This window comes from Ochotona curzoniae, unplaced genomic scaffold, assembly GCF_017591425.1.
Source record: "Ochotona curzoniae isolate NIBS_2020 unplaced genomic scaffold, NIBS_Ocur_1.0 scaffold_4937, whole genome shotgun sequence".
NCBI lineage: Eukaryota > Metazoa > Chordata > Mammalia > Lagomorpha > Ochotonidae > Ochotona > Ochotona curzoniae.
The window spans coordinates 1,284,596-1,416,616 of record NW_024467126.1 but is presented as its reverse complement, the minus strand read 5'-3'; the positions used below and the strand labels follow the sequence as shown (position 1 = coordinate 1,416,616).

The following is a 132,021-nucleotide window of genomic DNA, read 5'->3' as shown; positions in this document are numbered from 1 at the left end:
ATCACCCAGCTCTGGCTGTTATAGCCACTTAAAGAGTGAACCAGTGGATGGAAGATCTTTGTTTTTCTCTGGAAATATGATCTTCCTTTCCAATAAAAATAAATCTTTAGGGCCCAGCGCGGTGGCACAGTGGTTAAGGTCCTCGCCTTGCATGCCCGGGATCCCATATGGGTGCCGGTTCTAATCCCGGCAGCCCCACTTCCCTTCCAGCTCCCTGCCTGTGGCCCGGGAAAGCAGTCGAGGACAGCCCAAAGCTTTGGGACCCTGCACCCGCGTGGGAGACCCAGAAGAGGCTCCTGGCTTCGGATCAGCATAGCATCGGCCATTGCGGCTCACTTGGGGGTGAGTCATTGGATGGAAGATCTTCCTCTCTGTCTCTCCTCTCTGTATATCCGCCTTTCCAATGAAAAAATAATAAAAATAAATCTTTAAAAAAATCTTTAAAAAAACAACACCAGACACACAGTCTGTCATGGGAGATTGTAGAGGTTCATGAGAAATGCAAGTGGACTAAGCTGGGGGGACAGAACAGGCCTGGGGGTGCTGCAGTTTGAATGTGTCCCCTAAATTTCTGGTGTTAGAAGCTTAGTCATGACATGCATAGAGATGCAGAGTAGGTGGGGGATTTGTGTCGGAGGATGTCATGGGAGTGGACACTCACGCAGGCATTGGTAGCTCTGTGAGGGTGGGGAGACCAAGCTAAGCCAGGGCTGTGTTGTCTGGCCGTGACCATGGGTCCCCCTCCCCGATGTCCATGCCATACCCTCTGCCTTCCCAGGTGCCAGCATGACAGTCTGCTCAAATCACACAGTTAATGGTATGCAATTAGAGCAACACACCGTGGGTCTAGACAGGGTGGGGAAGGGGCTTTGAGACTTTCTCCCAAGGGAAGATGTTGGGGTAGGGAATAGGCCAAGTGCTTGGAATAGATGCACAGAAGGCCATTGGCCATTGCTGCTGGCCTGCCCCAGACACCTTGCCTGGACCGAGAAACGTTTATACAGACGTCTTTCCTTCCTAAGATGACCTGCCAACTTGTTGCAAGAGGGACAGCATCTGGCACAGTGGCTAAGATGCCGCTTGGGATGTCCCCACTCCTACAGACAGTCCTGGGTTTGGGTCTGGGCTTCGCTTCCACGGCCAGCTTCCTGTGCATGCACACCCTGCGAGGCGGCAGCTTGGGCAGCTGGGGCTCTGCCACCCATGTGGGAGGCTCAGAGGGATGCCCTGGCTCCCAGCTTCAGCTTGGTACTCGCAAAGTGGTGAAATCCTTGCCTTGCACTAGAAACCCCTAGGAACGAAGGTTCATGTCCCAGGTGCTCCACTTCCCGTCCAGCTCCCTGCTTGTGCCCTGGGAAGGCAGTTGAGGACGGCCCAAAGCCTTGGGACCCTGCACCTGCGCAGGAGACCCAGAGGAAGCTCCTGGCCCCTGGCTTCAGATCAGCTCAGCTCCTGTCATTGTAGCCACTGGGGAGTGAATCACCAGATGGAAGATCTTTCTACTTCTCCTCTCTGTAAACATGTTTTTCCAATATAAATAACTGACACGTGGGAGTGAGTATTCCGCCCAATAGTTAAATGCCCACATCTTAAGTCAGTTTAATTCCTAACTCCAGCTTTCTTTCTTCAATTTTGCCCATCAAACTTTTGCTTTGTTGCAATTCAAGCAAAGTGACTTTCTGCCCAAATCATTATGTTCTAGAAAATATACCTGTTGGGGTGCACATCAGCTCTCGGTGCTGGGTTGAATCGCGCCGACTTTGTGTTTGAAACACGCAGGGATATTCAGAACCTTCTTCTCTGGATCCAGGCAGGGACCAAACGCACTACAGAGTCCTTATAAGCTGAGGATATTTGTACATGAACAGGCACTGCAGCCAGGCCAGTCCTTCTCCACTCAGATAACCATGTCCTTGGTGCTCTCCTCCTGTGGACCCTAGAAGGCCATCTTCACACCTCTGCTGGGCCACTGGTCCTGGGGGAAGCAATCTGGCTGTGGGGTTGGGAGTCAATCAACATCCCTGCCCCCTCGCCCATGGGTGTCCGGTGAGGCTCAGGGGCCGAGGCTGGGGGTTGCCTCTGTGTGAATCCATTGCAAACTCCTTACACCTCTTGGGTGAAGGATGACTGGTGTCTCTGGTGGGGGGTTTTCGGGTCATTTGGAGTGGACTGTCATTCCACTTGCTATATGTGCGGGCCGACTGTGCGGTGGGCAGGATTAGGCTGCCCCATCGCAACCACTGGTTTGCACAAGAGATGGAGCTGGAAGCAGAACTGACCCAAAACTACAACTACCACTCAGTGTATAGGTGGATGTGGGTGACAGACTGAGCTGGACCCCATCTGCCTGGCACACACGAGTCAGATCTGGGGTCACCTCATACGAGGTTTCTTTGGGGACCCTCCCCAACTGAACTGCTGGACTCAGAGCTTCAACTGTGGGGACAATCACATGACCTGTGGTCTGAGCGTGGAGCGCATGTGTCAGAGCTGGGACTTCTCAGTGCAGTGGACGGCATGCCCAGATGCACATGGGGGCCATGGCAGTCCACTGGGCCTGCAGGGGACATCTAGGAACATACAGGAAGGAGGACAGAACAAACTGGACAGCTCTCCCAGCCAAGCATTGACAGCCAATATCTGCGCACATGGAGACCCCAAGGTGGGCTGTCAGCCAATGGACCTTGGAAGGATTTCCTCATCCTTGGAGGAATGAAATCAATAGCATTTCAGAACTGTTGAAACCATGTGACAGAACCCTTGGAGCATGACTACATCGGGGACCCTGGGATGACATCAGATAGCTGTCCCCCAAAACCGTACTGAGGTGGTTGGGAAGGTGAATGCAGCTTCTCCCCTGCCTTCCCCTGGATACAGGAAGAAGAAAGAGAAAACTTGGCAAAGGGCACTCTCACACACCTTACCCTAATCCTTGACCCTTCCCACTCTAATCAACTACGTAAACATTGCCCCCCAAAAAAAACTTCAAAGAGAAAAGGGGTGAAGAGGGTCCTCCTCCCATCACCAGGCTAGGGGAGCAATACTCACCCCCCCACACTCACCTCAAGTTACCCCAGCCTCTATCACCTCCACCATGTTCCTTCATTTTGTCTGATATCCAGTAACCACGGTCTTGGGAAATGAATTCCAGGAAAAGTCTACTGCCTAGGGTGCAGAGAAAGGAGACAAACAGGACTCTGTTTTCACAGCCATCTGGGTCCATGGGTGGCACCCGATGCACCAAGCCAGGAGTTTCTTCCAGCTCTCCCACGCAGGTGCAGGGGCCCAGGCACTTGGGCCGTCCTCCAGTGCTTTCCCCAGATGCATTAGCAGGGAGCTGGATCAAAAGTGAAGCAGCCAGGACTGAACTGGTGCCCCAAGTAAGATGCTGGCATTGCAGATGGAGGCTTTACTCACTATGCCATAGCCCCAGACTGAACCCCACTGCCTCAGACCACTGCCTCCTTGTTTCCAAACCCAGGGGGTATCTGGGAGGGTGGGGGCAGCCCCAGTCCCTCCTGTGCTAGCCTCCCCTCTCCCAGAAATTCACTCAGAAGTTCATGAAAGGCCTGGAGCTCCTGATGCTGGGGGCGGAGAGGGTACAGGAGTTGATTCTCTTCACCTGGAAAGTTCCAGGCCCACAAACAGCAGCTTCAGGGATGACGACAGGCTTTCTCACCCTCCTGAGACCCGATAGGCTGACTTGTAGACAGTTGCCTCTGGACTTCAGCTCTCATCCCGCTCCCTGGCCCTCTCCCAAGTCCAACAGAGCCAGGACAGTGGGTCATGGGATCCCATCCTTGCAGGTGGGAGCCACAGTGAAGGTGGCATCCACCTGGCTCTCAAAGCCAGATCTTTATCTGTGCACCCTTGGGGCGTGCCCCACCCCTACCCTTCATTATCTACCCCCAGCCCCCAACTCTGCTCTGGAGCAGAGTTGAAGGTTCGACATGGAGGACCGGAGAGAGGAATGACATCACACAGGCACTTGGATGGGAGGTGGACAGAAACAGCTGCACCTGAGGGAAATGGGCATGGCCTGCTAAAACCTTTGCTACCTATGGGGAACGCTTCTTATAGCCCAAGGCCACTCCAGCCCGCGCTTCCACCAATCAGGCCTCTCACCCGGAGGAGCGAGACTTGGGTCCATCTATGGCAGGTTGCTTGTGGATCCAGTACCCACGCCCATCAGCTGACCCCCTACAAAGGCGGGGTGGGGGTGCCCAGCTCCACTCCGGACTCAGAAGAGGACAGCCCCCACCAACCCCTCTGGTTCTTCAGGTGGGGAGGCCGGGGACCTTGCTGGGGCAGGGCCCTTGTAGGCAACCAGCCGCTCAGGTGGCCGTGGGTCCTCCCGGCCACCGCCCAGGCCCTCCCAACCCGCTGTGCCTGCCTCCTCTCTCCTTCCTTCAGCAGACCACCAAGGAGTGCAGGGGCTAAATCGCTTGCTCCCCGGTAGGCTGCCTTCCCCAGTCCCTTTCAGAGCCAGCCACAGAGATGGGACATCCTCCACATAAGGGAGATTTCAATGTGCTCAATTTGTTTATTTTTTCCAAGATTTGAGAATCCTACAGGTATCACTTAAAAAAAAATGTGGGGAGGAGGGGATGGCAGGCAGGTGAGCAGGTGAGACTGCTTTTACTCCCCTTCTGTAAAGTGTGTGGGGTGGCTGGTGTTGTGGCATAGCTGGTTAAGCTGCTACGTGAGTGCCAGCGTCTTATACGGGTACCAGGGCTTGCCCTGACTATTTTACTTCTAATCCAGCTCACTGATAATGGCTTAGGAAAGGCAGCAAAGATGAATGGCCCTGCCCCCGTGAAGAGCCCAGGAAAAAGTCCCTGGCTCCTGACTTTGCCTTGACCCAGCCCTGTTGTAGCCACCTGGGAAGGGAACCGTTCTCTCTCTAACTCTTACATATAAATAAATCTTTTAAAAATAACACAGGTGGGGCCAATTTGTAATGCAGTTGTGCCGTGACAACTGAATCCTATACAGGATTACCCGTTCAAGTTGAGCTGGTTGGTTTCTGATCCACCTCCCTGCCCACACTTCTGGGAAAGCAGCGGAAGATGCTCGGTGCTCCGGCCCTCACCATTCATGTGGGAGACCTGGATGGAGCCCCTGTCCCCGCCTGGCCGGGTCCCCTCTGTTGCAACCATCAGGGAATGAGCCGTGACTGGGCCGTGACTGCCTCCCCAGGTGGAAGAGCTCTACTGTAATTCCACCACTCAAATAAACACAATTATTTTTTTTTAAAAGATAAACACCTGCGGCTGTCCACTTGTCCCCTGTCCACTGCAACATTATCAACCTGGCACAGTCACCGCACAGTTAAACTCTGAGTAGACTGTTACCTTATTTTGACTTTTCCAATTTTACGGGCACTTAACTGTTTCAAGTGGCTGCTGTAACTTTTACTACCACACATATTCCATAGCCACAACTTGCACCAGGACCCACAACAAAGACACACACACACACACACACACACACACACACACACACACACGCTCACGCGCTCCCTGTGTGGTCCACCCGCTCCCTGACCCCTCCCCGTGGCCACTGTGGATCTGGTTTCCACTACTGACACATTGTTGTTTCAAGAGCATTCCTCTGCAGGACCTGCGCAGCATGCTGGCGGCTAAAGTCCTCACCTTGCATGCGTCAGGATCCCATATGGGTGCCAGTTTCGGATTGGCTCAGCTCTGGCCGTTGTGCTCACTTGGGGAGTGAATCAGCAGACGGAAGATCTTCCTCTCTGTTCCTCCTCCTCTCTGTATATCTGACTTTGCAATAAAAATAAACAAAAATCTTAAAACAAAATGAAAAGAAAGAATAGAATATTACTCTTCAAATAATTTTATTGATTTTTTTTCTTGTCATAATTAAGACCTAGCAAAGCTGCCTGGGCCCGAGCCTTAGTTCTTCCCTTCGCTTAGGTTTTAGGTCTGCCTGTTTAACTTCTCATACGATCCTTTTGGGTGACTACATAACGGTGAAGAACCTAGGCATTTTCTGCCTTTTGTGATTCTGCCTTAATGGCTTGGCTGGGGGCTGTGTGAACTCCAGGCCTGATAGCCTACGTGACACCCAGCAGGACACCTGGCAGGTCACGTAGGCAGACCACTCCTCAGGAAGGAGGTACCTGGTGTTTGATAAGATTCACCGCCCTATAGCTTGTCAGTTTGTACTTTTTGAAAGTTGCTTGATTCAAATCCACCAATAGAAGCCTGCTAAATCATGACTGTATAATTAATAGCCTGAAATGTATAAGAACTGGGGGGCTCTGGCTCTCTCTCTCTCCCCTCCCCCCAGCCCTGCTGGAGGAGGTGGCTGGGAGACCTAGGTTAACCTGAATAAACCACCTTTACGCCTTAGCACTGACTTCGGACTTGATGATTATCTGGGGATTTCAAAATCCAGCACAACAACAGCTGTGATTCTAAGTGGTTTTTCATCAACCTAGAGTAAACTGACCACAGCTGGGAGCGTAATAACTTTTTTTAAATTGCTTTTATTGGAAAGTTAGATATACAGAGAGGAGGAGAGACAGAAAGATCTTCCATCTGCTGATTCACTCCCCAAGCGGCCACAACAGCTGGAGCTGAGCTGATCTGAAGCCAGGAGCCAGGAGCCTCTTCTGGGTCTCTGATGCAGGTGCAGGGTTCCAAGGCTTTGGGCCATCCTCAACTGCCTCCCCAGGCCACAAGCAGGGAGCTGGATGGGAAGTGGAGCAGCTGGGACATGAATTGGTGCCCACATGGGACCCCGGCAAGTGCAAGGTGAGGATTTAGTTGCTATGCCATCAAGCTAGGCTCTGTATGTGACTGGCTGTCCCACTCGGTGTGATACGGTTAAAATCCATCCATCATGTATGTGAGATCTTCAAAAAGCCCATTGTGATACCTGGGTACCAATTGTTCATTCCTTTCTGTTATCAAATAATAGTTCATGGTATGGAATGGGCTTATTTTTAATTCGCTGTGGAGCTTTCTTCATTTTAAAGGTTTATTCATCTATTTGTTGCTTATTGGGGAAGTCAGATTTACAGAGAGAAGGAGAGAAAGTTCTTCCATCCACTGGGTCACTCCCTAAGTGGCCACGACGCCGGAGCCGAGCGATCCAAAGCAGGTGTGTTAAAGTCCTTCCCTGGTTGCCCAGGAATGCGATATGCAATCAAAGGAGACAGGATCATGTTCCCTTTAATTAGCATGGGCAGTGATCCCATACGGCTGATGTCCTTGACAAGCAGAGATACAACAAAGGCAGGTATAGGGGCCAGCATGAGGGCTCAACAGGCTAATCCCCCACCTTCAAGTGCTGGCATTCTAGATGGGTGCCCATGTCCCCACTGCTCCACTTCCCTTCCACCTCCCTGCTTACATCCTAAGAAAACAACCAAAGATGGCCCAAGTCCTTGGGTCCCTGCACCCACATGGGAGACCCAGAGGGAGCTCCTGGCTCCTGACTTTGAATCTGCTCAGCTCCAGCCACTGTGGCCATTTGGGGAGTGAACCAGTGGATAGATCTTTCTCTCTGTAAATCTTAATCTCAATCAAAGCAAACCTTAAAAAAAAAAAAAAAAGAAAGAAAAAGGAGGGCAGCCACCAAGTCACACAGCTGTAGGCCAGGGTGCGTCCTTCCAGCGGGGCAAGGATGGGGGCTTGGGGAGGCAGTTGCTGAACCCCCACATCCCTCTGTGCCTCAGGTGCTGCTGGGCTGGGGAGGGGAGAAGGGCGAGGGCACCTTCCGGCTCTGGTGGAATAAGAGCCAAGGGCTTCTCCTCCAGGGAGCAGCAGGCTTCCTGGCCTAGAGCAAGAAGCTGCCCCCGCAAACCAGGACACCCAGTGCTGGGGCTGAGGTGGGAGCTGCCACCAGGAGCCCGGAGTGGGGTGCAGCCTTGGAGACCCCTGGAGTCAGACTTCCAGCTCCGGAACCTTCTCAGGTGGCACTTCCCTGAGCTGCGGCCACCATCTTTGTGGCACTTTGCCGGGAGACACAAGGGTTGCCCCTCCATGTGTCCTCTTCGATGAGACCTCCGCTCTAGTCTGTCGCTCATGTGTTAGCTGGACACTTCCTTGCTTTCCTGGGATTTAGATCGCTTTCTGAGGGTGGGGTTCTAGAGAGTTCTTCCTGTGTTCTGAATGCAAGTCCTTTGTAGGCTAGGCGGGTTTGTGCATCCTCTCTCCAGACTATAGCTCGTCTTTCAGCTTCTTTCACAAAGCAAGAGCTTTGCACGTGGCCCGGGGGCTTGGGCCAACAGTTACGATGCTGGCCTGGTCCCGGCTGCCTCAGACCTTTGGGGAGCCAGCCCGTCCTGCAGAGCGTTCCGCCTGCTAAGGGAGCGGGCTCCTCCTAGGATGAGCGAGAAGCAGCGAGGGTTTTGCCCTCTTTCATGCCCCAACATTCAGCTTAGCACTAAATGTTCTGGGGTCTAACCCACAAGCAGGCAAACAAACCAAAAGCAAAAACAAGCAAACAAAGAAACTTCCTTGTTTGTGTCCCTCTATTTCCCCCCATATCCTCCCTGGCCCCCGACCAACATCAGGCCCTTACAGACTCCTGACCAATCTCCATTCTTCATTGGTCTGGGGTGATCTTTGAAAAATCTTTGTTTATTCTTAAGATTTATTTATTTTACTTGAAAGAGTTACACAGAGAGAGAAACAGATCTTCTGTCCTCTAGTTCACTCCCTCAATGCTCCCAATGGCCACAGCTGAGCTGAGCTGAAGCCAGAAGCCAGGAACTTCTTCTGGTTCTCCCACACAGATTCAGGGGCCCAAGTACCTGGACGATCCTCTGCTGCTTTCCCAGGTCCTCTAGGCTGGGAAGTGGAGCAGCAGTGTTCCTGTGGGGTGCTGGGGTCGCAAGCAGAGGGTCAACGTGCTGTGCCACCACACTGACCCTGAAAAATCATGCAAACTGTGACTATAGTGTTTGTCGGTCTGGGGTCATCTTGCCGCCTGGCTGACCCACTTCTTGTGTGTTTCTCCACGAGACAGTGAAGTTTAACATTGCCCAACAACCGCTACAGAGAGAGTGGGGAAAAAACAGAGAGATGTGAGGAATTTTGAAGAAAGGTTTATTCACAAAGTATCTGAGTCAAGGGGAAACCTAATAGAAAGGAGCAAATAGAAATCATGAAGTGAGGCATTGTCTGCCGCGGCTGGGGGTCGTGGCTACCAAGACATGGAGAGGAATTTGTGGCCTCCAAGGCATGCATTAGAAATAAGAGGAGTCGGCTTTGCGACGCAACTGGGTGGCACGGCGTCCCATCGCAGTGCGCCACAGTCCCGGCTGCTCCACTCCCGATCCAGCCCCCTGCTTATGCTCCTGGGAAGGCGGCAGGAGCTGGCTGCAGGCTTTGGGTCTCTGCCACCCATGTGGGAGACCCATAGGGAGTTCCTTGGTCCAGCCGGGGCCACCCTGACCTGCAGTCACAGGAGAGAACCAGCAGGGGACAGATCTTGTTCTGGCTTCTCTCCCTGTCACTCTGTCTTTCAGATCAAAAACAACATTTGAAGAAAGGAAAGAGCTAGTGAGCCAAGCTCACAATTAGCAACTGGCAGCAGAGTGACACTAGGAGTCGCGGAGGACGGTGACCCTGCTTCCAGCGTGCCCCCCAAACAATTCAAATAACAAGGGGAGGGCAAAGCCACTGCGTGCCACCACTGTCCCACAGCGCATCCACGTGTCCAGGGTAAACAAAGGGAAAGTACCAGATCCTGTGCAGACAGCTCTGTTTGCAAATTTGTGTCAGCAAATGCTGGGCACAAGGATGGGGGAAAGGGGGTGGCCACAGGGCCTCACGCTTATCTAGAACTCCCCTTAGTCAAGGTGAAACCCCCTCAAAGCCTGGAAGAAGCACTAAGAAAATTACTTCAGTCGTGAGATGGCTCAACAGACTAATCCTTCACCTTCAAGCACCAGGATTCCATGTAGACACTGGTTTGTGTCCCAGCTGCTCTACTTCCCATCCAGCCCCCTGCTTACGGCCTGGGAAAGCAGTCAAGGACGGTGCAAAACCTTGGGACCCTGCACCTGTGTGGGAGACCAAGAGGAAGTTCCTGGCTCCTGGCTTCAGATTAGCTCAGCATCTGGCCAATGCAGCCATTTGGGGGAATAAACCAGTGGATGGAAGATCTTTCTCTCTGATTCCCCTCTGTAAATCTGACTTTCCAACAAAAACACATTTTTTAAAAATTATTAATACATTGTTTATATTTGGGACCTCCATTTTTTTTTCATTGTATTTTTGAGAAGGGTACATGACCATGTGGACCACTGATTAGGGTAGAAAGGGCTGAGGAATAAGGCAAGGTGGTTTCCAATCTTCTTCTTCTTGTGTGTAGGGGGAGGCAGGAGATAAGGGGAGAAGCTGCACTCACCTTCCCAACCACCTCAGGACGGTTTTGGGGGACAGCTATCTGATGTCATCCCAGGGTCCCCGATGTAGTCATGCTCCAAGGGTTCTGTCACATGGTTTCAACAGTTCTGAAATGCTATTGACTTCATTCCTCCAAGGATGAGGAAATCCTTCCAAGGTCCATTGGCTGACAGCCCACCTTGGGGTCTCCATGTGCGCAGATATTGGCTGTCAATGCTTGGCTGGGAGAGCTGTCCAGTTTGTTCTGTCCTCCTTCCTGTATGTTCCTAGATGTCCCCTGCAGGCCCAGTGGACTGCCATGGCCCCCATGTGCATCTGGGCATGCCGTCCACTGCACTGAGAAGTCCCAGCTCTGACACATGTGCTCCACGCTCAGACCGCAGATCATGTGATTGTCCCCACAGCTGAAGCTCTGAGTCCAGCAGTTCAGTTGGGGAGGGTCCCCAAAGAAACCTCGTACGAGGTGACCCCAGATCTGACTCGTGTGTGCCAGGCAGATGGGGTCCAGCTCAGTCTGTCACCCACATCCACCTACACACAGAGTGCATGTGACAGTGGTTGCTCTGACCCAGCCCGGAATAGCCCATTCCCTGTCTAGGCCTTTGCCTTTGGATGCTGCAGCCTGACGTGGTCCGGCCCACCTCCAGCCCCAACTCTCACTAGCAGGAGCTGCAGTCTAGCCCTGCCCAGTCTGCCCCCATCCCTGGTTCATGCAAACTGGTAGATATGAAAACCTCGCCTAGCACGGCCTACTCATGACTGGCACCCACACATGCCAGCGTGCTAAGCTCTGCACAGTTCACTCTGTTCCCCAAGAACCAACCCACATACTTGCTGCCAAGTGCAAATGGCTTGCCCGGCTTGACCAACACACAGGCCTGAGTCACATGAGCACCAGCAGTAGCTATGGCCCACCAGGGGAGTTCCCCACATTCTCCACCAGGCTCACTCCCAGACCCAAATCTCTCGGGAGTGAGTGGGTGCTAAGGCCTGGCCCGGCATAGTCTGCTCCCTCCGTCCCAGCCTCTGTGTGTGCTGGTGGATGTTGCGGTCAACATGCCCCACACCTTATTCTTGGGTGCGCCTATGGGTACTGCAGCCTAGACCAGCCCAGTCTGTTCTCAACTCTAGTACGCATGAGTGTCAGAGGGCTCCATGGTCATGCCTAGCTCAGCCTGTCATCACCCCCAGCTCTTGAGCAAGCCAGCACATATTCCAGTTCCACAAGGGTGAGCTCCCATATCCACTGCAGAATCTGCCGCCAGGCCTGGATCTCTCATGTGCTGGTTAGTGTCATGACCCAGCTTAACGTGGCCCATCCCCTGTTCTGACACTCACTGGTAAGGACTGATCTGTGCACAGGAGGGTGGTAGTCAGTGGTGCTTGAGCTAAGTAGCCCAGCTCAGGTCTGCCATGTGGGTGGGTGTATTGGTCTGACCCAGAAAGTTCCTTCAAGCCATTCAGTCTCATCCCCCTCATTAACCTGCAAGTACAGTGGCCTTGGGTCCAGCAAGGTAGCCTAGCAGCTAAATTCCTCACATTGCAAATGCCAGGATCTGACATGGGCACCAGTTCTAATCACAGCGGCCCCGCTTCCCATCCAACTCCCTGCTTGTGGCCTGGGAAAGCAGTCGAGGACAGCCCAAAGCCTTGGGAACCTGCACCCACATGGAGACCCAGAAAAAAGCTCTTGGCTCCTGGCTTCAGATCAGCTCAGCTCTAACTGTTTTGGCCATTTGGGGAGTGAATCAGTGGATGGAAGCTCTTCCTTTCTGTTTAGCTGACTTTCCAAGAGAAGTAAGTAAATAAATAAACAAGTGAAATTTAAAAAGCACAGTAGCCTTGTTGGTGGAAGTCTCCCACAGAAGTCACTGCTCACCTGAACACACTCCCTCCGCGGTCCTCCCTCCCTCCCATCCCCTTCCCCGACCAGTCCACATCCCTGTGCCCACGAGCACACAGGTTCCCCTGCCTGGTCTTCCAGGGGGGTGGCATTCTGTCCTGGAACTCTGCCTGTCCACCAGAGACCCAAGCTCCAGGCCTGGGATCCTACCTCTGCGCTCACCCAAGTGCCCCAAACCCAGCCACCAGCACACCGTGCCAGCATGCTAACCCAGGGCTCTCCGCTCCCCACCACGCCCAGGATCAAGCCATGCAGAAGTTCCCAGACTTGTTCCACCTGCCTGGACACAAGCCCCCAGGCCCCCCGCACAGCCCGTGCCGACGTCATCCCCAGCCCTCTGTAAGCCCACACCCCTGGGGCCCCCACGAGCCTGCCCATGCTGCCGGAAGCAAGGTGCTCATGCCAGCAGAAACCAGTGCTTACGCCGCCCAAATTTTTTTTTTAAATCTTAAAAGAAAATAAAGATATGAAAATGCAACAGTCACACTGCAGGGAAGTGACTTTGAAAAGGACAGACTTCGGGCCCGGCGCGGTGGCGCAAGTGGTTAAGGTCCTCGCCTTGCACCCCCGGGATCCCATATGGGCGCCGGTTCTAATCCCGGCAGCCCCGCTTCCCTTCCAGCTCCCTGCCTGTGGCCTGGGAAAGCAGCAGAGGACGGCTCAAAGCTTTGGGACCCTGCACCCATGTGGGAGACCTGAAAGAGGCTCCTGGCTTCAGATTGGCATAGCATCGACCGTTGCGCTCACTTGAGGAGTGAATCATCGGACGGAAGATCTTCCTCTCTGTCTCTCCTCTCTGTATATCCGCCTTTCCAATGAAAAAAAATAATAATAAAAATAAATCTTTAAAAAAAAAAAAAAAGAAAAGGACAGACTTCACAAGCAGATTAAAGATGAAAGTGAGTAGTAAAAAAAGAAAAGAAAACCTAGGGAAATTTTAAGAACTTGGCAAGACAAAAGTGCCCCCCCTTCTTCCCCCCCTCAAATGAACACTGTCCCCATGGCAACATAAATACAGACTGACTGATGAATTGGAAAGGCAGTTCCACACAGAGAGAGATCGGTCTTCATTCTCTGTGGATGGCTCCCCCAAGGCCTGCGAGCGCTGGCCGACGCCAGCAGCCTGGAACTCCAGCCAGCCTCCCCCATGGGACTCAAAGGCTCAACACCTCGGCCCCTCTTCTGTGGTCTCCCCAGCACGACAGCTGGGAGATGAAGGGGAAGTGGGAGAACTGGGCGTGAATCGAAGGCTGCCGTTCGGGATGCGGGCAGCCGGTGGTCCTCCCAACCAAGTGCTCCACGATGCTGGGGCCTGGAATCAGGAGTTGGAAAACCACCCAGTACCACAAAACAATCTGAAAAAAACAGACCAGTGGATCCACATAGTGCTACTGCTTAAAGAAAAACCCAACATGTATCAACAAAGAAAAATTTCCCTGCAGAAAAAGCAACTAGAAAACCAAAGTACTCTTTAAAAAAAGAATCAGGTCATGGGCCAGGCGGAGTGGCCTCTCGCCTTGAACGCACCAGGATCCCATATGAGCCGGTTCTAATCCCGACAGCTCCACTTCCCATCCAGCTCCCTGCTTGTGGCCTGGGAAAGCAGTCAAGAACTGGGCCTTGGGACCCTGCACCCACGTGGGAGACCTGGAAGAAGTTCCTGGCTCTTGGCTTTGTGTCAGCACAGCTCTGCCTGTTGCGCTCACTTGGGGAGTGAATCAGCAGACGGAAGATCTTCCTCTCTGTCTCTCCTCCTCTCTGTATATCTGACTTTACAATAAAAATAAACAAAAATCTTCTTAAAAAAATGTGGGGAAGTAAACCTCGGCCCCCCAGGTGGGGGCGCTGCAGACTGCCCTGGAAGGAGTCTGGGGTCCCAGTGGAGTGGGAGTGGCTGAGAGCATGTTTGATAGGGGAGGAGTGACTTCTGGGGTCTTCCATAGATCAGACCCCTACAGGTACCTGAGGGAGCTGAGACAGAGTGACCAAGAGAGGGAAACCGGCGGCATGTCTGGGTCAGGCCAAGGCACCTGCCACAGGGGACACGGGCAGCCTGCCACCCACACCACATGCGAAGGCTGGGGCTGGGAGACACGCCTGGCGGTGCTGGGCCACAGTACCCACCCGCAAGTGTCAGGGCAAGGGGTGGAGCCCGTCAGGCTGAACCAAAGTCCCCACTGGAACGTGAGAGAAGCGGATCTGGGGGCAGGTTCCAGAGGAGATTTCTGGGCTTGTCTCTATGGGACTGTCGTATCACCACTTGGTGCAGAGTGGCAGGTGGTGACAGGCCAAGCCAGGCTGGACCGTGGAACTCACCTGCCAGGAAGCCACCTGCCATTGCGGGAGATGGGGGATGAGGCTGTGACTAACCCGGCCGCTGTTTTCATTGGTATGTGTGTTGGCTAGTGCAGGACCCTACGCTGGCCAGCAGGGGAGATTACTTGGGGACCTCCCCAACTAGACTGCTGGACTCAAATCCCAGCCACAGGATAAGTGGTCCAATCTTGGAGTGCATGTGTCAGAACCGGCCTCCTCGCTTGCTGATGCCTGCGCAGTGGACAGCATGCCCAGTGCCGAGGAGGGACGTGACAGCCAGCTCATCTAGGTCAGCAGGGGAGGGAAAGCAGAACAGGACCACTCCCCTGGCCACGCTTTGCAGCACGTTCCTGGGCCTGAGGATGCACTAAGGCGGACTTGGTCAGAAAACAGACCTTGGAAAGATTTTCTCAACTCTGATGCAAGGAAGCCGACGACATGTCAGAGCTATCAAAGCCACTCAGGCAACACCCTTGGAACATTCTTCCGCACATCAGGGTCTCTAAGACGTCACCAGACGACCAGGTCCATCCCCAGGTGCCCATGTAGCTTGACAGCAGGGAGCAGTCCACGTCCCCACCCTCCTGCCCCAGAAAACCAGGAGAATAAAAAGGAACTGAAAATGAAAGAAAAAGGAAGAAAATTGAGAGAGACCTTCCATATCCCACCTGCTGAGTCACTCCCCAAATGGCCGCAACACCAGGGCTGGACCACGCAAAGCTAACCTCAAATAAATTTTAAAAAATCACAGAGTAGGGCCTGGCGCTGTGGCCCAGCAGCTAAATCCTCGCCTTGCTAGCACCGGGATGCCATGTGGATGCCAGTTCTAGTCCTGGCTGCTCCACTTCCCATCCGGCTCCCTGGGAAAGCGGCAGAGGACAGCCTGACTCCTTGGGAGCCCACATCTAACATGGGAGGCCCAGCAGAGGCTCCTGGCTCCTGGCTTGCAGTCAGTTCTGTGCTGGCCATTGTGGCCACTTAGGGAGTGAGCCAGCAGCTGGAAGATGTTTTTTCTGTCTCTCTCTGACTCCACTTTCAAGTAAAATAAATTGTAAAAAATAATTTAAAATGATAAGTTTATTTTGGTCTGAAAACAAGCAAAATCCTTATCTAAGCTTTTCATGACACACATTTGCTACATTTCAGAGTCTGTATTCAGCTTTCTGAAGATCTCGCATACATTAGGGGTTTCATCAGGATTTACTCCAAAACAAACTTCCCTTAAATTCCACCTTCCACAGACTCTCTGAAGTCCCTTCATATGTGTTTACTGGTTTGGTTCTAGTCTTTCACCAACTCCCAGCTCCTTGGGGGCCGGGGCCTTCTCCGTCACACACACCTGCACCTCCCCTACCTGTGGACCAGGCCTGGCTGTGACCCGCAGCAGCGATGCTCCACCTATTCTAGCACAAAGAAAGAATGAAGAGGCCGAGGCAAGGGGCGTGCTCAGGCAAGAAGGCTGCTGAGGACAAAGGGGTCTTTTTTGGTCAGCCCTGAGTCCCTGGCACCCCTGCCCCATGGCTGACACACAGCACACTCCATAAGGTGTGCCGACTGAGCAGGTGCCAGCGTCATGCCCACAGCTGTACCTTTGTGTCTCCAGGAGCGTTCTTTGTTCTGGCCGTGGGCTGGATGTGCTGCCCCCGTGTCTGTCCTCAGCCCGTCTGTCTCACAGGTGCCCAGACCTGGGGACCCGGCTCCACCACCCACCTCTGTCTGGCTCTGCTCTGCCCCTCTGAGGCCACCCCAGCCAGCCATTGTCCAGGGTGGCAGCCTGCCAGGGTGCCCAAGGTGGCTTTGCTCAGAGCTTGACGGGAATGATGTTGTCTGGGCTACAGGACACACTCCAGAGGGTGACCGCGGCCGAGTCCCTCAGCATCTTCTGGCTAATACTAAATCAGTGTGCTGTCGCTGGCATTTAGCAAGTGGACAGGCTGCAAAGCGCAGGGCTGGAGCCAAGGGCGGTGGGGCCTGTCCACTTGCCTGGATTCAATCCTGACTTTGCCCCTGTTGGCTGGGGACACCTTGGGGAAGTTGCTTTACCTTTCTGGGCCTCGGTTCCCTCAGCAGGAAGCAGGATGGTAACTTGGGTCCTGGGATGGTCGTGAGACTGAAAGGATGTCTGGTGGACGGTCAGAGCCCAACACGTGGTCCTGAGATTCCCTAAGCAGCCCTGAGAACAAGTGTGCTTCTCTTCAGTCCCATGGGGCGCCGCTGTCAGGCCCCGCGTGGGAAGCTAAGGGCGTGACGCATTCCTGAGTGAGGTCAAATGAGAGCAGGAGGTCAGGCATTCCCGAGGCTCCTCTCTCTTTTTCATGATCTTTACATAGTTGATTAGTGGGGTTCCCATCTTTGCGGAAAACAATCCGGATGTGAGCACAGCGGTTAACAAGGTAGCAACGTCCGAAGAAGTCCACCTACTGAGACAGGCATCTGGAAAGGACAGAGGACCCAGTCCGTGTAGGCAGCCAGGGGGGTCTACGGGAGGTATCCAGCTCCTCCTACGTCCTCCTGCCTCTTCTCCTGGACAAGCGTGTCTCCCCAGGCGTTTTTGGCTGAGCAGTCCACCTGGCGCCAGGAGAGGAGTGGGGTGGTGGCCCTGGGTGCAAGCTGGGAGGGTTGTGTTACCCAGTGTTATCTGATTAGCTGCTTGCTGGGCCCTGGAGCTACTTCAGCCTCTCTCTTTCTCTCTCTTTCTCTCTCTTTCTCTCTCTCTCTCTCTCACACACACACACACACACACAGGATCCATTCCCTATGAAAAGTCACGGAGTACCCCCACACCCAGCAAGGTGGCAATGCTACCTAGAGGTCTCTCTCAGAACTTACTTATTTACCTGAAAGGCGGTTGGGGGTCGGGGAAGAAAAAGATCTTCCATCTGCTGGTTCACTACCCAAATGGCTACAACAGTTGGGGCTGGAGCAGGCTGAAGCTAGGAGCCTGGAACTCCATCCGGGTCTCCTCTGGGGTGCGATGTTCAGCTGTGTTCCCAAGTGCATTTGCAGGAAGATGGATCAGAAGTGGTGGTGTGGGGAAGTGGGGAAAACCACTGCTCAACGGGCTAATCCTCCACTTGCAATGCAGTATCCCATATGGGCGCTGGTTCATGTCCCGACTGCTCCACTTCCCATCTAGCTTGTGGCCTGGGAAAGCAGTGGAGGATGGCCCAAGTGTTTGGAGCCTTGTACCCATATGGAAGATTCATAAGGGGCTCCTGACTCCTGGCTTTGGATCAGCTTATCTCTGGTCATTTTTGCGGCCATTTGGGGAGTGAACCAGTGGACAGAAGATCTTTCTATCTTTGCCTCTTTTTCCTTCTGTAAATTCTACCTTCCAAATAAAAGTAAATAAATTAAAAAAAAAAAGTAGAATAGCCTGGACTTGAACCAGCATCAACATCATGGCTCGACCCACCACACCACAACACTGGTTCCTAAGGGATTTCTTATGGGAGCACCAACGTGCACTGACCGGCCATTGACAAGAACATGGTCCTGGGGCACGCGACTGCATCTCAGAAGGTGGCAGGGAGCCCTGCGCTGTTAGCAGTCTCTGCAGCACAGGAGTGCCCACGATGCAGGCTCCTGTGGGGCTGCATCTGCCTGGGGCAAGTGCAGGGACAGCAACAGGAGGAAGGGGTTCTTCAAATTCCCAAGATTGGGAATCTTGGGCAGGCAGAAGCAGGGCAGGCTCGCTACGCTGTGTGGAGTGCAAGGAATCATCTTCACACTGCAGAGGTAGGCAGGGGAGACCCAGATGGCGGAATAGGGTAAGGACACATTTAAACAGATGGAGAAGCATTAGCCAGTGTGAAACAGAAAGGGCACATTCCAGGAAATAGGAGAGGACAGAACAGCAGAGGGGCACCTGGAGACTGACAGACACAGGAAAGCAGTGGAGACAACGGTGTGGTGTTGCAGTGACTGATACCCCAGTGGCATTCAGCTCACAGCGATCTGAACTCCACCAGCAGCAAGGTAGGAAGGGACATTCACTGAGAACTCAGAAGGTGAACCCAGACAAAGAACTGCCCATCCTGCTGGTCCGTTCGATTTGATCAGGAGCAGAGACAGAGCAGTAGGTCCCAGATGGGCGGTGTGGGAACAGGGTAGATTTCACAGCCCAGTCCACCTCCTAAAGCCGAATCAGGCGCCATTTTGTATAGGAATGCAAAAGCTATGGCGCAGGACTGCGCATGCTCTGAGCTGGGAGTGAACTCATTTCTAACTCAGTGAACTGCAACAAAGGGGCATCCTACAGGTTTCACCCAGCACAGGTCCGGGCAGCCCTCAGACCTGACCGCCAGCAGATCAAGAGCTCTAGTAGGGGCACGTCAGGCACCATTTCTTACAGTGTGGAAAAACTAAGACTGCAGGACAACAGTGAGCTGTGCATGAGCTGAGCTGGGAGCAGACTCACTGAGCTCAGTGCATTGCACTGGTCCCACGGGGAAAATAATACCAACTTTGGCATCGTACAGGTCAAAATAGGTCTGAGTGGTTCCAGATCTAACGTCCAACAGGTTCTGGCAAGATTAGGAACACCAACAACCTAGCTATATAGGACACCTGGTGTCTCCCTAATCCTGGGAACTGCTCTAACAGGAAGTGGGAGAGAGGTTGTACAGACAATGGTGCAGCCTCAGCACGGTATCACAGGAGGTGGAGACTGGTGAGCCAGGAGCTGGGGCTTCAGAGACCATGGTGGAAGTCTAACATAAGAACCCAGACATAGAACTCGCTGGAGGGAGTGACACAAGTGACTGCAAACAAAGAGCCATGTACCAACCACAATAAGTAAAATAGAACTGCAGACCTGTGGGTGACAAAGCTTAGACACCTGCCCCAAGGAGAAGAATCTGCGAACCACAAGTGCAATGACCAAGAGCAAAAGAGACAAAGGACAAAGAATATTACTGAAGACTCTCCTGCAAAGGAGCAAAACCCTTTGCCAACCTCAGAGTTCACTGAAGAAGGCATTGAGAAAATGAGGGACACGGAATTCACGACACTTAACTATAAAGCTTCTTGTCAACAAGAAGAAGCATGTAGTACAGAAGCTGAAGAAATTTAAGGAACATGTCACATAGGAAATGAATCAAATGAAAGCTGATACATCAGAAATGAAGAATACAGTGAAGCAAATTAAAAGTACAGTCGAGAGTCTCCAAAATAGGATGAATGAAGCAGAAGAAAAAAACCTCAGAATTGGAAGATATTTCCTGTCACCAGAAGGACACAAACAAAAAGCTGGAAGCAGAGCTGGATCAAGCTTTAAAAAAAAGGTACTTAAGAATTGGAAGACATTATTAAGAGGCCAAATATAAGAGTTATGGAGGTCCCAGAAGGTGCAGAAAGAGAAGCTGGGATTAAAGGTGTATTCAATGAAATAATAAGGAAGGGCCCAGTGTGATAGCATAGTGGTTAACGTTCTCATCTTGCACATCCAGGATACCATTTGGGTGCCAGTTCTAATCCCAGCAGCCCTGCTTCCCATTCAGCTCTCTGCTTGTGCCTGGGAAAGACCTGGCACCTGCTTGGAAGACCTGGAAGAAACTCCAGGCCCTGGCTTCGGATTGGCTCAGCTCTAGCCGTTGTGGCCACTTGGAGAGTGAACCATCAGACAGAAGATCTTCCTCTCTGTCTCTCCTCCTCTCTGTATATCTGACTTTCCAATAAAAAAATAAATAAATCTTTAAAAAAAGAAACAATAAGGAAAAATTTCCCTAATCTAGAGAAAGAATTGGGAAACAACATCCAGGAGGGCACAGAACTCCCGACAGGCTTGATCAAAAGCGATCTTCACCACGACACATGATAATCAAGCTCTTTTTGATTGAACATAAGAAAAAGATCCTTAAATGTGCATGTGAAAAAATCAACTGTCTGACATAAAAAAGAATGCCAATTAAATTTACAGGAAACCTCTCACAGGAAACTCTACGGGCCAGAAGAGAATGGAGTGACATATTCCAGAACTAAAAGCAAAAAAAAGTCGGCCCAGGATAACGTACCCAGAAAAGCTTTCCTTTGTCTTTGAAAATAAAATCAAATTCTTCCACAGTAAAGAAAAGTTAAAAGAATATGCCTCTTGGGTCCGGCAGCGTGGCCTAGCGGCTAAAGTCCTTGCCTTGAATGCTCCGCTGGGATCCAATATGGGCGCCGGTTCTAATCCCAGCAGCTCCACTTCCCATCCAGCTCCCTGCTGGTGGCCTGGGAAAGCAGTGGAGGACGGCCCAAAGCCTTGGGACCCTGCACCCGCGTGGGAGGCCTGGAGGAGGTTCCTGGCTCCTGGCTTCGGATCGGCACAGCACCAGACGTTGCTTTACTTGAGGAATGAGTCATCGGACAGAAGATCTTCCTCTGTCTCTCCTCTCTGTATATCTGACTTTGTAATCAAAATAAATAAATCTTAATAAAGAAGGTTCTTGATTTTCTTTTTCATTTCTTCAGCGACACATTAGTCATTCAGTAGCATGTTATTTAACTTCATGGAGTTGTAAATTTCTTATCTTTCTTCCTGTTGTTGCTTTTGTTTTGTGGCTTTTCATTTAAAGGAATGTAGAGTAACTGTGTAACAGAGACTCTCATATCCAGATGAGAGCATACAATGCGTCTCTACTTCCAGACAAAGATGGACTCCCAATGAAACTGTTCACTGTATCTTGACAATAGGATGCTGGACTCTGCCATTGTCCATGCCCGCAATGATGGACTTACGACTGTTTATGAACAACTATACTATAGTAGTAATACAGGGGAACTCGGTGGGTGGGGAGGGACTTAGGGAAGGGATAAGGGAAATCCCAGCGCCTATGGAACTGTATCATAAAATGATAATAATAATTTTTTAAAAAACACACAAAAAACCTATGAGATGCAGACCATGTGGGCATCACATGGCCAGCGAGGGAGTCTGGTGCCAGAGCTGCAGGCAGAAGCCGTTGCCTGTTGACAGCCCTAGCTCCTTCCAGCTGCTGACTACAAAAGGCAGAATATGGAACTGAACCGAATAGGGGAATGGGGTGCGGGCAACCTTCGGGCGCCCCCTGGCGGGATTCCTGCGGGTCTGCACGTGGATGTGGGCAGCACCCCGGGGACAGCTGTGATGGCCTGCTGCCCTAGAACAGCTGAGTGTGAACTGCCTGGGACCCGGCAACCCCAGGACACCTGGCAGAGCTACTGCCCTGAGCATCACAACCAGCGCAGCGGGAGCCACCGCTCCCAGACAATCCATTCACCCCAGTGCCACCCCTGCACCTGTGCATCCTTGCTCTGCCCCCCCACCCCCATTCCCTGAGCTCTCATGGATAGCAGGCCCCAGGGGCCAGGAACAGGCACAGATGACGCTCCTGCTGTTATGCAGCCTACCCTGAAAGCCAGGAGGCTTGCTCCGGGAGCCGTTGGTTGCTGAGCAGTTCGCCATCACTGACGGGCTTGGGCAGAGGGTGTCCTCTGTAGCAACTCGCTGGGTGGTGCACTCTGGCAGCTGGCCACGGACAGCAGCATGGCCTGGGAGCTTGGCTCCTCCTCCAGGTGGGCCTACCCTGCAGGGCTTGCCAGGGCTTCCGCACGGAGTGCCATAGCTGGATCCCAAGAGGAGGAGACAGAGGCTGCCAGTTCTCTTCAGGCGTACGCCTGCCTAGAATTGATGCGCCAGTATTTCCAGTACATTCTGTTACTTCGCAGCAAGTCATGGGCGAAGGCCAGAATCCAGGAGTTAGAGAGCCAAGCTCCACCCCTTTGTTGGGGAGCTGATAAAAGAATGTTTACGGCCATCTCTTGGACAGCCACAGGTACGTGGTCTAACGTGAATCGGGTGCTGGAATCAATCCTGTGGCCGGCTGGCTAAGTGTTCTGGCTTGAGCAACGGATGACACCGCCCCATGGGTGACCTTTACCAGAGCAGCTGATGCTTCTGGGCTTGTCCCACCTGCTCTTATCCATTCTCCCTTGTTAAGACTTTCCTTTTTATTAAGACCAGTTATTTATTAAAAAGACAAACTGACATAGAGAGATCTTCCACGTGCTGGTTCACTCCCACAAATACCTACAGCAGCCAAGCTGAAACGGAACCAGGAGCTCCATCCGGGTCTCTCGTCGGCTGCCAGAAGCCCAGGCACACGAGCCTCCGCCTACTGCCCCCCAGGCTCACGAGCAGGAAGCTGGATGGGACACACAGAAGGGCTGGACGCTGAGCCGGGCACTCAGACCATGGCCACAGCGTCCAGCCAGCCACCCTGGGGAGGACACTAGGCATGTCCAGGCCAGGACCCATGGGGAGAAGCCCGCTTCTGGGAGCAGAGGGGGCAGCCCGCACAGCTGGAGGGCAGTGGGACACCTCTTCTCAGGACACAACACCACCGCCTTAAAACAAAACAGACCAACAACAAGCTGGGTCTCGGGAGTTTTTCCTTCTAGCAGAACCGCTGGGGACAGTCTGATGGAGCATGTCCGTCTATTGTAAAGCAAGCACAACTTATATAGATTAGGAAAGGGGAAGGCAGAGGGAAGGCAGAAGGGTGGTCCCCAGTCGTCCTCCCACCCAACAATGACGCTCTAACTGGCTAGAAGGCAGGTCTATCTCTGGACCCTCCAACCGAGTCACTGGTCACGTTCTGCACGCACGGCTTGGAAGTTCTGCCTCAGGTCACAGTCACCTCGTGTGGCTGGCAGATAACGCTGTGGGTCACATTTGACGTCTTAGAGTCGTTTATCAAGGAAGTCCCAGCACAGCTTGTTCAAGGACAGAGAAGAGAGACTGGGGTGCAGTCCACCATTCTCACTGCACGTCCAGTGAACAGGCAAGGATGAAGTCTCAGTTTGCCGAAACCATTGTCAGGGGGCTCCCCAGGGACACGGTGTGCCTATGACCCCCCACACAGGCTAAGCAGGCAGAAACCCAGGGGCAATCTCCCACAGCTGGGGCGCAGCAAGGTAGCCTAGTGGCTAAAGTCCTCACCTTGCATACATCGGGATCCCATATGGGCACTGGTCCATGTCCCAGCTCCTCCACTTCCCTTCCAGCTCCCTGCTTGTAGCCTGGGAAAGCAGTGGGGGATGGCCCCAAGCCTTGGGACCCTGCACCCGCGTGGGAGTGCCATTCCAGTGCCACGTGCTCAGTCTCTAATCCAACTCTGTTGATTGCCCCTGGGAAAGCAACACAAGACAAACCAGAGGCTTGGGCCCTGGTCCCATGGGGGAGACCTGGATAGAACTCCTGGTTTCTTGCTTTTTGGCCTGTACCAGATCTAGCTGAGGGGGCCATTTGGGGAGCAAACCACAGATGGGGGAATCTCTCTCTGTCTCTTTTTTCTCTATTTCTCTGTAACTTTTCCTTTTAAATAAATAAATATTGGAAGAATATTTAAATAATACATGTATGTTTAATTTCATCTCCTTGCAAGGTAAAGGTCAAATCCATAAAGAGGACACTTCTTCACTTATTTCGGTTCTTAATTTCTTCCAATGGCATTTGTAATGCTAAGTCACAAGCCCTTTACTTTTTTGCAAATTTTTCCCTAAGTACTTGATTTCTTCATGGAGACGGGGTTGTGTTTGATTTCATTTTGGGGCCATTTTCTGCTGGTTTCTGGACAAACAGCAGCAGGCTGCGTACTGGTCGTGTAGCCCGAAGCTGTATTACAGACGATTCACTAGCTCCATTTGGTTTTAAATTTGATTGTATTTATCTGAGAGGCAGAGTTATAAAGAGAGAGAGATGTCTTCCATCCACCAGCTCGCTCCCCAAATAGCTGCCACACCCCTCGCTGGGCCCCGCTGAAACCAGGAGCAAGGAGCTTCATCCGGATCTCCCATCTGAGTACAGGGGCCCAAGCACTTGAACCATCACCTGCTGCTTTCCCAGGCAGTGAGCAGGATTGGAAGTGGAGCAGGCAGGATTCGAACTGGCATACTTATAAGGGCCCGGCATGATAGCCTAACAGTTAAAGTCCTCGCCTTGAACATGCTGGAATCCCATATAGGTGCCAGTTCTAATCCCGGCAGCTCTACTTCCCATCCAGCTCCCATCTGTGGCCTGGGAAAGAAGTCGAGGACGGCCCAAAGCCTTGGGACCCTGCACCTGCGTGGGAGACCTGGAAGAAGCTCCTGGCTCCTGGCTTTGGATCAGCACAGCACCAGCTGTTGCGGCCGCTTGGGGAGTGAACCATTCTCTCTCTCTGTCTCTCTGTATATCTGCCTTTCCAATAAAAATAAAATAAATTTTTTTTTAAGTCATGAATAAGATTTTCCATATGCAAGATTCTGTAATCCACAAAGGTACTTGTACTTCCTCCTTTACCCTTAGATGCCTTCTACCTCTTTCCTTCTCCTAACTGTCCTAAACTGTCTTACAACTTAAGCAAGCTCAAAGTTGCATGCAAGCGGCAAGAGTGGAGGTTCTGGGGTTGGCACTGCCACCGCCAGCTAACTGCTTCTGGGGTTAACTGCCACTTGCAGTGCTGGCATCCCAGATGCTCCACTTCCAGATCCAGCTCCCTGCTCGTGCACCTGGGAAGGCAGTGGTCCATGTGCTTGGGCCCCTGCCACCCACATGGGAGATCTAGACAGACTTCCAGGGTGCGGCAGGCGTCGACCCGGCCTAGTCCTGGCTGTGTGGCCATGGGGGGGCGTGACCCAGAGGGTGGACCAGCTCTTTCTCTCCGTCTCCCTCTCCATCGGTAGCCCCAGCTTTCACACACATAGGCGATCTTTGTTTTAGAGACTTCCTTTTCGTGACAGACCTTCACGGGGCACTCCGTCTCGCCATCCTCATGAAGGATGGTGTGAGCTGTGCACTGCCGGAGAGCCTGTTAACCAAGATGGCCAAGTTTCCGTGTGTCACTAGTTTGATTTTTCTAGTTTTAAATCATGAAAAAACCTGCAATTGTTTTTTCCAATCTGCCTTTTTGAAAAACTGAGTATTCTTGGGTAAGACAAAGCTAACCATCGTCTTCTGAGTGGCTGTGGAGTGACTGTTTAACCACATTGGAGGAAGCCTCCTCGGGCCTGTGGATGAGCTCTTACTTAACCAGCACAGACTCCTGGGAGGCGGGCTTAGGGGCCACGCACACGATCAACCCAGCACCCCACCTGCCGGTTCTCGGCACACAGCAGGGCACACGTGGAAGTCCTAGATCTACCACCAGCCATGGAGCGGGGCTCTGCCGCCGGGCAGCTGCGTCTGGCCACTGCTGCACATGCTCTCTCTCATGGGTAAAGTGCTCTAAAAGTGGCAGGCAGGGGGCTGCCGGTTCGAGTCCTGGCTGCTCCACTTCCCATCCAGCTCCCTGCCTGTGGCCTGGATAAGCAGCAGAGGACGGCCCAAAGCCTTGGGACCCTGCACCTGCATGGGAGACCCGGAAGAGCTCCTGGCTCCTGGCTTCAGATCAGCTCAGCTCTGGCCATTGCAGCTGCTTGGGGTAGTGAATCACCGAACGAATGATCTTCCTGTCTCTCCTCCTCTTGGTATATGCGCCTTTCCTATAAATTAATGAATAAATAAACAAATAAATCTTTTTAAAAAAACCAACCCTCAGAAGGGTGGCACTGGTTGGCTTCCTCCTCCCACTCTAACGACAAGCTGATCATCCCTCACAGTGACCAGAGATGAGATGAGGCAATCACCTCTCCTAGCTTTGTCAAATCTGCCCCTTTGTCCTCCTCAAGGGGAGAAGATCTTGAAAGAAATGTGCTCTTAGTAAAAACTGAGGCCCAGCACGGTAGCCTAGAGGTTAAAGTCCTCCCCTTGCAAGTGCAGGCATCCCATATGGGCGCCAGTTCTAATCCAGCTGCCTGCTTGTGGCCTGGGAAAGCAGTGACGGACAGCCCATAGCCTTGGACCCTGCCCCCACGTAGGCGACCCCAAAGGGGCTCCTGGCTATGGATTAGGTCAGCTCTGGTCATTGTGGCCATTTGGATAGTGAACCGGCAGATGGAAAAGCTCTGTTTCTCTTTCACTCAGTTAATCTGCCTTTCAAATAAAAATAAATCTTGATTAAAAACAAAACAAAACTGTGTTCTAGGAGGTGGGGTCAACAGGACTGCCTCTCCTGCCCCAGGTGCTGCTAGCGCCCCTAACCGGTTTTCCTGGTCCGAGGGGAACTCCCCTCCCCCACCCCATGCTCTGGCAGGGCCCCATGCACACGCACCAGTTGCACATTTCTCAGTGAAAGCCCAGGGCCGCAGCTGCAGAAGGCCAGGACCCCCGTCCAGTGGCTTTTCCAGCTGTGCCACTCCAGCCACGCCCACCTCTTTCCCTCCTGGCCCCTCAGCTGCCAGACTTCAGACATCCCCGGTTCCTACCTCCCCTCCCCGCCCCGCTTTGCTCAAATGTCACTTTCTCCATGATCGGGTCAACTGCCTCAGGCACCTCTTCCCGCCCGCCCTCCGCTGCCCACATGTCAGTGTAGCCAAGCACTCCCGCTGGAGCAAGCTCACACGTCTGCACACTAACAGGATAAACCACTCATTTCCCTCACGGGGTGTGCAGCCAGAGGGCAACAGGTGTGAGGCGTCTGAGGAGAGCAAACAGGGACCCCAGCTGAGGCCCAGGCATGGGAAGCATGGCATCTGGCTGAAGCGCTGAACTCAGCAGGGGCCAGCGTGGACACAAAGCCTTCCAGGAAAGGATGGAGTGGGCCACAGGTGCACAAGAATAGACGTGTATGTGTGTGTGTGTGGAGGGGAGGCGTGCATCACTTAAGCACCGGCGTTGAGGAGTGGGTCAGGCTAAGACTGAAGGTGGGCACCGGAATGTTGTAGATGGCTTTATTTCGGGGTGAGGGTGGGGGCCACCTAGTTTACCAGGGAAACCTGGCTGGGATGGCTGAGAGGAACAAAGAGGGGGTTTGGAGGCGGGCTGAACCGATGCCAACCCCAGAACAGATCTTGAGTCCCGGTTACAATGGGGAATTAGCACCACCTGGCCGATAACCCTTACCGATGGTTACACCACATGATGAAGGAAGACGCAAGCAGGGGTGGTTAGCTCCCGGGTCAGTGAGCGGACATCCACCCGGACACAGCGCGGTCCCAAAGCCGGGGCAGCGGCGGCTGCGGCCCAGGACTGCCCTAAGGAGGTGGGCGGGCACCCGCGATCAACAGGGATTAGCAGCCTGTCTTCCCGTCCGTCTCCGGCCCACCTGCCTGCTTCTGCCCTTCGTGGCGCGGCCAGGATTCCAGAGGACAGACCGCGACCACCCCGACCCTGCACGCACGTTCCCGCCCTCCGGAGGAGCACCCAGTCCCGGCAACGCTGCCTGCCGCCCCCTAGCAACCACTCACCTGCTTCTCCCTCCCTATAGGCCAGGTTATTTCCCTTCCTTTTCTGATTGGTCCGCGTACCTTTATTGCAACCAATCAGAGCCAGCCACGGGACGGAACTCACTCCCACAAAATTGGGGATGTGTGTGTCGGGGGCGGGGGGAGCTCGGAGGAACCAAATTTGTCATTTTCTGGATCTATTTCTTTCCGGAGAACTTTCTTCATCTGCATGGGGCGAATCCCCTGGAATGGGGCGAGAAAGCATTTTCTTCTCCTTAGGCTCACCGTGAAGGCTGTCCCTTGGCAAACACCCCTCCTCTCCGGGTGGCACGGTCTGGTCCTCCGAGTCCCCGCGGCGGCGGGACCGTACCATCTGCCACTCGCGGGGGAGACAGGCCTCCAAGTTCCCTGAGCGCACGAGGTCATCCTTCCCGTCATCTCGTCCCGCCTTTCCCCGTGGGCCCACAGCCCCGAGACCGGGCTAAGACCACCGCTCCCGACGCCACCGAGGTCGCGTGAGCCGAGCAACGCCAGGGCGCACTTGGTACGACCCACGCCGCGCCCCGAACGGCCGCCACCGGCGGAAGTGAGGTGTCTGACCCCCCGAAGTTCCGGTTCGCAGGGGGTGGGGAGTGTTGTTAACCGGAGCGGCTGCCGCAGTCGCGGGGACCGAGCGGGCTCGCGGGGCGCGGAGCTCCTGGTGAGTGAGGCCGAGTCGGGCCCGGCTGGGCCAGGGGGCGTGGGGTCGGGGCCGGGACCCCTCCTGGAGCTCTCCCCGTCAGCTCCCCGTCGCCTGCCCGGGGCCTGTCAGCTGCCCGAGGACCCCGGGGCGCCGGCTCAGCCGCTGCCCCCGAGCCTTGAGGGGCTCCCCGACGCACACACCCCGCGGCGACCCTCGCCTCTGCTTGGGTGCCGACAGGTGCGCGGCGGCCAGGGCGCCCCAGGTGTCTCCGGGTCCCGCCACTGCACCCTGCTGGCCGGCCGTTTCTCGGGCGCCCCTGGTTGACCTCCCGAGGGAAGGGTTGGGGGCCGCCCGGGTTCCAGGGTTCCAGCAGGGTCTCCCACCCGCTGGCGCGGGGGGCGCGTCCGAGCCGCCCACCCGGGCACAGCTGTCACCGGCGCCGTGGTCTACGCCCACCCTGCGCGCCCCGCTGAGCTGTGGCCTCTTCCCGCCTCTAGAGCCCTTTTGTGTGTGTGTATTTTTTCCTTGCCTTGGCCTGGGCTCCCCCCACCCCGTACTCCCCAGCACCTTGACCGGTCGGTCAGTGCGGCCAGCCCCTCCCCTGCAACATCGCCCTCGTGGCCTCCCCAGAGGAGGCGGCAGCTTGGCAGGCAGCGTGAGTCGAGCCCTAGACTTGAAATCGGGGTTCCACGCGTGACATGGTGGTGATCCCTGAGCGCCACAGAGGCCCGGGTCAAATGAGTAAGAGGCCTAGGCTGTTTCTCACCTGAGGATTGTTGGTAGTGATTGGTAGTGTGATTGGCCCGCCTCATGCCTCCCTCCCGTCTCCCGGCTCTGCCTGGTGCCCTGCAGGGGTGGCACCGCGCATAGGCACTCCACGAGGTGTATTCCCCTTTCTTTCCCCCAAGCAGGTCTCGGGGGCCGGGGCAATGTTCCGCACCGCAGTGATGATGGTGGCCAGCTTGGCGCTGACCGGGGCCGTGGTGGCCCACGCCTACTACCTCAAACACCAGTTCTACCCGACCGTGGTGTACCTGACCAAGTCCAGCCCCAGCATGGCCGTGAGTTCAGGGCTGGGGGGGCGGGGATGGAGGGAGGAGCTGGCAGGGCCAGGGGCGGAGCCGGAGGTCAGGTAAGTAGGGGCCAGCCCGGCACCAACCGTCCCGCCAGATGCTGGAGTCCCTGGCGGGCACGTGGCGAGGATCCTGAGGCGACCTGTGGGGGAGGGCGGGATGTGAACCCCACACAGCCTTGCCCTCTTCCAGGTCCTGTACATCCAGGCCTTCGTCCTCGTCTTCCTCTTGGGCAAGGTGATGGGCAAGGTCTTCTTCGGGCAGCTGAGGGCCGCAGAGATGGAGGTAAGACAGCGGGGTCCCTGAAGTGCAGGGAGCCGGGCCAACCAGCTGGCTGGGCTCTACATGCTGATCTGCCCGACCCCCCAGCACCTTCTGGAACGTTCCTGGTACGCTGTCACCGAGACGTGTCTGGCTTTCACCGTTTTTCGGGATGACTTCAGCCCCCGCTTTGTGGCACTCTTCACTCTCCTCCTCTTCCTCAAATGTTTCCACTGGCTGGCTGAGGACCGAGTGGACTTTGTGAGTTGGGAGTGGGATGGGGAGAAGCAGGCCGGCCGAGCTGCACTGGGCTTGGGGGAGGTGGGCTGAGCCCCTAGCTCCCTGACGGGCACCCCGTGTTTGCCCCCCTCAGATGGAGCGCAGCCCCAATATCTCCTGGTTATTTCACTGTCGCATCGTCTGTGAGTGAGACCCACGGGAAGCAGGGGCAGGGGAGGGAGCTGGAGAGAGGAGAGGTTCCGGGCAGGCTGGGCCGTGGAGTGGGTACCCCGGAGCATTGCAGCGCCCTGCTGCAGCTGCACAGGAAGGCTAATTTTGGAGTTTAATTTGCATCACCTCTGTCCTGTTCCACTCCAGGGCTTCTCAACTGCTTGGGCCCGCTTCCACTGTCCCCCATTGTCCCCTGTGCCCTCCCCTGCCCAAGGCAAAACTGGAGTCTCCAAATGGCAGCTTGCATAAGTGTGCCCGCTGTAACTGGATAGCAGGGCTGCAGTGGGCCTGTTAGAGCAAAGAGGGGCTCTCCAGTCCTGGGCTGACCCACCCCCTTCCCCTGTATGGGGGTCCCTACAGCCCTTATGTTCCTTCTGGCCATCCTGGACTTCCTCTTCGTCAGCCATGCCTATCACAGCATCCTAACCCGTGGGGCCTCCGTGCAGCTGGTGTTTGGCTTTGAGGTAAGACTGGCCTGGGAGGGGGAGGCGAGCATGGAGTGGTACTGTGGACCTTGAACAACCCAGCTACAACACGCAATGGGCCACCTGCCCCACAGTCCCTCTCCTCACAGGCCAGAGAGGCCAGGGAGCCCCCTGCCACAGCTGGCTCTTGATGGACAGCTGGGAGGCATGTCACAGGCAGGGGCAGTGCAGAAGCTCAGCCACAGCTGATGACTGCTAGAGTCTTTATTTTTTTTTTTTTTAAGATTTATTTATTTTTATTACAAAGTCAGATATACAGAGAGGAGGAGAGACAGGGAGGAAGTTCATCCGTCCGATGATTCACTCCCCAAGTGAGCGCAACAGCCAGTGCTACACTGATCCGGAGCCAGGAGCCTCCTCCCGGTCTCCCACGCGGGCACAGGATCCCAAAGCATTGGGCCGTACTCAAATGCTTTCCCAGGCCACAAGCAGGGAGCTGGATGGGAGGTGGAGCTGCCGGGATCAGAACCGGTGCCCACATGGGATCCCAACACGTTAAAGGCAAGGATTTAGCTGGTAGGCCACGCTGGCGGGCCCAGCTGCTGGAGTCTTGCTACATGCCATGTCCCAGGCTGAGCTCCTGGCCCTGTGTGTCTGTCAGCAGGACAGCGCTGGGGAATGAGTGGCTGATCCTGCTCCAGCCCGGGCTCAGCTCAGTGCCCAACGTCACAGGCAGCGAGCTGAGTGGCTGGCAGGACACAGGCTGTGTGCCGTGGCCACAGGGCAGCTGGCTATGTGTGTGTCTCCCACTGCAGTATGCCATCCTCATGACCATGGTGCTCACCATCTTCATCAAGTATGTGCTGCACTCAGTGGACCTGCAGAGCGAGAACCCCTGGGACAACAAGGCCGTGTACATGCTCTACACGGAGCTGTTCACTGGTGAGAGGCCCTGGGGTCACTGCAGGCTGGCCCCGAGCCCCCCTTCTCCGCCCCCAGACAGAGCCTGTGACCAGCTGCTGCCCTCCCCCAGGCTTCATCAAGGTCCTGCTGTACATGGCCTTCATGACCATCATGATCAAGGTGCACACCTTCCCGCTGTTTGCCATTCGGCCCATGTACTTGGCCATGAGGTAAGCCCAGCCCTGTGTCCACCCCAGTAGGGTCCCCTGCCCCTAGCCTGCTCCGCCTCCACCTGCTCTCACCGACTCTACTTTCAGGCAGTTCAAGAAAGCGGTAACAGACGCCATCATGTCACGCCGGGCCATCCGCAACATGAACACACTGTGAGTGGCCATTCCTGACTGGCCTCGCCCCGAGCCCTGCCCCCTCCGGGCCTGACCCGTGTCTTGCTCTCCGCTGTCCCCCTCTCCCAGGTACCCAGATGCCACCCCAGAGGAGCTGCAGGCGATGGACAACGTCTGTATCATCTGCCGAGAAGAGATGGTGACCGGAGCCAAGAGACTGCCCTGCAACCACATCTTCCACACCAGGTGGAGCAGACCCTGCAGCCTGGGGCGGGTGGTGATCTGGGCACTCACTGACCGTCCCCCTGCCTGGTCTCGCCCCTTCCCCCAGCTGCCTGCGCTCCTGGTTCCAGCGGCAGCAGACCTGTCCCACCTGCCGGATGGATGTCCTCCGGGCATCACTGCCAGCCCAGTCCCCAGCACCCCCCGAGCCTGCAGATCAGGGGCAGCCTCCTGCCCCCCATCCTGCGCCCCTCTTGCCCCAACCCCCTAACTGTGAGTGTTGTTCCCCCGTGAAGCCGGACTGTACACTGCCTGGTCATGGGCTGGGGCTGGGTCCCCCCTTCACTACAGAAGACACGCCCCCTGTCCAGGAGTGACTTCCTTCTGCCCTGTCCTCTCTCCACAGTCCCCCAGGGCCTGCTGCCCCCTTTTCCTCCAGGCATGTTCCCACTCTGGCCCCCCATGGGCCCCTTTCCACCAGTTCCACCACCCCCCAGCTCAGCAGAGGCCGCATCTGCTCCGTCAACTAGCGCAGGTGAGCCTTGTGGGCAGAGGGGCCGCAGGCTGCAGCCACAGGCCCTGGGACCCAAGATGCTCACAGCTGCCTGTCCTCACTCCACAGCAGCCCTACCTCGGCCCAATGGGGCAGCCTCCACCACCGCCAGCAGCCCTGGTGACACTCCAGCCACCTCCACCCCAGCCCCTGGTGCTGGCCCGGCCCCTGGCTTCCCCTTCCCACCTTGGATGGGCATGCCTCTTCTGCCCCCCTTCGGTAAGTGGGACTTTGGGTCTCCCCTCCCCGACTCCCGATGGTTCTGGAAGGTGAGGAAGTGTTGGGCCCAGACAGCCCTGACTGGATCTTCACTCCCTGCAGCCTTTCCCCCAATGCCTGTTCCCCCTGCGGGCTTTGCCGGGCTGACCCCCGAGGAGCTTCGGGCTCTGGAAGGCCATGAGCGGCAGCATCTGGAGGCCCGGCTGCAGAGCCTGCGCAACATCCACACGCTGCTGGACGCTGCCATGCTGCAGATCAACCAGTACCTCACTGTGCTGGCCTCCCTGGGGTACGTGCATCCAACGGGTGCAGGACAGGGCACCTGAGGCAGACTGTTCCTAGCGTACCCATCCCTCCTCGCTTTTCAGAAGTCAAATATCTGCTCCGTCAGCATGCATAACCCAGCATCCCTGGCATGCACCTGGAGAGGCACCTGCCCTGTCCCCTCCACATGCCTGTCTCTCCCTTGGTCTATGACCCACCTTACCTCAAGTGGCCATACAGAGTGCCCAGCTCTGGCGCTGAGAGCACCAGCCCAGGGAGCCGAGTGCTGTAGGGACTCGGTGGGAGCCCTGTCAGGCTGCACAGGGGGCAGGCCAGCACTGACCAGTCCATGTGACCCTGTGGCCACACTCCTCGGGAACCCACTTTTATGTGTTCCCCCTTGTCCACCTGGCCCTGGGCTGCAGGAGCACATGGCACCTCTGCTCTGTGCAGCTCCCCCAAAGTTGAGACTGGGTGCTCAACATGCTCCCCTCGCCCCTTCTCCTTCCAGGCCCCCCCGGCCGGCCCCAGCACCAGTGAGCCCCACTGAGGAACCGGCCCCTCCCACGGCTGCCTCCACCCCCTCCACCTCCGTCAGCTTCCCCAGCACCACCGAGGCCTCCATCCCATCCCCTGGAGTGTCTCCAGCAGCCCCTGAGACTGCAAAAGCTCCAGGTAGGAGGGCTGGCCACAAGGGGAGAAGACGGGACTCGGGGGTTCCCATGGGTCCCACAGGCAGCCCTGCTGTCCCCAGCTCCCGAGTCCCTGGGCACCGAGGAGCTCCCTGAGGACGGAGAGCCCGACGCGGCCGAGCTCCGCCGCCGCCGCCTGCAGAAGCTGGAGTCCCCCGCGGCCCACTGACACTGCCCGGCCACCCTCACTGGACATGTCCTGCCACCAAGTGCCAGCGTCCTCTCTGTGTGTGCCAGGGAGTAGCCACCCCCCAGGCCCCCCACTGTGGGGCCCAGCCAGGGCCGGCCTTCCTTGCCTGCTCCTGGCCATGTGGTCCATGGGGGGACCCCGGGAAACAGAGGTTTCCCCATACCCTTTGGGAAGAGGCAGCCCGCTGTGTCCTGCTTGTGCGAGGAGTCACGCTGCAGTGCCGAACAGTATTTGCGCCGGTCCTCAAGTGTGGCCTCAGAAGGGCTGGGGACCACCTGCTGAGACTGCCACCTCCCCCCCATGTGTCCTGTCCTTGCCCTGTGCTCCCAAAAGCCTCTTGTGGCTGTGCCCCTACACCCTGTGGCATTTCCACGTCTTACTGGCAACCACACAGCTCAGGGAAAGGGAGTGCCTGGGGGGTGGGGGGCAGCAGCACAGGAGGGACCCTGCCCCCACCCTCCCCCAGGCCCTTTTCCCCCCCACCCTTCCCCACCCCAGCAGCTTCTCAGGTGAGACCCAGTGGCCGGCTCACCCAGCAGCCACTGCCCAGCCGCGGGCCGGGCCAAGCGGGTCAGGTCACCTGCCCTCTGACCCCCAGCTTAGGAAGGCCGCCCCCAAACTTGTAGAGCTTTTTCCAAGTGTGGATGCCCCAGAATCGCCTCACTTGGCATCATCTGAGCCAGAAGTTTTGGCCCAGGGACTGGGGGGGTGGGGTGCAGGGTGGTGGCCAGGTTCCTGGCTTCTGGGTTTAGAATAAGTGGCTCCCGTCCGGGCAGGGACCAGTGGAGCCAAGGCCTGCCCGCCCCATCCCCTCCCTTCCCCCTCGGTTTTGTGTTACAGAGTTGCTGGAGACAGTTTCAATGATTATTTAATTTGTAAATATTGTACAAATTTTAATAGCTTAAATTGTATATACAGCCAATAAAAACATGCATTAACACTTGGTGGAGCTGTTTCTCCAGGAAGAGCAAGGTCTCTGTGAAGCCAGCAGCATCCTTGGGGACCACAGGGCAGTCCTGGGGCCCTACCCTAGAGGCAAGAGTGACTCTGGGCAGTCGGGGCCTCGGCACTGCCCACTGCCCAGGGGAAGGAAGGGTAGAGGGGTTTTGAAGGACCACTCCATGCTGGGCACCCGAGAGGTTCAAACAGGAGTGGCACACTTCCCTGGAAAGCTAGTCAGGCCCAGCATGAGCTCCTGCTCCCACTCCCCCTCCAGGGATGGCGAGCCCAGGGCCTGACATGGGTACCTGGTGCCCTCATGTCTGGCACTGTAATGTCTAGGACCCAGGCCACAGCCCAGGATGGGGATCAGGGGTGCTCGCAGTGCCCGGGGGGCTGAGGGAGCCTGCCCTCCACTGGCACAAAAACCACCGGAGAGCGCTGGCATCTCAGAACAGGTATCTACTTGAGCAGTCTCCCATCTGCCCCCCAGAGGCCTGCAAGTCAGGGCTGGGCTGGGTGAAGCCAGGAGTCTGACTCCACTTGGGTCTCCAGCATGGGGTGGGGGCCTCCCAGGGTGCACCTTAGCCCCTTCAACCACAGTGCCTGTCCCATGGGGTTTTTTAACAATTTATTTTCATCTATTCAAAGGCAGTGCAGAGCCCTTACAATTTCAGTAATTGAGCCCCACATGAAGAGAAACCCACAGTGAGAGGAGAACCAGCAGCTAACAGCAAGATGCCAGCCTGGGGGTGGCGGGGGACACTGGCATGTAGGCTGCCCAGCTGCCTCAGAAGCCCTTCTCCACAAGCCAGGCTTTAAGCTGCTCGTCAAAGTAGCCCTTGACCCGCAGGCTCCCTGTCACCTCGTTGACCTGAGTCACAGGTGTGTGCCCCAGCAGTGGGGTCAGGAACTCTTCCACGTCCTTCTGCAGCGCCTACAAGAACATGCGACCTCAGGCCAGGAGCCCCGGGCCCTGCCCAGCCTCCGGGCGCCATGGCCACTTACCCAGATGTCCCCCTCCACCTTGCGGATCACAGTCATCTGCCGGTTACCGTGCGTGATGTCCTTGTACACAGGGACGTTGTGCAGCCGAGAACGCCGCACGAAGTAGGGCAGGTCAGGGAGGGGGTCTGCGAGAGAGGGACCACCATGGGGTGACACTTCCAAGGCTTGAGCACCCCCACCACCACCGCAGGAGGCAGTCCAGCTCAGGGGCTGCAGCCTCTGCACCAGTCTACAGTCGGCGCCAAATTATTCCCTTTGGTTTCCCCCCCCACACACATTGCAGCCAGCCCTTCCCCGTCTCGGCTGGGTGGGGGAGACCCCACTGGATCTGGGGTCTCCAGCTGGAGCTGGAGCTGCCAGCCTGAGGGTTCTCAACAGCCAGTCCTGAACCTGCTGGGTGGAGGGTGTCCCCCCAGCTCACCTCTGGGAGGCTGCCAGCCGCTAGGGGTGGGGTACTGTTCATGCTTTGGGGGTTTGGGGATGCTGGTGGGAGGTAACAGGCGCTCCACAAACCGGTACTCTTCCTCTGATTCCACAAAGCCAGGCTGAGCCGGAGGCCCCAGGCTCTGAGAAGACAAAGTCACGTGTGGCTATCAGCCCGGGCAGCACCAACACGGGAGAGGCAGGAAGTTCATAGACAGGGACACCAGGCAGGCAGAGGGGTTAAAACAAAAGCTGGAGGCAGGAAGTCGGATTTCCAGCTCTAGGGGTGCAAGGCACAGGGGGAACCCCAAAAGCAGCCTAGGGGCTCTGCACGAGGCATTTTCAGCAACCCTGCTGTCCACCAGGCCCACCGGGATCTCGGGGCGGCATTCAGACCCTAACCGGCACTGCTGCAACGATCAACCGGGCGTGTTACTAACGCCCTTCTGAGCTAGGACACGGCGCCCAGCTTCTCGCACCGCCTGCCCGCTCCCCGTGCATCGGCTGCCGCGCAATCGGGCAGCGAGGGCCGCTAAGCAGCTTCAGGGCGAATCTAGAACCGACGCCCCCGACCGGTGCACGGAGAACACCCGCGAGCCCCACGCTCAGCCCGGCGCTCGCTCACCAGCGGCCGCAGCCCGCAGCCCGGCCACCCGCCGGGTCGCCAGCCCCGAACGGCCGCCCGCACTGCACCCGCCGCCGCCATCGCCCGACGGCAGGCACAGCCTGTCTGCGCACGCGCGGAGCTCGGCACGGAAGCAAGCACGCCTGCGCAGAGCGGAACGGGGCGGGGCTCCAGGTCGGGGCGAGGTGGACGCATCGCAGTGACGTGCACGGGCGGCGCTCCGCAGTGACGCGACACGTCGCAGGTCCAGAGTGCGTGCGCGCCCTCGCCTCTTCCTCTTTCTCGGCTCCATCTTGGTGGCGGCGGCGAGAGGTTCCGCGGCTCGGGTGAGCTGGGGGCTGCGGCGGCTGCAGAGGCCGCGAGGTCGGGGCGGACGGCGAGCGGGGCCGGCCGAGCAGCCGGGCCCGCCGTGTGTGTCGGGCTCCGGTTCCCAGGGCGTCCCTCGCTCGGGCCGGGCCCTCCCCACGTGCCCCTTCCTCCGGGGCGCCCCTGACTCTTCCCCTCTCCGGTTCCTAGGTCTCACACACGCGCCGCCTTGCTTCGCCAGTCGCCGACATGCAGCTGTTCGTCCGCGCGCAGGAGCTCCACACCCTCGAGGTGACCGGCCAGGAGACGGTCGCCCAGATCAAGGCTCATGTGGCTTCCCTGGAGGGCATCGCCCCGGAGGACCAGGTCGTGCTGCTCGCGGGCACCCCGTTGGAGGATGACGCCGTCCTGGCCCAATGCGGGGTGCAGGCCCTGAGCACGCTGGAGGTGGCCGGACGCATGCTGGGGGGTGAGTACGGCTGGGGGTGCACGGCCCCGGGAGAGAACGGGGTGCATGGCTCCGGAGGGCGTGGTAGGATTCAAGGCTAACCAGATGCCGAAGCGACATTGCTTTAAGGTTAAATCTTGGTTACCAGTTGGGGGACACCCCAGGTCTGACTTGGGGAGCGGCTTGTGACTGGTGGTCTCTTTAACCCTGCCGTCTTCTACCGACAGGTAAAGTCCACGGCTCCCTGGCCCGCGCGGGGAAAGTGCGAGGTCAGACTCCGAAGGTGAGTGGGGTCCCTAGTTGTGGGGAGCCCCAGGAGGGCCGGGCAGGGCCGGGAGGGGTTTGACCCGCCCCCTTCTCTGCCTAGGTGGCCAAGCAGGAGAAGAAGAAGAAGAAGACAGGCCGGGCCAAGCGGCGCATGCAGTACAACCGGCGCTTCGTCAACGTTGTTCCCACCTTCGGCAAGAAGAAGGGCCCTAATGCCAACTCCTAGGGTACCCCGGCAGCCCCGGCACTAATAAAACTGCTTCACCCACTCCCTTCATGCTTGCGTGCTCATTTGCTTGGGGTGGGGGGATGGTGTCGCTTGCGTTCCGGAGAAGTCTTGTGAGAAAGTGGGAGCCAGCGCTCGGTGTGTGGGAAAAGCATCACAGGCTGGTTGTCCCTGAAAGGGAGGCAGGCCGTTCTGGGTGGGACAGCCCTGTGCTCCAGCGGGGGACGGAACGGGCTGGGCAGGTGCTGGCTGCCCTTCCCTGCACTTGGAGCCAGCCCATGGCCTTGGTTTAGTCCAGAGACAGCCTGTCCGCTTCACCCTTGGACCTTTGTGCCTTGATTGGCTGATCATGTGTCTAATTGGCTAACTGAGTAATTGCTCCAGGGTCCGGACAAGAGGCCCTTGGGGGCAGGATCTAGAGGGTATGTGTGTTTTGTGGTGTACATTGAGGAAACGGGATACTCTACAGCCTTCAAGAAAGTGGGGCTCCCTGTGAGAAAGGGGCTGAGGAGTGCGTGGACAGTTCCCAAGGCCCTGGGGTGTCCTGTCACAGCGCAGCCACACTGCAAAGGCTGCACTCTGCTTGGTGGTCTGTTGCCATGACCAAGCACAGACCCTGTGAGTTCTCGGCTGTGGAGGCCAGGGTCAGCCAGCTGCTTCTGAGAGCTCATCAGTGCTTGAAAGGATCCATCCCGGCAGGGTGTTCCTGGGGCCAGGGAAAGGGTGTGTTTAAAAGGATCACAGAAAGGAAGAGAAAAAAATCCCATTTGCTGATTTTCTCCTCCAAAGAAGCCAGGAGCTTATCCCAGCTCAGTCGTGCAGGGACTTGGGCCATGCTTCCCGGCTTTCATAGGCCATGAGCAGGGAGCTGATTTGGGAAGTGGAGCAGCAGGGACACTAGTGGCTGAGACCCTCTTGTGCCATTGAGCAGGTGAGGTGCGGGTAGGCAGCTGACCTGGGGCCAAGATGCCCGCGTCCCTCTGCCTGTTGGGACCAGGGTTAACTTCCCATGCTGATCCCTGGGAGGTTCAAGTGTGAGTGTTTCAGGAGAGATTCGGACCCTGCCAGAAGTCCAAGTGCAGTGTGGTAAGGCTTGCGGCCTTATTGGCTGGGGTGGGGGGCTGGCAGGTGGCAGCAGGGGTTAAGCTGCTGGCAAGTCCATTCCTCCCGCAGCTGCCTGCTAAAGCCGCTGAAAAGGCAGCAGATGAGGCCTCCCTCTATATTTCTGCTTTTGAATAAATAAATACAGGAAAAAAACACCAAGATGTGAATCTGATGAGGTGGTGGCCATCTTGGTGGGGAAGTAGAGTTTCATGGTAGATGAGAATCTTGGCGGTCTTAATTTTATTTCAAGGCTAATCCCCATGCAAGGCTCACTCTAAACCCCCAGCGGCCTGGGCTGGGAAGGAAGCAAGGATGAGACATGGCCCACCCACAGGCCAGGAGCCCAGGCCATTATTCAGGTGGGGGACACTCAGTCACTCCTGCCTTCCACCCCCAGGGGTGCTGAGTCTCACTCTGGCCATCCCAGGGATGTTGGCCTTGAGCCCACACGTCTTCAAGGTGTTTTTATTTTTATTGGAAAGGAAGATTTTACAAGACAAGAGACATTATCTTCCATCTACTGGTTTACCCCCAAGTGGCTGCAACAACTGCTAGAGCTGAGCCTATCTGAAGCCAGGAGCTTCTTCTGGGTCTCCCACACACGGGTGCAGCGTCCCAAGGCTTTGGGCCGTCCTCTAGTCCTTTCCCAGGCCACAAGCAGGGAGCTGGAAGGGGAGTGGAGCAGCTGGAATAGGAACTGGCATCCATATGGGATCCTGGCGCTTGCAAGGGGAGGATTAGCTAGATGAACCATCGCGTGAGCCCCAATTTGTTCTTTAATTTGCCAGTGTCCCCTAGACAAGCTCAGGACACCAGGAACCCATCTAGTCTCCCAAAGGTTGGGCCTAGTCGGTGCTTACTAATGATTTCTGCCAGTGCGGTTGGCCGAGTTAATTTGTATTTTGTGGCAGTAGTGACATTTTGGTGTGACCACTAGGGAGCGAGCAGGAACCAACGAGATATTCGCCTCCTATTCTGTAACCGGCAACTGCGCTTGCGTCCCAGGGCTCCTCGGGGAAAGGGAGGCTGACTTGGCTTCCAAGTGAGGGCGGAAGTCGCCGCGAGTCCAGGCGGAAGTAACGGAAGCCGCGCCAGACGCTGACTCGCACGCGGCGCCCGTTGCCATGGAGCCGGCCGGGCCGTGCGGCTTCTGCCCGGTGGGCGAGACTCGGCCTGCCCGCTACACCTGCCCGCGCTGCAACGTGCCCTACTGCTCGCTGACCTGCTACCGGGCGCACGGCTCCTGCGCCGAGGACTTCTACCGCGACCAGGTGCTGGGCGAACTCCGCGGCCGCAGCGCCTCCCCCAGCCGCCTGGCCAGCGCCCTGCGTCGGCTGCGTCAACAACGCGAGGCCGAGGACGAGCCCGAGGAAGTCGGCCTCAGCCCGGGCTCGGCGCCCGGCGGCCTGACGGGACTCTGGGAGCGCCTGGCGCCCGCCGAGAAGGCCACCTTCGAGCGGCTGCTGAGCCGAGGCGAGGCCGGGCGCCTGCTGCCCCCGTGGCGGCCGTGGTGGTGGGGAGATGGCCGCGAGGACGGACGTCGGCTCCTGGAGGAGGTGGAGGAGGCGGCGGGGCCGGGGCCTGAGGACGGGCCGGGGCCTGGGGACGAGCCTGCGCCTGGGGACGAGCCTGGGGACCAGCCTGCGCCCTGCCCGGTGCCCCCCGTGCCCGCCCGCATCCCGGCGCTGGCCAGCCTGAGCCGCGGCCCGGCCTCGCCGCTCGTGCGCTTCCAGCTGCCCAACGTGCTGTTCGCCTACGCGCACGCCCTGGCCCTGTACCACGGGGGCGACGACGCCGCGCTGCTGCCCGACCTGGGCGCCACCCTGCTCGGTGTGTCGGGGGCCCTGGGCGCCCAGCAAGTCTTCTCCTCCTGCGAGGAAGCCCTGCAAGCCGCCGCCCACGTGCTGGAAGCCGGCGAGCACCCACCGGGGCCGCTGGGCACTCGGGGTGCCATGCAAGAGGCCGCCCGCATCCTGCTGGGCCGTGGCCAGGCTCAGCAAAAAAGCTACACGCTGGCAGCCCTGGGGCACCTGGCCCAGACCCTCGGCCGCGCCCGCACGCGGACCGCGGACCCCCAGGAGCGCGAGCGCCTCTACCGCGCCCGGAAGAAGTGCCAGTACCTGCTGGCCTGGACCAACGAGAACGAGGCGGCCCTCACGCCCCTGGCCCTGGACTGTGCCCGTGCCTACCGAGCCCACGCGGCGGCGGCCGAGGAAGTGGCCGCGCTCACCGGCGAGCTGGAGCGGCTCTGGGGCGGCCCTGTGCCACCTGCGCCCAGGACACTCATCCAAGAGCTCCCTGGCTGAAGGCGGGCGTGGGGATCGCCAGGCCGGGAATAAAGCTGTGCTAAGTCACCCTCCTGGCCTGGTCCTTTTGGAGTGACGGCTATTGTCCCGCCCATTGCCCCCAAGCCATCTCAGCTTGGCGCTGACGCACGTTGGCCCCCCCAATGAAACAAGCACAGAGAAAGTTCAGGGTGTTTATCCAAAGGAGACCCTGACTTCTCTGGTCTTCCCTGAGGCTGGCGGACGAGCTCCGGGCTCCTGGTCCTGCGGAGGAGGGTGGCAGGCGAGGCGGCCTCAATAGACATAGGGCAGGATGCGATGGGGCACGCGGCGGCAGTACTCCTGCCAGGCCCGGCCGTACTTCTGCCGGCACTGCCGCTCGTCCCGCGCCTCCCGGTGCACCAGCAGGGCCGTGAAGTAGAGGATATAGAAGTAAGGCAGCAGGTGGGACAGCCCTGGGGGAAGCGGGGCTCTCGTCACTGCCCGCCTCAGTGCTGACGGGCCCTACCCCCGCCCACCCCACCCCACTCAGCTGCTCACCGCAGGGCAGTGACCAGGCCAGCGCCATGATGAGATCCCCAAGGTAGTTGGGATGGCGGACCACCCCCCACCAGCCGGACACGAGCAGCCTCCGCCCCGTGGCTGTGGGGATGGTCTCCAGGCCTGTGGAAAGGCAGGTGATGGGGCTTGGGAACTCTGCAGGCGCCCCGCAGCCCACTCACCTGGGAGTGTCACCCAGCTCACCCGCCACGCTGGGGTCAGAGGGATTCTTCCGGAAAGTGTTCTTTTGAGAGTTAGCCCCCCGAAAGATGTAGTAGCCGATAGCTGGGGGGAGGGGACAAGATGAACAGGTGGTCAGGACCAAAGGCCACCCTGACCCTGCCTGCCCACCCCCTGGGGACCACCCCCACCTAGTGCACGCTGAGTGAACTGAATGTGAGACTGAGGAGGGGAAGTGACGGCTCATGGGGCCCCTTCCCCACTGACCATTGAGGAGGCAGATGGCTCCCGCCGCGGGTAACCCCAGGGGCTGCGGGTGGTACAGCAGGAACTGTGCCTGCAAGCTGTAGGTGAAGGGAACCCACGCCAGGTCCCCGAAAGCCAACATGAAGCCAAAGCCATCGTGCGTGATGTCCATGGTGGTGAGGACGGCCTCCTGCGGGCATGCAGTGGCTTAGTCCACACCATGTCCTGGGACGCCCCTGGCCACCCTGCCCACTGCAGCCTCACCTCGTACCACAGGGCGTCTGCCACGTAGAGCAGCTGGAAGCCATTGACCAGCCACATGGCCAGGGAGGGGCTGCCCCGCAGCTTCGCCTCCTGCAGCAGCAAGGCCAGGTTGAGCAGGACCTGGGGACACGGGGACAGGGCAGTCACTCTCAGCAGGGTCAAGCCACCCCCTCTTCTGCAGCGCTGTCCTCACGGTCCCTCCAGCCCCTCGGACACAGGGAGGGGCATGAGCCACTCTGGAGGTGGCCCTGCCTGTGGGATCCCGCCCCTCCTTGCATGGAGAACAGGGTGCCCAGGGGCCCTGTTTTGTGGAGCTGAGGACTCCCCAGTCATGTCATGTTGGGGGTACCTGGCTCACAGGAAATGCCAGTGGGGCTGCCCTGGGCATCTCATTGGTCTAGCCCTGAGCTCAGGGTCACCCTTGAGGTCAGCTCCAGCTGCTAAGCCTCACAATCTTAGGGCACAAACGAGGTGCCTGCAGGCAGCCCAAGACCCTGACCCAGGCTGGGCACTCGGCACCCCTGCCCATGGGCGAGGTGATTCACAGGAGTGTGGGTCCCTTCTGGTAACCTTGACTGTAGCCCAGCAGACATGATTGTTAACCAGATACAAGCAGAAGGGCCAGGGCTAACTTAGGTCCTGACCACCAAGCAGTATATGACCACCCAACCTGACCCCTGACCGCTACCTCGACACCTCGCATGCCCTCCTGACCCCCACCCACCTACTGCCCTCCCCTCGTGAATATGCAGTGGATTAAAAAAAAAAAAAACCTCAGCCCTCTATCTGGAAGGTAGGTTCTACGAGACATATATGCCATTATTTTCTTTCCCATTTGTCTGGTCCTCAGCACCCTTGCTGGGGGTGGGGGAGGGTACGTGGTGGGTGGACGAGTGTTAGTGGAAGCTGTGAGTGATTCATGACCTCTGTCCGTAAGTGACCCCTCCTGCCCATTTTGGAGGCTTCGCACACTGCCTCCCCCAGCCCGAGGCCAGCCCGGCTCAGCCCTGCCCAGCATACCCAGCCGATGAGGCCAGGCCGCAGCTCACAGAAATACTTGAAGTCAAAGGAACCGATGCGAGGGTTGAGTTCCCGTCCCAGGAAAAAGTCATAAATGGGATTGCCTGGAGTTGATAAGAGGAGGGTGAGGGGACAGGCAGGGCATCCCCTCTGCCAAGGTCAGGGGTCAGCCTTCATTTCCAGCCCCTGCTGGGGTCCTCGCTCACCTGAACTCCCCCCAGGGGCCAGGGCGGAAGCGGGGGCTAGCTGAGCCTTCAGATAGAGAAGCAGACTTAAGATGAAGGCGGTGAGGGTGGCCGCGAATGCCAGGGGCAGGAGCATTTCCGGGAGCGCCCCCAGCGGCAGGCCGGCTGCAGCCCCCAGCCCCACCAACAGGGCTGTCAGCACCAGCGCCTGGAAGCCTGTGCGGGGACACGCGGTGAGCCCGGGGCGCGCCCCCTCCCACAGTCCAGGGTTCAGGCTGTCCCAGACGTCACCTAGCCCTGGGCTGCCCTCCCTCCCCCGCGCCCTGCCCGAGCGCAGCCGCACACTTGGTGGGGTTGTGGGGATACCCCGCGCGTCTGCCCTGGACCCTCCCTGCTGCTCCACCCGACACGGCTGCCCCAGGCACCATTAATGGGGTAGCGCAGGCGACTCTTGTCCTTCAATTCCAGCCCCTCGGCCACCTGCAGGTTTAAAGAGGGGCCCTGGTGAGGCTGTGGGCGGCCACCCCCCACCCGCCCACCTCCCGCCAGCCGAGCCCCACACCTTGCGCGCGGGCAGCAGGTAGAACGCTGCCTGCAGACCGAGCCAGGCGAGCACCAGCAGCAGCGCCCGCGGGCTCCAGAGCGTCTCCAGCCCGGGCAGGTAGGGGGGTGGGCCCAGGAGGCGCGCCGGGCCGGAGCCGGCCACCAGCAGCAGGTGGAACATGGTGCCAGGCAGCAGCACCAGCAGCGCCGCGGCGCCTGGGGGAGGGAAGGGCTTTGCGTCGGGCGTCCCCAGCCTCCGCAGGGAAGCTTCCATTACTAGCGCTCGCTCCTGTCACCCTGCTCCGTAGCGCTCAACTGCTGCGCTGCTTCCTGAACCCATCGTGGTCCCCAAGTCCCCTCCAAGACCCTCAGGTCCCTGTACCTTACAGGCCTCCACCCCACGGCTGCCGGAGTGCTGCAGCCCCCCCCCAGCCACCCTCACCCTGCCGTCCTCCACACTCCCCCAGCCTCCGTGCTCAGACCCCGTCCCGCCCCCGCCGGTAGCTCTTAGCGTCTGTTCCCCTCTCCGCCCCGTTACCCAGGGGTCCCCCGAATTCCAGCGGGGCCTGGGAGCCCTGAGGTGGGGCCATGGTCTCGGCGTTGTCGGGGACCGGGGCTCACAAAGGCTGCCCGCCCATGGGGCCCGCTGAGCCTGCACCTGTCTTGCCACAGCTTGGCAACCGATAAGCCTTATAAAGCGACGCGCCCCCTGCCCATCGTGGGCCCAGCACACCAGCAAATCGGCTGCCGGGGGCGGCCGCAATGCAAGCCACTCAGTAGCCTCCGACTCTAAGCCCCACCCCCACCAAGTCCCGCCCCAGCCAGTGACATGGAGGAGGCCACACGGGTTTATTATGGGGATTCAGACACTCGCCCGCTGGAGAGGGCTGCGCCTAGGCAGGCCAGGCTGGGGCTGCGGGGCTGGCCAGTGCCTCAGCAGCGGCTGTGCCTAACCACGCTCGCAGATGACCTCGACGACACTGGGCTCCATGGGCACTGGGTCTGGGCAGCGCAGGGCGGCTGAGGCCACCACCTCATCCAGCAGCAGGTGCACGAGCTCCTCGTCGGCCACGAAGCGCCACAGGTAGAGCTGCAGGAAATGGCAGTCCACCTGCACCTGCTGCAGCCCATAGCGCCCAAAGGTGCGCAGCCGCACACACTCGAGCAGCGTCTTCAGGCTGATCTTGATGATGCCAGTCAGCACAGACACCTGCAGGCAGGGAGGGAGAGGGACACGCAGCTCAGAACCAGCAGCTGCGGAGGGAGTCCCAGGGCCCAGAGAGGAAGGAAGGGGGAGTGAACCGGAGGGCCCAGCAGCCGGAGGCAGAGAAGGAGGGGACCAGAATCAGTAAGGAGCAGGAAGGAGTCCCTGGGAGGAATCAGGGCATCTGTGTGGGGAGACCATGGCGGAGGCCAGACCCTGAACGGGGCCAGGGGGCGCTGGCGAGCGGCTCCAGCCACTAGAGACAGGTCGTGGTGGTGTGAGGCTGCTCCACCGCCCTCCCTGGCTGCACACCTTGTTGAATTCCACAGGGCTGAACACATCGATCCGCTCAGAGAACAGCTTCTGGATGTTGCTTAGCAGGTTGGTGTCCATGGGCGCACTGGATGTGTTGGGGGGAAGACGGGGGAGTCACGGGCCACCCTGCACCCCTGGCCTCCTGGCCGCTCGCCCTGTGCCTCGCCCGCCCCCGCAGACCTGGGCGTGTAGCTGGGTGCGTAGCGGCCCTGCTGCCGGGAGCTGCTGTACACCGAGAAGGTTCTCTTGCTCGAGTCGCTGCTCTGCGCCTTGCGGACGCCCTCCTCGTACAGGAGCCCCACCTGGTGGCCAGAGGAGGTACTGCAGCAGGCACCTGCAGCCCCCGCGGGGGCCTGGGGACCCTCACCCCTTCACCACTGCTGGGCCTGTGTCTACTGGGGCGGGTTCAGTATGTCTGGAACTGACCACGTGGAGTGGAGTGGGGCAAAGGCAGGCCCCAAGAGTGCTCTGGGCCCCCATCTTCAGCCCCAGCCCAAGCTCCCCACTTGGTAGATTGGGGTGATGGTGTCCCCAGTCAGGCACTGTGGGCACGGGCAGCTGGGCCCTTCCGTCCTGTCCATCAGAGGGCGGCTTGGGCCCACACCTGCACGTCGATGGCTGTCGTGTCCTCCACCACCCGCTTCATTACGGCGCGCACATTGCGTGGTTCCAGGGTGCTGAGCCAGTCCCGCGTCTCCACACTCTTGCGCAGCATTTGTGAGATGACCAGGCCCTGCACCTTCACGTAGTGGGTCAGCAGCCGCCGGGCTGTCTCCCGGGCCTCCGCACACAGGGTGCTCACAGGCGTCACTGGAAACTGGTCCTGGGTGGGGGCGGGGGTCAGTGGGTCCCAGGTGCAGCTCAGAGGATGCAGACAGCTGGGGGCCCAGCACAGGCGGAAGGCGGGGAAGACCCAGCCTCCTGCGCTGCCGGCACTGCCCTCCTCCCTGCCCACCTCAGCACCCCAGCTCACCTGCACCAGGAACTGCTCGTCGGTGAGGGTGAGGATGTAAGAGATGGTGGCGGTCTCGTAGTCCAGGCAGAGGCGGGAGAGCAGCAGGAGCAGGGCGGGCGGCGTGGCGCCCCCCTTCTCCCCAGGACTGTCACAGAAGCTCTGGGCCGTTTGGCACATGGAGCGGATGAAGCCCACTACGAGGCCCTCGCGGACGCCCTGGCTGCAGAACTCGCCCTGGGAGGAGGAGGAAGGCCGAGCTGAACAGGGGTGGTCTCCCGGCTGACGTCCCAGGAATTTAATCAGCAGAATGGGCCACCTGCTGGCGGGGAGCTGCCACAGGGGACCCTCAGAGCTCTCAGGAGACCCTGAGCCCACACCCAGCAAGTGCCGGACAATGGCCGTTATGTCCCCAGTTGCCAGGGTACCATGAAGGGGCCTGGGCAGCCAGCCAGCAAGAAGAGTGAAGGGGGCCTGAAGGCAGAGCATACCCGGAAGTAGGGCTTGTTGGAGAAGGACACCTCCTTGGCGGTGAAGAGGTGCACGGCAGCCAGAGAGGCCTTGATGTGGCTCAGGATGGAGCTGGCCACGGTGGCCAGCAACTCGGCCAGGCCTGGGCCTTCCTTCCCGGCCAGACGAGGTGCCGCCAGGGCCTGACGCACGTCAGTCAGGCAGCCCAGGAAGGCGGCCCGCAGGCCCTGCAGGTGGTGGCCCAGGCGCTCCCGGGCCACTCTCTCCACAATCTCTGTGGCAGCCTCGGCCAGCCCCGCAGCAGCCAGCAGTGCCCCAGGGGCCCGCAGGCGCCGGTGGAAGCGATCCAGCGCTCGCACCAGCAGCGAGTTGTCCCCGCCGCCCTGCTCCTGCGCCAGCCGCCGCTCCACAAGCGCAAAGTAGCGGCCGCCCAGCTCGCGGGCGAAGGCCGCCAGCTTCTCGGTGCCCGCGGGGCCCTGGGCTGCAAACAGCTCCTGGTAGGCCGCTGCCACCTGGCAGAGGCCGCCCACGAAGCCGCTGCCGCCGCGGTCGGTGAACTCCAGCACATCAGGGGCCGGCGGGGAGGGCCCCAGCTCCGCCTCCAGACCCTTGAGCTCCGCGTCCAGGCGCCCCCGGGCGTGCTCCAGGAATTCAGCGCACAGCTCCTCTGCAGGTTCGCCCAGGGCCAGCAGCAGCTCCACGCACTCGGCCTGCTCGGGTGCGCCTGAGCCGCCCTCCCTGTGGACAAGCAGAGGGCGGTGATGGGGGCGCCAGGGACCACGCGGGGAGCGGGGGGCTGGGATGAGGGGCTTCACCTGAAGCGCTGGCGCAGCTGCTGGGCTAGACGCGCCGTAATGACCTGACAGTCATCCTGGATGGCACGGAAGGAGGGCAGGTGCTGGTACTGGCGCAGCACAGCCCGCGCTCTGCCCTGGTAGCGCACCGCCTGCCCATAGGCGCCCAGCTCCACACACTTGGTGAGGCGTGACGGCAGCTCGAAGAGGAACTGCAGCTTCCGCAGGAGTGCGTGGACCCCTGGGAGACGGGGAGGAGGTGATGTAAGCCCCAAGCCGCAACCCCCAGGGGACCCGCTGTGGGCGCCTCAGGCCGGGCACACCTCCCAGCTTGGTGATGCGCTCGTGCCGGTCCTGCAGCGTGGCGCTGATGCGCGCGCTGAAGTCCGTGATGACGGCCATGTTGGTGGCCAGCCGGTCCATCTCGTCCTCCATCTTGCGGAAATCGCTCTTCATCTTGCGGATGGTGTCTGCCGAGCGGGGGCGGGGCAGGCGAAAGGGGCAGGGAGTCAGTGCGGCATGGACACTCACCTGCCCGTGACCCTCAGGACTGCTGCCCACATCTAAAGAGGCCGAGACGACTGGGGCATGGTCTCTCTCCTTGAAGGGTCCAAGGCAGGTCCAAGGCTTCCAGAACACTCTTGTGGGTTCCTGACAGCTGTCTCCTCTTGCCCCCCTCCTGTACTCTCAACATGCATGGGACCCAGCCTTCGAACGACTGCTGGCCGACCTCAAACCCATCCACGTGGTCCACCTGTCCTATCCCCTCCGCACATCTCAGCTCCGAGCCCTGCCTCCTTCTAGAACCCCGTCACCCAGCCTGGCTGCCCACTACAAGCCGTGGCCCTCTTCAGGAACTGTGGACACAGCGACCCTGGCACTCCATCTTGGTTCCCATGTGCCCCTCATTGTGGCCCACCTGGGCCTCCTTCCCTCTGCCTGCTGTGCAGCCTCAGCACAGCTTTGGCCCACACAGCCACTTCCTTCCCACCTCCAAACAGCTTACCAGGACACCAACTTGCCCCAAACGGTCTCTTTAATCTCGTGACCTCAGGGTCCCCAGGCCCCTCCCCCTGCCATTCTTGCAGCCCTCCCTGGGTCTGCCCAAGTACGTTTTCTGCTCAACACTCAGCACTCCATCCACAGTCCCCGACTCCCAACAGGGACGTGGGAGAAATGCAGCAGACATCGAGTCGGTACAAACGGGCAGAGCAGCCAGCCAGCCCTGTCTGCTTCCTGGTCCCTGCCCTTGCCGGAGCCCTGTCAGCGACGGACACCTTCAGCTTCCATCCTGTTCAGGCCCCATGCACAATGACCTACTTAGCATGTGGACACACAGCAACCTGCCTGTCTCATTTCCAGAACAAACCTGGGAGTTTCCCAGAACCTGTTCTTCCACTGGTCTTCCCTCCCGGGTGCTGGCTACTCCCATCCCGCCTTCGGGCTCTCTCCCATCCCATTCCCTCCACCCACAAGCCGGGTCTGCCTACAACAGTGTCTGGGGAGCCACCACCGTTCCCTGTACAATGATCTCCAACATTGACGGGGGATCCTGAACTCTCAGGAGCACCACTGAGATCAGAAAGGGAAGCCGAGTGGGGGCAGAGTCACCTCGGTTATAGGAGACTTTGGCAGTCCTCTGTTGATCCCAGAAACAGCAAGTGCACAGAGTGAAGGGACAGTGCAGTGGCACACCACACTAATCCCCCACCTGCAGCACCACGAGCCCAAATGGTCGCCAGTTCGTATTCCCGGCTGCTCACTTCCCTTCCAGCTCCCTGCCTGTGGCCTGGGAAAGCAGTACAGGACAGCTCACTACTTTGGGGCTATGTACCAGGATGGAAGACCCAGAAGAAGCTCCTGGCTCCTGGCTCAGGATCAGCTCAGCAACAGCCATTGCAGCCACTTGGGGAGTGAACCAGTGGACGGAAGATCTTTCTGTCTCTCCTTCTCTCTGTAAATCTGATTTGCCCTTCCAATAAAAATAAATAAATCTTTTTTAAAAAGATGACACTGAGATGGTCCAGACAGCACCCTTAGGTCATGACACTACAGAAGCAGAAAGTAGTGACACAGCAGGATGGGACAGACAGGGGGTGCAGTGGCTGGACCATCCTGGGAGGCCCACACCCCACACGGCAGGATGGGATGGACAGGGGGTGCAGTGGCTGGACCACCCTGGGGCTCCTCCCACATCTGAGTGCTGCGTTTAAGACCTGGCTCTGCTCTTTGTACTACCTCTTAGTAAGGTGCACTCTGGGGTCACAGCAGACGGCTGAAGCAGTCGAATCCCTGCCAGCAGATGGGAGACCAGATGGAGCGTGAGCTCCTGGTTGCAGCCTGGCCCAGCCCCGGCTGCTGCAGACTTCTGGGGAGTGACCCAGCAGATGGGAACACACACTCTCTCTCCCTTCTCTCTGCCTTCCAAATCAACACAAAAGCAATACAACTGAAACCAAGTGACCCCATCATTTGGAGGTAGATATTCTGTCATCAACTGTTTAGCCAAAACCAGAGAATTGGGCCCAGCGCGGTGATCTAGTGGCTAAAGTCCTCACCTTGAATGTGCCAAGATCCCATGTGGGCGCCGGTTCTAATCCCAGCAGCTCCACTTCCCATCCAGCTCCCTGCTTGTGGCCTGGGAAAGCAGTTGAGGATGGCTCAAAGCCTTGGGACCTTGCACCTGCGTGGGAGACCTGGAAGAAGCTCCTGGCTTTGGATTGGTTCAGCTCCAGCCGTTGTGGCCACTTGGGGAGTGAATCAGCAGATGGAAGATTTTCCTCTTTGTTTTTCCTTTTCTCTGACATTCCAATAAAAATAAGTATATCCTTTTTTTTTTTTTTTCAAAAAGAGTATATCTGATTTTCCCGTAAAAAAAAATAAGTCTTTAAAAACTGAGCCCTTTGGTTTTGTTTTGTTTTATGATGCTCTGGGTGATATGTTTCTGTTATACACTTCATTATTTTGTGTTGCTTTTTTTTGGTGCATGTTTAATTTTCACATGTTTGTGAATTTCTAAAATGACTTTTATTTGCTTGTTTTTAAAGAATTTATTTTTATTTGAAAGGAAGATTTACAAAGAAATGAGAGGAGAGAAAGATTTTCCATTCGCTGGTTCACTCCCCAAAGGCAGGAGCTACAAAGGCAGGAGCTAAGACAACCCAAACCCAGGAGCCAGGAGCTTCTTCTGGATCTCCTACTTGAGTACAGGGTCCCAAGGCTGTGGGCCGTCCTCTACTGCTTTCTCAGACCATAAGCATGGAGCTAGATGAGAAATGGAGCAACCAGGACACGAACCAGTTTCCATATAAGAGGCCAAGGCTTGCAGGTAGAGAGGATTAGCCAATGAGCCATTGCAGCGGCCCTAAAATCCCTTTCTGTTGATTTCTAATTTCATATCCCAGGGGAAAACAAAAAACCCACAAAAATCTGAAGGCCACGCCCACTTCTGGGGAGTCTGTAGAGCCATCCTGTGTTTGCACAGCAGGTGCACGGTGTTGAGGCAACCTGTTTCCAGGAGCAACTCTGTCTTAAGGTGTCTCTCCTCTGATCACACAGTCTCCCACCTTTCTGCTGGCTCCTTCTGCATAGACAACCTTTATCAGCTCTTGCTCTGCAGCTACGCACACCTTTGTATTTCTTGCAGAAAAATATATGGTGGAACCTTTTTAAATCCATTCCTCTCTCTGCCTTATTGAATCAGAGAGGCCCTGGGTGAAGCCAGCAGCCAGGAAATTGATCTGGGTTTCCCACGTGAGTGACGGGCCCAGGGATGTGTGTCATCACCCAACACCTTCACAGGGACAGGATGCCAGCTGCTGAACCCCACTGGCGACGCTGGCCCCACTTTGCTGGGCTTTCTCTCTATTTTCAGTCATAGCTTGGGGGTGTCCTGCGGAGTGCCAGTAGCAGCACCGTTTAGAACGACACCCCGTGTTGGAAATGTTAAGATGTCTGGCGCCCTGGCCTCACTCCTTCACACCATGAACCTCGCTCATGCCACGTGGCCTGTGAACACCCTCAGGATGGATGAGGCAGCTCCGGAAGCCCCAACCATGTTTTCCAGCCCTTGTCAGAGACCGCTGGGCAGCCCACAGCCTGCGGGCTGCTCCGTCCACCCGCCACAGCTCTGTTCCCCCACACTGGGGCCCCGTGCTGCAGCGTCTGTTTGTCAGTCTGTATCGTTCTGCTCCCAGATCTCCCGTGACTGACCCTGTGGCCTCCTCTGCCACCCCTTACATGTATTTGCTTTTATTGGAAAGGCAGATTTTAGAGAGAGACAACAGGGACAGAGAGACCTTCCAGCCACTGGTTCACTCCCCAGATGGCTGTATGGGCCAGGGCTGGGCTAGGCTGAAGCCAGGAGCTTCTTCCACATGGGTACAGCAAGCAGTTGGGCCATCCTCTGCTGCCTTCCCAGACCATCAGAAGGGAGCTGGAAGGGAAGTGGAGAAGCTGGGACACGAACTGGCACCCACACGGGATACCAGCGCTTCAGGGAGAGGGTTGGCCTGTTGAGCCACTGTGTTGGCTGTCTAGTTTTACTTTCTTCAGAGGTCTTTGCAAAAGAAAAATGAAAAATTTAAAACTTTTTTTTAAAGCAGCATGAGCTGGGCCCAGCATGGTAGCCTAATGGCTAAAGTCCTCTCCTTGAACACTCCAGGATCCCATATGGGCATCAGTTCTAATCCCATGCAGCTTGTGGCCTGCACCTGCATGGGAGACCAGGAAGAGCTCCTGGCTTCGGATCGGCTCAGCTCCCGCCATTATGGCCACTTGGGGAGTGAGTGAGTGATCAAAGATCTTCCTCTCTGTCTCTTGTCCTCTCTGTATATCTGACTTTCTAATAAAAAGTAAAAAAAAAAAAAAAAGCAGCATAGGCCTCCTCCTTATTGCGTCACTCCACCCTCCTTATTGCGTCACTCCACCAGCTCCCATTCCTGCTGCACGATCACAGTCCACCCTAAGCCCGGGGAGACCCGGAAGAAGCTCCTGGCTCCCGGCTTCGGATCGGCCCAGCTCTGGCTGCTGTGGGCACTTGGGGAGTGAACCAGTTGACAGGGAATCTCTCTGTCCTTCCTCTCTGTGACTCTGCCTTTCAAATAAACATAAAGACAAACCCATCACCCATCTGTCTGAACACAAACGCCTCAGTCCCTAAACTGTGTCTCCTTTACCTGGCACCTGGTCTTGCCCTCATTCTACTCCCTGCTCTGCCCCGACCAGGGTCAGCCCCTGCCCCTGCCCTCCCTGATGAGTCTCACCCCATTTCCCTCCTGAAGATTCTGCTCCTTTTCCACTCCACTCTCTCCTGCCCAGCATGGATGTACTGCACGCTAGTACCATCCTCGGCGTCTCGCTTACGCTTGTCAGTTCTTTTCATAAAGAGTCATACATGTGAAAGGCAGTGTGGCAGAGAAACACACACAAACACACACAGAAACACTCTTCCATCCACTCATTCACTCCTCCAACGGCTGTAGCAGCCAGGGTTGGGCCAGGCCAAAGGCAGGAGCCAGGAACTAGGAACCATCTCAGTCTCCCACAAGGGTAGCAGCAGCCCGATTGGGCCGGTCACCTTCCGCTGTCCTCCTGTGCTCATTAGCAGGGAGCTGGACTGCAAGCGGAGCAGTGCACTCCAGTGTGAGATGCAGGAAGCTTAACCCACGACACCACAACACTGACTTCCAAAAATTCCACAACTCTCTCTTTAAAAACAAAATTATTTCGAAGACAGAATTAGAGAGATCTTCCACCTCGTGGTTCACTTCTTGAATGGCTGCAAGGGCCAGCGCTGTGGCAGGCTGAAGCCAGGAGGCAGGCGCTCCCTGCAGTCTCTCGCTGGCCCCTGTGACATGGAAAGCAGCAGATACATGTGCCCTTCGGAGCGCCTGCCCCCCATGCTGGCTCCTCTCCTCCAGGTGCTGCTCAAATGCCACCACCACAGGTGGTCTTCTGTCACTCACCCCGGAAACGGGCACCAGTCCCTTCTCTGTCCCCTGCACCTGCTGCTGCCCCGGCTCAGGCCCTGACTGCAGTCCATCCTTAACCAGAATGCGGGCCCCAGCCAAGGAGGCGCTCTGCCCAGGCAGCTCACGGCCCGACGGGAAGAACTACTCTTGACCAAATGAAGGAAACACAGGGAAAGGGTGGGTGTGGGGGCGGAAAGGAGGCATTGGGTGTGTCTTTCTTGCATGAATGCAAGGTTGCGTACTTGGTTGACATTGAAAATCGCTGACTCCTAACACTCACTTTGTCATTTTTTTCCTTTAAAATAAATAAATAAATATGCTCATATGCTCCAGGGCCTAGCGTGGTGGCCTAGTGGATAAAGTCCTCGCCTTTAATGCGCCAGGGTCCCATATGGGTACCAGTTCTAATCCCAGCAGCCCTGCTTCCCATTCAGCTCCCTGCCTGTGGCCTGGGAAAGCAGCCGAGGACGGCCCAAAGCTTTGGGACCCCACACCCGTGTGGGAGACCCAGAAGAAGCTCCTGGCTTCAGATTGGCTCAGGTCTGGCCACTGCAGCCACTTGGGGAGTGAATCAGAGGACAGAAGATCTTCCTCTGTCTCCCCTTCTCTCTGTAAGTCTGATTTTCCAATAAAAATAGATTTTTTTCTCTTTCTCAGTGTCTGACCACAAAGCCTTTGAGGGAGGGAGGTGATGGGAGCGTGGGTCCAGCCTACACATCTCAGACTGTCCACCCGGGCCAGTGGGGCAAGTGTGTCCCCCACATTATGGAGCATGGGCCAGGGCTGTCACCTGTGGCGGAGATGAACTTGTTGTAGTTTTCGTAGACCAGGGTCTGCATGTCGCTGTCCAGAGCCCGGATCTGCCGCACCATGTCCTTCTCACTGTCCATCAGCTGGGTCAGGGGGCACTCTCTCCGCAGCTGCAGGAGTCGGGTGGTCAGCGTCTGGCCCTCACCCCGCCCACCCCATCTGGGAGTTTGTCCGCCTGGCCAAGCTCAGGCTCCGTCCATTCCCTGGACCACGCCCCCTCCCTCCATGTCAGCCCAGACCTAGGACCCCACAGCAGCACCTCCGGCTGGTCCTCCTCCCTTTGGGGGGGCTCTGCGCCCGTCCCCACCCGACCCCCCTGAGCAGAAGACATGCTGGGTGGGGCTGGGGTCCGTTCCCAGGACACCCCCTCCCCCCATAACACACACCTTGTCCAGATAGACTTCCGGATCGAAGTGCGCCCCGTTGAGGTCCGTGGGGTCCAGGGGGTCCGGTCCCGCGGGGCGCCCGGCGCCCTCGCCCTCCGACAGGCCGTAGTAAAGCTTCAGCATCCCGTGCGTCTTCCGCCGGCGCTCCGGCGCCTCGGCCTCGGACCCCTCGGGGGAGTCCCCCGGACCAGGCCCGGCGGCCGCCGCCGCCGCCATCGCCCCCACTGCAGTCCACGGATCGGAGGCCGGGAAGGAGTCCGGGAGAAGCAACCACTTCCGGCAGCCATAAAGTTCTGGCTGAATCGAGGCAGTGCTTCAACGGAAACCTTCCCCCTCGGCAACCCTGTGGGATTGGCGACTAGAGTTCCTCGCGGCACCTGTTGGGTTCCGCTCCCTCCCTTTGCAGACTGGTGCCCAGATGTGGAGGACAGCTGGGGTGTGCTGAGGGCGGAAAATGCAGGACTGCACTCCTGTGGGATGCTGGCCTGTGCCACGAGTGTCCGCTTAGAATTTGCTGCACCACAATCTCCAACCTGCTGTTTTTTTCCATTGGTATTTATTTATTTAAATATGTATTTGTTTGTTCATTTATTTATTTATTTGAAAGCGTTATATAGAGAAAGAGAAGGATTTTGCATCGCCTGGCTACTCTCCAGATAGATGGGTATCATGGCCAGGCCAAAGCCAGGAACATAATCCCAGTATCCCAACTGAGCCATTTTCCGCTGCTTTTCCCAGTCCATGAGCAGAGAATCTGAGCAGAGAATTCAACTGGACCGAGCTGAAGTCAGGAGGCAGGAACTCCAGCCAGGTCATCCATGCAAGTGGCAGAGGCTGCCATTTTATGCTGCCCGCCCAGATATGTGAGCAGGTAGTCAGAGCAGCCAGAACCCAAACCAGCTCTCCTATGGCATGCCAATGTGGCAAGCTGTTGGTGTAACCTGATGTTGCAATGCCAACCCAGTGATATATTCTAAGATTCCTCTGTAAGTGACTGTGAGGGTGAGCACTTAGCCTAGCCGTTAGGACACTGCTGAGCAGCCAAGGATGGCTCAAACAGCGGAGCCCTGACACCCACGTGGGCAGCCTAGACCAAGTTCCTGGCTCCCAACTTCTGCCTAGCTCAGTCCTGACTGCTGTGGGAAACTTGGGGAATGAGACAGCAGACAGAAGATCTCTGTTTTTCAAATAAACAAAAAATACAGAAATTGTTCTAAACTCACTTATTTCAAAAATCAGTAAATGGAGATGAGCACCATAGCACAGTAGGCTAATCTTACTGTGGCACCAGCATTCCATATGGGCAAAGATTTGTATCCTGGCTGCTCCACTTCCCATCCAGCTCCCTGCCTGTGGCCTGGGAAAGCAGTAGAGGACGGCCCAAAGCCTTGGGACCCTGCACCCACGTGGGAGACCCGGAAGAAGCTCCTGGCTCCCAGATTTGGACCAGCCCAACTCCGGCACTGCCATCTTGGAACTTCACAAGCAGATGGGATTTCCTTCTTTATCACTCTGCTTTTCCAACAGAAACAAATCTTACTGAGGGTCCTCCTGTTAGTGACCAGTTAATAAACCTTCATTTACCTTCAGCCTTCCTGACATGTCATGTTCCTAACATTTTGAAAATCAAGTGTATATGTTTTAAGTCTTACATTATGGGCTGAGGGCCTGGCACAGTAGCCCAGCAGCTGAAGTCCTCGTCTTGAATGTGCCAGGATCCCATATGGGCACCAGTTCTAATCCTGGTGGCCCTGCTTCCCATTCAGCTCCCGGCCTGTGCCTAGGAAAGCAGTAGAGGACGGCCCAAAGCCTTGGGACCCTGTACTGACGTGGGAGACTCAGAAGAAGCCCGTGGCTTTGGAGAAATTCAGCTCCGACCGTTGTGGACACTTGGGGAGTGACCCAGTAGATGCGAGATCTTTTCTTTCTCCCCTTCTCTCTGTAAATCTGACTTTCCAATAAAAATAAATCTTTTTTTTTTTAAGAGAGTGTTAAAATTATAGGTGCATCTGTACACTGAGCTGTATGAAGTTGCATAAGACTCAGAGATGCTGGCTCAGCAAACAGGTGAAGGGATTAGGTCTTTTAGAAGGGTGCTTTGCACTGGGCAAATTACCTCAGAGAACATATCCATGAATTCCTTAAGATTTTACTTGAACAACACGTCATTACCTTTTTCTTTTATTTGGACGTCAGAGACAGGGAGCAGTGATCTCCCTTCCACTGACTTTCTCTCCAAATGCAGCCAGGCTGGAGACAGGAGCTTGGAACCGAATCTGGGCTCACGCACAGGCGTGTCAGAGACCCCTGTGCTGCCCCCGTGGGCGCGCACCTGGAGTATTCTGGGAGCAGAACCCAGGTTGGAACTCAGGCCCCACACACAGGCTGTAGGCATGCAGAGGGCATTTCAATCACCATGGCGATTGCTCGCTCCAGGATTCCTTCTGAAATGGCATTCATCTAGGCACATTCATGTACAGTGCTTCCCCGGTAGCCACGTGACAGCTCGGGTGCCAATCATTGCTGGATCACACGTGGCCGGAGCTAGCCCTGGGACATCATTCCTTCCTTGTGGCTTGGCCAGGGATTTGAGGGATGTGTGTGTGACCACACTGGGCAGCAAGCAGAGTGAAGGGTGCTTCCTAATGCGCTGCCTGCCTGGTCTTAGCCAACGGTGTAGCTGAGTTTAACTTCACATTTTGCCTCTTTTCTCCTCTCCAATCTGAAGGCACCAGGGCCCTCCGTGTCACTCCTGGCTGTTTTTTCCTAGCTTTTTGCTGTCAAGTCCTGTGGTTCTCATCTTGCTCATGTGTGTAGTTAACATGTTTTTATGCTGGCACATCTCTGTCCCTGATGCTCCAACATAGCTTCCAGAGCTTCAGGAAGCTGACTCCCAACTCATGGCCTGGGAAGGCTCCAGCCACTCCTCTCCTCAGACTACAGAGCGGAGGTTACATCACCAGTCCGTGTTCTCATGGGACTCTTGGAAACACTGGAGGAGGGGAGGGGCATGGAAGCACTGTGTGCACTGGCAGGTGGAAGAGCTGTTGGGGAGGGGAGGCAGTCCTGGGGGGACATCCGAGACCTGGTGGATGGGGGACAGAGGGAAGACCAGCTGTTCTCGTGACCACAGCAAGGGTGAGCAGAGAGGGGACTAGGACAGCAAAGGAGGACATGCTGGCCCTTAGTCGTGCCTTCCCACTAGCCCCTGGGGGCCAACCTCACATCTGCCAAAGATGTGCCCTGGGCCTGGCGCCCAGCCCTCAGCTCTCTCCTAAGCCACTGTCACCCATGTGTCAAAGGAACCTGCCCTCTGCCTTTGCAGGGACTGTGGCATTATCAAGCATGAGGGCCGCGGGGGCATAATGGTGGCACTGTCCCCCCTCCCCACAGGCCAACCACCCATGGAAGTCTCGTGTTTCTTGGAATTGGCTGGGGTTCTATAATCTGGGCCTCACCAGTGTCCTCCTGGTTCTAGAATCCCAGTGCTGTTCCTGCACATCCAGAAGCAGACAGCTCTGCCGCTGTGGCCGCTGGCTTCCGTCCTCTGGGGGATCCGTGCATGTACAGGTGCAGGTGCAGCCAGGATGCGCTGGCGTGACCGCCTGGCTGTGCTTTTCTTTCCGCCAGGCATGACACTGACAGTGGCAGCGCTTCTGCTCTTCCTCATCCACCTCGCCGTCTTCATCAGTGACGTCCACAGCTTCTGTTTCACCCACCACTACGACCGCATGAGCTTCCACTACACGGTGGTCCTGATGGTGGGCCTGGGGCCAGGGGAGGGCAGGGGGCTGACGGCAACAACCTCGCTGTTGCGCCAGGGGGGCCACTCTCCCACTCGCTGGGCCTACAGTTCTCCCAGGTGATCAGCATCTGCTGGGCTGCCATCGGGTCACTCTACGCCGAGATGACACATGACAAGTTTCTGCGGTGTTTTGCACTGACCATCCTGAGTGAGTGGTGGGGACGGTGGGGGGTACGCCTAGAGGAGCGGGCAGGGCGGCAACAGAGCGTGGGGCTGCTGACCCGGTGCTCTCCTCTGCCCAGTGCTCAACGGCGGCATGTTCTTCAACCGCCTGTCCCTGGAGTTTCTGACCATTCAGTACCGGGAGGAGAGCCACTGAGGCCTGGGGAAGAGGATGCTGCTAGCAAGGGACAAGGAAAAGGCTGTTCTGGGTGTTTCCGTAATAAAGTCTGTGGTTTATTTCCACCTGTCAGCTCCTTTGCAGGGTGAGAGGTGGAGGGAGGTGAAACCCCATGGGGAAAGCAAAGCAGGTGAAGACAATGGCTTGACCTGCACGTAGGACCCCAGGCTCAGCTTCCAGCCACCATGATGCACGCGGTCCCAGGGCCTGGGGTCTTAGTGTCTCACACTGGAGGGAGAGGAGCAGGTAAAAGGCTCCAAGCCTCCTCCCCTCCCTTCTCCTCCTGGGAGGGGACCTAGGCTGGCCTGGCCGCAGGCTAGGGCTCAGGAGGGCCCCACGCGGATGTGGGGGTTCATGAGCGGGTCCAGGTTGGGATCACTGTCGGCCGCGGCCCGGCCCAGACGAGACATGAGGGCGAGCAGGGACAGAAAGCCCAACAGGCCCAGCAGCAGCAGCAGCCCCGCTCGCTGAAGCAGGCTCAGGGGTCGTTTGCGAGACCCAGCCCTACTCCTGCGGGGAGGGGAGAGGCAGATCAGGCCGCCAGCCCCAGTCACCCTGCCTGCACCCCTCCCCCCCCGACTCCCAGAGCAGCCCTGGCTGCCAGCCTTGAGCTGCAGTTGGCTGATGCATGTTGTCCATGCAGCTGCCCGCACCTGCACCTGCCACACCCAGGCTGAGGCCCCTTGACTGTTCAGCAGGAAAGTGTCAGGGGTGGCAGGGCAGGAAGTGGCTGCTCAGGTTCCCAGTGCAGGAGGCGGGGAGACAGCCCCATGGAGGTGTCTCTGCACAGCTCATGAGACCCTTCTGTTGGCAAGCAAGCAAACTGTCCTGCCCGGGGCCCTTGGCCTCCACCCCTCCTCCCTACTGCCCACCAAGGGTACCTGAGCAGCTGGGCCAGCCAGCCCAGGGCCGGTCGGCGACGGTACTTGTCATCATCACAGTCCCTATGGAGGCCTGGTGCCTGGTTATCATCCCGAGTGTCATATACCTTCCTGGGAGCTGCAGATTGGGGTGGCCAGCAGGAACAGCATCAGGGAGACAGGCCCGGAGAGGCTGGGGGAGTGGGGGGAACCCCTGACCCAGCACCTCGGTGAGATCTGTGCCTGAGGTGAGGAAGTGTCGCTCTGGGTCCCCAGGCTCCCTCCACGCAAACTGCCCACCACACTTGGCCTGCTGGTGGTGCTGCCCAGCTCACCATGAGCCGCAAGCTCGAGGCTGCCCACGTGGATGACAGTGTGAGGCTCGGGCCTGCTGGGGGAGGCGGGCGGCCGCGGTGGCGGCGGCTGGCTGTAGAAGGCCTGTGCGGCAGAAACGCTGTCTACCTCCTCCGTTCTGGGGGGATCGGTGGCTAGAGGGGCAGGGAGAGGGTGGTCAGCCAGCAGGACAGGCTGCCAGGCACCCCAGTGGCTGGTGCAGAGCCCACCACTCACCGCTGAAGCTGGACCAGTCTGAGGAGAAGTCTGAGGTGCCGAGAGGCCCCAACTCTGGGCTCGCCACTTGCTCAATCTGCAGTGAGGATCCCATGGGTCACCAGGCTGCCAGGGGATGGGCCCACTCACCCAGTGGGGCTCAGGCAGAAGGTGGGGGGAGCCCAAACTGAGTGCATTCTCACCAGAGGGAGGCCCAGGCCCGCCCGGGCCCAGTTGACCGTAGCCAGCTTCTCCCTGAGCGCAGAGGCCACGGGGCCGGCCAGGTTGGCTGGGGGAAAGATGGGGCCGCTGCAGCTCGGGCATTGGTAGCCTGCGGGTGCTGTGTTTGGGGGCAGCTGCTCAGCACGTTCATTGAGGCAGGCCCAATGGAAGAGATCTGAGGACACAGAAAACAGGGGTGAAGGGACCTGAGGAAGAGGCTTGGGGTTCCTTGCGCAGCGGGGCGACCAGCGGTGTGAGGATGAACAGACACCTCTCCGAGGTCATAGGAAGTGGGATTTGGGCACAGACACCGAGATGCTGCTTGGCGTGTCCAAATTCCATGGTGGGGTATCGGGGTTTGAGTCCTGACTCAGGTTACTGCTAGTGTGCACCCCAGAAAGCAGCAGGTGACGGCTCCTGCACATGGGTCCTCAGCACCCATGTGAGACACCTAGCTGGAGCTCCCAACTCCTGCCTTCAACCTGACCCAGATCTGCTGTTGGGAGTATTTGCGCAGTGAACCAGCTGCTGGAAGATTTTTTTCTTCTTTGTGTCTCAAATAAACATAAAATAAGATTTTAAAGGTAAACATTTTGGTACAAAGAAATTCTGAAAGCAATGCATAGTTTTTTCATAATATGCATATCATGATTTTTTTTTTAAAGATTTATTTATTTTGTGGGCCCACTGTACTGGCTTGATTGGCTAATCCTCCTCCTTTAGGAGCCAGGTTCCCATATGGGTGAAGTTTGTGTCCCAGCTGCTTTACTTCCCATCTAGCTCCCTGCTTGTGGCCTGGGAAAACAGTTGAGGATGGCTCAAAGCCTAGGGACCTTGCATCTGTGTGGGAATCCCTAAAGAAGCTCCTGGCTCCTGGCTACAGATCTGCTCAATCTGTCCGTTACAACCATCTGGGAAATGAACCAGCAGATAGATCTATCTGTCCCTCCTTCTCTGTAGATTTGCCTTCCCAATAAAAATAAATAAATCAGGGCCTGGCAGGACAGCCTAGTGGCTGTTCTCACCCTGAACGCGCTGAGAACCCATTATGGGCACTGGTTCTAATCTTGGCAGCTCCACTTCCCATCTAGCTCTCTGCTTTTGGCCTGGGAAGGCAGTTGAGAATAACCCAAAGCCTTGGGACCCTGCACCCACATGGGAGACCTGAAAGAGGTTCCTGGCTCCTGGTTTCAGACTGGCACAGCACCAGCTGTTACAGCCACTTGGGCAGTGAATCAACAAATGCAGGATCTTCCTCTCTGTCTTTCCTCCTCTGTATATCTGACTTTCCAATAAACATAAATAAATATTAAAAGTAAATAAATAAAGCAGAGAGAAAGATCCTCCATCCGCTGGTTTGCTCCCCAAATGAGGTGATCCAAAGTCTGGAGCCAGGAACTTCTTTGAGTTCTTCCATGTGGATTTAGGGACCAAGGACTTGGGCATCTTCCACTGCTTTCCTAGGCCATAAGCACGGAGCTGGATGGGAAGTGGAGCAGCTGGGACAGGAACTGGTGCCCTTTTGTTATGTCAGTGCTTGGAAGTAAAGGATTAGCGAGCTGAGCCACTGTGCCAACTCCACATCATGAACTTTTGAGACTCTTCACAGACATGGATTCTTATCATCTTTGATAAGGCTGACTTTCTGGCACAGTGCATTAAACTGCCACCTGCACACTAGCAGCTCATGAGCATGCCAGTGAAGAGTCGGTTGCTCTCCTTAAATCCTTAAATCATTAGCTCCCTGCTAATGTATCTGGACAGGTCCTCAACCCTCTGGAAACGCTCCTGACTCCTGGCTTCAGCCTGGCCCAGCCTGACACAGCACCCGCTCTTGTGGTCACCAGGGGAGTGACTGCGGATGAAGATCTATTCCTCTGTCTCTCCTCCTCGTTCTCTGTAACTCTGCTTCACAAATAAAATCCCTTTTAAAAGTCATTTTGGCATCAAATACTCATGTTTTCATTCCTTTTTTCCAGAAAAATGTTTGGTCTGTGTGGGTGCCGCCCCTCGTGCCCCTCGTTGCTGGTTCCTGTCTTCCCCCTGGAGGTCTCAGCTCTCATGGCATCCTCTGTCTAGGCCGAGCCCAGTGCTGCTCAGCTGCTCAGCCCACAGGAGTTGGGCATGACAGAGAAGAGATGTCCACCCTTTCAGGGAGCTCCCCTGTGCCCGTACTCATCACGCACCTAGGGCTAGTGGCTGTGAGAAAGTTGCCCACACACCCAGGCACCTGAATGCGTGTCTGTACCCATGGATACAAGTGTATCTGTGCATTTGATGACAAAATCAGGGGACCAGTGTCATGGCTGAGCAAGCTAACCCTTCACCCTGTGGCGGCAGCATCCCAGGTGGGCGCTGGTTTGTGTCCCAGCTACTCCACTTCCCTACTTATGGTCTGGGAAAGCAGCAGAAGATAGTCAAAGTCTTGGGCCCCTGCACCTGCATGGGACACCCAGAAGAGGCTCCTGGCTTCTGGCTTCAGACTTGCCCAGCTCCCAGCCATTTAGAGAATGAACCAGGAAGACCTTTTCTCTCTCCTCTATCTATAAAGCTTTCAAATAACATTCTTGAAAAAAAAAGATAAAATCGGGCCCGGTGCCGTGGCTTAGCAGCTAAAGTCCTCACCTTGAACGTGCCAGGATCCCATATGGGCACTGGTTCTAATCCCGGCAGCCCCGCTTCTCATCCAGCTCCCTGCTTGTGGCCTGGGAAAGCAGTCAAGGACAGCCCAAGGCCTTGGGACCCTGCACCTGCGTGGGAGACCAGGAAGAGCTCCTGGCACTTGGCGCAGCACCGGCCATTGTGGTCACGTGGGGAGGGAATCATCGGATGGAAGATATTTCTCTCTGTCTCTCCTCTCTCTGTATATCTGACTTTGCACTAAAAATAAATAAGTCTTTAAAAAAAACATAAAACACACGTGTTACTTCCTACAGATACCCCGAATCACACTTCTGTGTGCTCTCCTGCACGTAACACCCACGTCCATGTGAAATGCCTGCCTGCCTTTATTCCCACACCCTCAAGTGCTAACACACACACAGCCCACTGCTGCACAGGCACGATGCTGAGGCCCTACCAGCAGGCTGGGGTCCACATCCCCGCACAGGTGGTCTGCCCACTGCTGTCAGCCTCTCTACTTGGTTGCTCTCTTGGGACCTGTAATGGATCCTGCACCCACAGCCACAGCCCTCACCGGTTTAAGTTCAACCCTCCTGGGTCATTAGGGCAGGCACCAGGAGCTGTGACATTGGGAAGGACGCTGAAACCTCGAGGTTGGAAACAGCTTGCTGGTGAGGTTGCCTATCAGGTGAGTCCTCTAACAGACAAGAATCTGGCGCTGGCTTTCCCGGCCTGGGGGACTCACTGTCTTTTTGGTGTTTTGGGGCAGGGGCCTGGGAACCAGTCACCAAGGGCCCCTCACCCACCCCAACAAGGTGCCCCGGCTCACCATAGCACACCAGACGGGCGGTCTCCCGGCTGGCCAGGGGCGCGCCGCACAGCTGGCAGTTGGGGTTGTAGTCGCTATCCTGGAGCCACTGTAGGTAGGACTGGACGACGCACTGGAGCCAGAGGGAAAGGTGTCAGGGGCGTCCACAGCGAGCCTTGTCCCCGCCGACCCGGGACCCTGCCCAGGGGCGCTCCGCGCCTGAGCCCCCACCTTGGCGTGGTTGACCACCAGGCAGTGCTCGCAGACGTTGACTCGGTGTTCGAAGCAGAATAGGTTGGTGACCTTTCTCTTGGGGCACTTGCAAAGCCCCATGATAGACCCTGGGGTAGGGGCTGCAGTGGGTAAGCAGCCAGGCTCCCCTAGCCCGGCATTCAACCTCTTCCAGACAACAGCCGTGAGCCACCCACCCCGCCACCCGCAAACCCCAAATCCCGGACCACGCCCCCTGCCTCGATCCCTATCCAGCGCCCCCTACCCAGGATCCCGCCCCCAGCCAGGCCCCCTAAATCACAAGTTCCCAAATACCCCGGCCCCGCCCCCAGGTCCCCACCCCCTTACAAGCCCCGCCTCTCTCCCACAGACCCCGCTCTCCGTGTTCCTGATGGACGGACTGGTACCGGTCTCGGCGGGAAGCACGGAATACCAGAAATCGCGCTCACCGGGGTCCCGGTCAACAACCCTGTCGCCTGCCGCTCCGGGCCGCCCCGCTGATCCCTCTCGGTTGCCACGTCTCTTCCGGGTGCGGCGCGCGCTGATGACGCCCGGGTCACGCCCCTAGCGCGCGGGGTGCAGGAGCGGAGTCGGCCCTCCCGCCTTGCGTCACTTCCGCTTCCTCTCCGGCAGGGCGGGTAATTCGGAATTTTTCTGCGCGTCCCGGCAGTCTGCCTACCGGTAGGCTCGATCCCGGGAGCTGGCCGCGGTTGTGGAGCATCGTGAGCGAAACGAGTGATGTCTGAGAGGCGGACGCGGTTCGGAGGGGCCGCTCGGCGCTCCGGTGAGCGGAGGGCGCGCTGGACGCACCCCCGGAGGGCCTTGTTTTGGGGGTCGGGTGTTCATCTTTGAGCTGCCTGCAGATCCTGTTCGGGCCCAGAGTCCGTCTCCACCTCCTGACTTTTTTGTTGTTCTTTCTTCCCCAGGGGCCCAGGCCCCGTCTCTTCACAAAAGCCTGCAGAGGTCCCCGCGGAAATCGGATTCCGAGCCCGCGAGTTTCCTCCCCGAGATCTGGCGGAAGGTGGGCGAGCCCTCCTGTCCCCCTGTCCCGAGTCCTCGAGGTCCCCTGGAGCAGAAGCGGGTGCTCACGGTCAGCCCTGTTCCCCAGGCGCCTCATGGAGCTTCCACCCGAAAACCTATCGTGTTGAAGAAGATCGTGGCTCACGCGGTGGAGGTGAGGGGCGACGAGGGAGGAAGAGGAGCAGGTGGGGGGCCGCAGCCGGAGGTCGGCTGGTGACCGTGTGGTGTTGCCCCTACAGATGCCAGCTGTCCACTCGCCTCGCCGGAGCCCACGGGTGAGTGAGTGGGTCCCTGCCTAGCGAGTCGGGGTCCGGGTGGTCGTGTCGCCGGGGCAGGGTGCACCTGTTCCCTGAAGCTGGTCTTTGTTCACCGGGATGCGTGGTTCTGTGTGACTGCCCCCTGTATACCTCGCACCCCCAGGACCCCCCTCCCCACACACTGTGTGTTTCTGCCATTTTCTTTAGAGGGTCCTTGACGAAGCGGAGCCGTGTCCCAGCCATGCTTTTATCTCGGCCCTGTGAGCTGGGCATGCTCTCTGTTTTTTACAGTTGTAGGAGATACCATTGTTGAGGCTGTCCCGGGATAGAAAATAAGATGCAAGGGAGCGGGACTGGGCGGGGGAGCTAAGGAGAAGTGATTATGGCCTAATGTGCTTTTGTTTCTGTCTGTGTTTATCAGAAAGGCAGCCAGGGTTGGCGCAAGACTGACCTGGGTCCCCCACTTGGGTGGCAGGGGCACAAGTGCTTTGGCAGGAAGGTGGCGTTGGAAGTGGGGCCAGACTCAGTAGAAAACTTCTAGATGCTGTCATGGTACCTGAGCCCCACTGCGTGCCTCAGGGGGTGGCTCCCAATTGGAGCGGTTACACTGGGTGCTTAAAGACAAGAAGGGTGCTTTGGGGCAGGTGTCAGAGATCTAGGGAATAGAGAAAAATTGAAGGACTTGGGAAGGAGCATCCGTGCTCTGCTCAAGGTTGAAGCAAGGCCATGACGGGGAGAAGCCAGAGTGTGTAAGGGAGGTCCCTCTAAGGGGGACTGACGTGGTGGCAGAGTAGGTAAAGCCACTGGCTGTGAGCTTGGCGACCCCCGTGGGCTCAAGTTCTAGTCCGGGCTATTCACTTCCCATCCGGCCCTCTGAGATTTTTGTTGTTTCCATTTTATTTTTATTTATTGTTTGAGAGACAGAATTGTGCTCTCTGGTTCATTCCTCAGATGTGTACACCGGGCCTGAGCTGGACCGAAGTGGGGAGCCAGGTCTCCTGCATAGATGTCAGGGGCCTCGTTATCCATCACCCCACAGCCTCTCAGGGCCTGCACGGGCAGCAAGCTGGCATCCAGGTCCCAGCTGTCAGACCCAGGCCTCTGAGAAGGGACAGTCAGTTCCTGGCCACAGGCCTGCCCGCTCCTGTCCTGTTAGAACTCATTTGTCCCATGGCCCTCCCCGCTTCTCTGTCCTTCTGGAATGTTCTCCAGCCTTCCGGGAAGTAGCTGATTCAGGCAAGTAACAGGCAGGTGCTCTCTCTCCTGTCTGGGTGCAGATTGCTTTTCTCTTGGAGAAAGAAAACAACCCCCCACAGAGGGAGCCCGCCAGGGAGGACCTCTTCAAGTCGTGCAGCGTCCCCACCACGCCGACCACCACACCGGTGCTGGGCCCACTGAGTGCCAAGTCTACCTCCAGGGAAGGGGAGCTGGATGCCAGGGACTTGGAGATGTCTCAGAAGGTCCGGCGGTCCTACAGCCGCCTGGAGGGCCTGGGCGCTCTTACCACCTCCACCCCGGGCCACCGGGCCCCCTTAGGCTTCAGCGGGGCAGACGACTTGCCCAGAGTCTCACCTGTGGTTGCTGCAAAGTCAACCGAGGTCTCCGGGGAGCCCGCCAAGCCTTGGGCCCTGGATATGGCTCTGCCTGGCATCTCCCCTCTGGTCCCCAAGGAGAAGCGGAAGAAAAAGAAGGTGCCACAGATCCTGGTAAGTGAGAGGCTGGCCACGACAGCAGGGAGAAAGGCAGCACCCCTGGGGCAGGACGCATTCCCTCCCCGATCACATATCCCAATCTGCACCCCGTTTCTCTCCCAGAAATCGGAGCTGGATGAGTGGGCCGCGGTTATGAATGCCGAATTTGAGGCTGCTGAGCGGTTTGACCTCGTGGTTGAATGAGACAAAGTGGGCGTGCCTGCGGCTGGCCTCTCCACGCTCCTTGTACATAAGCCCCTCCTCGCTGTGTGGAAGACGCCGGGGCGCCTGGCCTAGCTACTCACTGGGGTGCTGTCCCATCATCCTCCTCTTCCTGCCTCCCCAGAGCGTTGGCGTGAGCAGGTGCTTCTGGCCGCCCTGACAGAAGCAGGGTACCCCTCCTTAGGGGTCTTGGGTAGATGGCAGCCACAGCCTTCCTGTGTCAAGGCTCTAGATTTGGGGCAGTTCCTTGAGACCCTGTAGATGGTCCCCAGAAAACTGATGGTCAAGGGCAGCTCTGCCCTTAAGAAGCTGGGTGTCCAGCCTGCAGTGGAACTGGAAGTTTGGAAGAGGACAGCTTCCATCAGCTGCCAAAAAATAAACTTCTGTGTCCTGCTGGTGAGATGTGTGATGATGCCATGTCGAAGGGAAGCTGGCTGCTTGGAAATGTCCCGCACCAGGACTGCTGGGGCCTGACATACTGCTAGAGAGATGGGATGCCTCTTGATTCACACCTGTTTGCTTACAAGAGCCACTGCGTAGTCTCCTCAGTCATTTGCCACAGGGGGTTCTGGGAAATAGTGGGGCTGGAGAGCGGGTGACAATGCCCGAGAGGCAGGGGCCTGGCAGAAACCTGGTAAGGGGTGTCTCCCTGTCCCCATCTTACTCAAAGCTACAAACAGGTGTGTCCTTGTACTTGCCCACCCACAGTGGCCCCTTGTGCCCCCCTGTGCCATAGACTGTGGTGCCTTCTGATGTTTACAGGTTTGTAGGAGCTATTCGCAGGGGGCAGGGAGCACTGTAGGCTGCAAAGGGTGGACACAGGGTTAGGTGCCCAGACGGAGTTGTGCAGGCCTGGGGTGAGAGGCACTAATTAGATACTTGGGCAAGCTGGGGGTCCTGGCCCTCTGCCCACCACACCACGCTCTGTCGTCCCTGAGCACCAACCCCTTGCCAGGGAAGTGCATGCGGCCATGAGCTGGGCCACCCCTGCCGAGCCCTCTGGCCAGCTGGCAGGACCCAACTCCTGGAGGAGTCCAGAGGCTGCTCGTTCCTCTCCCTGAGCTACTCTGTGTGGTGTGAGAGGAGGGACCAGGCTTGTGTTCTAGAATCTTCAACGGACTGACAATTTAATGATTGGGTCAAAGGTGGAACCAGAGCATGAGGGCTGTTGGCTGAACCACCCTCCAGAGTCCTGTGGGAAGCCCCTACCCTAGCTACTGTCCAGGGCTCCTGGCAGTGAAGGCCTCCAGGCAAGTCGTGTCTCCCTGCTGTCCCTGAAGGAGAGAAAATACCAGAATCTGCGGAGTCCCTAAAGATCTAAGGCGACTTTATGTCTCCCACCACAAAGACTCAACATCTGACTTGTGCCGCCTACGGGGTCAGGCTCCCTGGGGCTATTGGTCTCCACCAAGTGGCTGGTGGCTTGGCTGCAGGTCACAGCTCCCTGCCATGGGCCCAGGCACCCTGGGTCCAGCAGCAGTGGTGAGGCCTCCTTGTCCTGCATGGAGGCTGCTCATTCGTGCCTGAAAAGGGGCTTTGCCATGATTTCAGCCATATGGGTCTTACACTCCTGCCCTGCAGAATCTGTCCCGCAAATTGTGCAACTCCCTGAGTTCTAATAAAGTTTTCTATTCTAATAGCCATTGTCGTTTTCCATTGATTGCAGGCCAGACCCCTGAGTAGTACAAAGGGCCCAGACATCCTAGCAGGGCTCTGCAGGCCGTGGCAGGTGCCCAGTCCTCCAGGGTACCTGCTGCTGATTGGCTGCAGGTCCTGGGACGCCAAGCCTACCACTACAAGCCTTATACCTGACCAAAGTCTGCCTTCCTCCCTCCCCCAACACGCCCAATAAGTACAGGGAGAACCAGAGGGTCACAGGGCTTGATGTTGCCATTGCTGTGTGGCTCCTGACAAGTCTTTGCATCTCTGTGCTTCACTATCTATAAAGTGGGGACCCAGTGCCAGTGCTGTGGCATAGTAACTAACCCTCTGCCTGCAGTGATGACATCACGTCTAGGCATTGGTTCAAATCCTGGCTGTTCTGCTTCTGGTCCAGCTCCCTGCTTGTGGCCTGGGAAAGCAGTAGAGGATGGCCCAAGACCTTGGGACCTTGCACCCACATGGGAGACCCGGAATGCCAAAGTCCAGCTCCAGCTGAGATCGGAACTCGAGAAGGGTGAGTGGGTGAGGCGTAAAGAGGAAAGAAAAGGACCACTAGGATTTCATGATCATAATGGACAATGGGAAAGCTGTCCGCTTTATTTATACAGAAACAATCAAACTGGCTCAGGCTTATGGTGGAGTGGTAGTTTCTAAGGATAATTCTGCCATTTGTTTCACCTAAAAACAATAGAAGTTCCTACTACAATTCTTATTCTACAACTCAATTTTGTATCACAAAGAAAAGGAGAACCTAAAGATCAAGGAAAGAATGAAAGCCTAAACATAGATGCCTTGATTAGCATAAGGTCAGTGGGGACGGCCAAGGCAGTAGGAATAATAGAAGACCCTTTTGCAAGACGTTATTATTGACATTAACCTCCAAGCTCACATTGAGTAAAAAAGCCAACTCCACAGTAGCAAACAGTGGCTGAATGGATTAGAGTCCTTCTGCAGGTTGGTCCAGTGTCCATGCATTCAGGTGGTTGTAGAGACATCCGCCGGGCCCTGCCATACAGCAGGAAGTTCCTTGTGGCTCTGCCTGCAACGGAACAATACTCTTCACACCTTCCCGTTCCCCCATATTCACTGCACGGACCCCAACACCGGAAGAGGTTCCTGGCTCCAGGCTTCAGATCTGTTCAGCTGTGGCCGTTGGAGCCCCTGGGGAGTGAATCAGCAGGTGGAAGATCCGTCTTTCCTGTTTCCTCTCTCTCTATGGGATTTTGACTTTGAAGTAAAATTTTTAAATCTTAAACAAAATAAACAATAAATAAAACCTTGTTCTTTACATCCCTTCGTAGCATTGGGGAGCATCCTCCAGGGCCCCACTTGCAGCATTTCAGTCAGGGAAGGTGGCAGGTAGAGAAGAGGAGGGTGTGTGTGGGAATGTGGACAGTGGCAGACAGGGAACTTGAGAAGCCTTCTTAGAGGAACATCCAACAGCACCGCCTGCAGCCTGGAGCTGCTTCTGGCACAGCTCAGCTCTGGCTCCAGCCATGTGCCAGCTGCATGGTCCTGGGGTGGCAGACAAGAGTGGGGGAGCACAGATTAGGAGTAAACGTTGAGTTCTGGGAGGATTAGATGAGTTAGAAAACAGGGCATTGCTCTTGGAGCCTGGGAAGTGTCGGGCTGGGAATGCCCACATCTATCTGCTGCCTTGCCTTGTTTCTTTTTTAAACTATCACTTTTTTTTTGGAAGGGCAGATTTTTTTTTTTTAGATTTATTTTATTTTTATTACAAAGTCAGATATACAGAGAGGAGGAGATCTTCCGTCCAATGATTCATTCCCCAAGTGGCCGCAACGTCCAGTGCTGCGTCGATCTGAAGCCAGGAGCCAGGAACTCCCTCCAGGTCTCCCATGCAGGTGCAGGTCCCAAGGCTTTGGGGCATCCTCGATTCCTTTCCCAGGCCACCAGCAGGGAGCTGGATGGGAAGTGGAGCAGCCAGGATTAGAACCAGTGCTCATATGGAATCCTGGTGCATTCAAGGCGAGGACTTTAGGTGCTAGGCCACGCCGCCGGTCCCTGGAAGGGCAGATTTACAGAAAAAAAGATCTTCTGTCTGCTGATTCACTTCCCAAATAGCCACAATGGCCTGAGCTCAGCTGATCCAAAGCCAGGAGCCAGGAACTTCTTCTGGGTCTCTCTGTGAGTGCAGATTCCCAAGGCTTTGGGCCGTCCTTGACCGCTTTCCCAGGCCACAAGCAGGGAGCTAGATGGGAAGTACAGCAGCTGGGACATGAAACAGTGCCCATATGGGATGCCAGCAGATGCAAGGTGTGAATTTAGTCACTAGGCTACCGTGCTGGGCCCACACCTGCTGCTGTTAGAAAGCTTGTTAAGGGCCCTGTGCGGTAACCTAGTGATTAAAGTCCTCACCTTGAACATGCTGGGATCCCATATGGGTATAGGTTCTAATCCAGCACCCTGCTTGTGACCTGAGAAGGCAGTCGAGGATGGCCTAAAGCCTTGGGATCCTGCACATGTGTGGGAAACATGGAAGAAGTTCCGGGCTCCTGGCTTTGGATAGGCTTTTCTCTGGCTGTTGTGGTCACTTGGGGAATACTCAGCAGACAAAAGATCTTCTTCTCTGTCTCTCCTCTCTGTATAAACCAATAAAAATAAGTAAATCTTTTTTTAAAAAATGAAAAAAAAAAAAAAGCTTACTGATTTACTTGAACACAGAGTGACAGGGAAACTGGCACGTTGCCTCACGTCCTCAAACGGCCACAACAGGCTGGAACAGCTGCAGCCAGGAGCCAGGAAAGCCGTGAGTCTGCAGGGGTGATGGGGCCCAGGTAACCCGGGTCACCTTCTACCCTCGCAGGCATACTAGCAAGGAGCCAGATCGGAAGCAGAGCAGCCAGGACTTGAATTGGCACACTCATTTCCTCCTCAGTTGTCCACTGATGATGATTCCTATGCCAGAAATGGAAGGGCAGTTCGTGTAAACATGTGCCCCGCACTGTCCCTCCCCTCACATGCGTGTACACACACACACACACACACACCTTGCATTTGGAACCTGGTTTACGACATTGTGTTTGCATGTGGCTTTGGTTGGTTGAAGAAAAAATGCAAGCCAACTAGTTAAATCTGGATTTTGCATTAGAGACACTAAGCAGTTCAGTGTGGTTTTCATGTAAGTTTCAGATTTTCCTGAGCAGCCTGTGCTGGGGGATGTGGCTCTCTGGGCAGAGGGACCAGCAGAGGCTCCACAGCCTGGAGATCACCCCAGCTGGGCAGGCAAGGGCAGCAGGCAGGCAGGACAGGTCAGCAGAGCGAGGCTGCAGCCCTACCTATGTCTCCCACAGTCTCCTGGGAGCAGACGAAGAGCTCACTGCCAGTCAACTCCCAGGCCAGCTGAGAAGCCTATAGAAGCACAAGCTCTCACAAGACCAACTGCACAGGTGATGGGAGCACAGAACTGGAAGAGGGGTGGGAAACGGCGAGAACCCCCTCCCCAACACCGCATCCTGCCCTGGGACCCAGGGTCATCCCCCAGCTGGAGACTGCCTGAATGGTACTCCTTCACACCTGTGTCCCCTGCCTTCCTCCATGGGCTGAGGCAGAGATGGCAGGGACACAGGACACGGGAGGACCCAGGAGGACTGGGCCCCTGGGCGAGCAGCCGTGTGCCATGTCAGTCACAGTGGCGCCTTCTCTGCAGTCACTTTGCAAAGCCAAGCAGAGCCTGGACATGGAGGTGGAGCCCACTGTCACATTCCTGTTCACGCTTCTGAACACGCCTGAGCCCGAAGTGTAAGGCAGTGTGGGTGTGAATGGGTGTGTGATGGGCATGTGCGCTGTGTGCGAGCATGTATGTGTGGGTTGGGGTGTACTACGTGTATGTACATGGTCTGTGATGGGGGGCAGCGGGTACTGCTTCTCCCACCCCACTCCAGGCACGTTTCAACCTGGGCCAAGACTAAGCCCTGGGCTGTGTACAAGGGTGCCCACTTCTGCCCACACCTCCCCTTGCTGGGTCTTGAGACGCCCTGATCCAACCCTCCCTGCTCCTATCCCCCAGGGACTTGGAGATCCAAGAGAAGCGGCTCTTGGAGCCTGGAGACTTGGGCTGCCAGCAGGCCTCGCGGGAGAGCAGGTGTTTGCAGGAGGATTGTAGGAGGTGAGCCCAGGGCCAGGCAGGGGACTCCTCTTCTCGCTACCCTCCACCAGCCCCCCATGCCCCCTCCACCTTCCCTTTCCTCTCCCTACCTTCCCTCTCTGCCCTGCCCTGCACAACCTTACTGCCTCCCAGAACCAGCATTGCCATGGCTCTCTTGTCCTGCATGGCCATGTGCCTGACTGGCCCGCCAGTCCAGTAGCTGCCTATCAGGACCCTGCCAAGAACTGGCCGGCTGGTGCAGCCTGTGGGATAAGGGCCTGTTCTCTGCCTGTCAGAGCTGGGAGCTGTGCCGTCCTGGACGCACTGCCGTGCAATGCCAGGGAAGGCCTGCGATGGGGCAGGTCAGGCGTCTGCTGAGAAGCCACTCTCCACCAGGGCTACACGCACCTGCTAACTACACAGCTCAGTTGAGCTCTCAAGGAATTCTTGAGCCACAGCCCTGACTGTCACTATAGCCCCTAGGGGTGGCCCCACTCCCTGTCAGGGAGTCCTTGGAGAACCCCAGCCCAGCCTGTACAATGAAGCAGGCTGCCCCTTATCCTGCTAAAAGAAGGAAGGGAGGGTGAGAGGGCTGGAGGAAGGGAGGATGGACAGACTAGTGGAACCGGCCCGTGTCTGGGATCCTGCCGCAAGGGACACAGAGAGGATAGTTCCCAAGAGAGCTGTAGATTCACCAGGGTCAATGTCGCCAAGACCAGTGTGGACTCAGGGGGATCTCTCTCCAACTCCAGGCTTCGGGAAGCGCTCAAGACCACCCAAGTGGACAACCTGGCCCTAGGGGAGAAGCTGCGAGGCCTGGTAAGACCCTCACTGCAGGACCCCTGCCTTTCTGCTGACACGAGTTCATCTGAAAAGGACAAAGTGCCCAATCACTGGTCCAAACCCCCAACACCTGGCACAGCTGGGACTGGGCATGCTGGATTCAGGACTCCCCCATGGTGGGTGGGCACCCCCACATCCTGGAGCCTCACCTGCTGCTGCTGTGCAGGATGTATGTTAGCAAGGAGCTGCCACTGGGAGTGGAGCTTGGACTCAAACCCAGCACTCACTTGCAGAGGGGATAGGGATCCCAAGCAGCGGCCTAACCCCTGCACCAGATGTCCACCCCGGCTCCTTGCCCCTGCCCTGCCTCTTCCCTGCTTCCCAGCCCAGCTCCTCGGCTCCAAGGACCCACGGTAATACCTCTGGGCTCCACATCCCAGTCTCCGTCCTGCCACCCTCTGTTCTAGGCCGCCTCACTGTATAACAGCCTAAAGGTGGGAGCGGAGGCCATCCAGGCAGAAGTAAGCTCCATCAAGGCAGAAGTGATGGCGAGTCAGGAGGAAGGAATGGTGACTCCAGAGGCCATGCCTTCGGAAACGCCAGAACAGCCAGCTCCAGTGGCAGCCCAGGAGAGTCACCTGCTCCTCAGCCTGCAGCCTCCCAGCTCCCACAGGGCTGCACAGCTTGTCCTGCTGCCCGACACGCACCTGGACACCAGGCCAGGGCCAAGACACCAGCTGGGACCGTTCAACCCTCCCTAGCCCCAGCAATAAACTTTCCAGAAGCGCAGTCCCAATGAATGTCTGTTGGGTGGCTCTCTGTGGTGTTCCCTAAGCGCTGGGCGGGGGCACATCCAGTCCCCAAAATCAAGACACCTGCTCTGACCCCAAAGTACAGAAAGGTGCAGGGAAGAGCCATGGCCTTCCAGTGCCCTCACCCAAGCCAGTTCCCTTTACCCAACCCACTGGTGGTGAGTGTTAGGTTGGCTGACCGCCAGAGAAAGGAAAGCCTCAGTCCACTGTTGAAGAGACGCCTTTGCTGGGGGAAAGGGAAGTCCCTTCTTGGGCCTTTTCTCTGCAACAGAGAGGCAGAGAGAACGTGGGAGCCTTGGGGACAAAAAGGCTTGCAAACTATGCAGGAGGTTTTTATAACCCACCTGATGCAGAAGCAGGTGCAGCTCTGGCCCCTTATTAGGAAAAGATGTACCAGTGTGAGTCTGTCATTGGTCCACCAGGGCTCTGCTGTCCTGTGACATGCCGGATCTACACCGCCTCTTCAGCGTCCCACTGGAGGTCTAGTGACCTCCTCAACTGCTGAAACCCTGAATCTGTTGGTGAGGAGGGAGGCCGTGGGAAGCCCCGGGGTCCAGCCCCCAGCGTCGTGCTGGGAGATGCAGCACTGAGGCTGCTATAGGCAAGCTTCGGCCCGTGGAGGGGCATCTGTGAGCCCCTTCCATCCGCTGATTCACTCTCCAAATGGCAGCTCAGGAGTCAGGAGCTTCTGGGTTTCCCATGTGGGAGAGGTCCAAGGACTTGGACCATCCTCTGCTGCTTTCCCAGCACATTAGCAGAGGGCTGGATGGGAAGTGGAGCAGCCAGGAGTTAAAACAGCCCTTACTGGGGCCTAGCGGTGGCCTAGAGGCTAAAATCTTTTCCTTGCATGAGCCAGGATCCCACATGGTTGTCAGTTCTGATCCCCGTAGCCCCGCTTCCCATCCAGCTCCTTGCCTTAGGCCTGGGAAAGCAGTTGAGGACGGCCCAAGGCCTTGGGACCCTGCACCCGCATGGGAGACCTGAAAGAGGCTCAGGCTCCTGGTTTTAGACCAGTGCAACACCGGCCATTGTGGCTGCTTGGGGAGTGACTCATCAGACGGAAGATCTTTCTCTTTGTCTCTCCTCTCTGTATACCTGACTTTGCAAGAAAAATAAAAATTAAAAGAAATAGACCAGCGCTCATATGAGATGAGAGCGCCACAGGTTGAGACTTTTACCCACTATGCCACAGCCCCAACCTCTTTGCTGGTTGTTTGCCTATTCCAGTAATATGACAAAGCCAATCTAATGAGGAATATGGAAAACTGGACTATCTATAATCAAGCCCATTTGGGACCAAGGGCCATGAAAGGCCTGACATGTCATTGCTCAACTAGATCCTGGGTTCGTTAACATCACAAACTAGATCACCATCTTGGCAATTCCTGTCTTACGTCCCTACACTAAGGGCTGTGTCAGGTCCTGGGCAGAGATCTCTGATGCCGTGATTGGTTTTCTGTAGAGGGCTTTGACCCTGACAACCAGCTAGGCATGGTCAAATGCTTGATGGGGTTTGTGTGCCCCATGGCCCCCTACAGCAACTCAGAAAGTGCCCGGCAGAGAACTCGTGCTGTGTGCCCACTGGCCAGAGGACGGAAACCCAGGCTGGTGGCGGCTCCCCAGGCCCAGACAGAAGGCAGCAGGTTTCCAGCCGATAGCGTCTAGGCGTGTGAGCTGAAGATGCACTTGATTGGTGATGGTTTTGAAGAACCTAGGCGTTTTCTGCCTTTTGTGATTCTGCCTTAATGGCTTGGCTGAGGGCTGTGTGAACCTCAGGCCTGATAGTCTACGTGACAGCCGGCAGGACACCTGGCAGGTCACATAGGCAGACCACTCCTCAGGAAGGAGGTACCTGGTGTTTGATAAGATTCACAGCCCAATAGCTTATCAATTTGTACTTTTTGAAAGTTGCTTGTTTCAAACCCACCAATAGAAGCCTGCTAAGTCATGACTGTATAATTAATAGCCTGAAATGTATAAGAACTGGGGGGCTTGGGCTCCCTTGGCTCTTCTGGCTCGCGCGTCTTTTGTCCTCCTTGTGGATCCTTGCAGCCTTGGCTGCGGCTGCCCCTCCCCCGCCCAGCCATGCTGGGCTGGGGGAGGTCGCTGGGTTACCTAGGCTAACCTGAATAAACCACCTTTTTGCCTCAGCACCGACTTCAGACTTGATTATCTGGGGGTTTCAAAAAACCGGCACAACAGTTTATGGTGTCTGCCTTCAAGCTGAGCTGGCAGAGCTGTCCCCTCTGATGCGTCCGCCACCTCTTGCCAGAATCCTCTTGCAGGAAGAATCCTCTTGCAGAATCTTGTAGGAATGGGGCAGGCAGAGGGCGTCCCAGACCTTTGTACTGCCTGAGCTGCACCAGCAGCTCAGTAGCACAAACAGCCATTCATCCATTCATTTGCTCATTCATCCGACTCTGGAGTTGCTGGGTAACAGGTGGGGCAGCAGGAAAGTGGCTGAGTCAGTGTTAGCTATGTAGGGACCACTGCCCACCAGACAGACCCACCACGTGGGCCCTGGAGCCACCTCTTCCTAAAGCCCAACCTGGGGAGGCAAGCAGATGGGGGAGGGCATGTTTCCACTGGCTTCGCTGAGTCTGTGTACATCCCCCTCCCCAGGTGTCTCCAAACCACAGGTGTCCCCACTGTGTCCTAGCCAGGGGCCCAGCACCAAGCCCCACCCAATCTAGCAGTCCCCTAGAGGCATAAGTGCCACATGAGAATTGCCTAGGTCACGAGGCATGGTCAGCTCTTGTCGTTCACACACGTTCTTCTCAGAGGGACAGGTCTTCAAGGACATTGCCACGGAGCTCACAGCTATGTCCACACCTCAGCTGAGCCAGTATCGTGGACAGGGAGAGGGTCTAGGGATGAAACACCGACAGGAGATCAGCAATGGTGGAAGTCTCTGCAAAGTCTCGCTTTATTGCTCCTTCCCCTCTCCTTATATACTCTTCCCCCCACGTCCTCCAGCTAACGCGAGCAGCCCAGCCTCACTGTGCACTCCCAGGCTCCCGCCCCACAGCCAGGATCTGCTCTTCCTGCCCTCTGCCCCTTGGGAAAATCCCTCTCTGAGGAGATCACCTCAAGAGAACACGCGTGCCCCTGCCACGGTGTCACAACTGTGGCTCCCTCTGGGCGGGCTTTATGCCCCACAAACTCTTGTCCTGGGTGTCAGGCACACTACTCTAGGCTATGGGGCTTCAGCCCTACAAGGGTGTCGCTGTCCCGCAGGGATGGGTTTGCTGCACGGAGCCGACAATAACAACGCGTGGACCTTGACCGATGGTCAAAGCTGAAGTTTATTAGTGGCATCAGACTTTATACACTGAGGGTTACATTGGTTAAGAGAAGAGGTATTGAGCTTAGCAACAAAACCCATGAACTGTTTCTCTGCTTTTGTTTGGAACTCCTTTTGTCTTGTATATTCCACCAAGTGTTCTCACACACACACTGTCCACTCACCTGTTATACAAATGGTATCCAATCAGGTATACAAAAGGTGGCCATTTGGTTGTTCTCATGCAAATATTATCCAATCAACTGTAATCCTGTGCTCGCTGACCTTCTAGGGTTACAATGTCCTCCTACAGAAGGGGACAGAAACAACAGAGAAAAATGAAGAAGGTCGGGGGGGAGGGGAACTGGACCAACCGGGGAGAGAGTGGTGTGGTGTGAGAGCTTGAGGACAGAGCCTGGAGAAGGGACGTTTGAGCCACGGTGGCTGCAGTCTTGATCCAGGGCAGGGGTATGAGGCTAGGGACGGGAAGGGCCCTAGAGCCGTCGGTGCCTCTGTGTCCCTTTGGGTGCACAGCTGGGATGAGCTCCACAGGAGACTCTGCTGGGGGAGAATGGGCTTCAGCTGTGGCTGGAGTGTTTCTTCCCCTCCAACCCCCGTGTTGGGGCCTTATCCCCACTGTGGCAGCCTGGGAGGTAGGGAAGCAGGGTTTCTGGGAACTGGTGGGAATGGTTTTGTTGGGAGCTTGAGGTCGCCTGTTTCCTGTCTGCTGTACTAGTTCCCTTGACCCTGAACCCGAGGGCCCGCCCCTGCTCTGCCGAGCTCGGCAGGCGGTGTTGTATGGCAGAAATGGAAACACAGGAAGACCCAGGCTTAGCGATGGGATCAAAGGAGCGACTCACTGGCGCTGCCCAGCGGATAAACCACTTTAATGGCCCTGACTGCTGCACCTGTTTGAAAGGAAATCTGGAGGGTGAGAAGCTGATCCTAAGCCAGGCTTCTGCTGCAAAGGCAACACTGCTGCCCCCGCTGAAGTGGATCCTGCAGGGGGAGGAGAGAGGAGCAAAATCAGGAACCACACGCTGGGTGAGAGGAGTGCCAGATGCCTCCTAGTCACCTGAGCGAGCGTGTGAGTGAAGCGGCAAAGACCGCTGGACCAGTGTGATGGTTCAGTGACTAAATCCTCACCTGTGGATTTAAATCCTAAATCCTCCCACATAGGCGTCAGTTTGTGTCCTGCCTGCTCCACTTCCCAACCCGTTCCCTGCTTGTGGCCTGGGAAAGCAGCGGAAGGAAGACGACTCAAAGCCTTGGGTCCCTGCACCCATGCGGGAGACCCAGAAGAAGCTCCTGGCTTCGGATTGGCTCAGTTTTGGCTATTGCAGCCACTTGGGGACTGAACCAGCAGACAGAAGATCTTTCTGTCTCTTCTCTCTGTAAATTTGCCTTCTTAATTAAAAAAAAAAATCTTAAAAACAGAGCTCAGGGAGTAGGGTCAGCTGGAGATAAACAGCCGAGGTTTTTCCCAACTATAGCAGGCATTGATTGTGCAGAAGTTCATGGAAAATTTACATCACAAGAAAGCTGAGTGGAATTCAGAACTGATTGTACCCAAGTGAATATCTTTTTTTTTTTTTAAAGATTTATTTATTTTTATTGGACAGTCAGACATACAGAGAGGAGGAGAGACAGAGAGAAAGATCTTCTGTCCGATGATTCACTCCCCAAATGACTGCATCGGTCAGTACTGTACCGATCTGAAGCCAGGAGCCAGAAGCCAGGAGCTCTTCCAGGTCTCCCACTTGGGTGCAGGGTCCCAAGGCTTTAGGGCATCTTCGATTGCTTTTCCAGGCCACAAGCAGGGAGCTGGAAGGGAAGCAGGGCCGCCGGGATTAGAATTGGCACCCATATGGGATCCCGGCTTATCTAAGGTGAAGACTTTAGCTGCTAGGCCACTGCTCTGGGTCCAAGTGAATATCTTTTTTTTTTTTTTTTAATATTTACTTATTTATTGGAAAATCAGATATACAGAGAGGAAGAGACAGAGAGGAAGTCTTCCGTCCGATGATTCACTCCCCAAGTGAGCGCAACGGGCCGATACTATGCCGATTCGAAGCTAGGATCCAGGAACCTTTTCCGGGTCTCCACATGGGTGCAAGGTCCCAAGGCTTTGGACCATCCTCGACTGCTTTCCCAGGCCACAAGCAGGGAGCTGGATGGGAAGTGGAGCTCCCGGGATTAGAACCGGCGCCCATATGGGATCCCAGTGGGGCGTTCAAGGTGAGGACTTTAGCCACTAGGCCACGCCACTGGGCCCCAAGTGAATATCTTTTTAATTCCATTTTTTCCACCAACAGTCTTGCATCTGCATGTTGTAAACTTTAGATTATATTTGCCTTTTATTTGAAACACACAGAGAGAGGAGGGAGAGACAGCTGTCGTCTCCCCTCTGGTGTACTCTGTAGATGCCTGAGGGAGCTGCGGCTGGGGCCAGGCCAAAGTCAGAAACCAAGAACCCAATCTGAGTTTCCCTTGAGGGTGGCAGCTGGGCCTCACAAGTGGAGCAAGGTCTCTAACCCTGGGCACTCCCCTCTGCATCGTCATAACCTTTGTGCCCAACACCCAGCCCTACCAGTCCTGTGCGGTGCCCTCATACTGGGTCCTGTGCGTTTGTTAAGAAATGACTCCAAAGTGTGACAGCTTGAAAACCTTAGTATGTATTACCTCACGCAGTTCCCACGGGGTGGTAACCCGGATATGGAGGTTGGGGATGCTGCTGGCTCAGGGCCTCCCGTGGGGTGGTGGCTGCTAAGATGTCAGCCGGAGCTGGAAGAGCCACTGGAGCAGGTACAGGAAGCTGGCTGCCACAGAGGGCCTGAAGCTGCTGGGGTTGGAGCCACCATGCAACAAAGGCCTGGAAGGATCCAGAACATTCCTTGCCAGCCACCTGACTAAGACAAGGGAAGGAACTCTGAATTCTCACAGGGTGCCACAGCAGCGTTGCTGATGGTCCCAGGGGGTTTGCTGAGTGCCACACGAGGCTATTCACCTGCTCAGGCTGGTGGTGGGAACACCCTCTGGCCCGTGTCCTTGCCTGTGCGAAGGTCCGCTGGGTGGGTCGCTGTTGCAGTGTCATCGTCTGCCCTGTCTGTCTCCATGGATCAGCTGACTCTGCCACCCTGCTGTCTGACGGTGACAGCTTCCAGGAGAGCTCATGAAGCAGGTGTGCGTGCCGCACACTGATGGCTTCTGATAAGAAGAGCCAAGGTCACATCCTGGGCACCGCCTGTGGCATGCGGGTGCATCTCCCTGAAGTCACTGATGACCCCTACGGCCCCATGGCTAGTCACCCCATGTGGACCCTCCTGGCTGGCACAGAAGAGTGTGAGCAGAAAGGGGGCTGCTCGGACGAGGCTGTGCAATCGCACACAGGCATGTGCACACACACACACACACACACACACACACACACAGCTCCGCCCCTCAGCTCTCCAGGCACCTGCAGACCAGTCCAGGGGCTGGATGGGCTGCAGGAAGCATCGGCAGCCATTGTGGACCCTACAGAACTCCCCTGCCCTGCCCGGGTCCCAGGACTTGCACCATGTACTCCATGTCTCTCTCCCGCCCCAGTCGTGGTGCAGCCTGCACTGCCCTCACAGGGGGCACATTTGGGCTTCTCCTCAGAGGATCCCACAGAAGTTCCCTTTCAGGCAGAATTCTCGGTTCTCTCCAGAGGCACGCCCACCACATGGTGTGTCCATCTGTCTCCCTGGGGAATTTGCCTTCCCCAGGGTCTAGCGGAAATCTAGTGTTGAGTTGGATGAATGAGCAACGCTTGCATGTACAAAGGGAAGCAGTGAGTGGGCATGTGGCTGGTCCAGTGGATGGGTGGATGAATGAATAGGAAGGTGAAGGGGTGGGTGGCTAGATGAAAGGGTGAGTGGGTGAGTGAGTGGGTGGATGGATGACGGATGGATGGACAGATGGATGGGGAAGTGAGTGGGGAAGTGAGAGGTGAGAGAATGAATCAGGGAGATGAGTGAATGGATGTGGAGCTGAGTGGATGGGTGGACAATGGATTCTGGATAGGGCCAGTAGTTGAACAATGAGGTCACCTTGTTAAGTAATGCTGAGCTTCTCCTGGGATATCTTCTAGAACAGCTTTCCCTCCCCCAGAGACCCACCTCCTCCCATCCACCAGAACCCCTTGAGGAGAGGAATGGAGAAGTCCTTTGGGTGCCCCTTCCTGCGTTATCTCTAGGGTCTGTATTGTAGGGATTGGGGGGCAGAGGCTTGGCTAAAATGTGCTGTGGGAGAGTTTTTTCCAGCCACACTGCATGAGGAGAGCACCCCACTTCTGTGGTTCCAAGAGGCTGCATGCATTGCCTGAGGTCGCACAGCAAGCACAGGACTCAGCAGGCAGAACTGGCTGTGCTAGAAGGCAGGTGGCACTCACAGAGCCAGCGGGCAGTCCTAGCTCAACCTCTGCTTTGCTGAGTGAGACCCCTCCCCTCTCCTGGATGCCCGTGCAGGTCACTTCTGGGTGGATGGTGCAGAACTTGGTGGCTGCCAACAGCTCATGGCTCCCTCCACGACGTCCCTCTCTCTACTACCTGGGGGACAAAGGACAGTACCACCCAAGGGCTAATGGTTAACCAAGTCTGACTCCCCAGCTATAAGGAGGTCCTGCGTAGGGCCACCTCCAAGGGCCGAGGTTGCACAAGATGCATTGGGCCAAGTGGTTGGGGCTGGTGGTGGGCGCGGTGGCCTTTCTGGGGTTGGGGGTCATCCTGGGCCACTTCGCCATCCCAGCCCCCAGCGCTGCGGATTCCCAAGACCTGGACCTGCAGATGCTGCGGCGTGTCATTGGGCAGATGGAGGCCAGCAGGATCCGGGAGAACCTGCGGTGAGTGGCGGGGCTGCCTGCACCGTGACCCCCCAACACCCCTGACCCCCCCACACACCTGCTGACCCCAAAGACCTCCGTAATGCAGGCCCTGCCCTTCTCTCCTCCCCGCGCTGCAGGGAATTGTCCCAGGAGCCACACATGGCCACCGGCCACAGGGATGAGACCCTGGTGCAGCTGCTGCTGCGGCGCTGGCGGGACCCGAAGTCGGGCCTGGACTTGGCCGAGACCAACGATCATGAGGTGCTATTGTCCTTCCCCAGGTCGGGGCAGCCTAATGCCATCCACATAGGTAAGGAGGCCTCGGCCTGGCTTGGGGGTGCAGGGAAGCTGGGAGGGGGCAGCTGCTTGTTCCAGCCCTGAATCTGTCCCCTCCTACCCCCTCACCCAGTGAGCCCCACGCAGGGCCATGTGCACACCTTTCACCCAAAGGAGGAGGACTTGACAGGGGAGCAGTCAGGGCCCGACGTGGTGCAGCCCTATGCCGCCTATGCCCCTGCCGGGAGCCCCCAGGTAAGCCGCACCCCTCCCCATCTCTTGCGCTCCTGCCAGGCCCCCTCCCCGCCCGCCTGGTGCTGTGCCAGCTCTAAGAGTCACTTCTCCTCCCACCCCCGGCGGGTCCAGGGCCTCCTCGTCTTTGCCAACCAGGGATCCGAGCAGGACTTTGAGACGCTTCAGGCTGCGGGCATCCGACTCGAAGGCACCATTGCCCTGACTCGCTACGGAGGCGTAGGCCGTGGGGCCAAGGTGAGCTACAGCCCCCAGTGCAGTGGCAGGGCGGGGAAGAGGTGGGAACTGCTGAGGAATGGAACCAGGTGCTGGGCTGGACCTGGGCTCGGAGCCAGACAGGGATCTTCCTTCCTGCTGTGTGACCTTGGGTACCAACTCCACCTCTCTGGGCTTTAAGAAACCAAGAGACGGGGCCGAACCTTCAGCTTTGCTGGCCAGGGAGGCTCCGTCCCTGTTGCCCCTTGCCTGGGTGATAGGCTGCATGCTGCGGTTCAGGGAACTTCCTTATTTATCTATTTTACATTAAAGGAGAGTATAGAAGGAGCGGGAGAAGGGAGCTAGTTGTCCGGGGATACAAAGTCTTGGGCTCCACACGCAGCTGGGATGTCCCTGCTGCCACTCACTTGTCACTAAGTTTGCATGGGAGTGGTCGGCCTTTGGCTTTTAGGTGCTGGCCCCGCCTTCTCGCCACTGGACAGTGTGGGCGGCAGCAGTGACAGTTAAAGCACGGGCTCCTGCCACCCACCGGGAGACCTGGCTGGAGTTCTGGGCTCTGAGCTTCTGCCCGGTCAAGGTCAAGTCCTGGCCTTTGGGGGAAAACCAGGAGATGGATCACTTTCTCTTTTTTGCTTTTTCTCTCTCTCTCTGGGCCTCCCAAACAAAAATCGCCTCTGAAAACGTTATCAAGTTTGTCAAGTTTTATGTTTTGCGTATTTTACAATTTTTCCAAATGTGCCCATGTTAAGACAAGGGGAAAAAGAAAAATAAGGGGAAGAAGCACCATGGAGATGCATGGTCAGATTTATTTTTCCATGAGTGTCTGAGTTAGGGAATGCCAGGTTCCAAAAGCAAAAGCTACGGGGTGGCATTCTCTGCCACTGGGCTCCTGGAGACACCCCACTGTGTCCCCAAGTCCAGGGTTGGGTGGGGAGAATGTCCCAGGGTTTGCTTTTGGGAGGAAGAGCTTGCAGAAACGGGTGCGGTGGGCTGAGCCACTCGGGGGCCCTGTCCCCGGCCTGAGCTGTTTATGCAGCAGGTGGTTTGCTCACTAGGTTCCAAACTGCAACTTTGTTGTCATGTTTTTGCAGTGGTAAAATAAATGCCAGGTCAAATGGGTCATTCAGCCAGCTGTTCTGTGCAGCCTCAGCGTTAACCACAACCACTACCCTTTGATTGCTCTGAAAGAAACTCTGCAGCCACCAGTACCTTCTCCCCACTCCCCCTCAGCCGCTGGGGAACCCCTGTTCTATCTTCCGAGTCCTCCGACCTGCCTGCTCTGGCCTCATGTAAGAGGAGTGACAGCATGTCTGTCATGGTGGCCCCGACTTCTTCCACTTGGCATTCCCTCATATGTTCTCTACAACGGGCTGTCTATCCGTTCACGAACACCCGAGCTGTCTCCTCTCTCAGCTGTGGCAGACACTGCCTCTGTCAGTGTGAGGACACAAACCTACCCCTGTGCTTTGATACAGCTGGTGTATTCCACCATTGCATGCCCCATTCACTTACCTATGCCCTCGCACGGGCATGAGTTTGACAACTTCCAACAGCTTTTCTTTTTTTAAGTTTACTGACTCATCTTTACTTGAAAGGCAGAAGAAGGGGCGGGAGAGAGATCTTCACACTCTGGTTCACTCCCCAGTTGCCCGCAGCTGTCAGGGACGGGCCAGGCCAAAGCCTGGGGTAGGGACTCCATCCGGGTCTCCCGTAGGGGTGGCAGGACCCAAATGCTTGAGCCTTCATTTGTCACTGCCTCCCAGGATACTTTAGCAGATAAGTGGGTTAGAAGTGGAGTAGCTAGGTCTTGAATCCAGACGCTCCGATATGGGTTGCGGGCATTCCGAGCTGTAGCCTAACCTACAACGCCTGCCCAGGTATCACAAACATCTGCTCAGTGCCTGACAATCTTGCTGTCCCAAGCAGGGATGTCATACTGTGTGCAAACAGTATCTTACCTATGGGAAGATGGACAGGTCCTGGCTCCGGGCTCCCACCGTGGAGGAGGAAGGAGGAGGAGGGGGGTGTGCCCCACCCCTTCTGTCCTCCCCACAGCCCCCTCTCGCTCCTGCAGGCCATCAACGCTGCCAGGCATGGGGTGATAGGCCTGTTGGTGTACACGGATCCAGCTGACATCAACGATGGGCAGAGTTTCCCCAACGAGACCTTCCCCTACTCCTGGGGCCTGCCCCCCTCGGGGGTGGAGCGAGGCTCTTATTTTGAGTATTTTGGGGACCCTGCAACCCCTTACCTTCCGGCCAAACCCTCTTCCTTCCGCCTGAACCTTGCCAATATCACTGGGTTCCCCCCGATTCCTTCACAGCCCATTGGTTTCCAGGACGCCAGAAATTTGCTCTGGTGAGTGTGGGCTGGGGAGAAGAGGGGGCACTCCTGCATACCCCAATACCCACACTTCCTCTGAGGGGCCGCTCCCTCCTCAGCAATCTCAGCGGATCCAAAGCTCCTGACTCCTGGCAAGGGGCTCTGGGCTGCAGCTACAAGTTTGGGCCTGGCTTCGAGTCTGGCTTTCCAGCAGACAGGTGCGTTGGGGCTCTCTCCTCCCTTCCCTTCCCACTTCCTCCCTCCCTCCCCTTCCTCGCCTCTGCCCTTGTTCTTGGTCTTTTTTTCTCTAGAGTCTCAGGAGCTTTTTAGTCTAAAATTAACTGACAATAGATAACAAGAAAAATAACAGGCAAGTTTATTTTATCCCTTTTAATCAAAGAGGCAGAGTTGCTGGGGAAGGGGGCACTTCCAGCTTGCTGGTGTACCCCCCCCCCCCCGAATGCTCACAACAGCCTGGAATTTGATCCATGTTTCCTTCATGAGCGGCTGGGACCCATTTACCTGGCCCACCCCTCCTGCGTCCCAGGCATGCAAGAGCAGGGAGCTGAGACGTTTTGATAGGCCATCTAAAGTTGGACTCAGAGTGCGATGCTTCTATACAGAGCTTAAAGGGATGAGGACTTGGGCTTCTGGGAATAGGGAAGGGGTGTGGACCACAGGGGGTGGGGCTGCCCTCCCACCTTCACCTGGTCATCAGCCCTCCCACCACATCCTTCTCACTGTGGAGACTCAGGGGGTGTGGAAATGCTAGGGTCAAGAGCCAAGTCCCCATGGCCATGACCTGGCTGATACAGATGGAGAGGAACCCCACCCCTAATGGGACAGCTGCACGTGTGTCTTCAGATGACTACAAACCAGAAAGAGCCTCCTCCTACCCAGGTTCCTACCTCCAGGCCTGGCCTTTTTTCTTCTTCTTTCTCTCTCTCTCTGTTTAACGATTAATTTTATTTTTTATTGGAAAGTCAGATATACAGAGAGAAGGAGAGACAGAGAGGAAGGTTTTCTGTCTGTTGATTCACTCCCCAAGTGGCCACAACGGCAGGAGCTTAACCAATCCAAAACCAGGAGCCAGAAGCTTCTTCTGGGTCTTCCACGAGAGTGTAGGGACCCAAGGACTTGAGTCAACCTCAACTGCTTTCCCAGGCCACAAGCAAGGAGCTGGATGGGAGGCAGGGTTGCCAGGATTAGAACCGGTGTCCATATGGGATCCCGGGCATGCAAGGCAAGGACTTTAGCTGCTAGGCTACTACACCAGGCCCTCTTTTTTCAACCTTTCCTGCTTTCTGTTTGGAGACATCAAATCCACAGCTACATGCCCCTCCCTTTAGGTCCTATGACTTCCCCTTCCCCCCAGTTCTTCCCGCCCTTCAGCATGCCACGGCCTCCAGGACAGGGCCTCAGCCCCACGTGGTGGTGCCCCCTCAACCTGCTCATGCTGATTTTTGGTACCACCAGGTACCCCCTTCTTCCCAACCCTACCTCTCTTATCACTGGGTTTCCTCATGGGCTGACTGGATCAGGCCCACAAGGGCTGGGTCCATGTGGGTCTCAGTCATGGTCCGAAGTCCCAGTAAGGCATTGGGCACAGGTGCAGCCCCTGTTAAGTGCTCTACTGAGACTCCAAATTGGAAGGCCTGGGCTTGCGCCCTGCTCCCCCCAGGTCACAGTGGGTTGTGTGCTAGAGGCCAAGGCTTGTCACTCCCTCACCCTCTGCAGCCAGGTGAACATGAGCATTTATAACTACCTGGAGCTGAGAAACTCGTCTAACGTCCTGGGGGTCATCCGTGGGGCTGTAGAGCCAGGTGAGTCCTCCCTTTGCTGGCCATTCCCCTGGGACCGCCATGCCCATTCTGGCCCACCTTTCCTCTTCTCAGCTTTTCTGATCTGCCTTTCCTCCCATCAGACCGCTACATCTTGTATGGGAACCATCGGGACAGCTGGGTCCACGGGGCTGTGGACCCTAGCAGCGGCACTGCTGTGCTCCTCGAGGTCACCCGTGTGCTGGGGACCCTGGTGAAGAAAGGTGAGGTGGCCCCGGCCTGGCCCAAGCCTGGTCCTCCAGTGCTCTTCTTCCTGAGCTCATGCCTCCCCATCCCTGACCGTGCCCCCGAAGCCTGAGGGTCACGAGGCCAGCAGGTGCATGGGTCACCAGGCCCAGCCTTGCATGGCCCAAGGACACCAGGGAGTGGGCTGTGGTGGCCTCCTGCCACCACACTTCCTCAGCCTCCTGTGTGAATGTAGCTGGCTGGCTGGTATTGCCATGAGTGGGCAGTGCCCAGCCTCTACCCAACCTCAGGAGATCAGCCCTGCAGGGGGGCAGGGATGGACAGAGGAGCCTAAACCCCCCAAAAAAAAAGATTTATTTATTTTTATTGGAAAGGTGGATATACAGATGGATATATACAGAGAGGAGGAGAGACAGAGAGGAAGATTGTCTGTCCAATGGTTCACTCCCCAAGCGGCCAGCTGGAGCTGAGCCAATCCGGAACCAGGAGCCAGGAGCTCCTCTGAGTCTCCCATGCGGGTGCAGGGTCCCAAGGCTCTGGGCCATCCTCGACTGCTTTCCCAGGTCACAAGCAGGATGGGAAGCGGGGCTGCCGGGACTAAAACCGACACCCATATGGGATCCTGGCACATGCAAGGCGAGGACTTTAACCACTACGCTATCAGGCCAGGCCCGAAAGTGTGTTGTGTGTTGGTGGTGCACCAGGCTGGTTTGGGGACGGCTGGTCCGGAGGTGGCACCTCAGTCCTTCAGCACCTTGGAGAGCGGAGGCAGAGGCTGGGGCGGACGCTGAGCAGGCTGGGAGCTGGGGGTTTGCATGAAAGATTTGAACCTAGAGAATGTCAGAATGGAAATCGTGAAGAGAGCAAGCAAGGAAAGGAGGGGGCATTGCTGTCATCGGGGCAGGTGGCATTGTGGGGCCAGGACCAGGGTGGGGAGCAGCAGGGGCAGGACCAGGTGGGGTCTGTGAGGGCTGGAAAGGAGGAGAGCATGGTGGAAGGTTCTGGTTTGAGTAACTGCCTCTGGCGGCTCCACCAACAGAGAATAGGCCGGAGGCAACAGCAGGTGGAGGGTGACACAGCCCCTTCGGTTCTGTATGGATTGATTTCCTTCTTTAGCCTTAAGTATTTTTTTAAAGTCATCTTCCATCTGCTGACTCACTCGCTGATGCCTCCAGCAGCCAGAGCTGGAGCAGGCTGAAGCCAGGAGCCTGGAGCTCCATCCGGATCTCCCACAGAGGTGGCAGGGACCGAACCATCCATCATGTTGTGGAACCATCACTGCCATCCATTCCAGGACTTTGCCATCTCCCATAGAGCAGCTTGAAGATAGAGCTGTGTGCCCTGAGCTGATATCAGTGACTTCAACCACCCACAAAATCCCAGTTCTGAACAAGCTCCACTCCTCCACCCCATCCACACTGCTGACATCAGTCTATGCATTTGTACCTGCTCACATGTGGACCTTGAGGTCCCCAAAAGACCCTTGGGTGAGAAGAGGACACAGGGACAGCTGGTGGGGGGCCAGTCTGCGGGTCAGCAGAGACCTGAGAGATGAACCGAACCAGGAGGTTGGCCACCTGGGTGCCTGGGCCTGCGGAGGAGGTCAGCTGAGGAGAGAGGCTGGCCTTCTGACTTGGGTAGCGCAGGGATTTCTGTCTTGCTGGTTTAGTGTTTGCTTCTGTTTTTAATTTGTGTTCATTTATTTGAGAAGAGAGAACTCCTCTCCACTGGTTCCCACTCTCAATGCCTAGAGCAGGCAAGCTGGGCCAGGCTGAAGCCAGGAGCCAGGAGCTTCTTCCCGGCCTCCCGTGTGGGTGCAGGTTGTCCTAGGACTTGGGTCAGATTCTGCTGTTTTCCCAGGTCATAAGCAGGAGGCCGGATCAGAAGTGGAGTAGCTTGGACTCAAATCGTCCCCCGTTTAGGGTGACGCTGCCACAAGTGGAGGCTTATCCTACCATGCCATGACAATGGACCCCCTCTTCTTCCTCCCCCCTCCCCATACGACCTTTATAGCAGAAAGCTTTTCTGGTGCAAGATCCCATTCAGGATCACACAACAAGGGTCTTGCTGGTCTCTGTGCGTCTGTCAGCGCTGTCAGCTCTTTGTCCTTCATGCTCTGTTGTTACTTTGTTCGGTGTTTTCCAACTGAAATAGCTGATTTGACTCAGGTCAGGCATTTAGAGGCAGTAAGAGGGTAGGAAAAAGTGTGGGGATCTGTCATTGTACATGTGTTATCATTTCATATGCCCCCTTTAACACAGAGAATGATGGAAGGCTGGCTGTTACACACAGGTGGGGGCAGAACTGGGAGCCCCTCGTGGCCGGCCTGCCCAGCCTGCCACCTACCAGAGGGGCTGAGAGGAGGTGGAAGGGGCAAGTGAGGCCCAAGGTCTCTGGGAGCAGGGATGTGTGTGGCACAGAGCTGCAGGTGGAAGCCGGATGATTTTAAGTGTGGGCCGCTGCCAGGGGCACAGGGGTGGTCGGTGCAGGAAGCCCCAGGATGCTGGCACCAGCAACCTGGTTTTGAACTTGGCCCTGCTGCTGCCAGCTGTTTCCTCCTCCATGACCTGGCAGTGGTCATGTCACCTCCAAGGCTCTGTTGTGAGGATGGGCTGGCCCAAGGGAGCCAAGGGGCAGGGTCCTGAGGTCTCCCCAGAGCACCCCCAGAGGAACAGGGAGGCAGGGTATCCCGGGGAAAGAGACTGTGACTGAGAGAGTCTGGTGTTGGTTAGTGTTGTGGATTGAATGGGAGTAAGACAGACAGGTGCAGTCCACCCTTTCCTGCCCCTGCCCCAGGCACCTGGCGACCCCGCCGATCCATTGTGTTCGGGAGCTGGGGATCGGAGGAGTTTGGACTCATTGGCTCCACAGAATTCACGGAGGTGAGTGGGCCACCCAGGGGAGAGAGGATGGTGAGGGAGCTAGGGAGAGGAAGCAGGGCAGCCAGCCAACATGGCCTCTGGCTTCCTCCCCGGCCCCATCCCCCACTCCCAGGAGTTCTTCAGCAGCCTGCAGGAGCGTGCAGTCGCTTACATCAACGTGGACATCTCCGTGTTTGGTGAGGACTGGAGGGGGAGCGGGGCAGGGTGCAGAGGTGGCCGCCTGGAGGGCTCCCCAACATTTCTCTGCTCCTCCCGCAGCCAACGCCACCCTGAGGGTGCAAGGCACGCCCCCTGTCCAGAGTGTGGTCTTTACGGCAACCAAAGAGGTGAGGGTGTCAGGGGTGGGCGGGACCCAGGTTGGGGCCAGCCTGGTGGGCTGTGGGTCCACTCGGGAAGGACCTGCCCTGTGGGACCTGCGGCGAGACCAGCTTCCCCTCTGGGCCAGGTCCAAGCCCCAGGCCTCAGGGACCTCAGCGTCTATGACAACTGGGTCCGGCACTTGAACCGCAGCAGTCCAGTATATGGCGTGATCCCCAGGTGAGCCAGAGACAGAATGGGGGACCGAGGGGGGCACGGCTGCCCAGCACGGCTTCCAGCCAGACTCACCCCCTTCCTCCCTTTCCTTCCCCAGGCTGGGCACACTGGGGGCCGGCAGCGACTACGCACCCTTTGTGCATTTCCTGGGCATCTCGTCCATGGACATTGCTTACACCTATGACCCGGTGAGCAGGCGCCCTCCACCGCCCCTTGCCACCGCTGCTCCTGCTCAACCACTGCCTCAGCCATGCCCCTCCACCTCTCAAAGCCTCTGGGGTTTTAGTCACTGTGAGAGGGAATGGCCTGCAAGCCGCCCAATCTCACCCAGTGCCTATTCTGGATGGGGAGACAGCTGCCCATCAGCTGTGGGTGATGCTGACTACAAGAAGTATCGGCTGGCAGATGATTTTAAGTGTAAATTTACCCTTTAAACATTATATATATACTTACACACACACACACACATATATATATTTTTTAATTTAAAAGGCAGTTAGAAGGCTCGGCACGGTGGCGCAAGTGGTTAAGGTCCTCGCCTTGCACACCCGGGATCCCATATGGGCGCCGGTTCTAATCCCAGCAGCCCCGCTTCCCTTCCAGCTCCCTGCCTGTGGCCCGGGAAAGCAGTTGAGGACAGCCCAAGGCTTTGGGACCCTGCACCCGTGTGGGAGACCCGGAAGAGTCTCCTGGCTTCGGATAGGCATAGCATCGGCCGTTGCGCTCACTTGGGGAGTGAATCATCGGACGGAAGATCTTCCTCTCTGTCTCTCCTCTCTGTATATCCGCTTTTCCAATAAAAAAATAATAAAAATAAATCTTAAAAAAAAAAGGCAGTTAGAGAAGGAAAACACAGAAAAATCTTCCCTCTGTTGATTCATTCCCCCAAATGGCCACAATGTCCAGAGCTAGGCTGGGCCAGGTTGAAGCCAGGAGCCAAGAGCTTCTTCTGGGTCTCCCACGTGGGTGCAGGGTCTCAAGGCTTTGGGCCGTCCTCTACTGCTTCCCCAGGCCACAGGCAGGGAGCTGGATGGGAAGTGGAGCAGCTGGGACTCTAAAAGAGCACCCACATGGGGTGCTGGCACCGCAGGGTTAACTTGCTACACCACAGTACCAGCCCATCAGGACACAGGATTGAAGAAGTAAAAAAAAAAAAAAAAGAAAAAGTCTACATCAGAACTGACTACACTGAAAACAGAGATTACTGCTAGTCCCAATGTGAGGGCCCTGAGTGCCCGGTCTGCATGCCCTGCTCGCTGTCCCACCGGGCCCCTCAGCTCCTGGCCGTGCAGCCCTGCTCGCTGACCCTTACCTCCTGGCTGTGCAGCTCTGGCAGTGGGGGGAGCTGGGATCTGTACCCCACCTCATGGGGATGGAATGAACACCAGGCCTGATCCAAGCCCTTCTGCTGTCTGGTTTGGTACCTCACCCCCTCTGTGCTTTCCTTCCCCAGACCAAGACCTCGGCCAGGATCTACCCCACCTACCACACAGCCTTCGACACCTTTGACTACGTGGAGAAGTTTCTGGACCCTGGTGAGGAGGGGTCACTGGGATGTCCCGAGATGGGAGGCGTGGGAGGGCCAGCGCCTGAGCTCAAGCCTTGTCGCCCACTCACAGGCTTTGGCAGCCACCGGGCCGTGGCACAGACGGTGGCCGACGTGATCCTCCGGCTCAGCGACAGCCTCTTCCTGCCCCTCAATGTCAGTGACTACAGCGACACCTTGCGCAGCTACCTGCAGGAGGCCCAGAGTGCCCTGGGAGCCCAGCTGGAGCAACACGGCATCCCTCTAGGTACAGACACCCCCAGGACTGGTCACTCCGGGAGCTCTGCCTTGGCCCCGCACCCCTCATCTCAGCTGGCTGTCCCCCCACAGGGCCTCTGGTAACTGCAGTGGAGAAGTTTGAGGCGGCAGCTGCAGCCCTGGACCAGCAGATTCAGACCACGCGGCAGGGCAGCCCCAGGTGAGCAGGGACACTGGGTAGGGGCCTACCAGGCTGCTACTGACCGCAGAGTGACCAGCATGCCCTGCCTCCCCCAGCCCCCTGCAGGTGCGCATGCTCAATGACCAGCTCATGCTGCTGGAACGTGCCTTCCTGAACCCGCGAGCTTTCCCAGAGGCGCGCTACTACAGGTGAGTCTGCTCGAGGTCTGGGGTGTGCACCTGCGTCAGGGCCGAGCCAGCCACGGCCACCTGCTGGGGGGTGTGATGTCAGTCCCGTTGGTTCTGAGCCCCCAGGAGGCAGCTGGGGGAAGTGGGCTCTGGGAGGGGTGGCAAAGTCACAGCTGATAGTGGAACCCAGTCTCCCTGGCGACCCCAGCACATAGAGATGTTAGCTGGGAGAGCTTTCCGGGGGCCACTGTGGGCCAGGGCGGAGGGTCCTCTTGTCTGGACCCAGCTGGCCTCACCCTGACCCGTTTCTCCCATCAGCCATGTGCTCTGGGCGCCCCGCACGGGCTCCACAGCCACATTCCCAGGCCTGGCCAACGCCTTCGCCAGCGCCAATGGCACTGAGCCGGGCTCCGAGGCCTGGGCCGAGGTGCAGCGGCAGCTCAGCATCGTCGTGGTGGCCTTGGAGGGTGCAGCTACCACCCTGAGGCCTGGACCTGGCCTCTGAGCCCAGCCTTGCCTCTCCTGAGTGCTCCTGACCTGCTAACCCTGTGCCCTTCATCCTGCTGCGGGGTGGCCCTGCTCTCCCCCAATGGGACTCTCAGCTTCTGGGACCCCTCCAGGGGCAGACACCTGGGGAGGGGACAAGCTCCACAGGACAATCCTGCCCACCCCAGCCCCTGATTGGTAGGGGGATGCCATCAGGAAGCAGGACTGGGGGTGGTGAGGATGGCAAAATCCACCAAGAGGAGGGGGACTGGGATGCTTGATGCCAGTCTTGGGTGCCAATGCCACTCTCAGACCAGCAGGGAAACAGCCCGGCCTGCTGCCTCCTGCCATGCACTGGGTGGGTCACATCTTCTTACCTCCTCCTTAGCTCCTGGGCACCACAAAATAAAGTTTCCTTTATTGAGAATCATGAGAACAGAAGTCTGATGTCCAGCCAGGGGATCCAGGAGAAGGAGAGCCCACTCCTTGCTCAGCCTGGGCATCTGGTGCTGCCCACCTCCTCTTCTTCTGCCATGACCACCTCCTCTATCGAGCGTCCTTGCAACTTGCTTGCCACCAACACGTGGCAGGTGCCAGAGGGGGGCGGCCCTCGTTCAGCGTAACACGCCCTCAGGAACACAACCCTGTCCTCTCCGTCCAAGGGCAGCCCGTGGGCTTGGCACAATTCCCGTGCTTCGTGGGTTCCATCCAGGGCCAGAAGGTGCACCAGGCATCCGAGAGGCAAGGTCTGTCCCTTAGAGGTACTCAGGGCCCGAGCCAGTCGTGCCAGGGCTTCACGGCGGGCGCGGCCCACATGGCCTTGCACCGCACAGCTTTGCAGGTAAGGCAGAGTCCGGAGTAAGCGGAACAGGCGAGCAGCGTTGCCCTCGCGGAAGGCGGCATCCACTGCCAGGGCCAGACGAAGACCGGGGCAGGCGCGCACGTCCGCGGGCAGCTGCAGAATCTCCCACAGGGCTTCCACGGAGCCTGCAAAGGGGGGGGCCGGCCAGGATGAGCATGCGTGGGTCAAGCCCACCCACCCCGCCCATTTCCGCTAGGAGGGAGTGGGGAGGCCCTAGTGGACACACACACCAGGTTTCCCCACTAGCCCAGCTGCCTTGTGTCCACTTTCCCCTGACGGCCTGGAAAGGCCATTTCTTCAAAGAAAAATCTTCCCTTGCTTCCCTTCCACAGCCAGGGTCCTCGGTTACTGTCCCTACAGCCTCCTTGCCGCTAAGGAAATCCATTTAATTTATGACAACGAAATAGGATCAGGCTGCCCCACCCACGGGGGGTTTGGCAGCACCACCTGGGAACGCAGGTTAAGAAAAGATTAGGGGGAAAAAAAATAAAGGTTAGGAGATGAAGACCAACCCTCCCGCCCGGCCCGCCCTGGGAGGTGGGGGCAGGGCCCTGCGGCTCTGAGCAAGGGCTTCTCTACCAGCCGGGACCCCTGACTCACCTAGGTTGTAGAGCAGAAAGAGGCCCTGGAAGGTGGCCTGGCGGGCGGGCGGCACCGCGCCCCGCGCGTAGCAGCGCCGCAGCGAGCCGAAGGCCTCCTGCACCTGCAGCTGCAGCAGCACCGGGTCCGCCGGCCCGCAAGCCGCGTCCGGCCCGAGCCGCGCCACCACGGCCAGCAGCGTGGCCAGCGCGGCCTCCAGCACCACCGCCTCCTCGGCGTCGCCCGCGCCCTGCTGCGCCAGGTCCAGGCGCACGGCGCGCAGGCGGTCGGCCACGAAGCCGGCCACCTCGGCGGGCGACGCCTCCGCGCTCCCGGCCACCTCGCCGGCCAGGTAGCGCACGGTGGCCAGGAGCACGGAGGGCGGCCGCAGCTGGCTGGGCGAGGGCGGGGGCTTGCCGGCGGCCGGCCGGCTGTACTCCTTCACCGTGCGCTGCGGGTCGGCGCGGGGTCGGTCCCCGCCTCCGCCCGGGGCCACCTCCAGGCGGTGCAGGCGGCGCTCCCTCTCGCGCCGGGCGCGCTCGGCGGCCGGGCACATGTCCGGGCACGTGCCCACCGGCAGCTGGCAGGCGGGCATGGGCGCGCCGCGGGGCACGGGGGGCGCTCAGCGACCCGGGCACGGCGGCGGCCGTTCGGCCCGGTCCTTTGCTGTAGGGCTCCGGCGCGCCGCAGCCCGGCAGGCCCTGCCCACCGCGGCCTCACGCGGTCCCGTCCAGTCGGTCTCCCTGGAAGCGCGGCGCCGAGTCCCGCAGACGCCCCTAACAGTTCCGCGGGCTCGGGCACGGACAACGCCCGGAATTGGGCGTCGCGCTCCTCCTCGGGGCCGCCCTCCCAGGGTGCACCGCTCAGGGACCCGCGCACGGGTGGGGCGGGCAGCAAGGCCACGCCCCCGGTGCAGACCACGCCCCAACGCCACCTCCCAGGGACACACCCCCGGCGCAGACCACGCCCCAACGCCACCTCCCAGGGCCCCCCCCCCCCCCGGCGCAGACCACGCCCTCTTGGTGTTAGGGCCATGCCCTCCCTCGTGCAGATCCACACCCCCAACCCCTGCCTGCACAGGGACACGCCCCCAGTGATGGATGGTGCTCAACGGGCACCCTGCTCAGGATTCCTCTCCGGCATCCCCATAAAATGGCTCTGTTAGTTGGCCACGCCCCACCGTTGCCATGGAGATTATCTTCCCCCCTGAACAGCTGGGGGGCCAGCAAGTTTTCCTTCAAAGCGCTACCAGGGAGTAGATGATTTAGACTTCCCCTCTGGCAGGTGTTGTGTGAGTTTTACTAATAAACAGATTTCATCAAGTTTGCACCTGCCACAGATGTCTTTTGTTTTTTCACCTCAAACCATTAAAAGATGAAAATCACCATTCTAGCTCACGAATGTACAAAAGGTAGGGTAGTGAGTCAGAGTTGCCTGTGGGCTGCAGTTCCCGGTCATTCTGTGACCCGGACAGAGACTGGCAGGGTCGGAAGTTGAATCCCCTGAGGAGGCTGCTGTCACAAGGGAGCAGAGCTGAGCAATCCATTTCTGTACTCATTTTTGGTCCAGATACATATGGAAATGGCCCCCTGGGGTTATGAGCTCAGGAAGTAGGGGGGCCAGGCCCTGAGGGGAGGACGGGGTGGTGGGGCAGCTGGCAGTGCTGGAGCTGGATCCCCGGAGTGCACCCCATCTCAGGGCGGGGGCTGGGACAGGTGCAGGTGCAGGATCTCCTCCGCCCGCTTCAAGTACTCAGCCGCCTTCTTCTTCACACCTTCACGGCGGGCGGGGGACGGGTCGCCTGTGGACAGAGACAGGCTTGCCTGGGGGACAGGGATCGCGCTGCCCTTGGCCCTCACAGGCCACAAGCTGAGCCTCCCTCCCTCCAGGGCCCGGTGCCCGTTCTCCCCATTCCACAGACGTACAGGGAGCCTACACACAGCCCAACGCGGCCTAGTGGGGACAAGCACTCCCACTCTGCCATCCTGCCTGTGTCACCTGGGACCCCAGTGACCCTTCCCCACCACCCCGGCCTCCTCTCCCAGACCCTGCATACCAGGCGCCCCCTGTAAAAGGATGTGCACGCCGTCCTGGTAGCCCTGGAGTGCGGCAGGGTAGGCGCCCGCCTTCTCGTCCCGCAGGGCCTGGGTGATGAGTTCCGTGGCCCGGCTCACGTAGGCAGGGATGGACTTGTCTTGCTCGCTCTCTTGCTCCTCCTCCTGCCCTCCCGGCTCCCAGGGTTCCTGACCCGGCTGCTGGGGCTCGACCTCTGCCATGGCCAGCTCCCCTAAGCAGGTGGGGCTGGAGCCTGCACCTTGGGCAGCCAGAAAGGGTGGGTTCAGGTCAGGGGGGCTCTGCTGTGCCCAGGGTCTGCTGCCCACCCACACCTCTGCCAACCTGTGCTCGGGGCAGGGGCCAGAAAGGGTGGGTTCAGGTCAGGGGGGCTCTGCTGTGCCCAGGGTCTGCTGCCCACCCACACCTCTGCCAACCTGTGCTCTGGGCAGGGGTGCAGGACCTGGACAAGCCAGAAGCCACAAACACGGCACATCCTCCAGGGCTCTATGTAACTACTGGGATGTGACCCTGTGCTTTTGTGCAAACAGTCTTGCCTTCCTAACTGGCTCTCCAAGAATATGCTGACTACTTTGCAAGTTGTGAGTCCCTGGGCCCTGGGGACCTCAACAACCCCTCCACAGAAGGTTCCCCGCGACATCCTCCTGGCCCAGCCTAGGCCTTGCCTGTCCCCACTCCTTACCTTCCTTGGAGAAGGGGTCAAAGAGGGCGAGCTCGGCCTCGGTGAGGGGCCCTCGGGCAGGGGGAGCAGTCCCCGCCTCCTCGGGGCTGCCGCAGCTGAAGAGCAGGTCCAGGGCCTCCTGGGCAGGGCTGGATGGCATGGGGTCCACTGGAGGGAGGCCACGGGGGACAGGCACACCTGCACTGATTGCCCCCATTGTCAGCACTGACCCACCTCTCCCTACATCTGCCGATGACCTCAGGTGTGCACAAGCCCATCGCAAGGGTTCATGCCCATTTTCCAGACTGAGAAATGGAGTTCCTGAGATGCACAACGTCCTGTCCCCAATTGAGCTGGGACACATCCTTTTCACCGAGGGGACCCTGATGCCAGCCCACCTCCTCTGCCTACCCTGGCCCTCCCGTGCCGGCTCCCAGGTACCTGGCACTTCTGAGTCCTTAAGGCCCCGCCTTTCTGTGGGCAGTGGTGGGGACAGCTGGAGCTCGTCCAGGGGTGGCGTGGGGATCAGCGGGGGTGGCAGGATGTGTAGTTCCCTGGACACCTCAGAGGGCTGTGCCACCTCCCCACCCTGTGGGAGGGAAAGATCAGCCCCCGGGGCAGCGGGGAGGGAAGTCAGGGCATGTGGTCTGGCAGCAGGCAGGCAGGTGACTTCCGGGGCTGCGCAGGCGACAGGAGCAGCTGCACCTACCCGGAAGAACTCCTTGAGCTGGGGGCTGTTGTTGAGTGCGGGGATGTGCACTGTGAACTGCAGCAAGTCCTCCGCCCCCTTGCGGCGCTCCTCAATCACTGAGGCTTCGAAGCGGCCTGTGGAGCCCCCCATGGTGAGGACAGCGGAGGGAGGGCAGCGGTGGAGCCCCCCACGATGGGGACAGGGGAGGGAGGGCAGCGGTGGAGCCCCCCCATGGTGGGGACAGGGGAGGGAGGGCAGCGGTGGAGCCCCCCCATGGTGGGGACAGGGGAGGGAGGGCAGCGGTGGAGCCCCCCCACGGTGGGGACAGGGGAGGGAGGGCAGCAGTGAGGGCAGCGGTGGAGCCCCCCACGGTGAGGACAGGGGAGGGAGGGCAGCAGTGGAGCCCCACGGTGGGGACAGGGGAGTGAGGGCAGCAGTGACCCTGAGGCCTGCTTCTCCTGGGCCCACCTGGAACACGGAGCAGCCCACTGCCTCCTCCGGCAACCCTCCCTGCATCCTCCCAGCAGGATAATCCTCCCCGTCCATTGCCCAGATGTGTCCTGAGCTTCTGTGTGCTGGGTTCTGATAGTAAATGGGAGAGTCGAAGTCTCTGCCCTCCTGGTCATGGGAGGTGAGGGGATACCAGGCCATTCTAGACAGCCTATGCAAGGAAGGTAAAGCGAGGCCCAGACAGGGACAGGGACCCACCTGAGGTCCTCGCCCTACCCCACCCATGTATTTTTTTTTTTTTAACCAGGTTCCTTGCTCTGTCCTGGACATCCCACAGAGGTGACTGCCTCTGGCCTCAGGATGTCACACAATGCCTGGTACAACCAGGGCCTGGCGTAATGGGTCAGCAACAAACCTTCACCAGCTGTGACCAAACATCTGGTGAATAGGAGACCCAGCTGCCAGACAGAGGAGCACCGTTGAATAAAAGCAAACTACAGGGGGCTGGCACTGTGGCACAGTGGATGAAGCCAGTGCCTGTGGCATCAAATCCTGGCCGCTCCACTTCTGATCCAGCTCCTTGCCAATGTGCCTGGGCAAGCAGTGGACGAGGATCCAAGTACCTGGGCACTTGCCAGTCACGTGCAAGACCTGGGTGGAGTTCCTGGCCATTTACAGGCATCTGGGGAGTGAGTCAGCAGACTGTACCTCCCCAGCCCCAGCTTCCCTCTTTGTAATTCTACCTTTCAAATAAATAAGTAAAACTTTAAAAACGAGGGAAAAAAAAACCCACATGGGCAACTTCAAATATTATAAAAAATATTATTAAAAAATGAAAAAGAAACAAAATTAATTTTACTATCCGTTTTCTTTAACCCAAGCTATCCAGAAGATTTCAGCTTCTGCGAGCCACGGATGTGAACTGCAAGGATGGAGTGTCATTCCGCCTCCCAGGGGCTGGTGTCTAACACACCCAGCTCCGCCCAGCCGTTTCTCTGGTACTGCGCGGCTGCAGGTGCCTAAGGTTGCTGGCGTGGCCAGCACTGGGCTGGAGGGCACATCTGCTGGGGGCCAGGCATCCTGGTTTTGCCTCTTCTAGGCCCTTGATCTCAAGGACGCTTTGCTTACCCATCTTAAAAAAACGGGGCTGAGGATGAGCAGCGGGTGCCCCACGTGGGACATCCGCATCACAGATCTAGGTGAGCCGCTTTGAGTCCCAGCTTCCTACGCAACACAAACCCTGGCAGGGCAGCAACAATCCCGGGAAGCTGGGTCCCTGCCAACTACGTGGGAGACCCACGTGGCCTTCCTGGCTCCCAGCATGGCCTACTGCAGGCATTTGGGGGTGAGAACCAGTAGACAGGAGCCCTCTCTCTTCTGCTTATTTCTTTCTCATGTTTCTCTATTTGCCTTTCGACTAGCCTAGCAGAGTAGATACTGCAGGTCACCCAGACCGGGGTGCCAGAGGCTGCCCTGAGCCCGGCTTCCTCCTGCCAGCCTCCACTGGTGGGGCGGGACTCCGAATGCTGGATTGACAGATGGCTCGCTCACCGAACACCTGGGCAGGAGGGAAGGCGGGGAACTCCTCAAGGCGGCGGAAGAGGTTGCGGTGGGTGTAGGCCAGGTCACTGTGCAGCTTGCGGAAGTCACTGTACCGCTTCCAGACCACCAGCTGTGGGTAGGCAACATGTACCACTGGCCCCGACGTTTATCTGCCGCAGGGCAGCTGGGCAGCTGGGCAGGTACCAGGCTGGCCAGGGAGGGAGGAGGTGCTGCCTACTTCCTCTGTCCGTACCTGGAACAGGGGATGCCCCCAATTCTTACCTCTTTGATGTCCTCAGGGTCCTTCTTGGAGATGAACTGGAAAAGCAAGACAAGAAACTGGGTGAAACTAGAGAGGCCCCAGCCAGCCCAGCATCTGGAAATCCCAGGAAATTCCCAGGCCTCAGCTCCCAGCTTCCTCCCACCCTCACCTGGCCCTACCCTGCCCCAAGAGGTCAGTGGCCATTGGTGCCAGGCTGTCCTGGCTTTCAGCCTCTGAGTGCCACTCTGGGTGATGTTTCTGCACGTGCCTCAGTTTCGTCTGAGACGTGGAAGGCTCCCTAAAGGGCCATCCACCGGGCTCCCCTACAGCTCAGTTCTCCCACTATTCCTTCGGGGAGTCAAGTCCATTGTGTCCCCAAGAGCCCCAAGGGGTTGGTAAGGTGGGAGAAAGTGCCACTTTCCATTCTGTTCTGTTCACAGAAGTGTAAAACTCAAGCCTTCCGTGTGGAATATGTGGCAGTTTTCAAATTGTCTCCCTCACCTGGAACCCAGAGATGCAAGACCCAAGAAACAGGTCTGTTTAAAGACAAGGAAGGGCTGGCATTGAGTGCAGGGCTAACACCTGCTGCTCATGCAGGCATGCCTGGCTCCAGTCTGGGCTCCTTGGTCCAGCTCCCTGCCAATGCACATCCTGAGGGGCAGCATGAGGGTCAAGTGTGCAGCCCTGGCACCCATATGAGGAGCCGGGGGCAGTCCCGGCTCCTGGCACCAGCCCCGCCCCGCTGCTGTAGGCATGGGGCAGTGAGGCAGCAGGTGGAGAGCTCTCTGTCTCTCTGTAACTCTACCTTTCAGTTAAATGAATACCTCTTTACATACGTGTTTCTACCAAAATAAACGGATACTTTTAGTAAACATTCCCACTTATTGGAAAGACAGAGAGTCCAAGATGGACAGTCAAAAGGAAGCGCTTCTGCCTGCCAGTGCCTTTGCCAAACGCCCCGCCTCGGCAGGTACTGGGCCAGGCCAAACCCAGAGCCGGGAACTCAGTCTGAGTCACCCATAAGGGTGGCAGGGCCCCAAGCCTGGGGCCATCCCCTGCTGCCACCTCCCTGCAGCCTGCCCGCAGGAAGTTACAGAGGAAACAGAGGAGAGACGCAAACCTGGGTCCTCCCCTAGGGGCAGCTGTCCACACCACCCGACGCCATGCCCTTTTGGAATAAATTTATTAAAATTTTTTTATTTTATTTTTTTAAAGATTTATTTTTATTGGAAAGGCAGATATACAGAGAGGAGAGACAGAGAGGAAGATCTTCCGTCTGAAGATTCACTCCCCAAGTGAGCGCAACGGCCGATGCTATGCCGATCCGAAGCCAGGAGCCTCTTCTGGGTCTCCCACGTGGGTTGCAGGGTCCCAAAGCCTTGGGCTGTCCTCAACTGCTTTCCCGGGCCACAGGCAGGGAGCTGGAAGGGAAGCGGGGCTGCCGGGATTAGAACCGGCGCCCATATGGGATCCCGGGCGTGCAAGGCGAGGACCTTAACCACTGCGCCACCGCACCGGGCCCTAAAATTTTTTTAAAAAATTTTTATTGGAAAGCCAGATATACAGAAAGGAAGAGAGGCGGAGAGGAAGATCTTCTGTCTGATGATTCACTCCCCAAGTGATGCAACGGCCGGAGCTGAGTTGATCCGAAGCCGGGAGCCTGGAGCCTCTTCTGGGTCTCCCACGCAGATTCAGGGTCCCAAAGCTTTGGGTCATCCTTGACTGCTTCCCCAGGCCTCAGGCAGGGAGTTGGATGGGAAGCAGGTGCCACCAGTATACAATCCAGTTCCCTTGTGGGATTCTGGTGCTTGCAAGGCAAGGGCTTTAGTCGCTAGGCTACTGTACCAAACCCCAAATCTATTTATTTGGAAAGGTAGATTTAGAGAGATATGGAGAGACAGAAGGAAAGATCTTCCATCTGCTGCTTCACTCCCCAGTGACTGCAGCAGCAGCCGGCGGGTGCAGGGTCCCAAGCTTTTGGGCCATCCTCGACTGCTCTACTAGGCCACAAGCAGGGAGCTGGATGGGAAGCAGAGCACTGGGATACAAATCTGTTCCATTATGGGATACTGGCGCTACAAAGGGAAGGATTTGCCTGTTGAGCCACTGCATCAGCCCCTAAAGTCCACTTTCTCACAAATTCTTTTCTGTGAGTGGTCAATGCTTACTGCTTTCCGTATGGAAATATGTGCCAGATGCAATTCCTGGGCAGGCCTAGCTCACTGACTCAGGGGAGCCAGGGAGAGCAGAGATGAAGAGGTGGACAGCTTGTTGGAGGGGAGGAATGGAGCACGCTTATCTGGAGCAAGTTGGAAGCCGGAGACCGGCCTGGTCCCAAGCACTGTGTCCTGGGGGATGGGGAATACAGTTTCTCCAGGCCCAGCTGCTGGGGGTGTGGGAGCTACTGACAGCCACATCCAGGGCACAGGACCCAGGCTGGGTTCTGGGATGCCCTGGGTGCCCAGGGTGCCTGTTCCCTGATCGCCGGCTCCAGATCGCTCACGGAACCTCACATGGGTCCTGATCTTCCCAGACCGCAACTCCACAGCCCTCATGGGGGACCCTGGAGCTGCTGGGTTGGGGCGAGCAGCTAAAGGAGGTTACAGTGCAGCGGACGCCCCCTTCTCAGGCCACAGAAGCCAAGGTCTTCAGGCACCTGTGTTTCCCAGCAGCCTTTGCCTGGCCACTGTGGGTTCCTAGGTGACATAGTTGTGATTAAGATCCGCCCTGAAGGCCTCCCCGCTGCCCTTGGTGTCTCTAATGTGTGTGTGGTGGTGAAGAGGTGACCCACTGTGGCTACAGGTGCACAGCCAGCTCCTTGAACTTCAGGAAGGTGGCAGCTACCCCATAAACTCGCCAACCTCTTAATTTGTCTGTGCACTTAGGATCTGCACATTTTATGGCCAGTGTCGCGGTACAGCAGGGGTTAAGCCTCAGAAACACTGGTATCCCATATGGACTCCGACTCAACTTCTGGCTGCTCCAGTTCCGATCCAGCTCCTTGCTAATGTGCCTGGAGAAGCAGCAGAGGATGGGACAAGTCCCTGGAACCCTGCCATCCACATGTGAGACCTGGATGAAGCTCCTGGCTCCTGGTTTCAGCCGGGTCCAATCTAGGGCTGTTACAGCCATTTGGGGGAGTGAGTCAGTGGGTACGAGATTCTCTCTCTCGCTCTGTAATTGTGCCTTTCAACTAAATAAACATAAGCTTAAAAAAAAAAAAGCAAGGCCTATGTGGAAATGTACAGTTCCTCACTTCTTTTCTGCCCCTACCCCGCCCATCTTCCATGGGAACAAGGTTCGAGTCATATACTTACTTTATTTTTTTTAAAAGATTTATTTCTTTTTATTGCAAAGTCAGATATAAAGAGAGAAGGAGAGACAGAGAGGAAGATCTTCCATCTGATGATTCACTCCCCAAGTGACTGCAACGGCTGGTGCTGTACCGATCTGAAGCCAGGAGCCAGGAACTTCCTCCAGGTCTCCCACACGGGTGCAGGGTCCCAAGCCTTTGGGCCATCCTCAACTGCTTTCCCAGGCCACAAGCAGGGAGCTGGATGGGAAGTGGGGCTGCGGGGATTAGAACCGGGACCCATATGGGATCCTGGCGCATTCAAGGCCAGGCCCCAGTCATATACTTTAAGCAGGGAAAACCGTCTATAAAAAATTTGCCTAAAGCACCTTTTTTTAAACATCTAGGATTATGTACTTGGCTCAATGCGATGTGCTGTGACTTTCAAAAGTTCATTAAAAAAAAGAAAAGAACTATTTTTATTTGAAAGTCAGTCTAGGGCCCGGCACGGTAGCCTGCCAGCTAAATTCCTCCTGTGCATGCACCCGGATCCCATGTGTGTGCAGGTTTGTATTTCGTAGTTCCGTTTCCCATCCAGCTCCCCTGCTTGCAGCCTGGAAAGAGCAGTCTAGGATGGACCAAAGCCTTGGGATGCTGCACCCACGTGGGAGAACCAGAAGAGGCTCCAGGCTCCTGGCTTCAAGACTGGCTCAGCACCGGCTCGTTTCCAGCCATTGAAGCCACTGCGGTCACTCGGGGAGTGAATCAATGGACAGAAGATCTTCCTCTCTGTCTCTCCTCCTCTCTGTATATTTGACTTTCTAATAAAAATTTGAAAAAATTTTAAGTCAGCCTAACAGAAAAGGAGAGACATAGGGAGACATAGAGATTGTCCATCTGCTGGCTCACTCCCCAAACGACTGCAATGGCCAGAGCTGCGCTGAACGGAAGCCAGGAGCTCCGGGTCTCCCACAGCATGCAGGGTCCCAACGACTTGCACTATCCTTTCTCTGCTGCTTTGCCACATACTAGCAGGGATCTGGATGGGAAGTGGAACAGCTGGGAGCTGAACCTGCCCCACAAGGAATGCTGGCACTGCAGTGTCTCTGCCCACTATGCCACAGCTCTAGCTTCCCCACACCCACCCAAAAATTATATATATATATAAAATTAAAATATATATATATATATTTTTTTTGAAAGGCAGCATAACAGAGAGGGAGAGAGACACTGAGAATCTTCTACCTGCTGGTTCCCTTCCCAGTTGGCTCCATAGCCCAGACAAGTCCAGCTCAGGCTTGAAGCCAAAAGTGTCATTCAGGGTCCTACACAAAAGGGAAGTGGGGCCTAGGCCCTGGGGATCAGGGAGCTGGGTGGGAAGTGGGCAGTGGGAATCTGGCTGGCAGGCGTTGCCATAACCTGCAGGGGCACTACAACGTAGGTGCTGGCTGTGCACTGGGGTTCGGATCCCCAGTCAGGGTTGCTCAGGCCTCATGGAAAAATCTGACAGCACAAAAGGCCTCTCAGCCCAGGGAGCGGCCCCTGCACCTGCCCTGCTCCCTGGGGCCATGCCCCTGACCGTCACCAGTGGGTTCCTGGCCGCAGCTCGCGGCTCCTCCTGTCTCACCGCACACGACAGGTCCAGTCCCTACACGACACTTGATGCCAGGCAGCGGGAGTACTGACCCCTCACGGATTTTTAAATCTGCAAGCCACCATTACTATGTTTTTGTCAGAGAATGAACTCTTGAGAAGATTATCCCCTCAGCATCCAACCCAAACCCCTCGCCAGAAATTCACAACTTGACGCACAAGGCTGAGCACGAGACCAGCCTGGGCACCCGAACCCGGAAAAAGGCACCGGTACGTGATGGCCGCCCCGCCCCCGACGCCTCAGATGGCCCCGCCCCACCGGCCCCGCCCCGTCACCTCAGATGGCTCCGCCCCGCTGGTCCCGCCCTCCCCGCCCCCGCCCCGACGCCTCGGGCCGCCCCGCCCCTGACACCTCCGCTGACCCCGCCCTGACATATCAGGTTGGCCCCGCCCTCCCCTGGCCCCGCCCCGACGCATCAACTGGCCTCGCCCTCCCCCCCGCCCTCCGACCCACGCGCCAAGCTGGCCACGCCCTCCCCCGCCCCGCTGGCCCCGCCCCCGAAGCCTTGCCGGCCACGAAGGCACCGCCCCTTAAAGGGGAAACTCTTCTCTGAGGTCTAAACAGTGGGCTCCAGCCCGCGCCCGCCTTAAGGGAGCCCTCACCTGCGCGGTGACTTTGTACTCGGTGTAGCCCTTGGGGTGCGTCCTGGGCTCCGAGACGGTGTAGCGCCGCAGGAAGTCATCTTTGGCTTGGCGAGACATGGCCGGCGAGCCCGAGCCGAGCCGAGCGCCGGCCTCCCGCTCCTGGCCGGCCGGGGTCCCGCTGCGGCCGCCGCGCCCGGGCCTGCACCCCGCTCTGCCGCTGCTGCCGCTTCCGGGCCCGAGCCGGTCGCCCGGTGACAGCGCCGCGCGTGCCCGGCCAAGGGAGCGTCGGGAAAGTTCCGGGTCGCCGGCAAAGCGTAGAGCAGGGTCATGCCTTCCTGGTGGAAAAGGAGGCTGCCCGGTCGGGAGTGGATCTTGGGTGAACTCGGCGAGATGCCTCCCTGTCGATAGTTCTTTCTTAAGATTGATTTTTATTGGAAAGGCAGATTTACAGAGATGAGAAGAGACAAAGAAAAATATCTTCCATCTGCTGGTTCACTTCCCAAATGACCTCAACGTCCAGAGCAGAATCCATCTGAAGCCAGAAGCCAGGAGCTTCCTCCGGGTCTCCCACGCGGGTGCAGGGTCCTAAGGCTTTGAGTAGCCCTCTACTGCTTTCCCAGGTCAGAAGCAGGGAGCTGGATGGGAAGTGGAGTAGTCTGGACACGAACCGGCGACAGTAAGGGATGCCCGGCACTTGCAGGTGGAGGATTTGTCCGGTTAGCCAGCACACCAACCTACTTCTCCAACCTTTTCTGTATTTCCGCCTTCACTGGGAAGGACAAACGAGGTGACAGGAAGAGGAGACAGCTGCAAAGGCTTCCCCCCACCATGGTTGTGGAGGGAAAGAGAGACAGACAACCCCTGCCCTCAGGCTGGTTTCAGGCACAAAGAGAAGTGGGTAGCCGGGGAGCAGGCATGAGGACTGATTTGAGGACTTGGGGAACATGCCAGGCGGCCTCAGTAGCAGCTGAGTAGATTTTTTTTTGTTAAGATTTATTTTTATTGGAAAGGCAGATATACAGAGAGAAGGAGAGACAAGAGAAGATCTTCTGTCTGATGGTTCACTCCTCAAGCAGCCACAACGGCCAGAGCTGCATTGATCTGAAGCCAGGAGCCAGGAGCTTCTTCCGGTCTCCCACACGGATGCAGGGTCCCAAGGTTTTGGGCCGTCCTCGGCTGCTTGCTCTTCCAGGCCACAAGGGAAATGGATGAGAAGCGGGGCTGCCAGGATTAGAACCAGTACCCATATGGGATCCTGGAGCATTCAGGTGAGGACTTTAGCCACTAGGGCCCATAATTTCACAAGGTGGAGCTGAACCAGGGTAGAGGTTTATGGACTCTGTAAAGGAGGTGGGGTTTGGGGTGCCCCATCTCACTCCGTGTTCTCCTCCACTCCTCCAGGATCTCGGGGAACTGATGGCTTTATTGCAGTGTCTTCAGACCCAGTCAGGCAGGAGGTGACATCATCACAAGCCATGAGCGATTGGGATGGGCAGACTTGTCATGGGCGAATATGGGGCTGCCTGCAAGGCCCCCAAAGCATGTCCACCTGCCCGGCACAGCACCACCGAGGCCACCGGCCGTGCCCAGTGCCTTGTTCCAGCCCAAGGTGCTGCTTCCTGAACTCCCTCCCAGGGGGTGGCAGGGTACAGGGAATGTGAACACTGGGGACTCCCCTCACCCCTAAACCATATCTCTGCTGGATTCACAGGGATGCTTCCACACACATGTCGACCACAGCCTGGCTTGGGGCTCAGCAGCTGCCACCTCATCCCTCCTTCCCCACGCTAGTGCCAGGTAGGGAAACCGAGGCCTAGATAGGCCAGGCCACTCTGCAGAGCTGGCTTCTGGTCTGTCCTTGGTGAGCTCTGAGCTTGGTGCGCCGCGGCCTGGCAGGGCACGGAGGCTGTTGGTCTGTCCCCCCGTTTCTCCCGTCCTCCGGGGACCGGGACTTCGCCTCTAGCTGCTGCTGGCATCTGTTGTTTACACGTCCTACAGAGACTGGGAGATGGCGAGGGCTGAGCCAGCACAGGGGGTGGCGGGGTGTCCTGCTCCCAACTCCCCACTCTCCCCTGGGGGCTGCAGAACCCTGTCGTCATAGGCTCAAGCCCCTGGGGTAGTCCCACCCCAGCACAGTGCCCTACAGCCTTCTGGGAAGACCTTGAACACCGGCCGTGACCTGACCTGCTGGCCCCCTCCTGGTCCCTCCACCCTGGAGCCCAGGCTCTTCCCCATTTCCCAGGAGCCCTTGCCCTTGGCATCCCTGCCCCTCTGCTGCGTGGCACTGGTTGCATCCTGCTCACTGCAGCCCTGATTGGGAGCCAAGCCCCATTCTTCCTGACCCTCCCTGTGACCCAGCCCCCACCCATCAGAACCCATCCACCTGCCACCTCCTTCCCTCTAAGGGAAGGGAGCAGCGCCACCTCCTCCAGAAAGCCGGCCTGGATTCTCCCAGGTGGAGGTTCTGCATGACACCACCCCACCAGCCTCTCTGTCCCCCACTTTGGACTCAGGGCTCCCAGGTGAGGCTGTCCCCACCAACCAACAGCTTAGCCGGGCACCAGGGCAAGGAACGCTTTATTCTCAGTCACGCAGGACAAGGCCCACAGCCTCAGCAGCGGGTATATGTGTGTGGGTGTCCCTCCAGCTCCCGTTCTATGTTGGAGGTGGCAGCAGCAGGCCAGGTGTATATGTGTGTTGGGCCAGGATGACAGCCAGCAGATGGCCATGGCGGGTGGCAGAGGAGGCGAGGAGTGTTAACCCTGCTGGCTGACTCCCTTTCCTGCAGGGAGCGCTGGGGTGGGGGAAAAGGGGTGGGTTGGACATCTCGAAGGGGGGGCCTGGAACGGTCAGTCGGCTGTGAAGATGCGGCTGGAGATGTCATCCAGGAGCCAGTCGATGCCCAATAGCAGGTTCTCGCCGGTGACGGCACTGCAACCCTGGATGCACCAGTGGTGGCTGCGGATCGAGTCCAGCTCCAGGGCCTGGGGGTGGCGGGCAGGAAGTAACACTAGACATTGCTGCCAGCTGCTGCCCACAGGCCCTCACCTCTCCTGGCCCAGGGAACCCACAGGCCTCCCTTCAGGGTCACCCCATCCAGGAAGCCTCCCGGGATGGTGGGCATGCTGGGTTTTCCCTGGGATCTTGCACGTGCGCCAACTCGCCCTCGCCAGCCCAGACCTCCAGAGCCGGAGGCTGAGGTTCAGAAAGGCGCCAAGGGCAGCCCTGCTCCTCACTGGTCACCAACTCTCCCGTGCCCCCTGACGAGGGCCTGCAACACGTTCTATTATTCTGGGATTATCCAATAAAATCACGGTGGGAAAGGCGCGTCCTTGTGCCTCGGTGGGCCTGCCCTGCCCCCAGACTCACCTCCCGAATGGTGTTAGAGGACAGCGCTCCGGGCAGGTCCTGCTTGTTGGCAAAGATGAGGAGGGTTGCTCCGGCCAGGCGCTGCAGGGGCCAGGGGTCAGGGGCCGGGGGTCAGCTGACGCCTCCTCCACTGGCCCCAGTAGCTGAGGGGCAGCAGAGGCCTGGCAGGGGGTGGGGCCAGGGCGGCAGGGTCCCCACCCAGTGCACCTCTCCCCCACACCAGTGCCTGGTTCCTCTAGTGTGAACATGGAGGAGGTACCGCACAGGGTGAACCCCAGAGCGCCCCTTGGTTTTGGAGGGCTGGGATCTGATGACCTCACAGAGTGGAGGTGAGACCAGAAGGGGCCAAGCCTCCCTTTCAGATTCAACCCCCAGAGGGCATCAGGCTCTGCCCCTGATCTGAGCCACTCCCAGCCGCCAGGCAGGGGCTCAGCGCCTGACAGACACAGATTTTTTTTCTCTCCATAATTACTAAAAATTGCCTTCATCACTCTCAAAGCGACCTGGTTTTCAACCAACTGCAGTGTAGTAAGGAGGGTTGAACCCTGAAACAAAGAACATGGCAGCAGGGAAGCTGATGGGGCCCACCTGCAGCCTGCAGGGTACACTCAGCAGCCAGAGTCACCTCCGGGTCTGACCTGTCCCTGGGGCTACCCGACGCCAGCAGCAGGTGCACTGTGGAGGGGTAGAAAGTCTATTGCTGTCCAACAAACCGGCTACCCCATGGGATCCCGGTGCTTGTGAGGTGAGGATTGAGCCACTGAGCTATCGCACCAGGCCCTAGAAAGTCTTAAAACAAAACGTGTGGGTGGGTGGTAGGGGCTTTTGTTGGCATGATGGCTTAATTGGTTAATCCCGCACCTCCAAATGCAGCATTCAATATGGGCACCAGTTCATGTCCTGGCTGCTCCATGTCCGACCCAGCTCCCTGCTTGTGGCCTGGGAAAGCAGTCGAGGACGGCCCAAAACCTTGGGACCCTACATCCAGGTGGGAGACCTAGAATAAGTTCGTGGCTTCTTGCTTTAGATCGGCTCAGCTCTGGCCATTGTGGCCATTCGGGAAGTGAAGCAGCAAATGGGAGATCTTTCTGTTTCTCCTTCTCTCTGTAACTCTGTCTTTCCAGTAAAAATAAGCAAATCTTTATACATCATATAAAGGCATTGAGAGAGCCTGGCACCATGGCACACTGGCTTTAGCTGCTGCATGAGCGGCCTCCACCCATCATCCATGTGCTGGTTAGGGTCCTGGCTGTTCCACTTCTGACCCAGTTTCCTGTCATGTGCCGGACAAACCCGAGCTCCTGTACCCACACGGGACACCTGGATGGAGCTCCAGGCTGCTGGCTTCCACCTGGCCCAGCTCTGACCTTTATAGCTATTTTGGAGAGTGAACCAGCAGATGGAAAAACTCTTTTTCTCTGTCGCTCCCCTTGCTGTCACTCTGCCTTTCAAATACTTAAAAGTAAACAAATGTCCATGGCCTGGCGCAGTAGCCTAGCAGCTAAAGTCCTTGCTTTGCTCACACCAGGATCCCATATAGGCACTGTTTCTAATCCTGGCAGTCCCATTTCCCGTCCAGTTCCCTGCTTGTGACCTGGGAAGACAGTTGAGTACGGCCCAAAGCCTTGGGACCCTGCACCCACGTGGGAGACCTGGAAGAAGTCTCCTGGCTTCAGATAGAAACTGAGCATCAGCTGTTGTGCTCACTTGGGAGTGAATCAGCGGATGTAAGATCTTCCTCTTTGTCTTTCCTCCTCTTTGTATATCTGACTGTCCAATAAAGATAAATAATTTTTTTAAAAAAAGAGCATTCTGAGCTCAGACAGTAAGACCATCCCAGGCCCAGTGTTACAATGTAGCAAGGCACTGGGTGCCATGGACACTGCTGCTTCCTTTCTAGGCTGCTCCACTTCCATCCAGCTCCCTGATAACATGCCTGGGGAAACAGCATAAGACAGCCCAAGTGCTTGAGCCTCTGCCACCCATATGGGAGACTTTGTGGCCATCTGGGGAGTGAACCAATAATGGATGAAAGATCTCTGTACCTGTTTCAAAAAACATTGAAGAGGATTTCCTTTTTTAAAAGATCATGTTAATCTCAGTCCTCACTTCAGTGCAGCTCAGAGAGGTTAAGTGTCTTGCCTGAGGTCACCCAGCAGAGGCGGCCTCCTGAGCCAGGTCCCACCCCTTCCAGAGTCTCCCACGCCGCCTCAAGTCCTCTTCCCGAAAGCCCAGAGAGCTGGGTGATGTCAGGCCCCACATTTCTGAGCACAGGGTGGCCAAACAGCAACCCCTGGGATAAGAGCCTGGTGGGGGTCCCAGCAGCCGTGACGGCGTGGGCTTCCTGGGGTGCCGGACTCTACCACCACCACCTGCCCACAGCCCCTGCCTGCCTCACCTCCTCCACCAGCAGGCTCTGCAGCTCCCGCTGGCAATCCTGCATGCGCTGGCGGTCGGCACTGTCCACCACCCAGATGAGGCCGTCCGTGCTCTCAAAGTAGTTCCGCCAGTAAGACCGCAGCGACTTCTGGCCGCCCACGTCCCAGATGTTCAGCTTGAACCTGCACACGGCCAGAAGCCCGAGCTGGAGCCTGCCCTGGGTCCTGCGCCCACCTGCCGCCCCCACCCCACCCTGGGTCCTGTGCCTGCCCGCTGCCCCCCTGCCTTGCTCACCCGCGATGCTCCAGGGTCTTGATGTTAAAGCCCAGTGTGGGGGAGATGGTGTCGATGTCCTCGCCATTGAACTTCTTGAGGATGGTAGTTTTGCCGGCATTGTCCAGGCCGCTGGGGTACGCCCCACCCGTTAAGGAAGGTCCTGTGCTGGGGTGGTGGTGATGTCATCACAGTACCTCAAGTCTCCCCACTGGCCCCACAGCTGGCCCCAGGAGAGAGGTGGACTCATCCAGACATATGCACTCCATCTTCTCTTCCCACATAAAGCTCCCGGGGCTCACGCAGCGTGTGGGCAACTCCTGCCATGAGCTCCCCACTCCTGGGTGGGTTCTAGAGGACACAGCCTGCCCATAGAAGCCTCACCCTCCAGGGGGGAGGCTGTGGCCACACAGCCTTAGGAATGTGATCCAGCAGGGGAGCGTGGCTCTGGGCAGCACCTGCATGCCAGGGAAGGCCTTTCTGAGGTGTCTTGAACTGAGGTCTAAAATCCAATAAGCCCCCCTCATCTGTTTCCAGAATATTCCAAATACCTGCTGGGCACTGCAAATGAACAGTGGGCACTCACGGCAGAACAGGGGCTGCAGGGAGCAGGTCCAGGGGCGTCTCTGGGACCTGCTGCCCCACCCCACGGTCCCCATCGTACAGCATGTTTGTCCACCTACACTATTGCCCGCTGTCTTGTTCCTCTGCGTGTGAACCCACTCCCAGCAGGCTGTGGCTCCCACTGCTTCCCCAGATGGCTAGCTGGTTGGCCAGCCAAGGTGGAACCCCAAAGTCTGTCAGTGGGTTCTCCCAGCCTCCCTTAATGCATGGCTCCTGGGTTGGGGAGCTAAGGACCCACAAGTTTGTACCTCCCTCCTCTTTATCCACCAGCCTACTGGTGGCCTCTCTCACCTAAAACACAGACCCCCATCCATTGCCTCCTCCCGCCCCCCGTTTTCTCAACAGCAGGATATGGCTATGTGGCCTTGTCATTTGCTAACAGAGTCCCACAGGTCATCACCTGACCTCGCGTCCTTACACTCCAGTCTGGTAGCCCCTCCTGCTGGCCCCCCAACTCACAGTATCCCTATTCGGCGACCTCACCACTCACCTTCTGGCCCCAGCCACCACCATCCTCTCTCTGCTAGGCTCTTGCCTAACTGGTCTAGGGATGACGACTCTACTCTGCACGCCCCATTCACAAGCCAGGAGGCACTAGGTCCTACATTGGGGGTTCCCTCTTCTCCCCATCTCCCCCTGGACACTCCTCCAAGCACGCTGTCCCCTCGGTCTCAGACTGTGTCCTGGACACCCACAGCGCCCACCCTCCTTCAGGTCCCTGTATTTTGCAACGGGGTCACTCTCCACGCCTGGTCTTCTCCGGGCAGCTTGCAGATACTACGTCACTATCTCCCAGTCTCGCCCAGAGACACGAAGGGGTGACAGAGAGATGGACAGCCGGACCCACGCGCGGAACGACCCGCGCCGTCCACTCGCCCTCAGGGTTCCCCGCTTGAGGGCGGGGCCCGGCGCCTGCGGTGGGCGGGGGAAGAGGTCAGAGCCGGGCAGGCCAGGGGACCCCAGGCTGCGGCCCGACCGACGAACGGTGACGTCCAGTCACCTCTGGGCCCCAACTCGCCCTCCCTGCGTCCCGGCACCGCGGCCTCAGGCCCTCACCTGGGGGTGGCTTTCACCGGGTCCCCCCCGCCGCCCGAGCCGGTGGTACGGCCTGCCCGCGGCCCCCTCCAGGAGCGCTTGGTAGCGCCCACGTGCGTGACGCACTCGGGGCAGTTGCTGGGCCGGTCGGCCGCGCGCACTGACCCCCGCGGCTCCTTCCTCCGAGAGGATACAGCATGAGCAGCCGCAGCTCCCGCTCTTTCTGCTTCATCTTCTTCAGAATGGTCAGAAGCCCCATCGTCCCCGAGCCCCCGCCCGGCCGCCGGTGCTTCGCAGTCCCGGGACCCCGCTCGCTGTTCCTATTGGCTAGCACGCCCAACGACAGCGCAGCCCATTGGTGGCTGCGCCGCCTGGGCCCGCCCTCGCCCCACGTGACTGCGAGGCGGCCGGGGTCCCTCTAGCGGCCTGGGGGGCTCGGGCGCCGCGTTAACCCTTCGCTTCCTGAGCGCCCAGGACTCGATCAGGAGGATCTGCGAAGGGGTCGGGACCGAGAGGACGCGCCCGTGGGGCCAGGGCCACTCTGTCCTCCGGGACCTCGAGCCCACACGCTCCCTTAGTCAGTGTCCGAGTGGAAAAGCGGGCTTCCTCGCGTCTGGCTCCTGTGGGGAGGGCGCCCACGGTTCTGTAGGATCGGAAGTAGGGTATTCGTGCCCCCGTGGGATGCCGGCACCACGCCTCGAGGGTTTCCCCTCTTTATCAGTGGAGACCAAGTAAAGAAGCAGGGCCCACGCGGCGTGTAAAGTCAGTGGGCAGTGCACTTTGCTGCCTGGTTCCGAGCCGGAGCCCCTGCCGGCTGTGGGTGAATCGGGGAGGTCGAGGAGGAGTCCCTGCCAGTGTCAGCTGCTGATAATGGTGTGTGGTCTTCAGCGCAGCCTCCGCACAGCCCTAAGGGGTTCATTTTATTTATTTATTTGCTTAATTCTTGTAGTGTTTGAGTAGGGAGTGGAAGGTTGAGGTTTAAACTCAGAGCCAGTCAACAGTGACCCCCACGGTCTTATAGGGAGAAGGCTGCAAAGGGGCTAGGTTTGCCATCCTCAGGAGGTGGTTGTGGTAGGTGACAGCTGGCCAGGACACTTCCCTGGGTCCCTTCACTGGGCAGCGTCGTTCCTCCATCGGGCACACATAGGAAGAGAAAGCGTAAGGGCCCGTGTTGGTTACTGGATAAGCCACCGCCTGCACCGTATGGGTACCACTGTACGGGTACCAGTTCCTGCTGCGGCTGCCCCATGCAGCTCCCTGCTGGTGGTCTGGGAGGCGAGTTGTTCATCATGAAGTCCAGTTTCCCCTCTCCTATTCTCGCATTGGTGCAGGTTGGGGTCTCCAAATCTGTCAGAAGCCAGCCAGTACCAGGATCCTCGTAACTGGTCTGGGGTGGAGCTTCTCTGTTGGCGTGGAGAAGGTGCCCTTGGCCTTGAGGTGTTACAGAGTCTGTATGCTTCACAGAAGGCGCCCTTGGCCTCCAGGTGGCCCTGCTACAGTAAGATTGTAGCCCTTGCAAACTCACAGTCTTCCCAAAAACTGGGGTAGCTCCATCCGGCTATTTGGGGAGTGAACTAGTAGATGGAAGATTCTTTCTCAAATATAAAACAATAAATCTTTTAAAAAAAAATGTTGTGATGGCACAGGCAAGGCCTGAGCTTGCGATACTGACTTCCCGTAAGCAAGCACCACTTCCGGCCCCAGCTGTTCTTCCCGGCCACTTCCCTGCTACTGCACCTGGGAAGGCAGCAGACGGTGGTTCAAGTGCTTGGGTCCCTCCACCCGTGTGAGGAAACCCTGGTGGGTTCCTGGCTCCAGACCTCAGCCTGGTCCAGATCTAGGCTGTTGTAACTATTTGATATTTGAGGAGTGATCCCCCAGATGGCAAAATCTCTCTCTCTCACTCTGCCTTTCAGATAAATCTTAAAAAAAAAAAAAAAGCTGGCGGGGCTGATTGACGCAATGGCTCAGTTGATTAATCCTCTACCTTGCAATGCCTGTAATCTATACAGCAAACAGTTTGTGTCCCGACTGCTCCACTTCCCATTCAGCTCCTTACTAGTGGTCTAAGAAAGCAGCAGAAGATGGCTCAAAGCCTTAGGACCCTGTACCTGTGAAAGACCCAGAAGAAGCTCCTGGCTCTTGGCTTTGGATTAACTCAGCTCTGGCCATTGTGGCCGTTTGGGGAGTGAACCAGCAGATGGAAGATTCTGTAAATCTGCTTTTCCAATTAAAAATAAACAAAACCCCTGGCAAGACTCCAGCTGTCGCTCAGCTTTCAGAGGAGATAGCTTAACCCTGGGCGGTGGTCAGTTTGCTTTAGGCTGATTGTCACTGGCTAATCGTCCTTCTCTCTGGACCAGCCTGAGATGGAAGAGCTCCCCAAATGCTTCAGGTACTCAGGTGCCCTGTGGAGGTGAGCTGAGAGTTTGGCTCTTTGGATGTCTGTGTCAGTTCCGTCTTGGCTTACATCCACAGCAGCACCTGATTACATGGGCAGGCAGCTGCCAAGGGTGGAACAACCCCAGGACTGAGGGAGTCGGGACTTCAGAGCCTACTCCACAGTCAGAGGTCCCAGAAGCCTCCTTCCCACCTTCCCAGGGCCCCTGCCAGCAGTACACAGGCTGCTGAGGTCCTCCTGTAGCTGGTTGGCACCATGCTGGGGTCAGGGCTTCCTCATCTGCCCAGGTCACTTAGAGCAGGATGGAGGGCAGAGGCCCAGGAAGCCTGCTGTCTTCCCATCTTCCTATCTGGCCCCATTGTCTGCCCCCTCTTGGTATAGAAAGCCAGTGGATAGGGCTTAGCCTGGGGACCTGCCGCTAATGTATTTACTTATTTTTAAAGATTAGTTTATTTGAAAGGCAGAAAAAGAAGTTCTACCTGCTGGTTCATTCCCCAGATGGCCACAACATCTGGGCCTAGATCAGGCTGAAGCCAGGAGCCAAAAGCTCCATCCAGGTCTCCAGTGTGGGTGACAGGCACCCAAGCACTTGGGCTTTAGCAGGGAGCTTGATCCTAAATGGAGCAGCTGGTACTCGAAGCAGCGATGCTGACGTGACAGACAGCAGCTTAAGCTGTTGTGCCACAATGCCAGCCCAGCAGCCAGTTTCTGTACTCTGAGATGGGTATGTGGGGTATCTACTCTCCATGGGTTTCGGGGAGACTCTGGAGGGGAGACAGGGCTAGTTGTGCTGACTCTTGCCATGTCTGAATTCCCTCCAGGTTGGGAAGGGGGCTTGCTCCTTGCCTATCTTTGGCAACATAGTCCCATGATGTCCCCATCTCCGTAGACCCCTTGCTGGGGTTTCACTCTGGGGCTGGTAGTGGATTGACTTCTCAGCAGGTGCCCACACCTCTGTGTCAGGTTGATTGGCAGCTAGGCACCACCCCCATCACAGCTGACGATCTCTGCCATCCAACAGGGGTCCTCAGGATTTGTAGGTCATCCCTGAGTCACGAGAAGGAATTTTGAGCTGTTCGAGCATTAGCTGGGGACACCTCTTAGGTTAGCCAATTTGGGAGAAAAGATTAATTTGAGAGACAGAGAGGGTCGGGGGAGAGACAGAATGTCCATTCATTACGTCTTGTCTCAAATGGCAGTGGCAGCTGTCCCCTTGCTGTGTGAAATGCTCCCTTTGGCCTCCCACATGCTGTGCCTGCTAAGAGGTCTCCAGCTGGCCCAGTCTGCAGCACCTGGGAGCGGGTATGAGGCTGCCCGGGGCCACCCAGCCTGGCGCCCTAAGCTGCAGGTGAAGCCAAAGCTCTTAAGCTCCCTCCCAATACGTCGGCCCTTAATACTTTCCTCCACTGACCACAGCAGGTACGGGAGTTCCCTGCCCTTCTAAAGATTCCCTGGGTCTCCCTTATTCTCTCTCTAGGACCCCAAGACCTTGATGAATCACCAAGACAGAACATGGTCAGAGACATGAACTGAGACACAAACTGGCACCTGTATGGGATGCCAGTGCTGGCAGGTAGAGGATTAGCCAGCCATCATGCTGGCCCCGTGTATTTACTTTCACTAATGTTTATTTTTTGTTTGTTTTTTGTTTTAAGGAAAAATTGTGGAGTTCAAGGACAAGGATGAGTTCTTTTCCTAATGAAAAAAAATATATATACACACATACTTTGTATATATATGTATTACACATACTCTATTTTAAGGTAGAGAGTCACAGAGTTAGAACTTCCACGCACTGGTTCACTCTTCAAATGGCAGTGATGGCTGGGCCACGGCTGAGACCAGGAACATGAAACTCAACCTGAGTCTCCCAGGAGGCTGGCAGGAGCCGTCGCTTGAGCCCTTACCTGCTGCTTCTAGGGTTTTCCTTGAAGGAAGCTAAAGTGGAGAGCCAGAGGGTGGGTATCTAGGTCTGTCCTGACTGCTGGACCAAACATACATTCCCTTTTGTTCACATCTGAGAGGCAGAGAGAGAAAGAGAGAGAGAGAGAGAGAGAGAGAGAGGGAGAGTGCTTCCATCATCTGTTTACTCTGCACATGCCCACAGCCCTGGGCCAGGGCCCGGAGTCAGGAACTGCATCTTGGTCTCTCACATAACTCCTGCCTGCTGCCTCCCAGGCTCAGTATTGGCAGGAAGCTATCGTCATTGACCAATGTTGGCAGTTGAACACAGGTAGCCCAGTGTGGGATATAGACAAGTCTACTGGTAGATTAGATGCCGTTCTGGAAACATCTTTTTGATCATTCTTGATTTTCTCTACTTAACCCTTCACTGTCATACACTGCTGATGGACTTTCCTTCAGTTTTGGTACTGCAGTAACAGTATCGCTGGCCACTCCTGCCACACTCACCAGAAACAGCAGACGTCCACGGTGGAGGAATCTCTAGCTGACAAATTAGCCAATTCACATTTAAGATCCTGGTCAAGCTGCAGAGCAGTGGGCAAGCGACACCATCAGGGTCCACCTGTCTACTCTAGCTGCCCTGCTCAGGCCTGGCAACTTTCCCAGCTGAGTCTGTCTTCTGTGGCGTGATAGTCAGTGCAAACATGAGCTTCGCTTTCTCAGCAGTCCCCATGAGGGTCCTGGGCCTGGCACTCCTTGACATGCCTTGGCTCTGGCAACTGTTCACTGTGGTTAGAGACCAAAGGGAGCTGGGCAGAGCTTGGGAGTGCAGGGATAGGGTCAGCTCCATTTAAACCGCGAGGGCCTGGAGTGAGGAGGCAGCATGTTGCAGGGACACTGAGGTGCTGCTGGCGGAAAGCGACCATGTCGGGCTCAGCTACCAGGAGGCTAGCGCCCAGCAGCACATCCCTGCTCCAATGGGTGGAATGTCCCTGACACTCTCTTTTGGGACTTAGCTGTCCAAGCTAGAGAGGAAGGAAGGGCCCAGTGGTTAGGCTGAGCAGGTGCTTCCAGTTGAGCAGACATTAGGAGTGGCAACAGCTTGGGAACTCTCCAGGGAATCATGGGAGGAAGGACACTTTCACTCTCAGCTGGGTACACTGCCAGGGCTCACTGGAGCCAGAGGCTGCCAACAGCTGTCCACGCCCCCCCCCCCGCTCCCCCTGCCCCGCCCAAAGGACCTGGGAGACTTCACACGAGGGCGCAGGTGGTCGCTGCCACCCTAGCACCACAGCCCCATGCTGCCGGCCCCTCCACAACCCCCAGAGCTCGATGCATTGCTGCGGTTTCTTTGCACTTGTCTGGAGCCTTTAGAATCAGTAGGAAATTTAAGGAGCTGAGCTGGACAGAGCAGTGAGCACCCCTGGTGCTTTGGGGGGGATGCACGGTTGGGACCACAACTCCTTGGTTCTTCTGGTGGGGGGGTTGTTGAATCTGTTGTGAGTTGTGTGACCTTGGCCTGGGTCCTTGTTTCCTCGTCTGTAAAATGATGATGATACCATTGTCAGCCAGGGATGTCACAGTGACAGAAGCCACACCCGGAAAGGGATCAACAGGGAGCCCAGCAGGGGCATGTCCCCTCTCTTGTCCCAGGGACTCCTGCATTACTTCTTTATTTGAAGAGAGAGATATCTCCTATCCACTGATTTCATTCCTCAAATGCCTCCAATAGCCAGGCTGGACTGGGTCTAAAGTCATAAGACTGAAACTCAACCCAGATCTCCCACTTGGGTGGCAGGGACCCCAGGACTTGAGCCATCCCTGCTGCCTGTCAGGGCATGCATTAGCAGGAAGCTGGGACAGCGGGAGGGAGTTTTAGTTGCCTGTGACTCTTAGAGCCCAGAGGACTCACACTGGGGCTGCTGTGTGGGGTCATGGAGCAAGGAAGGATCTGAAGCTCCCGGCTGGGGCGGAGTGGGGTGGGGCATGAAGCAAGAGGCCCTGGCTGATGTCACGCACTAGCAGGCTGCCTGGAACTGGCGCTGAGACGGGCTGCGGCTGGTCCCGGCTGGAGGACTCCAGAAATGGTCCCTTGTCCTCGCTCACATGGAGGAAACCGAGGCTGAGCAGGAGCAGGGCGCAGGGTGCAGGGCCGAGGACAACAGGGTCCTCCGGAGTCTGTCAGGCTGCTCAGTCAACACCCTTTTCTACCTGAGCTCTGTGAGGGCTGGCCCTGGGGCGGAGGGTGCCTCCCCAGGGGCTCCTGCTGGGCAGTGCCCTCCCTCCCCTCCCCCTTTCCCGGCAAAAAGCCACCCCTCTCCAGCACTAAAGAACCTTGCCAACAGGAAGTTTTCCAACAGGAAGTAACCTCTCCAGCAGGAAATGACCTCCCTAACAGGTGTGTCCCACATGCCCTTGGAAGGTTGTCAACCCATGCCCCTTACCCCCCAACACTGGCTGAGGCTTAACAGCCAGGCCGACACGTCAGCTGTGTGTGGGAAGTCCATAGCTGGCCCCAGCCCCAGTAACAGCCACCGGGCACTTTTCTGTGTTAGCTGCTGTCTCCCTCTTCCTTCGCTTCCCTAAAGAGGCCAAGCCTGTTGAGAGAACCTGGGCTGAGGGGTCCTTATCCCTGGCGTCTGTCCAGCTCAGGAGGCACAGACAGGCTTCTGGACCGGCCGTGTGATGCCCCCTCCCTTCTCCCTAGGCCTTAGTTCCCTTAGTTGTGAAATGAGGGGGTGTGTTGGAGAGAGCCCCTCGCCACACCCCGGGCAGCCAGGAAGGTGGGAGGACTAGAACAGATGTCCCTTTACTTAGGAACATCTAGGAGCTCCTGGCTGGACTTCCTTTGTTTATTCTCTGATGTAGTATCTACTTGGTGGAGGCCAACTGTAAGGCTTTGGAGGTCTTTCAGAAAGCAAAGCAGGCCCATATCTGGCTATCCAGGGGTTGCCTTTGGCCGCTGCCCACTACGGGGCTGCAGGTTTGGGACTACTGTGCCACTGGTGGAAGACCCAGGGCTGTGTTCCTCCCACCACAGCCTGGCAGTTCTGCCCCCTCCTGGGGTTGACTTTGCCTCTTGTAAATTTCCTGACATGCTGTGACTGAGAGAAGACGCCTATTTCCAGGCTAGTCCTTACCATGAGGATGTCTGGGGGTGGGACCTTCAGGAGGAAGGAGGATCTAATAAGGTCATGGGTGAGGAGCCCCCCAGCAGAGTTAGGGTCCTTGTAAGAAGATGAAAGAGCCAGTACTGTGGCATAGCAGGTAAAGCTGCTGCTTGTGGCATTGGTTCCAGTCCCGACTGCCCCACTTCCAATCAACTCCCCACTAATGTGCCTGGGAAGGCAGTGGAGGACGGCTCAAGTCCTTGGGCCCCGTGCCCATGTTGGAGGTCCGGAGGAAGCACCTAGCTCCTGGTTTCGAACTGGCTCAGTTCTGGCTGTAACAACCGTTGTGGGAGTAAACCAGCAGATGAAAGAGCTCTCTCTCTAACTCTGCCTTTCAAATTAATACATTTGTCTTTAAAAAAAAAAAAATGAAAAAGGAGGGGAAAAGGTCCATAGCCTTCTCTCCATGCTGTGTGGGAAAGAGGGCCCACCTGGGGAACTGCCCTTGACCTTATACCTGGATCTCGACAGGACAGCCCACCTATGGGAAGGTACAGAACAGCAGCTTTCGGCAGAACACTGCCCAGCCTCGCCCGGCCCCTCCCTCCCAGCCACCTGCACAGGAAGATCAAGCCATAAAAACCTGCAGAGTCACGGCCTCTTGGGTGGGGCTGCACCTGCTCCCCTCTATAGGAAACAGGCTGTGGAGGAGGAGGAGAAACAGAAAGACTCAGAGGACACCTGGGCCCCAGGCCTCCACTGGCAGATTTTTGGGGAGAGTGTTACACCATGCCTGGGCTGCTCCTGATTCTTCCCCATGGACCTCACCAACTTGCTTAATGAGCCCTTCAGGTTCCCGCCTCAGGCAAGATGCCCCGGCTCTCCTCCTTTTTGGGAAACAAAAGTATTTCAGAGCAACCCAGCTGTCCAGGGTGTCCCACTCCAGCCACCATGCTGGGGGGCGAGGTTCAGCCCACACATCTGCCATGGCGCTGCTTCTAACCGCGAGCCCCATCTGCGATGCCAGAATGCAAACCAGCCCTCCATACAGTTTAGGGATGGCGAGTACGCCCAGCTAGGCAGTCCTAGAAGAGTTCTGGGCTTCATCCCAAGAAAGCATAGGATTGCTAGGCTCTGTATATCTGCCCAGGACAGACCTGGCAGGCATCACCAATCTATTGCAGGCCTCAGCCCACACAGCAGACTATCTGAAGCATCTGCCATTGATGTGGGCCTGTGCCATCAGTCTTAAGCTCCCAGCTCTGGAGCCATAGGACCCTACACACCGCATGCTGATCCTGGACAGGGCTTGCTATCTTGCCTCAATCCCCTAGGCAGATGTCCCGTCTCTCCGAGTCACACAACCAACAGGTGGGTCTGGGCTTCGGCGTTTATGAGGTCTTCCGAAGCTTTTATTAGGAAGCACGTCAGGCGCCCTCCAAAGCATGTGTCATCATGAGGTCATGGCTTTGTTCCCTGAACTCGAGCAGTCAAACACCACTGGAGTCCCGCGTGTCCCTGTTGGTCCCTCTCTCCCCCGCCCCCACTCTGCATTTTGTGTTTCTCATTCCCATTCCTATTTTCATACTTTTACAACAAACACAGGGGCTTCAAAGTTGATGGAAAAAAATGAAATTAAAGAGACAGGTTGAAGCACAGATATTTTAGGAGCAGTTAACTCTCTGGTTAGGATGCGCTCTTAGAGCATGTTAGAGCACCTGGGTTGTTCTTCCAGCCTCCTGTTACAGTGGACCATGGGAGGCTGTGTGATGGGTCGCTGTCACCCACGTGGGAGACCCAGCTATGGGCAGCTGGACAGGCAGTGAACAGTAAATAGGATCTTCCCTTTCTCAAATAAAGTTTTGAAAAAGTTTATTATGCCGGTGCAATAAAAGTTTGGAATATGCTCCTATGTTACAGATTGGAAAACACAAGCAGAGAAAAGAGAGAGGCTGCAGGCTGACCTCCCAACCCCTGGACCCTGCGTCCCTCCCCTGCTGCATGTCCTGTCCCGCGTAGGGACCACTGCTGACCTCTGCGGACAGATCAGTCTGGGAGGGTTTGGGTGGGTCAGTGTGGCGGCAGAGGGTGCTTAGTTCCGACATGCAGCCTAGGGGTGGGTGTTCGTGCCACCCCCTCCCCACTCTGTCCAGCTAAGGCTCAGAGACAGTGAGTTGGCTTCTCAAAGCTGCACAGCCCTGGTGGCGCCACACCCCCATAGGTGCTTGTATTCCCCTCTCCACACCCCCATAGGTGCTTGTATTCCCACACCCTGCAATGGTTTCTCTCCTGGGCTCCGTCCTGGGTGGCCTGCTCCCCATCTCTTTCCCCTCTACCTACCTGGCCTTCATCCTTCTTCTCCACTCATCACCATCCTCCTCCCAGCCCCGCTGCCCTCCCTGCCCCAGAGGCGGCAACCGGAAGGCAGGGTCATGTTAGGAAATCCCAGCCACGTGAGCGCTCCCAAGTCCTGGCTTCTGGGCAGCCGGTGGTTTTAGGAGAAACTGAAACTGGACCCGGCGGGGGCGGAGTGGGTCACCAGGGATTTAAGGAACCACAGTTTCCTTGCCCCCTCCCCCCACCAGGACACTGGGAGGTCACAGCTGCCAAGGGACTCCCAGGGTTTGCATGCGCTTCTGCTCTTCCTGCTGAAGCTATGCACCTCTGTGGGGACAACGGTCAGCTGACGGGCACTGTGAGTATGGGGAGCAGGGATGGGGGGCTGCCAGGGGGAGTCTGGCCAGGCTGTGAGGGTTGCAGCCGATGGCAGGGGTGCTGTGTGACCCACGGCCTCACATGTTCTCTCTCTGACTCTTGCTTTCCATTCCACCCCCTAGTCTCACTGCAAACTTTAGAACTTGTCCTCTGTACACCTGCTTCTTCTGAATCCACCTGATCCCTCGGCCTCCCTGCTTTTATGGAAGCTTCCTCCTCTCCTACAATTCCTGGCTCCTGCTTTCCTTTGGAGACCTTCCTCCTCCCAAATACCTGGTCTTGCTATCCACCCCCACTGCTGGCCCTACCCCACCCCAGCATCTGAAATGAATCTGCTGCGGGTGTGACTTCCTAGAGCTGTTTCTTCTGAGTTCTGGGGACCCCAAAGGGAGGAGGTGGTCCCAGTTTGTAATCTCTGAACCTACTCCTGTGGCCAAGCTGCTAGCCCCACTGGCATGGGAACGTTGCAAGGGGATGGGGTGTGGGCAGCAAGTTTTGCCCATTCTGTTCATTGCTATTTTCCCACCTTAGTTGGTGCCTGGCACCTAAAAGGTGCTTAAGACCTGCTGCTTGAGTAAGTGGGGATCCATTCTGGGTGAGACAAGACATAGGCATGTGGAGTTGCACCAGACGCTGGCCTAGATGCCCAGGGCCAGGGGAGGTCACAGTTAGGAGATTCAGCGTCTTGGCCTACCCAGCGGGCTCACCTCTCTGTCGTCCTGGCAGCCTGCCCAGAGAGACGCAGCAGGTTACAGCATGGAGTTTGAGTCCTAGCTCTGCAGCTTCCTGGCTGGCAGTGAGCATCACCATGTGGGCAGGGCTGGCAACATGTGAGGGTTGCAGTGTCTGGGATGGGAGGGCACAGAGGGAGCTGGAGAGACCCTCAGGCCTTGGCTCCAGGGAAGAACGGGACCATGCTAATGGCTGAGGAGTGTCTCCCTAGCCCTCTACCTTGTACCCTGCAGAACCCCGAGGAGTTGCAGAGGCTGCTGAGGAAGAAACAGAAGAACCGGGCAGCCGCCCAGCGCAGCCGGCAGAAGCATACAGACAAGGCAGACACACTGCACCAGGTGGGGCCTCACCCAGTGTCAGGCATGCTGGGCATTGCCTAAAGAAACGTAGGTTTGTCCAGCTCGGGGTTCTGGAAGCTGAACAGTGGCAAGAGTACCACCTGGGCACCAGCCAGGCATCTGGTGAGGGCCCTCCTGCTGGGGCATGGCATGGGGGGCACCCCATGATAAGAGAGCATGCCAGAGTGAGCAAGCTCTATGGCAGAGCTGCTCCCAAGAGACTCTGCCAACCCACCCATCTGGTACCCATCCACCTCCCAAACACCGTGACTGGGTGGCTTTGGGAATGCTGAGCTTCTGGGACATGACATCTAGATGACACACTCAGACCACAGCCCCTGCTTTGCCACCCATCCCCCAGCTCCAATTGGCTTAAACTACCCACTACCTACACTTTCAATATAGGTATCAAGAGTTTTAGGGTTACCTAATATAGTACTTTTAATGGGGAAGGGGGCATAATCCAGGTCTTAGGACACAGTTCTTTAAGTAAACGCAGGTAGGAGAGCCCCCTGGGTGGCTGAGGAACCAGCATGGGCACAGGTGCACCTGGGAGCCAGCCCGGGTGCTCAGGAGAGTGTCTCAATACACCCATTCATTCATTCACTCTGAAGGGCCTCCTAGGTGCCACCTCCACCCCCTACTCTGTGTGGCAGGCACAGTTTAAAGAGGTACAGCCGCGACCAGGGCACACAGAAAGCCCCGCCCCCAGCCCCTCGGGGCTCATTTTCCTGTGGAGAAACCAACCAGCCAGATACATGGTCCATGAAAGGTTGGGGGTGTCAGATGGTGTTGAGTCTGTGGGCAGGGGGAGAGCAGGGACAAGAGTGGGTGGAGTGAGACCATAGAGGTTTGTGAGGGGTGACTGGGCGTCCTGAAAGTGGGCACTGCATGAATGAAGGAGCAGAAGTCTGCATGACCCGTTAGGTTTCAGACACGTCTGTCCCCACACAGGACAGCGAGATTGCTGATACCTTTGAAGCTTGCCAGATCCTTGAGTCTTTAGCTCCTGCATTTTGTAATCCAGGCCACTTAAATGATCTCCCCCCAAAAAGAGGGGAGACCCCAGGAAATGGGTTGTGTTATTCAGCCTCTTGAGATTGTAAATAAAATTCTTTCAGTGTTTCCACAAATTTTGTTACCATGAACGGCTGCATAGAACCGCATGTGGCTGACAGTCCCCACAGCATTTCAGGATGCGGTCAGCAGGACAAGGCCTGGTGCTGACCCATAGCACACCTGTGCCATCTGCCTACATGGCAGCCCTGCACACCCGTCCTGCCATGGCACTGCAGTCGGCGAGCTCTGGCACAAGAGAGGCCTGCCGTCCACATGAAGCCGACTGGAGGCATCCAGGAGAGAATGCTGTGGTACCTGGGCCCTGGAGGCCATGTCGGTGACAGCACAGTGGAGGGAGCAGCCGGGAGAAGACCCAGGTGGAAGAGACAGGAAATGGGGGTGGGGTGGGGAGACAGGAAGGCAGAGCAGGGGCAGGTGCTGGGCTCAGTGGTTAAGTTGCAGGCTGGGACCCCAACATCCTACACCAAGCTGCAGGCCTGGCTCCTGCTCATGCACACCCAGGGTGGCAGCACGTGATGGCTCGGGTGCTCGAGTCGCTGCCACTCTCAGAGGTCATCTGGATTAGTGGCTAGCCCTGGCCATCGTAGACACTGGGAAATGATCTAGCAGATGGGAGATCTGTGCATGTATCTCAATGCCTTTCAAAGAAAGAAAAAGAATAGGGTTTTGTTTGTTTCTTGTTTTTTTTAAAGGAAGAAGGGCAGGTGTTCTGGCATAGTGGGCTGGGCCACCACTCAGGATACCCAGTTCCCATACTGGAATGCCCATTCAAGTCCTGGTTCCTCTGCTTCTTGTTCAGTTTCCTGCTAACGTGCCTGGGAGGCGGTGGACAATGGGCTGAGTCCCTGGATTCTCATTGCCTACAGAAATAATGGAAGAGCTCTCTTCCTCTCTTGCTCTGGCTACTTTTCAATCAAATAAATAAATCTAAATAAATAAATAAGAGGAAGGGGGGGGAAGACAGCGGGTAGCAGGAGCAGAGCAGCTGCTCTGAGCTGCAGTGGCCCCAGTCTCTGATCTCAGAACAGGGAGTTGGAATCCTGAGAACGGAGAGCATCTTGTTGAAGGGCTTTAACCGAGGCGTACATGTCAGAGTTGTGAAATGGCTCCTGAGGGCCAAGGGCACAGGTGCTGCAGGTGGCGCACCTGTCAGGTGTGACGGGGTAAGAGCAGGTGGGATTCTGGATGGGAATGGTGATGGCTGGGGGCAGTGACGGGAGGAGGGCAGGGTAGGTATGAGCATGGTGAGGCCGTAGGATGGGGCTGGTAGTGGAATCTGGGCTGAATACCTGATATCGGCTGACACCCCCTCCCTGCCCACCTGCCTCTCCCTCAGCAGCATGAGTCCCTGGAAAGACACAACCAAGCCCTGCGGAAGGAGATTCAGGCCCTGCAGGCGGAGCTGGCCTGGTGGAGTTGGACCCTGCACCTGCATGCACACTTGTGCCCCACCGACTGCGCCTCCTGCCTGACTCCGGGGCCCCCTGGCTGCTGGAGCCACGCTGAGTGCCCCCCAAGCCTTGCACCCCATGAACGTGACTGTCAGGAGCAGCCGGGCCTGTTCCAGAACCCAGTGTCCTTGCCCCCAACTCAGCAACTCTCTCCAGGCTCTCAGCTGCATGATTCTCGTGGCCTCTTCCTCTCCCCCCCTCCTGCCGAGTCCCTTGCCTCAGGTCCGGCTGTGATGACTGCCCAACTGTCCCCCAGCCCTGTCCTGGATGCCTTGCCTGCTGGTTCCAGCCTGACAGGGTGTTCTAAGCTCGAAGCCCTCCTGCCCAGCCCCGCAGCCCAACCCGGCGCTGCACAGCCCCTTGGGCTAGGGCACTCCACTGGGGGGAAGTTGGGGTCCCCTACATTCTGCTCCCCAGGGCTCACCTGTTTGCAAGAGCTGGGCGTGGATCCCAATCCCCACCCTCTCCTGGCCTTCCCATTGCTCTCCTCAGCTCAAGTCCACTTCTAGCCCGCTGCTGACAGTCGCTTTAGCATGCCGGCATCTCCCTCATGGCCGCCAGAGGCTGCCCTTCTGACTGACGGCTGGGCCAGGATTTTCTAGAGCAAAAGAAAATATCATCGGGTTCCTATGTGGTAGTGGATCCTCACACTGCCTCCCAATCATCCTGCAAACCAAAATGCTCGTTCTGTGTGCTGCAGTAAAAGACAAGAAGCCAAGGGACATGTTGCCAGGTCACATGGCCTTTGGGGACTCAGCCACCTGCTCCTCCCTCTGCTGATGGGATCTCGGGCCCAGGTGTTCTAGGGGCAGAGGTCTGGGAAACCGGCAAGAGGAAGAGGGATGCATGCTGGGAGCCAAGGAGGGCCCTCTCCTCTCTGCTCTGTCTCCTGGGGCCGGAGCTCTGAGGTCCCAGAGGCTTGGTCTTTACAGGGGCCACTCCGTGGAATTCAGGCCTGAGGTGGGGAGGACCAGCTGCAGCCTTGAAGCAGATTCTCTCTCCCCTCCCCCGCCCCCCTGTATGGTTTCTGGGGTCAAGAAACTAGGACATGGGCCCGGCACGGTGGCCTAGCGGCTGAAGTCCTCACCTTGAATGTGCCGGGATCCCATATGGGCGCCGGTTCTGATCCTGGCAGCTCCACTTCCCATCCAGCTCCCTACTTGTGGCCTGGGAAAGTAGTCGAGGACGGCCCAAAGCTTTGGGACCCTGCACCTGCGTGGGAGACCCATGAGAGGTTCCTGGTTCCTGGCTTCAGATCGGTGCAGTACCAGCTGTTGCGCTCACTTGGGGAGTGAATCATCAGATGGAAGATCTTCCTCTCTGTCTCTCTTCCTCTCTGTATATCTGACTTTGTAATAAAAAATAAATAAATCTTAAAAAAAAAAAAAGGAAAAGAAACTGAACCTGTGGTCAGAGGTGGGGAGGAGGCTAGGTGCCCATGGCCTCCCCAGATCTTCGGAGGCACCACAGGCTCATCCAGTGTTGGGGGCAGGGGGAAGGGGCTCATGCTCAGATCCCAGGAGCAGCACTGTAAGGTGCCCCAAGATTAGAAGCCCCAGTTTTTTCCCCAGAGTTTTGTCCTGGAGCCTGAGCACAGGTCTTGGCACCTGTGTGCGTGGTCTGCAGATCAGGGTTTTTCCTAGTCCCTCGGGTTGCAGCGCACTTCGTGCTGGGAGATACCAGAACGTCTTTGAAACAAGAGGAAATTATCTAGAATCTGTGGCAGGAAGCTCCTTGTGCACCAGCTAATCCAAACTCCTGTCCATTGGATTGATGGGGAAATTGACGGGATCCGTAACAAGCCCAAAGCTCTGTGACTAGGAAATGGTGTGAACTTGGTCAAACAGTAATAGTAAACACAGGCTGGCCTGCCACTGATTTTCCACATTCCCTTCCTGCAGGCCATGCTGATAGTTCCCACTCAAGGGAGAAGGCAGGGCAAAATTCTACTTCAAGGTCAAAACGAACAACACTGGTCTGGTCCTACGATGGACTACCATAGCACTGCCAAGAGAAAAGATTGCTGGGATGGCACGGTAGTGTATCAAGCTAAGCTTCTGCCTGTAGCGCCAGCGTTCCATATGGGCACTGGTTCAGGTCTTAGCTGTTCTACTTTGGATCCAGCTCCCTGCTAATGCTCTGGGAATAGCAGCAGAAGGTACGTGGGCCCCTGCCTCCCACAGAGGAGACCTGGAAGAAGCTCCTGCCTTCAGCCTGGCCCAGCCCTGGCTGTTGCAGCCATCTGGAGGAGTGAACCAACAGACGGAAGATCTTTCTTCACAAAAATAAATATATCTTTAAAAAAAAGAATGCTTTGAAGACTATTTAATGAGGTGAGAAGATGCTTGTAACATATTAGAAGAAAATTGAAGCTGCAGCTGTCACGATGGGATGACATTATGTTTGTGTAAAAACATAAACAGGATAGAAGGCGTGGGAGGAGATGTTGTAGACTGTTGACGGGGAAGTGCTAATGTGTGTGCGTTCCCAAATGTGTGCATGCAGCTACTGCTTCACTTGCTCGTGTGGCTGAATCGAGCCGGGAGTCTGTCTCTGGGTCAGCAAGGAACCTGCTCCCACATAATGAATCACGCTGAAACTTGGTGCCTTACGCAACAAAACGCTTGCCGTCCTGCAGATTTCGTGGGTCAGCGTCCGGCTGGGGTTCAGCCAGCGCCTCTGGCTCAGCATCTCACACGGGGCAAAAGCAAAGCCGGTAGCTGGGGCTGACAGCAGTCACCCCAAGGCTTGGTGGGGTAAGTGGTGATCTGCTTCCAGGCCAACTCACGTGGTTCTCCTGAACCTCAGCAGCCCTGCCTCCCAGACCAGCTCGATGAGACTGCACAGCTCAGATCCTTGGGAACTGGGAGCTAGAGATGCATTAGCTTGCCATGCAGGGTGATCCACAGGGCAGTGCGTTGGGTGGGAGTGGTCCCAACAGCCATTGCAGCATGCACAAAAGGCCTGGGGTTGGAACAGCCTAAGAGTGCATGAGGAACAGAAGGGAGGCTGGGGCACAGACCTAGAGGTAGAAGGACAAGATGGAGTCTGCATAGAGCCTGGGAA

The 132,021-nt window shown here is 57.2% G+C and overlaps 14 protein-coding genes across 18 annotated transcripts; 7 read left to right on the top strand and 7 right to left on the bottom strand.

The window, feature by feature from the left end:
* The first annotated feature begins 28,486 nt into the window (after positions 1–28,486).
* On the top strand, positions 28,487–35,089 carry SYVN1 (synoviolin 1). 2 transcript variants are annotated; one of them, XM_040970914.1, is made up of 16 exons: positions 28,487–28,573; positions 29,467–29,616; positions 29,821–29,913; positions 29,998–30,150; positions 30,263–30,311; positions 30,700–30,803; positions 31,580–31,706; positions 31,798–31,897; positions 31,985–32,050; positions 32,141–32,257; positions 32,343–32,506; positions 32,640–32,768; positions 32,856–33,005; positions 33,108–33,294; positions 33,781–33,944; positions 34,024–35,089. In XM_040970914.1, exons 2-16 carry the CDS (start codon positions 29,485–29,487, stop codon positions 34,128–34,130), a joined length of 1,842 nt encoding a protein of 613 aa, XP_040826848.1. In that variant the 5' UTR covers positions 28,487–28,573; positions 29,467–29,484; the 3' UTR covers positions 34,131–35,089. The 2 variants fall into 2 exon arrangements, with proteins under 2 accessions (XP_040826848.1, XP_040826849.1); XM_040970915.1 differs by having other exon boundaries at positions 28,510–28,573; positions 29,464–29,616.
* A 610-nt stretch (positions 35,090–35,699) lies between these two features.
* Positions 35,700–37,227, bottom strand: MRPL49 (mitochondrial ribosomal protein L49). The gene is made up of 4 exons (XM_040970795.1): positions 37,147–37,227; positions 36,520–36,664; positions 36,099–36,223; positions 35,700–36,027 (listed from the first exon to the last, which is right to left on the bottom strand). Exons 1-4 carry the CDS (start codon positions 37,225–37,227, stop codon positions 35,881–35,883), a joined length of 498 nt encoding a protein of 165 aa, XP_040826729.1. The 3' UTR covers positions 35,700–35,880.
* A 160-nt stretch (positions 37,228–37,387) lies between these two features.
* FAU (FAU ubiquitin like and ribosomal protein S30 fusion) lies at positions 37,388–38,436 on the top strand. Its single transcript, XM_040970655.1, has 4 exons — positions 37,388–37,472; positions 37,663–37,921; positions 38,128–38,183; positions 38,268–38,436. Exons 2-4 carry the CDS (start codon positions 37,702–37,704, stop codon positions 38,391–38,393), a joined length of 402 nt encoding a protein of 133 aa, XP_040826589.1. The 5' UTR covers positions 37,388–37,472; positions 37,663–37,701; the 3' UTR covers positions 38,394–38,436.
* Positions 38,437–40,617: 2,181 nt separating this feature from the next.
* On the top strand, positions 40,618–41,851 carry ZNHIT2 (zinc finger HIT-type containing 2). Its single transcript, XM_040970910.1, has one exon. It carries the CDS (start codon positions 40,622–40,624, stop codon positions 41,801–41,803), a length of 1,182 nt encoding a protein of 393 aa, XP_040826844.1. The 5' UTR covers positions 40,618–40,621; the 3' UTR covers positions 41,804–41,851.
* A 147-nt stretch (positions 41,852–41,998) lies between these two features.
* TM7SF2 (transmembrane 7 superfamily member 2) lies at positions 41,999–45,570 on the bottom strand. 2 transcript variants are annotated; one of them, XM_040970912.1, is made up of 10 exons: positions 45,299–45,570; positions 44,780–44,976; positions 44,643–44,697; positions 44,239–44,433; positions 44,033–44,136; positions 43,013–43,132; positions 42,770–42,938; positions 42,527–42,607; positions 42,323–42,445; positions 41,999–42,237 (listed from the first exon to the last, which is right to left on the bottom strand). In XM_040970912.1, the coding sequence occupies exons 1-10, from the start codon at positions 45,348–45,350 to the stop codon at positions 42,077–42,079; spliced, it is 1,257 nt and encodes a 418-aa protein (XP_040826846.1). In that variant the 5' UTR covers positions 45,351–45,570; the 3' UTR covers positions 41,999–42,076. The 2 variants fall into 2 exon arrangements, with proteins under 2 accessions (XP_040826846.1, XP_040826847.1); XM_040970913.1 differs by lacking the exon at positions 42,527–42,607 and having other exon boundaries at positions 45,299–45,554.
* A 25-nt stretch (positions 45,571–45,595) lies between these two features.
* Positions 45,596–55,995, bottom strand: VPS51 (VPS51 subunit of GARP complex). Its single transcript, XM_040970911.1, has 10 exons — positions 55,665–55,995; positions 55,259–55,388; positions 48,820–48,966; positions 48,518–48,737; positions 47,723–48,440; positions 47,253–47,468; positions 46,884–47,102; positions 46,460–46,581; positions 46,277–46,364; positions 45,596–45,970 (listed from the first exon to the last, which is right to left on the bottom strand). The coding sequence occupies exons 1-10, from the start codon at positions 55,878–55,880 to the stop codon at positions 45,710–45,712; spliced, it is 2,337 nt and encodes a 778-aa protein (XP_040826845.1). The 5' UTR covers positions 55,881–55,995; the 3' UTR covers positions 45,596–45,709.
* A 3,256-nt stretch (positions 55,996–59,251) lies between these two features.
* Positions 59,252–59,788, top strand: TMEM262 (transmembrane protein 262). The gene is made up of 3 exons (XM_040971018.1): positions 59,252–59,425; positions 59,518–59,617; positions 59,712–59,788. Exons 1-3 carry the CDS (start codon positions 59,252–59,254, stop codon positions 59,786–59,788), a joined length of 351 nt encoding a protein of 116 aa, XP_040826952.1.
* Positions 59,789–59,849: 61 nt separating this feature from the next.
* On the bottom strand, positions 59,850–65,608 carry ZFPL1 (zinc finger protein like 1). The gene is made up of 8 exons (XM_040971017.1): positions 65,474–65,608; positions 65,102–65,210; positions 64,892–65,003; positions 61,422–61,615; positions 61,240–61,315; positions 61,005–61,157; positions 60,691–60,808; positions 59,850–60,319 (listed from the first exon to the last, which is right to left on the bottom strand). The coding sequence occupies exons 2-8, from the start codon at positions 65,201–65,203 to the stop codon at positions 60,133–60,135; spliced, it is 942 nt and encodes a 313-aa protein (XP_040826951.1). The 5' UTR covers positions 65,204–65,210; positions 65,474–65,608; the 3' UTR covers positions 59,850–60,132.
* A 129-nt stretch (positions 65,609–65,737) lies between these two features.
* On the top strand, positions 65,738–69,757 carry CDCA5 (cell division cycle associated 5). The gene is made up of 6 exons (XM_040970774.1): positions 65,738–65,885; positions 66,028–66,122; positions 66,210–66,275; positions 66,361–66,396; positions 67,656–68,084; positions 68,193–69,757. Exons 1-6 carry the CDS (start codon positions 65,840–65,842, stop codon positions 68,271–68,273), a joined length of 753 nt encoding a protein of 250 aa, XP_040826708.1. The 5' UTR covers positions 65,738–65,839; the 3' UTR covers positions 68,274–69,757.
* A 13,864-nt stretch (positions 69,758–83,621) lies between these two features.
* NAALADL1 (N-acetylated alpha-linked acidic dipeptidase like 1) lies at positions 83,622–94,912 on the top strand. Its single transcript, XM_040970949.1, has 18 exons — positions 83,622–83,803; positions 83,923–84,095; positions 84,195–84,316; positions 84,428–84,550; positions 86,604–86,887; positions 86,971–87,069; positions 88,589–88,674; positions 88,776–88,895; positions 91,675–91,760; positions 91,873–91,936; positions 92,019–92,086; positions 92,206–92,297; positions 92,392–92,482; positions 93,748–93,829; positions 93,914–94,087; positions 94,171–94,258; positions 94,336–94,428; positions 94,726–94,912. The coding sequence occupies exons 1-18, from the start codon at positions 83,622–83,624 to the stop codon at positions 94,910–94,912; spliced, it is 2,214 nt and encodes a 737-aa protein (XP_040826883.1).
* A 377-nt stretch (positions 94,913–95,289) lies between these two features.
* On the bottom strand, positions 95,290–97,085 carry SAC3D1 (SAC3 domain containing 1). Its single transcript, XM_040970846.1, has 2 exons — positions 96,356–97,085; positions 95,290–95,880 (listed from the first exon to the last, which is right to left on the bottom strand). The coding sequence occupies exons 1-2, from the start codon at positions 96,927–96,929 to the stop codon at positions 95,384–95,386; spliced, it is 1,071 nt and encodes a 356-aa protein (XP_040826780.1). The 5' UTR covers positions 96,930–97,085; the 3' UTR covers positions 95,290–95,383.
* A 534-nt stretch (positions 97,086–97,619) lies between these two features.
* Positions 97,620–107,733, bottom strand: SNX15 (sorting nexin 15). 2 transcript variants are annotated; one of them, XM_040970979.1, is made up of 8 exons: positions 107,562–107,733; positions 102,034–102,069; positions 101,761–101,881; positions 99,778–99,893; positions 99,510–99,657; positions 99,090–99,236; positions 98,391–98,648; positions 97,620–98,135 (listed from the first exon to the last, which is right to left on the bottom strand). In XM_040970979.1, exons 1-8 carry the CDS (start codon positions 107,658–107,660, stop codon positions 98,029–98,031), a joined length of 1,032 nt encoding a protein of 343 aa, XP_040826913.1. In that variant the 5' UTR covers positions 107,661–107,733; the 3' UTR covers positions 97,620–98,028. The 2 variants fall into 2 exon arrangements, with proteins under 2 accessions (XP_040826913.1, XP_040826914.1); XM_040970980.1 differs by lacking the exon at positions 98,391–98,648.
* Positions 107,734–110,103: 2,370 nt separating this feature from the next.
* On the bottom strand, positions 110,104–115,547 carry ARL2 (ADP ribosylation factor like GTPase 2). Of its 2 annotated transcripts, XM_040970973.1 has the most exons (5): positions 115,418–115,547; positions 113,586–113,696; positions 113,311–113,473; positions 110,913–110,993; positions 110,104–110,527 (listed from the first exon to the last, which is right to left on the bottom strand). In XM_040970973.1, the coding sequence occupies exons 1-5, from the start codon at positions 115,480–115,482 to the stop codon at positions 110,393–110,395; spliced, it is 555 nt and encodes a 184-aa protein (XP_040826907.1). In that variant the 5' UTR covers positions 115,483–115,547; the 3' UTR covers positions 110,104–110,392. The 2 variants fall into 2 exon arrangements, with proteins under 2 accessions (XP_040826907.1, XP_040826908.1); XM_040970974.1 differs by lacking the exon at positions 110,913–110,993 and having other exon boundaries at positions 115,418–115,519.
* Positions 115,548–125,234: 9,687 nt separating this feature from the next.
* Positions 125,235–129,948, top strand: BATF2 (basic leucine zipper ATF-like transcription factor 2). The gene is made up of 3 exons (XM_040970960.1): positions 125,235–125,334; positions 126,320–126,424; positions 128,841–129,948. Exons 1-3 carry the CDS (start codon positions 125,296–125,298, stop codon positions 129,462–129,464), a joined length of 768 nt encoding a protein of 255 aa, XP_040826894.1. The 5' UTR covers positions 125,235–125,295; the 3' UTR covers positions 129,465–129,948.
* The last annotated feature ends 2,073 nt before the right edge of the window (positions 129,949–132,021 follow it).

Bases quoted from the DNA above. Each gene is read 5' to 3' on its own strand.
- SYVN1 (XM_040970914.1), top strand. From the start codon at position 29,485: ATGTTCCGCACCGCAGTGATGATGGTGGCCAGCTTGGCGCTGACCGGG. The intron at 29,617-29,820 runs GTGAGTTCAGGG...GCCCTCTTCCAG, and splicing joins AGTCCAGCCCCAGCATGGCC to GTCCTGTACATCCAGGCCTT. The intron at 33,006-33,107 runs GTAAGTGGGACT...CACTCCCTGCAG, and splicing joins GCCTCTTCTGCCCCCCTTCG to CCTTTCCCCCAATGCCTGTT.
- MRPL49 (XM_040970795.1), bottom strand. From the start codon at position 37,227: ATGGCGGCGGCGGGTGCAGTGCGGGCGGCCGTTCGGGGCTGGCGACCC. The intron at 36,665-37,146 runs GTGAGCGAGCGC...TTGTCTTCTCAG, and splicing joins GCTGCGGGCTGCGGCCGCTG to AGCCTGGGGCCTCCGGCTCA. The intron at 36,028-36,098 runs GTAAGTGGCCAT...ATGTTCTTGTAG, and splicing joins AGGTGGAGGGGGACATCTGG to GCGCTGCAGAAGGACGTGGA.
- FAU (XM_040970655.1), top strand. From the start codon at position 37,702: ATGCAGCTGTTCGTCCGCGCGCAGGAGCTCCACACCCTCGAGGTGACC. The intron at 37,922-38,127 runs GTGAGTACGGCT...TTCTACCGACAG, and splicing joins GGCCGGACGCATGCTGGGGG to GTAAAGTCCACGGCTCCCTG. The intron at 38,184-38,267 runs GTGAGTGGGGTC...TTCTCTGCCTAG, and splicing joins TGCGAGGTCAGACTCCGAAG to GTGGCCAAGCAGGAGAAGAA.
- ZNHIT2 (XM_040970910.1), top strand. From the start codon at position 40,622: ATGGAGCCGGCCGGGCCGTGCGGCTTCTGCCCGGTGGGCGAGACTCGG.
- TM7SF2 (XM_040970912.1), bottom strand. From the start codon at position 45,350: ATGGCCCCACCTCAGGGCTCCCAGGCCCCGCTGGAATTCGGGGGACCC. The intron at 44,434-44,642 runs GTGCCTGGGGCA...GTCCCCGCACAG, and splicing joins CCTGCGCTACCCCATTAATG to GCTTCCAGGCGCTGGTGCTG. The intron at 42,238-42,322 runs GTGAGCAGCTGA...CGCTTCCCCCAG, and splicing joins GGCCTGGTCACTGCCCTGCG to GGCTGTCCCACCTGCTGCCT.
- VPS51 (XM_040970911.1), bottom strand. From the start codon at position 55,880: ATGGCGGCGGCGGCGGCCGCCGGGCCTGGTCCGGGGGACTCCCCCGAG. The intron at 47,469-47,722 runs GTATGCTCTGCC...TCCTCCTCCCAG, and splicing joins CCAACAAGCCCTACTTCCGG to GGCGAGTTCTGCAGCCAGGG. The intron at 46,365-46,459 runs GTCTGCGGGGGC...CAACACATCCAG, and splicing joins GCACCCAGCTACACGCCCAG to TGCGCCCATGGACACCAACC.
- TMEM262 (XM_040971018.1), top strand. From the start codon at position 59,252: ATGCGCTGGCGTGACCGCCTGGCTGTGCTTTTCTTTCCGCCAGGCATG. The intron at 59,426-59,517 runs GTGGGCCTGGGG...CTGGGCCTACAG, and splicing joins ACTACACGGTGGTCCTGATG to TTCTCCCAGGTGATCAGCAT. The intron at 59,618-59,711 runs GTGAGTGGTGGG...TCCTCTGCCCAG, and splicing joins TTTTGCACTGACCATCCTGA to TGCTCAACGGCGGCATGTTC.
- ZFPL1 (XM_040971017.1), bottom strand. From the start codon at position 65,203: ATGGGGCTTTGCAAGTGCCCCAAGAGAAAGGTCACCAACCTATTCTGC. The intron at 61,316-61,421 runs GTGAGAATGCAC...TCCTCACTGCAG, and splicing joins CGGGCCTGGGCCTCCCTCTG to ATTGAGCAAGTGGCGAGCCC. The intron at 61,158-61,239 runs GTGAGTGGTGGG...CTGCCCCTCTAG, and splicing joins AGACTGGTCCAGCTTCAGCG to CCACCGATCCCCCCAGAACG.
- CDCA5 (XM_040970774.1), top strand. From the start codon at position 65,840: ATGTCTGAGAGGCGGACGCGGTTCGGAGGGGCCGCTCGGCGCTCCG. The intron at 66,123-66,209 runs GTGGGCGAGCCC...CCTGTTCCCCAG, and splicing joins TCCCCGAGATCTGGCGGAAG to GCGCCTCATGGAGCTTCCAC. The intron at 68,085-68,192 runs GTAAGTGAGAGG...TTTCTCTCCCAG, and splicing joins AGAAGGTGCCACAGATCCTG to AAATCGGAGCTGGATGAGTG.
- NAALADL1 (XM_040970949.1), top strand. From the start codon at position 83,622: ATGCATTGGGCCAAGTGGTTGGGGCTGGTGGTGGGCGCGGTGGCCTTT. The intron at 92,087-92,205 runs GTGAGGGTGTCA...CCTCTGGGCCAG, and splicing joins TCTTTACGGCAACCAAAGAG to GTCCAAGCCCCAGGCCTCAG. The intron at 94,429-94,725 runs GTGAGTCTGCTC...TTCTCCCATCAG, and splicing joins CCAGAGGCGCGCTACTACAG to CCATGTGCTCTGGGCGCCCC.
- SAC3D1 (XM_040970846.1), bottom strand. From the start codon at position 96,929: ATGCCCGCCTGCCAGCTGCCGGTGGGCACGTGCCCGGACATGTGCCCG. The intron at 95,881-96,355 runs GTGAGTCAGGGG...CCCCCTTTGCAG, and splicing joins CTTTCTGCTCTACAACCTAG to GCTCCGTGGAAGCCCTGTGG.
- SNX15 (XM_040970979.1), bottom strand. From the start codon at position 107,660: ATGTCTCGCCAAGCCAAAGATGACTTCCTGCGGCGCTACACCGTCTCG. The intron at 99,658-99,777 runs GTAGGTGCAGCT...TCCCTCCCACAG, and splicing joins AGCTCAAGGAGTTCTTCCGG to GGTGGGGAGGTGGCACAGCC. The intron at 99,237-99,509 runs GTACCTGGGAGC...GCCTCCCTCCAG, and splicing joins TAAGGACTCAGAAGTGCCAG to TGGACCCCATGCCATCCAGC.
- ARL2 (XM_040970973.1), bottom strand. From the start codon at position 115,482: ATGGGGCTTCTGACCATTCTGAAGAAGATGAAGCAGAAAGAGCGGGAG. The intron at 113,697-115,417 runs GTATCCTCTCGG...GGCGTACCCCAG, and splicing joins GAGCTGCGGCTGCTCATGCT to CGGCCTGGACAATGCCGGCA. The intron at 113,474-113,585 runs GTGAGCAAGGCA...GGCCGTGTGCAG, and splicing joins AAGACCCTGGAGCATCGCGG to GTTCAAGCTGAACATCTGGG.
- BATF2 (XM_040970960.1), top strand. From the start codon at position 125,296: ATGCACCTCTGTGGGGACAACGGTCAGCTGACGGGCACT. The intron at 125,335-126,319 runs GTGAGTATGGGG...TGTACCCTGCAG, and splicing joins ACGGTCAGCTGACGGGCACT to AACCCCGAGGAGTTGCAGAG. The intron at 126,425-128,840 runs GTGGGGCCTCAC...CCTCTCCCTCAG, and splicing joins AGGCAGACACACTGCACCAG to CAGCATGAGTCCCTGGAAAG.